The sequence below is a fragment of the Leucoraja erinacea genome, chromosome 23 (genome assembly GCF_028641065.1).
Source record: "Leucoraja erinacea ecotype New England chromosome 23, Leri_hhj_1, whole genome shotgun sequence".
Taxonomy (NCBI): domain Eukaryota; kingdom Metazoa; phylum Chordata; class Chondrichthyes; order Rajiformes; family Rajidae; genus Leucoraja; species Leucoraja erinaceus.
The window spans coordinates 35,412,503-35,556,681 of record NC_073399.1 but is presented as its reverse complement, the minus strand read 5'-3'; the positions used below and the strand labels follow the sequence as shown (position 1 = coordinate 35,556,681).

At 46.2% G+C, this 144,179-nt stretch overlaps 2 protein-coding genes across 2 annotated transcripts in view; both read right to left on the bottom strand.

Moving 5' to 3' along the window:
- Positions 1 to 28,204: 28,204 nt before the first annotated feature.
- On the bottom strand, positions 28,205 to 124,864 carry LOC129708487 ((E3-independent) E2 ubiquitin-conjugating enzyme UBE2O). The gene is made up of 17 exons (XM_055654311.1): positions 123,855 to 124,864; positions 110,412 to 110,474; positions 100,443 to 100,553; positions 99,536 to 99,633; positions 95,775 to 95,838; positions 92,510 to 92,653; positions 91,659 to 91,768; positions 83,270 to 83,420; positions 81,248 to 81,834; positions 57,965 to 58,119; positions 52,905 to 53,017; positions 45,375 to 45,506; positions 42,658 to 42,750; positions 35,093 to 35,759; positions 32,967 to 33,103; positions 32,181 to 32,238; positions 28,205 to 29,514 (listed from the first exon to the last, which is right to left on the bottom strand). The coding sequence occupies exons 1-17, from the start codon at positions 124,209 to 124,211 to the stop codon at positions 28,790 to 28,792; spliced, it is 3,765 nt and encodes a 1,254-aa protein (XP_055510286.1). The 5' UTR covers positions 124,212 to 124,864; the 3' UTR covers positions 28,205 to 28,789.
- A 7,772-nt stretch (positions 124,865 to 132,636) lies between these two features.
- Positions 132,637 to 144,179, bottom strand: part of LOC129708498 (inactive rhomboid protein 2-like) — a 28,278-nt gene continuing 16,735 nt past the window's right edge. The window contains exons 9-11 of the mRNA XM_055654323.1: positions 142,349 to 142,449; positions 137,523 to 137,676; positions 132,637 to 134,420 (exon numbers count right to left, since the gene is read on the bottom strand). Of these exons, the coding sequence (XP_055510298.1) occupies positions 134,001 to 134,420; positions 137,523 to 137,676; positions 142,349 to 142,449 (675 nt within the window). The 3' untranslated portion in view covers positions 132,637 to 134,000. The remainder of the gene's footprint in view (positions 134,421 to 137,522; positions 137,677 to 142,348; positions 142,450 to 144,179) is intronic.

The following is a 144,179-nucleotide window of genomic DNA, read 5'->3' as shown; positions in this document are numbered from 1 at the left end:
AGGAGAGAGATGGGTGGAAGGGATAGAGGGAATATGGAACTCCTGTTTGAAAGATGAGCATACAAGGACTAGTTAGTTATTACTTAGTTATTCCTATTTAGTGGTATTTAGTTATTATTTAGTTATTCCTATTTGGTGGTATTTAGTTATTCCTATTTGTTGGTATTTAGTTATGGTTATGTTAGTTAGTTATGGTTAGTTAGTTAGTTATGGTTAGTTAGTTAATGAGGGGAAGTATGCTCATCTCTCAAATCCTTGTCCATATTTCCCTTTTACCTTCCAACCCCACCTCACCCTAGTTTTACATTTTAGTTCTTGTCCTTATCCAACATGTTTGATCACTTTCACCTTCAGCCTTTGGCACTTACTCCATCCATTTGCCCATCACCCACTCACCTGTAATCCACCCATCACTTGTCAGGCAGTGCCCAACCCCCACCTCATTTCCAGCTCTCCCCCGTATTTCAGACTGAGAGCTCCTGACCCGATTAGTCATCTGTCCAATCCTTCAGGGGGTTGTCAAACCCACCAAGTTCCTCCAGCACTGTATATATACACTCACGATTCAAACATGGGGTGGCTCGTGTAAAAAAAGTATGTTTGCACACGAGGAATTTCATTTACCAGACACTCATACCAATAAAAAGCAACAGAACACAAAGTTCAAACTCTTCCCTTCTTTGGCCTCCTGCGGTCTGGGGCCTCGGGCCTTCCGTTGACGGGACGATCTTGACTCCTGTAGCAGGCGGTCGGGCCGTCCGTGTCGGGGGTCCTGCATCGGGGGGTTGAATCCCAGCTCACTCGGGGTCTAGTCGAACCTTTTGCGGTCTTTGGAGCTTCCCGACATCGGTCTCTACCAGAGACTGCGAGCTCCTCGATGTTGAAGAAACAAATTTGGAAAAGCCATCAATAATTGAACACATTTATCCCATTAAACTGAAGAGGGTTAGAAATACGTACCTTATCTCCGATGACATCCATAAAGACCAAATCCATGAAGACTTGATGCTGATAGATCAAATTAACATAACATTTTAATGTTTGAAATGTTCCAACGTCGTTTTCTACAATTAGACAAAGTGCTGGAGTAACTCAGTGGGTCGGACAGTCCCGGGTCAGAAGATTCTAATCCTGAACGTAAAAACACTTGGACATGTCGACAATGCCTGGAGATGCATCTCCAACCAGAACCATTGTGTCTCTGCAGTCAGGACTCCTGCAGGTTGGACCAATATTAAGGTAGTCCAATATATTTAGACTACTTTAAGAGTTTAAGGTCTGAAGAGTCCCAACCCAGAATTACCAATCCATGTTCTCCAGCGATGTTGCTGCACCCATTGAGTTACTCCAGCACTGACACAATCTACAAGCACAGCAACACCCCAGTTACATCAAATACCCATTATATTTCACAAGAGTTCTCCCAACCTTGTTGCCCGATGCCTCACTCTCCACGTGGACATTTAAACATTAGATATAAACAAACATTCAGTGGTGTCCAGACGGTTTAAAAAATACCTGGAATAACCCAACCCCCCAGAGCTTCAGTCAAAAATATTAAACTCTACTTTCCCTGTAACAGGAGCCAACTACAACCGGGGAACATGGCTCTGTTCAAAGACAAAGTGCTGGAGGCATTCAGCAGTTCAGGTACAATCTGCCCGACTGCAAGTGGAATGGACAGATGACACCTCAGGTCAGCAACCTTCCTCAGACTGATGAAAGAGAGTGAAAAGAGGCAGAGGCACGCAGGACAAAGCAAGCAAGGAAATAGATGGTACATGTGAGGCGTGATGACCATATGGATGGAGTGAGTGCCAAAGGCTCAAGGTGAAAGGGACAAAATGCCAAATAAGGAGAGAACGGAAATATGAAACTAGGAGAGATGGGTGGAAGGGATAGAGGGAATATGGAACTCCTGTTTGAAAGATGAGCATACAAGGACTAGTTAGTTATTACTTAGTTAGTTATTCCTATTTGGTGGTATTTAGTTATGGTTAGTTAGTTATGGTCAGTTAGTTATGGTTAGTTAGTTAGTTATTATGGTTAGTTAGTTAATGAGGGGAAGTATGCTCATCTCTCAAATCCTTGTCCATATTTCCCTTTTACCTTCCAACCCCACCTCACCCTAGTTTTACATTTTAGTTCTTGTCCTTATCCAACATGTTTGATCACTTTCACCTTCAGCCTTTGGCACTTACTCCATCCATTTGCCCATCACCCACTCACCTGTAATCCACCCATCACTTGTCAGGCAGTGCCCAACCCCCACCTCATTTCCAGCTCTCCCCCGTATTTCAGACTGAGAGCTCCTGACCCGATTAGTCATCTGTCCAATCCTTCAGGGGTTGTCAAACCCACCAAGTTCCTCCAGCACTGTATATATACACTCACGATTCAAACATGGGGTGGCTCGTGTAAAAAAAGTATGTTTGCACACGAGGAATTTCATTTACCAGACACTCATACCAATAAAAAGCAACAGAACACAAAGTTCAAACTCTTCCCTTCTTTGGCCTCCTGCGGTCTGGGGCCTCGGGCCTTCCGTTGACGGCACGATCTTGACTCCCGTAGCCGGCGGTCGGGCCGTCCGTGTCGGGGGTCCTGCATCGGGGGGTTGAATCCCAGCTCACTCGGGGTCTAGTCGAACCTTTTGCGGTCTTTGGAGCTTCCCGACATCGGTCTCTACCAGAGACTGCGAGCTCCTCGATGTTGAAGAAACAAATTTGGAAAAGCCATCAATAATTGAACACATTTATCCCATTAAACTGAAGAGGGTTAGAAATACGTACCTTATCTCCGATGACATCCATAAAGACCAAATCCATGAAGACTTGATGCTGAAAAATCAAATTAACATAACATTTTAATGTTTGAAATGTTCCAACGTCCTTCTCTACAATTAGACAAAGTGCTGGAGTAACTCAGTGGGTCGGACAGTCCCGGGTGAGAAGATTCTAATCCTGAAGGTAAAAACACTTGGACATGTCGACAATGCCTGGAGATGTATCTCCAACCAGAACCATTGTGTCTCTGCAGTCAGGACTCCTGCAGGTTGGACCAATATTAAGGTAGTCCAATATATTTAGACTACTTTAAGAGTTTAAGGTCTGAAGAGTCCCAACCCAGAATTACCAATCCATGTTCTCCAGCGATGTTGCTGCACCCATTGAGTTACTCCAGCACTGACACAATCTACAAGCACAGCAACACCCCAGTTACATCAAATACCCATTATATTTCACAAGAGTTCTCCCAACCTTGTTGCCCGATGCCTCACTCTCCACGTGGACATTTAAACGTTAGATATAAACAAACATTCAGTGGTGTCCAGATGGTTAAAAAATACCTGGAATAACCCAACCCCCCAGAACTTCAGTCAACAATATTAAACTCTACTTTCCCTGTAACAGGAGCCAACTACAACCGGGGAACATGGCTCTGTTCAAAGACAAAGTGCTGGAGGCATTCAGCAGTTCAGGTACAATCTGCCTGACTGCAAGTGGAATGGACAGATGACACCTCAGGTCAGCAACCTTCCTCAGACTGATGAAAGAGAGTGAAAAGAGGCAGAGGCATGCAGGACAAAGCAAGCAAGGAAATAGGTGGTACATGTGAGGCGTGATGACCATATGGATGGAGTGAGTGCCAAAGGCTCAAGGTGAAAGGGACAAAATGCCAAATAAGGAGAGAACGGAAATATGAAACTAGGAGAGAGATGGGTGGAAGGGATAGAGGGAATATGGAACTCCTGTTTGAAAGATGAGCATACAAGGACTAGTTAGTTATTCCTATTTAGTGGTATTTAGTTATTATTTAGTTATTCCTATTTGGTGGTATTTAGTTATTCCTATTTGGTGGTATTTAGTTATGGTTATTTAGTTATGGTTAGTTAGTTAGTTAGTTATGGTTAGTTAGTAATGGTTATTTAGTTAATGAGGGGAAGTATGCTCATCTCTCAAATCCTTGTCCATATTTCCCTTTTACCTTCCAACCCCACCTCACCCTAGTTTTACATTTTAGTTCTTGTCCTTATCCAACATGTTTGATCACTTTCACCTTCAGCCTTTGGCACTTACTCCATCCATTTGCCCATCACCCACTCACCTGTAATCCACCCATCACTTGTCAGGCAGTGCCCAACCCCCACCTCATTTCCAGCTCTCCCCCGTATTTCAGACTGAGAGCTCCTGACCCGATTAGTCATCTGTCCAATCCTTCAGGGGTTGTCAAACCCACCAAGTTCCTCCAGCACTGTATATATACACTCACGATTCAAACATGGGGTGGCTCGTGTAAAAAAAGTATGTTTGCACACGAGGAATTTCATTTACCAGACACTCATACCAATAAAAAGCAACAGAACACAAAGTTCAAACTCTTCCCTTCTTTGGCCTCCTGCGGTCTGGGGCCTCGGGCCTTCCGTTGACGGGACGATCTTGACTCCCGTAGCCGGCGGTCGGGCCGTCCGTGTCGGGGGTCCTGCATCGGGGGGTTGAATCCCAGCTCACTCGGGGTCTAGTCGAACCTTTTGCGGTCTTTGGAGCTTCCCGACATCGGTCTCTACCAGAGACTGCGAGCTCCTCGATGTTGAAGAAACAAATTTGGAAAAGCCATCAATAATTGAACACATTTATCCCATTAAACTGAAGAGGGTTAGAAATACGTACCTTATCTCCGATGACATCCATAAAGACCAAATCCATGAAGACTTGATGCTGAAAAATCAAATTAACATAACATTTTAATGTTTGAAATGTTCCAACGTCCTTCTCTACAATTAGACAAAGTGCTGGAGTAACTCAGTGGGTCGGACAGTCCCGGGTGAGAAGATTCTAATCCTGAAGGTAAAAACACTTGGACATGTCGACAATGCCTGGAGATGTATCTCCAACCAGAACCATTGTGTCTCTGCAGTCAGGACTCCTGCAGGTTGGACCAATATTAAGGTAGTCCAATATATTTAGACTACTTTAAGAGTTTAAGGTCTGAAGAGTCCCAACCCAGAATTACCAATCCATGTTCTCCAGCGATGTTGCTGCACCCATTGAGTTACTCCAGCACTGACACAATCTACAAGCACAGCAACACCCCAGTTACATCAAATACCCATTATATTTCACAAGAGTTCTCCCAACCTTGTTGCCCGATGCCTCACTCTCCACGTGGACATTTAAACATTAGATATAAACAAACATTCAGTGGTGTCCAGATGGTTTAAAAAATACCTGGAATAACCCAACCCCCCAGAGCTTCAGTCAAAAATATTAAACTCTACTTTCCCTGTAACAGGAGCCAACTACAACCGGGGAACATGGCTCTGTTCAAAGACAAAGTGCTGGAGGCATTCAGCAGTTCAGGTACAATCTGCCTGACTGCAAGTGGAATGGACAGATGACACCTCAGGTCAGCAACCTTCCTCAGACTGATGAAAGAGAGTGAAAAGAGGCAGAGGCATGCAGGACAAAGCAAGCAAGGAAATAGGTGGTACATGTGAGGCGTGATGACCATATGGATGGAGTGAGTGCCAAAGGCTCAAGGTGAAAGGGACAAAATGCCAAATAAGGAGAGAACGGAAATATGAAACTAGGAGAGAGATGGGTGGAAGGGATAGAGGGAATATGGAACTCCTGTTTGAAAGATGAGCATACAAGGACTAGTTAGTTATTACTTAGTTATTCCTATTTAGTGGTTATTCCTATTTAGTGGTATTTAGTTATGGTTATTTAGTTATGGTTAGTTAGTTAGTTATGGTTGGTATTTAGTTATGGTTAGTTAGTTAGTTATGGTTAGTTAGTTAGTTATGGTTAGTTATGGTTAGTTATGGTTAGTTAGTTAGTTATGGTTAGTTAGTTAATGAGGGGAAGTATGCTCATCTCTCAAATCCTTGTCCATATTTCCCTTTTACCTTCCAACCCCACCTCACCCTAGTTTTACATTTTAGTTCTTGTCCTTATCCAACATGTTTGATCACTTTCACCTTCAGCCTTTGGCACTTACTCCATCCATTTGCCCATCACCCACTCACCTGTAATCCACCCATCACTTGTCAGGCAGTGCCCAACCCCCACCTCATTTCCAGCTCTCCCCCGTATTTCAGACTGAGAGCTCCTGACCCGATTAGTCATCTGTCCAATCCTTCAGGGGGTTGTCAAACCCACCAAGTTCCTCCAGCACTGTGTATTTACTCACGATTCAAACATGGGGTGGCTCGTGTAAAAAATGTATGTTTGCAACACGAGGAATTTCATTTACCAGACACTCATACCAATAAAAAGCAACAGAACACAAAGTTCAAACTCTTCCCTTCTTTGGCCTCCTGCGGTCTGGGGCCTCGGGCCTTCCGTTGATGGGATGATCTTGACTCCTGTAGCCGGCGGTCGGGCCGTCCGTGTCGGGGGTCCTCCATCGGGGGGTTGAATCCCAGCTCACTCGGGGTCTAGTCGAACCTTTTGCGTTTTTTGGAGCTTCCCAACATCGGTCTCTACCAGAGACTGCGAGCTCCTCGATGTTGAAGAAACAAATTTGGAAAAGCCATCAATAATTGAACACATTTATCCCATTCAACTGAAGAGGGTTAGAAATACGTACCTTATCTCCTGTGACATCCATAAAGACCAAATCCAGGAAGACTTGATGCTGAAAAATCAAATTAACATTTTAATGTTTGAAATGTTCCAACGTCCTTCTCTACAATTAGACAAAGTGCAGGAGTAACTCAGTGGGTCGGACAGTCCCGGGTGAGAAGATTCTAGTCCTCAAGGTAAAAACACTTGGACATGTGGACAATGCCTGGATAAATATGAAACTAGGAGAGATGGGTGGAAGGCATAGAAGGGAATATGGAACTGTTTGAGAAATGAGCGTACAAGAAAGGACTAGTTAGATGTTATTACTATTTGGTTGTTATTACTTAATTATTAATATTTAATTCTGTGAAGCGTCACCTGTGAAACGTCACCTATCCATGTTCTCCACAGATGCTGCCTGACCCGCTGAGTTACTCCAGCACTCTGTGAAACGTCACCTATCCATGTTCTCCACAGGTGCTGCCTGACCCGCTGAGTTACTCCAGCACTCTGTGAAACGTCACCTATCCATATTCTCCACAGATGCTGCCTGACCTGCTGAGTTACTCCAGCACTCTGTCTTTTTTTTTTGAACCAGCAGTTCCTTGATTTTCATCCCAAATCTTTCCTGGTTTCAGGGCTTTTACCAAGTTAGGCATCTGAACAATGGGTGCATTACAGAGAAAGGAAAAAAGTCAGAGCAACAAAGAACCATTTTCAGTAAAGAGCACAATATCTAATTTGTAGACAGCAACGTTTCAGGTCAAGACCCTTCTTCAGGCTGATGTTGGGATCAGGATCAAGAAAGGAAGAGGCAGAGACAGGCTGGGAAAGAGGGAGAAACCACTGAAATTGGAGAATGGGAAGAGGAGGCCAGTGATGGGATCCCGTTGGAGGTGGCAAAAATGTCAGAGGATTATCTGTTGTATGTGACGGCTGGTAAGGTGGAACGCAAGGACATGGGGACTCAGTCCTTGTTACGAGTAGAGGGATGGGGAATAAGAGCAGAGCTGTGGGAGATAGAGACCATGATAAGAGCCTCGTCTATAGTAGAAGGGAATCTGTACCTGCAATGGGGGACATGCAGCGTAATTCAATTGTGATAAGGTTAGGGTATCATCACTTTAGTAAAGTTACATCCTTTTATTCTGACACTGTGCCCTCTGGTGCGAGACTCTCCCACTAGTAGAAACATCCGTTTAGTTCGGAGATACAGCACAGAAACAACACAAATCCAGTTACAGCAGAAAAAAATAATCATTAAAACCCCTGGACACCTCAAATATCAACAATGAAAAGGAAAACTCAGCAGAATTAATCAAAGAAGCAAACACAATTCAGTAGAAAGCTGTAGTGTTCTCACCTACCTCATGCCATGGAGATGTAGATCCACAACAGACACAAGGGGAGACTGCATGTCTCTGCCCAGGACCACTGCTCCCATCCACAGCCCAGGACCACTGCTCCCATCCACAGCCCAGGACCACTGCTCCCATCCACAGCCCAGGACCACTGCTCCCATCCCACAGCCCAGGACCACTGCTCCCATCCACAGCCCAGGACCACTGCTCCCATCCACAGCCCAGGACCACTGCTCCCATCCACAGCCCAGGACAACTGCACTCAGACACTCCCACAACTCTCCCCTTTTATACAACTACCAATTTTCTAAACAGCTTCAACAAGCCAATAATCACATCCACCAGTGGCCAATCAATGTTTGTTGCACACATCATGATATCCACCTGGGGCCGATCAATGTTTGTTGCACACATCATGATATCCACCTGGGGCAGTAGTTGTCTGTGGGACAATAATTGCCCAAAGTGGCTGCTTGCATTTCCTTAAGTCAGAGACGACAATAGTACACAGAATCAGAATTATGCCATTCGGCCCATCGAGCCAACTCTACCATTCAATCACATCTGATCTATCTCTCCCTCCCAACCCCATTCTCCTGCCCATAACCCCTGACACCCGCACTAATCAAGAACCTCTCTATCTCTGCCTTAAATATATCCACTGACCTGTGGCCTCCACCGCCGTCTGTGGCAACGAGTCCCACAGATTCACCACCCTCTGGCGAAATACATTCCTCCTCAACTCCTTCCTAAAGGAATGCCCTTTAATTCTGAGGCTGTGCCCTCTGGTCCTAGACTCTCCCACTAGTGGAAATATCTTTTTAGTTTAGTTTAGAGATACAGCACAGAAACAGGCCCTTTGGCCAGAGTCCGTACAGACCAACAATCGCCCCGTACACTAGGGACAGTTTTACAATTACCGAATTACCAAAAGCAATTAACCTACAAACCTGCACGTCTTTGGAGTGTGGGATGAAACCGGAGCACCCGGAGAAAACCCACGCAGGTCATAGAGAGAACATGCAAACTCTGTACAGACAGCACCCGTAGTCAGGATGGAACCCGGGTCTCTGGCGCTGTGAGGCAGCAACTCTACCGCTGCACCACTGTGCCAACCCATTTTTTGTTATTTTTTATCCATGATTCCATTTTTTATTCCACACCAGCTCGCTGATTCACAAATTGTTCACATTGAGAATGTTAACCTAAGGGGAAACATTTCCACACAGAGGGTGGTGGGTGTATAGAACGAGCTGCCAGAAGAGGTAGTTGAGGCTGGGACTATCACAACACTTGGACAGATACATGGATAGGACAGGTTTGGAGCGATATGGGCCAAACACGGGCAGGTGCGACTTCTGTAAATGGGACATGTTGGCCGGTGTGGGCAAGTTGGGCTGAAGGGCCTGTTTCCGTGACTCTGTGACTGGTGTAGATGGGACATGTTGGTGGGCATGGGGCAAGTTGGGCTGAAGGGCCTGTTTCTGTGACTCAGTGACTGGTGTAGATGGGACATGTTGGTGGGCATGGGGCAAGTTGGGCTGAAGGGCCTGTTTCCGTGCTGGGTGACTCTGTGACTAGTGTAGATGGGACATGTTGGTGGGCATGGGGTAAGGGGCTGAAGGGCCTGTTTCTGTGCTGGGTGACTGTGACTAGTGTAGATGGGACATGTTGGTGGGCATGGGGCAAGTTGGGCTGAAGGGCCTGTTTCTGTGCTGACTCTGTGACTAGTGTAGATGGGACATGTTGGTGGGCATGGGGCAAGTTGGGCTGAAGGGCCTGTTTCCGTGACTCTGTGACTAGTGTAGATGGGACATGTTGGTGGGCATGGGGCAAGTTGGGCTGAAGGGCCTGTTTCCGTGACTCTGTGACAACCATTCTGAACTTCCAAGAGTAACATTCCCCTTTCTCTGCACCACATTGTTAATAAAGAAAGTTTACATTTGTTGTTTAGAAACATAGAAGAATAAAGGTGCAGGAGTAGGCCAATTATTCACACACCATTCAGCATGTACTTGCTTTGGATTGGCTCTATAAACTTTAACAATGCCTTTAGAGTCGTTCAATAAAGAGACACAAAAGTGTATTTGTTCATTAAAACATCTGCTAGCAGCATGAGACTCTAACCATGCTTAAAGCTTCTAATATATATATAAATATAATATCATTGGCTATGTTTAAGAGGGAGTTAGATGTAGCCCTTGTGGCTAAAGAGATCAGGGGGTATGGAGAGAAGGCAGGTACAGGATACTGAGTTGGATGATCAGCCATGATCATATTGAATGGTGGTGCAGGCTCGAAGGGCCGAATGGCCTCTACTCCTGCACCTATTGTCTATGTTTCTATGTTTCTATAAAACACCAGTCAGCCTACCAAAGCTCCAACAAAAACATCCTCTCCATTCTATGGCCGTCTAAATCCTCGAAAGATGAAGCAACAAAATGTGGACTCTTATACATCGGCGAGACCAAACGTAGACTGGCCGATCGTTTCACGGAACACCTTCACTCAGCCCATCTGCACCTGCCTGATCAAGTCAAGTCATCAAGTCAAGTCAAGTTTATTTGTCACATACACATACGAGATGTGCAGTGAAATGAAAGTGGCAATGCTCGCGGAACAACAAAACAACCAAACAAATTATAAACACAATCACAACACACATATTATTTTACATAATAATCTCACAGTTGCTGAACACTTTCATTCTCCTTCCCATTCCCACACTGACCATTCTGTCCTCTGTCTCCTCCACCGTCAGAGTGAGGTCCAGCACAAACTGGAGGGACAGCATCTCGTATTTCGCTTGGATATGAATCTTGATTTCACTAACATCAGGTAACCCCGGCATTCCCTCTCTCATCATCTCTCCCTCACCCGTCACACCCAACAAACAGCTAACAATGGCCTGTTTCCTTAATCTTCATTTGTTCTTTATCTCTCTACATCCATTGTCTACATCTCTCTTTTCCCTTTCCCCTGACATCAGTCTGAAGGGTCTCGACCCGAAACGTCGCCATTCCTTCTCTCCACAGATGCTGCCTGACCCGCTGAGTTACTCCAGCGCTCTGTGAAACGTCACCTATCCATGTTCTCCACAGATGCTGCCTGACCCGCTGAGTTACTCCAGCACTCTGTGAAACGTCACCTATCCATGTTCTCCACAGATGCTGCCTGACCTGCTGAGTTACTCCAGCACTCTGTGAAACGTCACCTATCCATGTTCTCCACAGATGCTGCCTGACCCACTGAGTCTCTGTGTTTGTATTTTGTGAAAACATTATGATCTGTTGCTCTGTAAATGCACCTTAACCCCCCTCCTGTTTAAATTGACGAGTTCTCCAAATCCACCCTTTCCAGGCCTTTTATTATTCTGTAGGTTTCAGTGAGATCCACCCTAATCTTTCTAAACTCCATGAGTACAGGCCCAGAGCCTTCGAATGCTCCTCATATATTAACCCAATCACCCAGTGAATCACTCGTGAACCTCTACTGGACCCTGCACTAGTCAGAGTGATACAGAGCGGAAACAGGCCCTTCCTTCAGCCCAACTTGCCCACACCGCCCAACATGCCCCATCTACACTAGTCCCACCTGCCTGCGTTTGGTCCATATTCCTCCAAACCTGTCCTATCCATGTACCTGTCTAACTGTTAAACGTTGGGATAGTCCCAGCCTCAACTACCTCCTCCGGCAGCTCATTCCGTACATCCACCACCCTCTGTGTGAAAAAGTTACCCCTCAAGTTCCTATTAAATCTGTTCCCCTTCACCTTGAATGAATGAAACTTTAAATCTACCCCCCCCCCTCACCCCCCCCCTGCCTGATGGCTGATCTATCTCTCCCTCCTAACCCCATTCTCCTGCCTTCTCCCCATAACCCCTGACACCCGCACTAATCAACAGTCTATCTATCTCTGCCTTAAAAATATCCGCTGACTTGTGGCCTCCACCGCCGTCTGTGGCAAAGAATCCCACAGATTCACCACCCTCTGGCTAAAGAAATTCCTCCTCATCTCCTTCCTAAAGGAAGTCCTTTAATTCTGAGGCTGTGCCCTCTGGTCCTAGACTCTCCCACTAGTGGAAACATCCTCTCCACATCCACTCTATCCAGGCCTTTCACTATTCTGTACATTTCAGTAAGGTACCCCCTCATCCTTCTAAACTCCAACGAGTACAGGCCCAGTGCCGTCAAACACTCATCATGTTAACCCACTGATTCCTGGGATCATTCTCGTAAATCTCCTTGGATCCTGTTTGTATTCTAGCTCCTCTCTACTTCCCCACAATGTCCTCGGATATATCCGATCCGGCTCGAGATGGTTCTACCTTCACACACGATAGTACCTACAGTACCTCTTTGACTGTAACACTGTCAGCTCTCAAGACACTTCCATTGACTGCCCCAAGTTCCTCCGTCTATGGTAAAATCTTGTCCATCTCCTGTGGCTCCACAGAGGTGACCGCTTTGATCCCTGAGAGGTCCCACTCTCGAGGGGATCTATCTATCGCAGGCGCTGCCTCAAAAAGGCTGCCAGCACCATCAAGGACCCACACCATCCTGGTCACACACTCATCTCTCCGCTGCCTTCAGGTAGAAGGTACAGGAGCCTGAAATCTGCAATGACAGGTTCAGGAATATCTACTTCCCCACAGCTATCAGGCTATTAAACTCAACCTCAAACAAACTCTGAACTATAACAGCCTATTGCACTTTATCTGTGTAGTTATATGTGTATATATATATTGTATGGTATATGGTCAACTGATCTGATCTGTATTTATGCCTAAAATACTCTGTTGTGCTGCAGCAAGCAAGAATTTCATTGTCCCATCTGTGACACATGACAATAAACTCCCTTGACTTGACTCTCTCTGGCTAACCTTTATACAATCTCTTGAGATTGTCCTTTGTACATCTGCCAAAGCTATAGAGCTATATGCGATCTCCTTATTTCTTGTTTTAGCTGGCACCTTAGTTCCCAAAACTCCTCCAGGGATGCACCTGATCCCAGCTGTCCCAACTCTTACTCTTGGCCAAAGCCTCAATTTCCCTCGTCAGCCCAGCTTGCTTTACCCCTCACTCTAACAAGGACATGTATGTCCTGAACTCTTGTCAGCACTTTTAAAAACATCCCACTTCCCTGATATTCCTTTTCCTTCCAACAACCTGCTCCGGTCAACGAGTAAGTTCCTGTCTCATCCCCTCAAAGTTGGCCCTGGGGGTGGGAGGTTGAAACCTTCACGTGGTCCGCCCTGTTTCAACGAATGCAATCAACCTGGCGTGCACAATCGAATAGAACAAGTTGTCCTACAACTTTAGGCTGTGCACGCCATACACAAGAAAGTTGGCCTTGCCCCAATTTAGAATTTGAACACATGGGCCTTGTCCAGAACTATCTTAAACCTAATCAAACAGTGGTTATTGCTCCATAAACACTTCATCCACTTGCCCTTCCCAATGTCCCTAGACTACATCAAGTTTTAGAGTTTTAGTTTAGAGATACAGTGGGGAAACAGGCCCTTTGGCCCATTGAGTCCGTGCCGACCAGCGATCCCCATACATTAACACCATCTCACATCCACAAGGACAAGTTATACATTTACACCAAACCAATTAACCTGTACGTCTTTGGAGTGTGGGAGGAAACCGAAGATCTCACGCAGGTCACGGGAGAACGTGCAAACTCCACCGTACAGACAGCATGGTCCCGTAGTCAGGATCGAGGCAGCAACTCTACCGCTGTGCCACCGTGACCAGCCTCTCACATGTGAGGCTCTGACTGCTGGAGAAAACTCTCATGAACACATTCGACAATTTTCACCCCATCTACAACATTCACACTGTGACATTCCCAGTCAACATTGGGATCCCCATCTATAACATTCACACTGTGACATTCCAACATTGGGATCCCCATCTACAACATTCACACGATGACATTCCCAGTCAATATTGGGATCCCCATCTACAACATTCACACTGTGACATTCCCAGTCAATATTGGGATCCCCATCTACAACCATTCACACGGTGACATTCTCAGTCAATATTGGGATCCCCATCTATAACCATTCACACGATGACATTCCCAGTCAATATTGGGATCCCCATCTACAACAACCATTCACCTGCAATCTCCCGGCATATCTGCTCTAATTCCCGTTGACTATACGGGGGTCTGTATTGCACCCCCAACAAGGTGATCATCCCTTTCTTGTTCCTCAGCTCCACACATAGAGCCTCTCTAGACAAACCGTCTGTAATGTTACCTCTGAACAAAGCCGTGACATCCTCCTTAACCAACAATGTAACCCCCACCCCCCCCCCTCCACTCCTTTTCCCTCACCCCGTCTCTCCTGAAGCTGCTGTATCCCAGAACATTGAGCTGCCAGTGTCCACTCACTGAACCAGGTACAATGTACCTATCCATGCCCCAATGCCCCAAGCTGCCAGTCTCCACTCACTGAACCAGGTACAATGTACCTATCCAGGCCCCAATGCTGCCAGACCCACTGAGTTACTCCATATTTTTGTGTCTGTCTCCGGTTTAAGCAGCACCTGCAGTTCTGCCTTCCTCGCTACCTATTCTGTCCCCGATACTTCCCCTCATCACCCTCCATTCTTGAGTGTCACAGCACCGTCTCATTCCCTACCTCGAGGAACCACCTTCTCTCTTGCTGGGCATCCACGTGACGACCTCTCTCTACGTCCTGTCCAAGAGAGTCGGTCTCTAGGATGGTCCTGAGGTCAACCAGCTGCTGCTCGTTCCCTAACGTGGGCTTTAAGGAGCTGCACCTGGACACACGGGTGCGGTGGTCATCAGGTACCTGTAGTTCTGCCCCCCCACTACCCCACCCCCCCCCCCCCCCTCCCTCCCCCCCCCCCCCCTCACCCACTGCCACTCCCCACCTCCCTCTCCCCCCCACACAGACCTGTGGTGGGGCCCACACACAACACAGAACATCAACACCAGGCTCGAGTTTGTTTAATAATTTATTAAAAACTAATAATTTATTAAAAGGAGGATAGGGAGAGAGGAGAGAGGAGGGAGTGGAGAGAGGAGGGGAAGGGAGGAGAAGGTCACCAAGGCCATTCCTCAGTCTCCGTCGTTTCCCTGCTGTCCCGCGGGTCACGGGGACTTTCTCCCTCCTCCGATTGGTCCGAGTTCTTGTCCTCCAGGTACTGGTAACCTTTGACCTTGTGTCAGGGATCATAGGTCAATCCTTGTAAACCTCCTCTGGACCCTCTGGCCGGCACATCCTCCCTCAGATACAATATTCCAGATGTTGCCTGACCAGCGCCTTATAGAGTGACCATTACACCCACTGTAGTGACCATTACACCCCACACTGTAGTGACCATTACACCCACTGTAGTGACCATTACACCCCACACTGTAGTGACCATTACACCCACACTGTAGTGACCATTACACCCCACACTGTAGTGACCGTTACACCCACTGTAGTGACCATTACACCACACACTAGTGACCAATACACCCACTGTAGTGACCATTACACCCCCCACTGTAGTGACCATTACACCCCACTGTAGTGACCATTACACCCCACACTGTAGTGACCATTACACCCACTGTAGTGACCATTACACCCCACACTGTAGTGACCATTACACCCCACACTGTAGTGACCATTACACCCCACACTGTAGTGACCATTACACCCCCACTGTAGTGACCATTACACCCACTGTAGTGACCATTACACCCACTGTAGTGACCATTACACTCCTACTATAATGACCACGACTCCCACTGTAATGACCATTACTCCCATTGTAATGACTACTCCACCTACTGTAGTGATCATTCCATCCCACACTGTAGTGACCATTACACCCCCACTGTAGTGACCATTACACCCACTGTAGTGCCCACTACTCCCCGCACTGTAGTGACTATTACCCCCACTGTAGTGACCATTACACCCACTATAGTGGCCACTACACCCCCACTGTAGTGACCATTACACCCCCCACTGTAGTGACCATTACCCCCACTGTAGTGACCATTACACCCACTGTTGTGACCAATACACCCCCTGTAGTGACCATTACACCCCACCCTATAGTGACCATTACACCCCCACTGTAGTGACCATTACACCCACTGTAGTGACCATTACACCCACTGTAGTGACCATTACACCCCACACTGTAGTGACCATTACACCCCACACTGTAGTGACCGTTACACCCACTGTAGTGACCATTACACCCCACACTGTAGTGACCATTACACCCCACACTGTAGTGACCATTACACCCCACTGTAGTGACCATTACACCCACACTGTAGTGACCATTACACCCACACTGTAGTGACCATTACACCCACACTGTAGTGACCATTACACCCACACTATAGTGACCATTACATCCCACACTGTAGTGACCATTACATCCCACACTATAGTGACCATTACACCCACTGTAGTGACCATTACCCCCCACACTGTAGTGACCATTACATCCCACACTATAGTGACCATTACATCCCACACTATAGTGACCATTACACCCCACACTGTAGTGACCATTACATCCCACACTGTAGTGACCATTACACCCACACTATAGTGACCATTACATCCCACACTGTAGTGACCATTACACCCACACTATAGTGACCATTACACCCCCCACTGTAGTGACCATTACACCTACTGTAGTGACCATTACACCCCACACTGTAGTGACCATTACACCCACCCTGTAGTGACCATTACACCCACACTATAGCGACCATTCCACCCCACTGTAGTGACCATCACACCCACACTATAGTGACCATTACATCCCCCACTGTAGTGACCATTACATCCCACACTGTAGTGACCATTACATCCCACACTGTAGAGGTTCACGTGGGGGAGGGGAGCAGGGGGACGTGTGGGGGCAGCGGGTGGAGGGGGGTCTCTGGACGTGTCCATGAGGCTGTGACTGGAACATCGATCAGATGGACAAGACTGGACAGACCTTCATCTCACTGTCTTACTGCAAAGAAATCTGGCCCTTTGGCCACTGCGGCCACACACTGGTCACTGTGGTCACTGATCTCTGGATCCAGGCAGTTTCTGCAGAGGCGAGGGTTTGAATCCCACCACTGCCCAGTGTGTGTGGGTCAGCCACACCACTGGTCACTGCAGAGACTCAGCCTGGATCCAGTGGCCAGTGTGTGGGTGCAGTGGCCAGTGTGTGGGTGCAGTGACCAGTGTGTGGCCGCAGTGACCAGTGTGTGGGTGCAGTGGCCACAGTGGCCAGAGAGGTGTGACTGACCCACACACACAAGGCCGTTGGTCAGGTGGGATTCAAAGCCTGGATCCAGTGGGTCAGTGTGAGTGACCAGACAGAGACTGACCCCCCTGTGTGGCCGCGGTGTGGACGGATCATCGCTGTCAGCAGGTTGATCATTGACCGTCTGGGAGAGAGGATTAAACTGCAGGAGAACGAGGGCAGAGACCAGACGAGCAGCCATGGAGTGTCCAGCTTGTCTGATTCTTCTCTTCCTCATCCCCATGTCCTGCACCCGGTCCACAAGCCGTACGTATACCCCCTGCCCCCCGCTTTTACCCCCCCCTCACCCCCCCCGCTCTCCTCCCCTCCCCCCCCCCCCCTCCCCCCCCCCCCCACTCCCCCCACTCCCCTCCACCCCTCCCCCCGCTCTCTCCCCTCCCCCCCCCTCTCCCCCCCTCTCCCCCCCCCTCTCCTCCCCTCCCCCCTCTCCCCCCCTCCCCTCCCCTCCCCCCCTCTCTCCCCCCCGCTTTTACCCCCCCTCACCCCCCCCCGCTCTCTCCCCTCCCCCCCCCTCTCCCCTCCCCCCCCTCCCCCCCCCGCACCCCCCTCTCTCTCCCCCCCCCCCCTCTCTCCCCCCTTCTCCCCCTCCCTCCCCCTACACCCCCCCTCACCCCCCCCCCCCCCCCCCCCCCTCTCCCCCCCCCCCCCCCCCCCCCCCCCCCCCCCCCCCCCCCCCGCTCCCCCCCCCCTCCCCCCCCCCCCTCCCCCCCCCTCCCCCCCACCCCCTCCCCCCCCCCCCCTCTCTCCCCCCCCCCCCCCGCCCCCCGCGCCCCCCAACCCCCCCCCCCCCCCCCCCCCCCCCCCCCCCCCCCCCCCCCCCCCCCCCCCCCCCCCCCCCCCCCCCCCCCCACAACCCCCTCCCCCCCCCACCCCCTCCCTCCCTATCCCCCCCCCGCCCCCCCCCCCCCCCCCCCCCTCCTCCCCACCCACCTCCTCCCCCCCCCCACCCCCCCACCCCCCCCTTCCCCCTCCACCCCCCCCTGACTCCCCCCCCCCCTCCTCACCCCCCCCCCCCCCCCCCGACTGGCCCATGGGCCTTCAACCTTCCACGTGGGACCTTATCAATACCGGCTCCAAAGTCCGTGTGGAATCTTCTAATCAATAGTTTAAAGTTGAGACAGAATCTCCCGGCAGCTGCTGATGGATGGAAACCGCTGGCAGTCCCAGCCTGACCTTGATATTCCCCTCCACTCTCACACCCTGTGATTCACATCCAATCCCCACTCACCTCCCTCACGGCCCAATAACCTGCATCGAGTGTGTCCGGGGCCTCCTCCATTGTCAGGGTGAGTGGGTGAGTGAGTGAGTGAGTGAGTGAGTGAGTGAGTGGGTGAGTGAGTGAGTGAGTGAGTGGGTGAGTGGGTGAGTGAGTGGAGTGAGTGAGTGAGGGTGAGTGAGTGAGTGAGTGAGTGAGTGAGTGACCTATCCACGTTCTCCAGAGATGCTGGCTCGCTAGAATTTAGAACATTGAGGGGGATCTTATAGAAACTTACAAAATTCTTAAGGGGTTGGACAGGCTAGATGCAGGAAGATTGTTCCCGATGTTGGGGAAATCCAGAACAAGGGGTCACAGTTTAAGGATAAGGGGGAAATCTTTTAGGACCGAGATGAGAAAAACATTTTTCACACACAGAGTGGTGAATCTGTGGAATTCTCTGCCACAGAAGGTAGTTGAGGTCACAGTTCATTGGCTATATTTAAGAGGGAGTTAGATGTGGCCCTTGTGGCTAAAGGGATCAGGTGGTATGGAGAGAAGACAGGTACAGGATACTGAGTTGGATGATCAGCCATGATCATATTAAATGGCGGTGCAGGCTCGAAGGGCCGAATGGCCTACTCCTGCACCTATTTTCTATATTTCTATGACCTGGTGAGTTACTCCAGCACTTTATACTTGGCCACGTTCTCCAGAGATGCTGCCTGACCCGCTGAGTTCAGCAGCGGGCGCAGCGCGAACTTTTCCCGATTATTGGTCCGTGGACTATTCAGTCTGATGCCGTGGTCTGCAGAGCTTCTAGCCATGGCTACAGCGTCCGGAACCTGGGACCCCTCGCCGGGGATCTCCAGATGAGAATAGCTCCGACCGCCGGCCTGTGGCCTACGTTCTCCTGAAGCCGCGGTCTCCGGTAGGGAAGCAGCGATTCGGGACTTACCTTCCAGACGAGAGGACCTGTACATCTGGCCGCCCACAGCGGCGACTGTGGAGGTTTGTGGCCCCAACCTGAGAACAATGAATGAAGACTGACTGTACTTTGTGCCTTTCACCACAGTGAAGGGATATTTGTGTTAAATATTTATTGTGTATTGTGTGTACCGCTGCTGGCAGATTCATTTCACTGCACTTTATTGTGTATGTGGAACGCAGCGGCCACCAGGTGGCAGTGGTGCTCGACGATGTGGGGGGCGACTCGCTGGTGGAGGCCACCCGCCATAGCAGGCGGTCAGCAGTCGCTCTGTGGACCAGACCAGTGGAGCGAGGCTGAGCCAAACCAGACTATGATGGAGAAGGTGAGGACAGACTCTACGATGGCCGTGTAGAATTGGACCATCATTTCCTGTGGCAGATTGTGTTTCCTGAGCTGCTGCAGGAAGTACATCCTCAGTTGTGCCTTTTTGACTGTGGATGCGGGATCCCTTGAGTGAGACTTCTTTTCGTATGAAATAGTCCACGCCCTTCCCCGCCAGGTTGCTGTGACAAGACTCCAAATGGATCTTCAATTTGCTGGGCTTCATGCTCTTGTGGCTTAAAACCTTGGCACAGAAAACACATTGCGGCTTCAACACGGATTGTTGAACAATGCTTATGAAACAGAACTTGAGAAATGCTTCATTATACGTGTGCATCTTGGAAGACATGGTTCACAACTCACACAGTTTGTGTGTGTATACGCTGGGCCTCAGAGCAATTTTATCGGTGGCTACAAAGTTTATTTCGGGCCCCCTTCCCTTCTCCATTAGTCATCTGTAGAAATCCACTCCGGTTTTATGCCATGAGCTGTAAGGCAAAAAGGGGTATGGAAGATGAGAGAGGGGTGGAATGGAGCACCCTGTTGATTTTCTGCATTTAAGGCCTTATGCTCCAATACTCCATGATACATATCAATAAATATAAATAATATAAAAGGATCAGAAAGAAGAAAGCACATTTGTTTTAGACATGTTTGTTTATGCTACAATACAGATGAGGAGAAAGAATTCACATTGAAACAACCTTTTATATTTCAATGCAGATCAGATCATCAGAAGACATCATTATTAGTAGAAAGTAAAAGAAGGTAGATAGGTTTAGTATTTACTTTAAATAAAGAGCATTACTGGCATTTTTTGTGAAAATTTTCAAATCGCAGCATGAAAATGTATTGTTCTAGCATTGTTTGATTCAATACTTAGCCAAATCCACAAGATGTTCCTGAGACATTGTAGATCTTAAATAATTCTTAATCAGCTTTGAGTTTGCTAAATGCTCTGCGTCTACACACACCCACCAACACCCTGCGTCTACACACACCAACTGTGTGTGTTGTGAACCATGTCTTCCAAGAAGCGCATGTATAGCGACCTCTCTGCAGAAGCTCCTGTGGCTGGAATTGTTAATAGTATTCTTAAGCTAACACAAACATTTGGAAACAGGTCACCAAGTATGTACTCTGTTAACAAGTTCAACATATCTAATGGTTATAATTGTGCATTTACAAAATTCACCCTCCCACTAACACACTCAGACACACGCTCACTCACATACACCCACCCAACACCCAGACACCATCACACACACTCACTCACACATACACACACACACACACCCACTCACTCACCCCCTCGCACACCCACTCCCGCCCCGCCTGCCCCAGACCTCCCACTCCCGTCCGCCCACATCCACCGACACACCCACCCGCCCACACCCACAGCCACCCCACCCACGCCCACCGACACCCACCCCTGCCCCCACACCCACCCGCCCGCCCACACACCCACCCACCGACACCCACCCGCCCACACCCACACCCACCCCCCCCCACACCCACCCGCCCACACCCACCCGCACCACACCCACCCGCCCCACACACCGACACCCACCCACCCACCGACACCCACACACCCACCCACCCGCCCACCGACACCCACCCGCCCACACCCCCACCCGCCCCCACACCCACCCACCGACACCCACCCACACCCACCCACCGACACCCACACCCACACCACCGACACCCACCCACACCCACACCACACCACCGACACCCACCCACACCCACACCCACCCACCGACCCACCACCCACCCCACCAAACCCACACCCACCCCACCCACACCCACCCGCCCGCCCCACACCCACCGCCCACACCCCCAACCCACCCACCCACCCCCACCCACCCACACCACCCACACCCACACCCACCCACACGCACACACCCACACCACACCCACCCACCCACCCACCGCCCACACCACCCCACCCCACCACCCACCCCACACCCACACACCCCCCACACCCACCCACACCACCACACACCCACCCACCCACACCACACCCACCCACCCACCCACACACACCACCGACACCACCCCCACCGACACCCACCCCCCCCACCCACACACCCACACCCACCCACACACCACACACCCACCCACCCACCCGCCCCCACACCCACCCGCCCCACACCCACCCACCCACACCCACCCACACCACCACACACATCCACACACACACACACACCTCACCCACACCCCCCCACACACCCCACCACCCCCCCACACCACCCCCCCCCCACCCCCACACCCACCCACCACCCGCCCACACCCACACACCACACCCACCCCCCACCCACCCACCCGCCCACACCCGCCCCCACACCCACACCCACACCACACCCACACACCCACCCACCCCCCCCACACCCACCACACCCCCCACCCACCCCACCCACCCACACCACCCACCCACCCACACCCACCCACCCACCCACCACGCACCCACACCCCACACCCCACACCCCCCCACACCCACCCACCCACACCCACCCACACCACCCACCCGCCCACACCCACCCACCCACACCCACACCCCCCCACACCCACCCACCCACCCCCACACCCACCACCCCCGCCCACACCCACCCACCACACACCCACCCGCCCACATCCACCACCCCACCCACACCCACCCACCCCCCCACACCCACCCACCCACACCCACCACACCCACACCCACCCGCCCACCCGCCCCACACCCACCCCGCCCATACCACACACACCACACATACCATCCACCCACACACCACACACCCACCCCACACCCCACCACACCCACCCCCACCCACATCCACCCCCCACACACCCACATCCACCCACCCCCACCCACATCCACACCCACCCACCACCCACACCACCCACCCACCCACACCCCACCCACCCCCACCCACCCCACCCACCCACCCACCCCCCCCCACCCCCACCCACACCCACCCACACACACACACACCCACCACACACACACCCACACCCACCCACCCACACCCACCCACACACACCCACCCACCCACACACACCCACCCACCCCCACCCGCCCCCACCCGCCCACCCACCCACACCCACCCCACCCACCACCCACACCCCCCACATCCACCCGCCACACCCCACCCGCCCACACCCACCCCCACCCACCCACATCCACCCACACCCACCCGCCACCACACCCACCCACCCACACCCACCCCCACACACCCACCGACCACACCACCCACCCACCCCCACCCCCACCCACACCCACCCCCCACACACCCACCCACCACCACACACCCACCCACACCCACCCACCCCACACCCACACACACCCACACACCCAACCACCCACACACCCACCCCACCACCCACCCACCCACACCCACCCCCTCCCACCCACCACCCACCCACCCGCCCCACCCACCCACCCCACACACACCCGCCCACACCCACCCACACACCCACCACCCACCCACATGCCCACCCCACACACACACACCCACCCACACCCACCCACACCCACCCACACACACCCCACCCACCCCCACCACACACACACCCACCCGCCCACCCCACCCACACCCACCCGCCCACCCGCCCACATGTAACTCGGAAAATGGACAAGGGAGAGCCAGTGGATGTAGTGTACCTGGACTTCCCACATAAGAGATTAGTGGGCAAATTTAGGCCACATGGTATTGGGGGTAGAGTGCTGACATAGAGAAGTGATTGGCAGACAGGAAACAAAGAGTAGGGATTAACGGGTCAATTTCAGAATGGCAGGCAGTGACTAGTGGGGTATCGCAAGTTTCAGTGCTGGGACCGCAGCTATTTACAATATACATCAATGATTTGGATGAAGGGATTCAAAGTAACATTAGCAAATTTGCAGATGACACAAAGCTGGGTGGCAGTGTGAACTGTGAGGAGGATGCTATGAGAATGCAGGGTGACTTGGACAGGTTGGGGGAGTGGGCAGATGCATGGCAGATGATGTTTAATGCGGATAAATGTGAGGTTATCCACTTTGGTAGCAAATTCTGTTAATTATCTTTTTTAATGTTTTTTTTAAATGGCTGTGTTTGAGTTGATGTTTGTATTAAATTTGCACTTTGTAATTCAATTGATCACACTGTTCACAACCCGGTATTTGGTAAAATAATAGCAATATGAAAGCGAAGATGCGAGAGCTGAAACAGAAGCCGGTTACGGAAATGGGGCCGGAGGTTACCCATGAATCCGCCCATGACCCATGACCCTACTACGTCTTTTTCGTCGAATGGGCTATCTTGCTCGCTATAGGATCTTTGCTGTGGATACAGGCCCTTCGACCCAACTTGCCCACACCAGCCAACATGTCTCAGTTACATTAGTCACACCTGCCTGCGTTTGGTCCATATCCCTCCAAACCAGTCCTATCGATGTACATGTCTGTTTAAACGTTGGGATAGTTCCCAGCCTCAACTACCTCCTCCGGCAGCTTGTTCCATACATCCACCACCCTTTGTGTGAAAAAGTTATTCCTCAGATTACTATTAAATCTTTTCCCCTTCGCCTTAAACCTATGTCCTCGATTCACCTACTCTGGGTAAGAGACTGTGCATCTACCCAATCTATTCCTCCCATGATTTTATACACTTTGATAAAATCATCCCTTATTCTCCTGTGCTCCAGGGAATAGTCCCAGCCTACTCAACCTCTCCTTACAGCTTATACCCACCTAGTCCTGGCAACATCCTCGTAAATACGATACGATATAGCTTTATTTATCCCAGGAGATAAATCTTCTCTGTACCCTTTCCAGCTTGACATCTTTCCTATATTATGGTGCCAAGAACTGAACACAATACTCTAAATGTGGTCTCACCAATGTCTTATACAACTGCAACGTGACCTCCCAACTTCTATACTCAATACTCTGGCTGATGAAGGCCAATGTACCAAAAGCCTTTTTAAACCACATTATCTACTTGCGACTCAACCTTCAAGGAACCATGCACCTGTACTCCTAGATTCTCTGCTCTACAACTCTCCAGAGCCCTACCAATCCTGCCCTTGTAAGACTTTCCAAAATGCAACACCTCACATTTCTCTGTATTAAATTCCATCAACCATTCCTCAGCCCACCTGGCCATTCGATCAAGATCCTGCTGCAATTTTTCACAAGCATCTTCACTATCTGCAAAACAACCCACTTTTGTATCATCAGCAAACTTGCTAATCTTGCCCTGTATGTTCTCATCCAAATAATTGATGTAGATGACAAACTGTAACAGTCCCAGTACCGAACCCTGAGGCACACTAGTAGAAACATAGAAACATAGAAATTAGGTGCAGGAGTAGGCCATTCGGCCCTTCGAGCCTGCACCGCCATTCAATATGATCATGGCTGATCATCCAACTCAGTATCCCGTACCTGCCTTCTCTCCATACCCCCTGATCCCCTTAGCCACAAGGGCCACCAGTCTGAGAAGCATCAATTGCCAGTTGCCACACTAAAGGATGTGGTGGTTGTGGAGGGCTGATAAGACAGTATACATGCTACCATGCAAACAAACACAAGGACACATTTATGCCATACTGTTCCCTGTTAGTCAACCAATTTTCTATACATGCCGCAAAATGCTGGAGTAACTCAGGCGGCATGTCTGGAGAAAAGGAATGGGTGATGTTTCGGGTCAAGACCCTTCTTCCATACCAGCAGGTCAGTCAGTAACGCTGCAAAACGGATCGGTGGCATTTTAGGTTGGGACTCTTCTTCAGACTGCGATGATGGGGGGGGGGGGGGGGGGGATTAGAAGAGAGAAGGAACAGGACACAGCATGGCAGGTAATAGGTGAACACAAACACAGGACATGGGGAGGGGGGAAATAAGGATTGAAGTGTTGCAAATTGTGAAGCTAGATGTTAGGAAAGGGGGGGGGGGGGGGGAGAAATAGGTTCGAGTCGGGGTGGGGCATGGGGGCATGGGGGGGTTAGAGGTTACCCATGGAGCATTAATATTCGTACATTGGGTTGTAAACTGACCAAGCAGAATGAGGTTTCTATGTTTGCCACAAGATATTATGGGCCAAAGGGCCTGTTCCCTTGCTGCTGTGGTCTATGAAACCCCGTTAACATGCAGCACAAAATTCAAGGAAGACAGCACCAGAGATCAAGATGGATCCCAGATGCTGGAGCTGCCAAGGAATAGGATTTACAATCACTTAGGGAGGTAGGGAATGATTATGGTTTATGCTGGGGAAATCTTGTACAAATCTTGATCAAGTTAGTTTTGAGGTTTTACGAAAATTGATGGACAGTCTGGTAGATGTGGGGTACATGAACTTTGGTAAAGCTTTAGACTTTAATTTGAAACTTCATTGATGTCTGATATGAATATTCATCTAATTTAGTGTTAGCAAATGACCAAAGGAGAAAAACACATCATTTACTTCTCTACTTTTTCCAGAGTCCATTCTCTCTGTGACCCATGGTTCACTCGTCCTTCCTCCTCCCCACACACTTTCCCATGCATCTGCAGAAGCAACAAGAGTTGTCCCTACCCCCACCTTCACCTCCATCCAGGGACCCAACAGACCTTCCAGATGAGACAGAGGTTTACACACCTCCTCCAACCTCGTCTATGCATTTGGTGGCTTCCTCCACATTGGCAAAAACAAGCAAACACTAGGCAAATGTTTTGGGTAGCTGACAGCCCAGTGGCATAACATTGAATTCTCCAATTTCAGATAAACCCCTCATTATCCACCAAGTTTCTCCTACCCCTCTCCAAGCACAACTCTCAACCAGTCCTTTCCCTTCCTCTACCCAATCACCCATAATTTTCTATTGTGCTCCCCAATTTCCTTCCCCTTACCCCACTGTCCCCTGCCACCCAGCATCCCTCCCTCTGGTTCTACATTTCACTCACCACCTCCCTCAGATTCCTGCATCTGCACCCTTTTTGTTGCAGGTAGACACAAAGTGCTGGAGTAACAATGGGACAGGCAGCATCTCTGGAGGGAAGGAATAGGTAACGTTTCATGTCAGGACCAGAGTGCAAACTGCCTTCAATACATTCGCAATAAAGTTGCAGCAATTGGTTAATCACTCCAAGCCTATCACATGAGAACAGGCAAATGCCGTGAGTAATTACTCAGGGTAGGCAGGCAATCGGCTTTCAAAAAATCTGAAATCGCGCATGCGCAGATTGTTCTCCTCTCTGTTAGCAGTCAGTCGACTTTTATAAAGTCTTCAAAAGCTCTTAATAAAGAACTGTATTTCCTGTCAATGAAGACGCACCCCCATTTTGAGTTGCTAAATTTTGAAAGAAGGCTGGTGGGACATAGAATTTCTCACGCTCAAAAATAAAATAAAAAGAGTAACAATTCAATTTGCCCAAGGCTTCCAAATCTCCTTCATTCTGAATTACTGAATGGGTGGGGGGGGGCGGGTAGACGGTGACGACAGATGGGGAAAACGGGAGCACACCGGGATGTTGAATCAGTTGTGAGCTTAAGAGCAATTGAGGGACCAATTGAGGTCACTCGCACTGACACATGGAGTAAGCTCCACCGCCTGCTGTCCTGTTATCCATCGCCCGCTGACCTGCTCTTGAGCTGGTTGCTGGCATGATCCCCGACCCTCTCCTTCTCAACGCTCCTGCCCTCCTGCAACCTTACCCCTGGCCAGACTCCCCACACGCTGTGAAAGGAACTCTTTTCCACCCCCCTCCCCCCCCACCGGCACTGTCCTTTTACAGTTGCTGCCCAACAGCTGCTAGCAATGAGGGATAGACTTGGCTATCCAAGACGCATGTAAACTTTTGTGCCTTATTTTTGGGTTAAACAAAATAGCGTTTTCATTGCCGGGAAATGCGGTATTGAAAAACATATAGCTCAAAGAAATCTACTTACCACATTATTTGTACACAAACTTCATTCTTCTTTGTTTCTCAAGATACTCTTAAGATAATGACAATCCATGTTTGAAAAACCCGCCAAAAAACTTATGCTGCGCAATACGCAATCCATGGTCCAAAGGCGGAATCTCAGCTGCCTTCAGCTCCCCTTATCGTGAAGCCTTGAAGCAGCATCAACGGCACATGAGCTGCATACACTTTCACGTATTACATGTACTGCGCATGAAAGGCAACAAAAATTATGGCTACCTAAGAGATCGATCTCTTAGATAGGCACAATTCTCCCGTGCCTTTACTATTTATATTTAATAATTATCATTTTATAATTCTAGTCGGGGTAGGCAGTGTCTGCATGAGAATGCACATTCATTCAGTTGTGTAGTCATATGAACAAAAATGACATTCATGTCTCACCTGCAGAGAATATTTACCACTCCAAATAATAATTATATGCAACAAAGCACACTTTTAATTCAACTTCTAACTGCAACTCAACCATTGCAGATTTTCAACCCAAAAGGAGACAGGAAGGACTAGTCAATTGTCAAGTTGCTTGTCTAAATGTTGCATCATGCAAGTGATTTCTTTATTCATCACGTTACGCCAATGTTGCAACAATCGGTACAGTGAGAAAATAAATGTGGAAACCCATATTCGGTGACATCTTAAGGCCAATTTAATTGTAAAGTCTTATTTTACACTAGTGTAAGGCAACCAAAAATAAATTTTTAAAAATAAAGCACGCACTCTCACAATTTCTACATAAATAGGAAGCAATCAAGCATTCTGAACTTAATACAAGTCCACATGTGTAGACATTTACATCTGGATTAAATACTGTATACATCAAGCTATAAACTCCACTTTAATGTTATTGGGAGAAACATTTATCAGTTTTTTACATCTTATGGTCTCTTTGTGCAGCCATTTTGCAGCAGGGATGCAATTTACCAAGTGTATCATGCATTAAAATGCTCAGGCTCGCTCGGGCTTTGCTCCCTGAAGTAACGCACATTCATTCTACTCCACTCCAGATACAAAATGCGAGCAGCCTTGATTTGCTCACTATCCTTTTGCTTTTATTACACAATTATCAAAAGTCTAGAAAAGTTTGTAAACCTGTGGTGTAGATGCTCATCTTTCTTCTCTCCTCTCTGGAATTCCAGATTGTATTAAGGTTACCTTGTATCGCTGTAGGCAGCCACAGATGCTTTTCACAAACCCTTTGGAGAGGGGAAACAGAGGGAAACCTATGTCAGGGTAACCTCGCTTCTCAGGGAGAAAGCTACGATAACTCTTTCGCCGCCTTTTTGGCTTGACAATAGCTTGGGACGAAGCCTTCTGTTCTGGTGTTAGGGAAGTCTCAGCTGTAGCCTGCAATTGATCAGTAGAATCCATCTCCAGACATACACTCTCCTCTGAATCAGCTTCTGCCAACAACCTCTGCTCTACACCACTAACATGAACTTGAGAATTCTCCATATTGGGCTCCTTGATGACCTGAACAGATTCTGTAAGCATCTGTGAAGCAGCAGATGGAGAGAGATCCCCCACATCGGATGGGCAGCTATGAACAGACACATCTTCAGCACTAACTTCACTGCTTCTTTGGATCATTTCATTGATTTCCAACCAAGATTCCATTCTGTTCAAAAGACGCCAGCCATTGGTATAAAAATGCTCTTTTGTTTCCTGTTCAAATATTTCGACAGGTTTCTGAATGAGCTGCGTCATAGATTGCACCAGTTTTATCAGAGCCATCTCGTTGTAACAGCGACTATTTTCATAGCCCTCTTGAAGGCCACGATCACTGTCAAAGCCAGCCTCGTTGTAGTATGGTTCATTCACCAGGATCAGTCCTGCAAATCAGAAAATCAATCATTGATCAAGTTGTAATGGAAATACTTGCAATATAGTTATATACTTCACAAGATGACGCTGGATTAAGGACACCAATAATACCTTTCACAAGTATTTAACAGAACTGAAGAATTCCGGTTGACTTCTGTTGGACCAACCTCACCTGCAGAAACATGCAGCTTTCACTTTCGTTTTTAATTTGCTCACCACAATTCTGTTCTAAACAATATTTGATGCCTCCCTGAAATGTTGCACAACTACGATGGCAACTACTAAAGCTGGGAACATCTTCCTTATCAGATTCTACCATCTGCACCTTTGTCATCTTCCTCTAGCCTTGGTTCCTGGTTGCTAAACACTAATTCCCCTTCCCGCACAGACCTTGCTGTCCTAGGTCTCCTCCATTGTCAGAATGAGGCTAAATGTAAATTGGAGGAACAGCATCTCATATTTCGCTTGGGCAGCTTACAGCCCAGTGGTGTATCGATTTCTTTAACTTCAGGTAGCCCCAGCATTTCCTCCCTGTCTATCCCTCTCCCACACAAGTCGCACCAGCTTCTCGTTTTCACTGAACAAACAGCTAACAGTGGCCTGTTTCCTTTATCATCGTTACTTTTTTGCATTTCTATCATTCATTGTTCTTTATCTCTTTATCAAGTTCAAGTTCACATCTGTTGTCACATGCACCAATTGGTACAATAAAATCTGAGTTACCATACAGCTAAACGAATAAAAGAACATGATAGAGTTTATCATCAACATCCACCACAGCGGAATCAATATTTCTCACTGTGATGGAAGACAACAGAGTTCAGTCATCTTCCTCTTTGTTCACCCATGGTCGGGACCTTTGAACCCTCCGCAGTCGCCGTTACGGACGGCCCGATGTACTGGCCCTCTCGCCGAGATGATCGAAACTCCGACATCGGAATACACTCTGCGGCTTGGAATTTCTGAATCGGCCGCTTATTACCAGAGACCGCGGCTTCCGAAGTCCACAGGCCGAGCTGGACGGAGCTCCAACACCAGCGATCCTCGGCAAAAGATCCCAGGCCTCCACGATGTTATAGTCAGTGTCACGCTCGCGGCTTGAAGCTCCGCAAACCACAGCACCACGGTGTTAAAGTCAGCAGGCCCAAAACTCCAGAGCTCCAACACTGGCGATCCCCAACAAGGGATTGTCCCGCTCCGCGATGGTAATTCATCACTGCGCCCATTGCTGAACCACTGGGCCGGCTCCGGTAGGAAAGGCCCCGCCAATCCAGTTGGTAGGCCGCGGGGGGGGGGAGCGGTGATGCGACACTGAGAAGACACATCTCCATCCACGTAAGTGACTGAAAAACTGTTTCCCCCTATTTCCCCCCACCACATAAGACATACTAAGGAACATTGAAACATACATTTAGACACAGTAAAAATAACATAAAGGGTGAAAGGACTATGAGCTGCTGGCGAGGCAGCCACTGCGGTGTCACCACCCAATGGACTATATTGTCTATATCTCTCGTTTCCCTTATCCCTAACCAGTCTGAAGAAGGGTCTCGACCTGAAACGTCACACATTCCTTCTCTCCAGAGATGCTGCCTGTCGCGCTGAGTTACTCTAGCTTTGTGTCTACCTTTGGTTACCATCACCACCCATCTCACTCTCCCACCAAAATCATGCAAAAATCAATCCCTCCTCACCAAAATCTATCCATCACCTGCCAGTTCCTGCCCTGCCCATTTCCCTCATCTCTCTGCCAGCAACCTCCAGTCTACTCCATCATTTGTGGAGTCTTGAGCCCAAAAAACTTCTGTCCTTTTCCCCACTCAGGCTGCCTGGACCAATGAGTTGTCCAGCAGATTGTTTTTACTAAAGATTGCAGTGTCTGAATCAACAGGGATAGGATTGAGGGGAATGCAAGGGGCAACCTTTTCTTTTTACACAGGGTAGTGACTATGTTGAAAGAAGTGCTGGAAGACGTCATTGATGTAGACAATAACATTTAACCGGCGTGTGGAGATCTATAAGGATAGCGGAAGTTTAGTGGGATAGTTTTGAGTTTTGTAATGAAGTTGGGGGTCATGTTGCAGTTATCTACATCTAGAATATTGTGTTCACCAAATTGTGTTCACTATATTTTGGGCACCAAATTATAGGAAAGATGTCAAGCTGGAATGGGTGCAGAAAAGATTTACTCAAGGGCCTGAGCTATAGGGAGAGGTTGAGCAGGCTAGGACTCTATTCCTTGGAGTGCAGAAGGATGCGAGGCGATCTTAGAGGTGCACAAAATCATGAGGAATAGATCAGGTAAACAGAGTCTCTTGCCCAGAATAGGGGAATCAAGAACCAGAGGACATAGGTTTAAGGTGAGGGAGGATAGATTTAATGGGAATCCGAGCAGTAACTTTTAATTGCACAAAGAGTGGTGGGTGTATGGGACAAGTTGCCAAGGGAGATAGTTGAAGCAGGTACTATGGGAAAGTTTAAGAAACATTTAGGCAGGTATAGAGAAATATGGGCCAAATGCAGACAGGACCAATGTAGGTGGGGCATCTTGGTGGGTGTGAGCAAGTTGGGCCGAAGGGCCCGTTTTCATGATGTCTCCAACCATGACCTCAGAACCTGCTGCATTCATACAAGTAAAACCACATAGAATCAGCAAATCTTTCTCAGCACTAACCTTGAATCGATATGAGCACCTGGAGAAGGCTGGATTTAGTTGTCCACCTCTCTGTTCCCTGAATCAAAATGAAAGAATTAAATGGTGGGAGAGAACCCACTAAAAGTGATTCCTCAATAAAATAGCAAGTTGAAACAAATCCATGTATACACATCAAGATCAACAGGGAAACAGCATTAGGTCTAAGGACAAAGGTTTTCCGTTTGCACTATTTCTGCCAATCGTGATTAATCAACTAAATCACACCCAATGCAGTGGGCAAATAATGGCTCAATTCTACGGGCTGCGTACCTTGCCAATCCACGTGCCCAGGAGACTCACACAGACTTTGCCATTATCGTACAAGTTGGGGTTGAGGCGTCCACTGCACTGAGAAATATAGCGGAAAAGCGGAGGAACCGCAGGATAAACATTGGGAAGCTGGATATCAAAGAGAAACAGCCCATCATCGTATGGAGTCCTTGTTGGGCCTTTGATCAGAGCCGAGAACAGATCCTATGGAAAGAAAAGTGAAAGATAGACAACATGCTGGAGTAACTTGGTGGGTCAGGCAGCTACGCTGACATCTACTGGACAAAGAGGCGACTCGCTATTGAATGTGTGGGGGAAGACTGAATAAGTGGCACTACCTCCACCTCATTCCCACAATGCTAATTGGCTTATCATTCTATCATTTACAGCAATCGGAAACTGAAACAAATAGCAAATGAAATCTATCGTTGACAGTATTGTCATTGTAAATTTATAAAAAATAATGACACTATTTAGCAGGTTGGTTCAACTTGCCATTCTGTCCTCAAATGTTTTGACCATAATGCCATCAGGAAGTGCAGTCGCAAGCAATGCCATCTCTTTTCTCACAGTGCTGAAGAACCTCTTTGAATCTGCTGGCTGGAATTCCATTTTTTTGAATGCATGGCTCTCTAAGTGAACAAAGAAATTGTTTACACATTTTATTAATGCCAAACGCTTATGATTTTAAAAAAAGCATCAACATACTACTTTCTACATGAAATAATACTTCCTGACAAACCTTAAACCTGGCTTTAAATTTTAATTGCACACCCGACCGTACAAGGTTTATACTATCAGAATACTGAACATCAGAATAAGATCAGCAGTCTATACTCTAAGCTCATTAATAACAAACCAATTAATGTCATTTAACTGTTCCTAGTTTAATCCTTCAAGTTTGAGTGACATTAACATGAAAATAGTCAATAGTCAATGAACACTACTCCTTCCAAACAGAGAACCAGTGTTAAAAAGGATACAATGGACAATTCGGTCCTTTGAGCCAGCACCGCCATTCAATGTGATCATGGTTGATCATCAATGCTCAGTACCCCGTTCCTGCCTTCTCCCCATATCCCCTATTTTTAAGAGCCCTATCTAGCTGTCTCTTGAAAGTATCCATAGAACCGGCCTCCACGCAGAGAATTCCTCAGACTCACAACACTGTGTGAAAAAAGTTTCCTCATCTCCATTCTAAATGACTTACCCCTTATTCTTAAACTGTGGCCCCTGGTTCTGGACTCCCCCAACATCGGGAACATGTTTCCTGCCTCTAACATGTCCAAACCCTTAATAATCATATGTCTCAATAAGATTCCCTCTCATCCTTCTAAATTCCAGAGTATACAAGCACAGCCGCTCCATTCTCTCAGCTTATGACAGTCCCGCCATCCCGGGAATTAACCTTGTGAACCCACGCTGCACTCCCTCAATAGCAAGAATGTCCGTCCTCAAATTTGGAGTCCAAAACTGCACACAATACTCCAGGTGTAGTCTCACTAGGGCCTTGTACAACTGCAGAAGGCCCTCTTTGCTCCTATACTCAACTCCTCTTGTTATGAGTTTCGCTTTCTTCACTGCCTGCTGTACCTGCATGCTTACTTTCAGTAACTGATGAACAAGGACCCCCAGATCCCATTGCACTCCCCCTTTTCCCAACTTAACACCATTTAGATAATAATCTGCCTTCCTGTTTTTGCTACCAAAGTGGTAACCTCACATTTATCCACATTAAACTGCATCTGCCCACTCACTCAACCTGTCCAAGTCACCCTGCATTCTCATAGCATCCTCCTCATAGTTCACACTGCCACCCAGCTTTGTGTCATCTGCAAATTTGCTAATGTTATTTGCAATCTCTTCATCTAAATCATTAATATATATTTATTAATGATCCAACTTTGTATTCCTGTGTAAAGAAAAGGCAGTTCACAGCAAAGGACTACCGTGAGGTCTAGTTCTTAAAACAACAGCACTCTTCAATGGAGCATTTGGAATATTATGTGCAGTTGCTCTGTCACAGGGATGTGGAGGCTTTAGATGTTAAATTACCGTCTGAATTAAAAGGTATTAGGTACAAGGAGGAGTTGGACAAATTTGGACTGTTTTCTGTGGAGCATCAGAAGTTGAGGAAAATCTGATAAAGTTGATAAAATCATGACACATATAGATATGTTACACAGTCAAAACCTTTTTTCTCAGGATGGAAATGTCATACACTAAAGGGCATAGCTTTAAAGTGAGAGGTAGAAAGTTTAAGGGAGATGTGGGGGCAAGTTTTAATTACCAAGTGGTAGGTATCTGAAACTTGCTGCCAGGGAAGGCGATGGAATCAGATGTGATAGTGGCATTTAAGCTTTTAGATAGGCATGTGAATACGCAAGGAATGGATCACGTGCAGAAAGATGACATAAGTTTACTTTGATATCTCGTTTGGCACATGGTGGGCTGTAGGGCTTGTTTTAGTGCCTTACTTTTCTACATTCTATATGCTCTAATGGAGCTACAATTACTGGTCTAGCTGCCTTCACCCAACACTGTCAAAGCACACCATTTCAACTTCCACAGATTGTCAGACAGATTTATTTGGAGTAAGGCAAAGGTTCTGCAATTCTTACCTGGTACTGATTCAAGTACAGAGAAGACTTCACCCTTTGCGCTGGTGAATGTAACTCCAGGCTTGCTGCTCTGCTGACAAAGCACAGGTGTATCACTGGACCACTCAGACTTAACGGGGACTTGCACATCTACCTTTTCTTCCTTGCTCTCAGTTTCCACAACAGCTTCCATCTTCTCTTCCTCCACTATGGCTACATTGTCCAGCGTCTTCTGAAGAGTTTCTTGCAACTTCTTGATATCATCTCGAAACTTCTTCTCCTTAGTTTGTTTTTCTGGTTCCATTGTTGGGGAGGTGGCAGAGCCAGTCAATAATTGCTCTACTGTCATATTCTTTAAGCTTTCCAAAATTTTGATGGCTTCCTTTATCTCATGAAAGCCTTTGGGAGAACCATCCTTTGTAATTTTATCCAAATTTGAACTACTTGCAACTGCACCAGCTCCCTGCACTTGGTCCATCTCGCTCTTGCTTTCGTCCAATTGTGCTGCCACCTCTATTCCAACTTCAAGTGCCTCACTGCCTTTTGTATTCTCATCCTCAGTCATCCCATCGTCTGTTTCCCAGCTGTCACTCTCATCTTCCCACTCATCCGATGTTTCCCCAGTGGAGGTGCCATCCAGAGAGTCCAAGTCCGATTCTTCAATGTCAGACTCGACATTATACAAATGCTGGCCAAAAAAAGCAAATTGTTACTAAAATGCAACGATTAATTATAAAATTAAACATTACATAATAAATTATAATAAACATTACATAATTTAGGTTAGAATAAGTTGCAAACTGCAATAGAAACAATTTCGCAACAAGCCTAGTCTTTCTGTAATCCACCCACACACCCTCACCCCCCAACCTGCCAAAAGTTGTATGTGGATGCAGATGGTATTGGATGAGGTGACATTAAAGAATATTGACTTGGAGGTCAGTGTAGTGGATAGCAAAGTTGTCTAAGGTTATGGTAGAATGTAGATAGCTGATGGAATTTAATCTGAACAAATAAAGATGAGTCATTGTGAAGTCAGTAAGACATATACACCAAATGGCAGCATGCTAAAGAATGTTTGTTGAAGAGGCATCACGGGATTCAGTTTACTAAAAGTGGCAACATAGGTAGGGCACTGTATCTTCCCCTTTGTATAGTTCAAACTCTAGTACAATAGAGCAGGCTATTTCTGAGCAATTTGGATAGCATGCAAAGCTTTTTACTGTACCTCCCTATAAATGGCAATAATAAACCTAGACCTAAGGTACCCAATAGTAATAGGGGACTCTATAGTTGTGGGGGCAGATAGGCGATTCTGTGGATGCAATCAGGAGACCCGGATGGTAGTTTGCCTCCCTGGTGCCAGGGTCTGGGATGTGTCTGAATGTGTCCAAGAAATCCTGAAATGGGAGGGAGAGGAGCCTGAGGTTGTGGTACATATAGGTACCAATGACATAGGTAGAAAAAGAGAAGAGGTCCTGAAAGGAAAATTTAGGGAGTTAGGAGGAGAGTTAAGGAGAAGGACCAAAAAAGTAACAATCTCAGGATTACTGCCTGTGCCACACAATAGTGAGAGTGGAGGATAAATGCGTGGTTTAACGACTGGTGCAGAGGGCAGAGATTCAAATTTCTGGATCATTGGGACCTCTTTAGGGGAAGGTGGGACCTGTACAAAAAGGACTGGTTGCACTTGAACCCGAGGGGGATCAATATCCTGGCGGGGAGATTTGCAAAGGCTACTGGGGAGACTTTAAACTAGAACGGCTGGGGGGAGGGACTCAAATAGAGAAAGCTAGTAGTCAGTGTGTGAGGCAGGGGGCAGAGAAGGGAAGCACTCAGACCCAACATGTAGGGGAGAAAGAAGAAAAAGATAATAAACAGAGAATAAGAGGTGGTGGGTTTCTTAAATGTGTATATTTTAATGCTAGGAGCATTGTAAGAAAGGTGGATGAGTTTAGAGCCTGGATTGACACCTGGAAGTATGATGTTGTGGCGATTAGTGAAACATGGTTGCAGGAGGGCTGTGATTGGAAACTAAATATTCCAGGACTTTGTTGCTTCAGGTGTGATAGAATTGGAGGGGCAAGAGGTGGAGGTGTTGCATTGCTTGTCAGGGAAGATATTACAGCAGTGCTTTGGCAGGATAGATTAGAGGGCTCGTCTAGCGAGGCTAATGGGGTGGAACTAAGAAATGGGAAAGGTGTAGCAACACTTATAGGGGTGTATTATAGGCCGCCAAATGGGGAGCGAGAATTGGAAGAGCAAATATGTAAGGAGATAGCAGATATTAGTAGTAAGCACAAGGTAGTGATTGTGGAACATTTCAATTTTCCACACATAGACTGGGAAACACATTCTGTAAAAGGGCTGGATGGGTTGGAGTTTGTAAAATGTGTGCAGGATAGTTTTTTGCAGCAATACATAGAGGTACCTACCACCGGGCAGTGCTGGACGTCCTGTTAGGAAATGAGACAGGTCAGGTGGCGGAGGTATATGTTGGGGAGCACTTCGGGTCCAGTGATCACAATACCATTAGTTTCAATATAATTATGGAGAAGGTCAGAACTGGACCAAGGGTTGAGATTTTTGATTGGAGAAAGGCTAACTTTGAGTAGGTGCGAATGGATTTAAAAGGAGTGAATTGGGACATCTTGTTTTATGGGAAGGATGTAGTAGAGAAATGGAGAACATTTAAAGGTGACATTTTAAGTACAGAATCTTTATGTCCTTGTTCGGTTGAAAGGAAATAGTAATAATTGGAAAGAGCCATGGTTTTCAAGGGAAATTGGACACTTGGTTCGGAAAAAGAAAGAGATCTACAATAATTATAGGCAGCATGGAGTAAATGAGGTGCTTGAGTATAAAGAATGTAAAAAGAATCTTAAGAAAGAAATTAGAAAAGCTAAAAGAAGATATGAGGTTGCTTTGGCAAGTAAGGTGAAAGTAAATCCAAAGGGTTTCTACAGCTGTACAGAGGAGATTTACTAGAATGTTGCCTGGGTTTCAACAACTAAGTTACAGAGATAGGTTGAATAAGTTAGGTCTTTATTCTCTGGAGCGCAGAAGGTTAAGGGGGGACCTGATAGAGGTCTTTAAAATGATGAGAGGGATAGACAGAGTTGATGTGGACAAGCTTTTCCCTTTGAGAATAGGGAAGATTCAAACAAGAGGACATGACTTCAGAATTAAGGGACAGAAGTTTAGGGGTAATATGAGGGGGAACTTCTTTACGCAGAGAGTGGTGGCGGTGTGGAATGAGCTCCCAGTGGAAGTGGTAGAGGCAGGTTCATTGGTATCATTTAAAAATAAATTGGATAGGCATATGGATGAGAAGGGAATGGAGGGTTATGGTATGAGTGCAGGCAGGTGGGACTAAGGGGAATAAAAATTTGTTCGGCATGGACTTGTAGGGCCAAGATGGCCTGTTTCCGTGCTGTAATTGTTATATGGTTATATGGTTACAGCTATATTAATAGCAAAAGGACAACGAGGGAGAAAATTGGTCCATTAGAGAGTCAGAGTGGACAGCTATCTTCAGAGTCAAAAGAAATGGGGGAGATATTGAACAATTTATTTTCTTCGTTATTCAACAAGGAGTATATTGAATTATGTGAGGTAAGGGAAACAAGAAGAGTAGCTATGGAAACTATGAGATTCATGAAGAGGAAGTACTGACACTTTTGAAACATATAAAACTGGATAAGTCTCCAGGTCCTGACAGGATATTCCCGAGGACATTGAGGGAAGTTAGTGTAGAAATAGCAGGGGCTATGACAGAAATATTTCAAATGTCATTAGAAATGGGAATGGTGCTGGAGGATTGGCGTACTGCGCATGTTGTTCCATTGTTTAAAAAGGGTTCTAAGAATAAACCTGGCAATTATAGACCTGTTAGTTTGACGTCAGTGGTGGGCAAATTAATGGAAAGGATACTTAGAGATAATATATATAAGCATCTGGATAAACAGGGTCTGATTAGGAACAGTCAACATGGATTTGTGCCTGGAAGGTCATGTTTGACTAATCTTCTTGAATTTTTTGAAGAGGTTACTAGGGAAATTGATGAGGGTAAAGCAGTGGATGTTGTCTATATGGACTTCAGTATAAGGCCTTTGACAAGGTTCCTCATGGAAGGTTGGTTAAGAAGGTTCAATTGTTGGGTATTAATGGTGGAGTAGCAAGATGGATTCAACAGTGGCTGAATGGGAGACGCCAGAGAGTAATGGTGGATGGCTGTTTGTCAGGTTGGAGGCCGGTGACTAGTGGGGTGCCACAGGGATCTGTGTTGGGTCCACTGTCGTTTGTCATGTACATCAATGATCTGGATGATGGTGTGGTAAATTGGATTAGTAAGTATGCAGATGATACTGAGATAGGTGGTGTTGTGGATAATGAAGTAGATTTTCAAAGTCTACAGAGAGATTTAGGCCATTTGGAAGAGTGGGCTGAAAGATGGCAGATGGAGTTTAATGCTGATAAGTGTGAGGTGCTACATCTTTGCAGAACAAATCAAAATAGGACGTACATGGTAAATGGTAGCGAAATGAGAAATGCAGTTGAACAGAGGGATCTAGGAATAACTGTGCATAGTTCCCTGAAGGTGGAATCTCATGTAGATAGGGTGGTAAATAAAGCTTTTGGTATGCTAGCCTTTATAAATCAGAGCATTGATTATAGAAGTTGGGATGTAATGTTAAAATTGTACAAGGCATTGGTGAGGCCAATTCTGGAGTATGGTGTACAATTTTGGTTGCCAAATTATAGGAAAGATGTCAACAAAATAGAGAGAATACAGAGGAGATTTACTAGAATGTTGCCTGGGCGTCAGCAACTAAGTTACAGAGAAAGGTTGAACAAGTTAGGTCTTTATTCTTTGGAGCGCAGAAGGTTAAGGGGGGACTTGATGGAGGTCTTTAAAATGATGAGAGGGATAGACAAAGTTGACGTGGATAAGCTTTTTCCTTGAGAGTAGGGACGATTCAAACAAGAGGACATGATTTGAGAATTAAGGGACAGAAGTTTAGGGGTAACATGAGGGGGAACTTCTTTACTCAGAGAGTGGTAGCTGTGTGGAATGAGCTTCCAGTGGAAGTGGTGGAGGCAGGTTCGTTTTTATAATTTAAAAATAAATTGGATAGTTATATGGATGGGAAAGAAATGGAGGGTTATGGTCTGAGTGCAGGTATATGGGACTAAGGGAGAATAAGTGTTCGGCACGGACTAGAAGGGCCGAGATGGCCTGTTTCCGTGCTGTAATTGTTATATGGTTATAAAGGAGGAAGATACCATGTGTGTCTTCATTGGTCAGGGCATAGAATACAAAACTTGGCGTGTTATTTGCAAGTTTACAAGACACTAGTTAGAACTGACTTGGAGTGTTGTGTGCAGTTCTGGTTACCACACCACTGGAATTATGTAGTCCTATTCCAGAATTCAGAGGAGATTTACCAGGCTCTGAAAGTTCCAGACCCAAAATATCATGGTGGCGCTGCGGTAGAGTTGCTGCCTTACAGCGAATGCAGTGCCGGACACCCGGGTTCGATACTGACTATGGGTGCTGTCTGTACGGAGTTTGTACGTTCTCCCCATGATCTGCGTGGGTTTTCTCAGAGATCTTCAGTTTCTTCCCAGATGCCAAAGGCGAACAGGTTTGTAGGTTAATTGGCTTGGTAAATGTAAAAATTGTCCCTAATGGATGGAGGATAGTGTTAATGTGCAGTGATCGCTGGTCGGCGTGGACCTGGTGGGCCGAAGGGCCTGTTTCCGCGCTGTATCTCTAAACTAAACTAAATCACCTGTGTCCTCCAGATATGCTGCCTGACCTGCTGAGCTACTGTTCTATGCAAGATGCAACGTCACCCGGTCAAGTGTGGATTGGTTTTAGTTATGGGAAGAGATTGGATTGGGTGGGCTTTCCATAGCTAGGAGGCAATCTGATTAAAAATTTGAGGCAGAGGGCAGATAGAATCTTTTCCCCATGGAATGAACAGAGGGATCTGGGTATAACCGTGCATAGTTCCTTGAAGGTGGAATCTCATATAGATAGGGTGGTAAAGAAAGCTTTTGGTATGCTAGCCTTTATAAATCAGAGCATTGAGTATAGAAGCTGGGATGTAATGTTAAAATTGTACAAGGCATTGGTGAGACCAAATCTGAAGTATGGGGTACAATTTTGGTCGCCAAATTATAGGAAGGATGTCAACAAAATAGAGAGAGTACAGAGGAGATTTACTAGAATGTTGCCTGGGTTTCAACAACTAAGTTACAGAGATAGGTTGAATAAGTTAGGTCTTTATTCTCTGGAGCGCAGAAGGTTAAGGGGGGACCTGATAGAGGTCTTTAAAATGATGAGAGGGATAGACAGAGTTGATGTGGACAAGCTTTTCCCTTTGAGAATAGGGAAGATTCAAACAAGAGGACATGACTTCAGAATTAAGGGACAGAAGTTTAGGGGTAATATGAGGGGGAACTTCTTTACGCAGAGAGTGGTGGCGGTGTGGAATGAGCTCCCAGTGGAAGTGGTGGAGGCAGGTTCATTGGTATCATTTAAAAATAAATTGGATAGGCATATGGATGGGAAGGGAATGGAGGGTTATGGTACGAGTGCAGGCAGGTGGGACTAAGGGGAAACAAATTTGTTCGGCATGGACTTGTAGGGCCGAGATGGCCTGTTTCCGTGCTGTAATTGTTATATGGTTATATGGTTATATGGAATGGGAAACAAAAATAGGTTTATGGCAAGATAGAGCTTAAGGGGATTTAAGGAGAAAGTACTTTCACTACACACACTAGTTGACATATGGAATGCATTGCGGCAGGAGGTAGTTGAATCAGCTACAAGCACTACATTTGAGATATTTACATAGGCAACCCACGGAAGAATATGGACTAATGCAAGCAAATGGAATTAGTGTAGATGATCAACAAAATCAACATGGATGTGGTGTGCCACTGGGACTGTTTCTGTGCTGTACAACTGTGGCTCATGGTGCGGAAGGTTCTAGTTACTTGGTACACATTTGGGTCTGCAGTCACCTATAGGCCTAATCAAGTTCAGCAGATTCACCAATTTGCAGTAAATCAGCAAACCAGCTGGGTTCTGAATGTGGTCGTTTTCTTGATCACCATTTCCGACACCGGTTTTTCATTCCAGACTTATTTAATTAACAATTTAATCAAATTGTTCTGTAGTTATGCCTATAGATTTTGACTCCTCTCTATACTATCAAACTGCATCTAATTTAATTAGGCCAATTATTTCTGCAAATATCAGTGACTAGATTCAATCAAAATACAATCTAATAAAATTTGGACTTCAAAGGAGATGGACGCAAAATAATTTGTGATTACCCGAGGATCTCTTCCCAGTTCAGAGTACAGAGAAAAAAGCAATTCCTTTTGGGGAGAACTCAGATTTAGGAAAATCTAAGAGACAAAAAGCTTTGAACCCGTCAATTGTTGTATACACACTTCTGTTTAATTCTTATTAAATAACTTCAACTGGCAGCAGGATGCCTCCGTTTAACTTCATCGTTGGAGGTAACACTATTTGGTTTTGGCAATATTTTGACCGTTGGGCTTCTTACCTGAGGTAGTATACTAGATTTGGAGTTATCTGCCCAGACTACTTCAACCTTCCCACTGACATCAACTCGAGATACTTGACCAACAGATGGTTCCTGAAAGGAAGAGAATTGCTCACTCAAAGTATACAGGTCCTCCTATTTAAATTAATAATACAATTTCCAAAAAAGCAAAAGATATTAGTCGAATGCAGAAGCATTTCTTAAAACCAGAATTCTGAATTGGCCAATTATCTTGTTTCTTTTCTAAAGCAACATTAGGAAAATGGACCATGAATTTCATTAACAATCAGGAAGACCATTTTGGGAGTGCTGAGCTTGAGACTGAAGTGTAAGGTTTGGGCTTGAGGCAGAAGACAAAGGTAAGATAAGGCAAGGTCTTGTTAAACTTTCCTCTGGTTTGAGCTCACTCAGAATGGCAGTTTGGGTGAGGTATGCTCCTACTACAAGAGGTGACTACACTTGAGAAATGCCCAGCTGCAGCTCTTGACTGAATGCATGAAGGAACTGGATGCAATCACCAGGAGGCTGAGAGCATCATTTAGCTTATAGTGAGATGGTCACACCCAAGGTGCAGGCAGAATGTAGATGGATGACCATACAGAGTACAGAATGCAGGAATTGTGGCCATTCCCTTCAAAACACACAAGGCATTTGGATATTGAGTGGAGGGTGACTGTTCAGGGAGGATCAATAGCAGTAAACAGATGGAAGGCGCAAGAACTGGTTGACGCACAATGGGAAAGGTTGAAGCCAGACAGTGATAGATCTTAATACTCTGGTCACAAATAGGACCCCAGGATGTCTTGGATAGGAAAGAAGAAGGGTCTCGACCCAAAAAACACCACCCATTCCTTCTCTCCAGAGAAGCTGCCTGGCCCGCTGAGTTACCCCAGCGCTTTGTGTCTACCCCAGGATTTCTTGTTGCCTCCCCGGGGTGAAGAATTCACTGAACAGCTGCAGAAAATTACCAAGGGGGAGGGTGAACAGACAGAAGTTGGTGTGTACATTAGCGCAAATGAAGTATGTATAAAAAGGGATGCGGTCCTGTAGAGTGAATATAGGAAGTTAGGGAAAAGGTTAAGACCTCGAGTAGTAATCTCTGGTTTATTCCAAGAGCCATGTGCTTGTGACAGTAGGAACAAGGTCAGACAGGTGAATGCATGGCATAAGACCTGGTGCAGGTTTCTGGACAAAGGTGATCTGTAGAGGGGCAGGTTGCAATGGATCTCCAGGGACCCCATATGCTGGGCAGGTTTGAGAGTACTGCTAAAGAGTGTCTATATGAGAAATCAATGACAGCAACAAGACAGTCTGGACTATGTCATGGAGCAGGGAAAGAGGTGACAGACTTGTGAAGGAAACCCCATGTATGGGCACAACTCTATATTGATTCATTTAACAATTCACTCCATTGGGCATTTCGTTGCCTTCTTCAGTAATTCTAGATTTTCTCTTGGTCAGGATATAAACACAACAAGTGCAGGTACACTAGGTGAGTGCAGGTACACTAGGTGAGTGAGTGCAGGTACACTAGGTGAGCACAGGTACACTAGGTGAGCACAGGTACACTAGGTGAGTGCAGGTACACTAGGTGAGTGCAGGTACACTAGGTGAGCGCAGGTACACTAGGTGAGCGCAGGTACACTAGGTGAGTGCAGGTACACTAGGTGAGTGCAGGTACACTAGGTGAGTGCAGGTACACTAGGTGAGCGCAGGTACACTAGGTGAGTGCAGGTACACTAGGTGAGTGCAGGTACACTAGGTGAGTGCAGGTACACTAGGTGAGTGCAGGTACACTAGGTGAGTGCAGGTACACTAGGTGAGTGCAGGTACACTAGGTGAGTGATCTGTGTTTTAATGGGATGGCAGCAATGCGACCATAAAGGTTACATTCAATCTGAATCACCACAGCAGTATGACACTGCCAGTACTTCCACTTTCCTACTCCAGCTCCTTGTCATTCTCTGCATGGCTGCAACCTTGCAGCCCGTGAATCGACTGGCCGTTAAAATCCTTCTGAATTTCAGAAAGTTCTCGACCTGAAACATCACTTATCTGCGTTCTCCAGAGATATTGCTTGATATGTTGAGTTACTCCAGCACCGTCTCCTTTTATACATTCATCTATTTAAAAACTGGGGTCATCCGCTTAAGACAGATGGCACAAGGATTATTTCTCTGAATGTGTTATAAGGAGTGTCTTTAGAACTCACTTCCTCAAAAGGAGTAGAAGCAAAGTTGTGAAATATTTAAGGCAGAGATTGATGGATGCTTTGGCTAAGAAATTAATGGTTTCTGCAAGTAGATATGAATGCAGAGTCAAAGTCAATATCAGATCAGTCATGGTCATTCTTTGGCGGGAAGTCTCATGGGCTGAGTGGACCACTCCACTTCAAATTTGTAGGTGTTCAGGAAATTGAAGAACATGACACTGGAACAAAAGCTGGGATGGCCTGATGGATATTTTCAAATAGGGCAGTCACCAGCTCAGGTGATTTGCTCATCCAAATTTCAACATGGAGCTTCTAAAATGTGAAATGCCAATGAAATACAATTCTCTCAATACTGACATGCGGCAAGTAGACAAGGCCCAGGTGTTAAAGTTACCTTCAGCACCCAAACTACAATACAAACAGAACAGGCTCAACTTATAAACATAAACCACTACTGAACACATCAAATTTCTATTATGTACAAAGGAAGAAGCTTCAGCATTACCTCATCAACCTTCAGAGCAGCTCGGCCTTCTTCAACATTTCCAATACGGATCACAATGTCAGTAATGCGGAAGTGGAAATCTGGATGGTCAGCAATGTCATAAACACTAATATCTTCCTCCTGGCCCAGCTCCTAGAATTATAAAGTAGCTTTATTTGAATGACCCATCTGAAACGAGTTGCCAGCAAACCAACAAAATACACCACGGAACACTCAATCAGGAGATCTGGGGTAGTGAGAAGCCAGGAAACCCTTCAGCAGATCAAGGCAATTCCAGTGGCAGCAAGGGAAATTTGATTCTAGTTCCTGGTATTATCTTCATTTCTATTGCTGTTTGCTGTCCAAATGAATTCTGCCAAGAATTAATATATGATCAACTTAGAGCACAATTATGTATTTCATGCTAAAACAGTTTACAAAATAAACAGAGAAAAACTCAACATTTCAGAGTATTCATTGTGCAGTGTAAAGATCATTGTACATATTTGTCCACGAATATATTGATATTTTATCACCTTGGTTCCCATCATAAATCAAACAACTTAGGCTAGGTTTGTATGTCACGTGTACTGAGGAACAAACAAAAGCTTTTGTTGCGTGATATCCAAAGACTAAGCATGATTACAATCAAGCCGTCTTCAGTGTACAGATAAAGGATAAACAGTTCAACATTTAGTGCAAGATAAAGTCCGATTAAAGATGATTCAAAGATCTCCAATGAGGTAGATAGGAGGTGAGAACCACACTAGCTGGGGAGAGGATGGTTCAGTTGCCTGACAGCACCTGGAAGAAACTCTCCCCAAAACTGTGAGTATGATGGAAGAGGGGAGAAGGGGGAGTGATCTGTGCGAAACTGGTCTTTATATTGGTGGGCTTTGCAAGACAGTGTAGATGGAGTCGATGGAAGGGAGTTGGTTGGCATAATGGTCTGGCCTACGTCCACAACGCTCTACAATTTCTTGCAGTCTTGGATGGAGCCATTCCCAAACCACACTGATGCGTCCCAATAAAATGCTCTCTACAGCACATCTGTAGAAGTCGAGAAAGGTTGTTGGGGACATGCTGAATTTCCTGTTTTCTTAGGAAGTAGAGGCGTTAGTGTACTTTCTTGGCTATTACTTCGATGTGGCTGATCACGGTGCTGGTGATATTTATTGCTATGAACTTGAAGCTTTCAACCATCCCTAAATGTATGCCAGGGTGTGTGCAGTGCTTTGCTTTTTAAATAAGCGAGTTCGGTATTCCAACTGCGCATGCCCAGGTCATAGGTCACAAGCGAAAAACAGTCTTGGCAACAGTGGTGCTGCATTTTGTGCGGGCTTGCATTTCGTCTACGGCCGTGGTCAAGCCCGGCTCTCCGTCGCTGTGGGTGCTGTTGAGTTGATGCTGGGCCGTCCCCATCCCCTCCCCGGTGTCCTGTCCCTGTGCGGGGTGGCCCTGAGCTGGCGGGGAGGCCCCGGACTTGCAGCCGGCTCTGCATCCGCTGGCCCCAGCTCGGCTCTGCCTAACCCGCCAGGTTGGCCGGCAGCCCTCCACCTCCACCCCCCTCCCCTCGGTTCAACACTGAGAACCTGCTGAAGATGGGCAGCCACCGTCCCTGCTCGAAGGGAGGGGGAGTTGAAGTGAAGACTAAGCGGAGGTTGGGCGATCGCTTCGCAGAACACCTCCGCTCGGTCCGCAAGAACCTACCTGACCTCCCGGTGGGTCAGTACTTCAACTGCCCCTCCCATTCCCAGTCCAACCTCTCTGTCCTGGGTCTCCTCCATTGCCAGAGTGAGCAACACCGGAAATTGGAGGAACAGCACCTCATATTTCGCTTGGGGAGTCTGCATCCTGTGGGCATGAACATCGAATTCTCCCAATTTTGTTAGCCCTTGCTGTCTCCTCCCATCCCCCAGCCCTCGGGCTCCTCCTCCTCCTTTTTCCTTCTTTCTCCCCGCCACCCCCTATCAGTCCGAAGAAGGGTGTCAGCCCGAAGCGTTACCTATTTCCTTCACTCCATAGATGCTGCTGCACCCGCTGAGTTTCTCCAGCATTTTTGTATACTGTCCATGAATAGGAGTCTGATGTAGGTGCCCTCATCCAAGTGTTCCAGGGATGAGTGTAAGGCCAAGGAGGTGGCATCAGCCTTGGACATGTGGCAGTAGGTGAACAGCAGTGGATCAAGGTTGCTTGGTGGGATGGATTTAATGCGTGCCCTAACAAGTCTCTTGAAGCACTTCACAATGGTGGATGTCAAGGTCACTGGACGGTAGCCATTAAGGAATCTTTGGCACCGTGATGATAGCGGTCTTCTTGAATCAGGTGGGTACCTCAGAACAGAGTAGGGGGAGACTAATGATGTTCGTGAACACTCCCGCTAGTTGGTCCACGTTGTTCTCAAGGATGAAGACATAGGAGATAGTGATCCACTTCAGGAAGTGAAGCGATACACATTCCCCAGTTTAAAACGGTGCCGAAGAAGAGATTCCTTGGAGTCAATATCACCTACAACTTCTCCTGGACCACCCATATTGAAGCAATGACCAAGAAAACACGCCAAAGCTTCTACTTCCTTAGAAGGCTTATGAAGTTTGGCATGTCCCCAACAACTCTCACCAACTTCTACAGATGCATCACAGAAAGCATTATCAGAATGCATCACAGCTTGGTTTGGGAACGGCTCCATCCAAGACCGCAAGATATTAGAGCGAATTGTGGGCGCAGCCCAGATAATTACACAAACCAACCTCCCTTGACTGTGTGGCCAGGTTCAGCTCCAACTCCATCATCAAGTTTGCTGATGACACTGTGGTGGTGGGCCTGATCTCTGATAACGGCGAAAAAGGAGGTGGCTGATCTGGTACTCTGGTGTCAGGACAACAGCCTCCTCTTGAATGTCACAAATGATAATGGACTTTAGATGGGCTCAACAACCGAGGACGTACACGCCACTGGAGATAAATGAGACTCCTGTGGATAGGGTGAGCAGCTTTGAATACCTGGGAGTCCACATCACAGAGGATCTGACATGGACAACACACACTGCTGCACTGGTGAATAAGGCAAGGCAGCGCCTTTACCACCTCAGGCAGCTGAGGAAATTCAGAGTCTCTCTGAGGATCCTTTAGTGCTTCTACTCTGGGCCTGTGGAAAGCATCTTGTCCAGCAACATCACAATCTGGTTTGGGAACAACTCTGCCCAGGACAGGAAGGCTCTGCAGAGAGTAGTGCGTTCGGCCGAACACACTATGGGAACTACACTCACCCCCCCCCCCTGCAGGACCTATACAACAGGAGGTGCAGATCCAGAGCCAGCAACATAATGAGGGACCCCTACCACCCCAGCAATGGACTGTTCCAGCTGCTATGGTCAGGCAAGCGCCTCCGCTGTCACGCTGTGAAAACAGAGAGGATGAGACGGAGTTTCTTCCCACAGGCCAATAGGAATGTCAACTCCTATCTCACCAGGGACTAATTTACTGTTGTGTTGTGTCTTTATTTATTTATTTTTTCTAAAATGTAAATACTGGTTCTGTTCTATTCTGTTCTGTTGTGTTGTTTTGCACAATCCACAGGCATTGTCACTTTCATTTCACTGCACATCTTGTATGTGTATGTGACAAATAAAGTTAACTTGACTTCTATTGACTCCATTTATACATCACGCTGCCTCGGCAAGGCCAGCAGGATAATCAAGAATGAGTCGCACCCTGGAAAATCCCCTCCTCCCCCCTCTCCCATCAGGCAAAAGGTATAGAAGTGTGAAAACGCACATCTCCAAATTCAGGGACACAGTTTCGTCCCAGCTGTTATCTGGCAACGGAATCAGCCTACCACAACCAGAGAGCAGTGCTGAACTACTATCTACCTCTTTGGTGACCCTCGGACTATCATTGATCAGACTTTGCTGGCTTTACCTAGCCCTAAACGTTATTATCTTATCATGTTTCTATGCACTGTAAATGGTTCAATTGTAATCATGTATTGTCATTCTGCTGACTGGATAGCACGCAACAAAAGTTTTTCACTGTGCACGTGACAATAAACTAAACTGAAACTGACATGGCTTTGTAGCTAGTTATAATATACAGGCCTTGCCACAATTGACGGATGTCTGAGTGATTATACTGGGACTAAACTTTGTCCCAGTATTCTCTTGGCATTCCTGATAAAGAAACAGATCTGATCAGCAACAAAGTCTGGACCCTATCAGCCTGAAACAAAATAACTCAACTGAAAATACTTTTTGTTGTCAATTTTCTTCGTTTTACTTCCGCCAAGATCTATATCATAACCCACCGACTCCCACAACTATCTCGACTACACTTCTTCCCACCCTGCTTCCTGCAAAGACTCTATCCCCTACTCCCAATTCCTCAGTCTACGCTGTATCTGTGTCCAGGATGAGGTGTTCCATGCTAGAATATCCGAGATGTACTCGTTCTTTAGGGAATGGGGGTTCCCCTCTCCCATCATAGAGGAGGCCCTCACTCGTGTCTACTCGGTACCCCGCAGCTCTGCCCTTACTCCCCCCTCCCCCTCGTCGCAACTGAGACAGTCGCCCCAGTCCCTACCTTCCACCCCATTAGCCATCGCATATAACACATAATCCTCCAAAATTTCCGCCACCTCCAACAGGATCCCACCACTAGCCACATTTTCCCATCTCCACCCCTTAAATAATTTGAGTATAGGAGCAGGGAGGTTCTACTGCAGTTGTACAGGGTCTTGGTGAGACCACACCTGGAGTATTGCGTACAGTTTTGGTCTTCGAAACTGAGGAAAGACATTCTTGCCATAGAGGGAGTACAGCGAAGGTTCACCAGACTGATTCCTGGGATGGCAGGACTTTAATATGAAGAAAGACTGGATAGACTCGGCTTGGGGTTGGACAGGCTAGATGCAGGAAGATTGTTCCCGATGTTGGGGAAGTCCAGAACAAGGGGTCACAGTTTAAGGATAAGGTGGAAATCTTTTAGGACCGAGATGAGAAAACAGAGAGTGGTGAATCTCTGGAATTATGTGCCACAGAAGGTAGGTGAGGCCAGTTCATTGGCTATATTTAAGAGGGAATTAGATGTGGCCCGTGGCTAAATGGATCAGGAGGTATGGAGAGAAGGCAGGTACAGGATACTGAGTTGGATGATCAGCCATGATCATATTGAATGGCAGTGCAGGCCCGAAGGGCCGAATGGCCTACTCCTGCACCTATTTTCTATGTTTCTATGTTAACTCACCTCTTCCCACCTAAACCACCCCCTCCCCAGGTACCTTCCCCTGCAACCACAGAAAATGCAACACCTGTCGCTATACCTCCTCCCTCGACTCTGTCCAGGGACCCCGACAGTCCTTTCAGGTTGGGCAGAGGTTCACTTGCACCTCCTCCAACATCTACTGTATCCATTGCTCAAGATGTGGATTCTTATACATGGGCGAGACCCAACGCAGACTGGGCGATCGTTTCGCGGATCACCTTCGCTCAGCCCATGTAAACCAACTTGATCTCCCGGTTGCTGGACACAGTAATTCTCCTTCCCATTCCAACACAAACCTTTCTGTCCTAGGTCTCCTCCATTGTCAGAGTGAGGCTAAACGCTAATTGGAGGAACAGCATCTCATATTTTGCTTGGGCAGCTTACAGCCCAGTGGTATGAATATTGATTTCTCTCACTTCAGGTAGCCCCGGCATTCCCTCTCTCTCTATACGTCCCCCACCCAAGTCGCACCAACTTCTCATTTTCATCCTACAAACAACTAACAATGGCCTGTTTCCTTTATCATTGTTACTTTTTTGCATTTATTTCATTCATTGTCCTTTATCTCTACATCAAGTTCACATTTATTGTCACATGCACCAATTGGTCCACAGGGCATCAGCAGCCCAGGCGAAGCTCAACCAAGTACTGTCCCACCAACGGACACGAGTCCAGAGCCCAACCAGCCACAGTCAGCAGTAGAGAGATAGATGGAAGGGAAAAAAGCAGAATGGAGCAGTCACTGGCTGTGGCTGAAGAGAAAAGATGCTGTCTGGGCTGCCACGTGACCATCTAGAGGCTAACCATAAGACACACACCCAGGTCTGATCACCCTGCGGTGGGGGCCTGCCTCGACTGAGGGCGTCTTGTGATAAAAGGCTGAAACACCCAGTGATGTTGAGGTACACAACTGAAGATGTGTCTGATTGGTAGTAAAATCACCTAGTGGTCACCCTCAAGAATACCGGGTGTCAGTTGTGGTGAAGAACCTTAGTGATTGTAACATCCAGTCCTACTAATCAATATAAACATCTGGATCAAACCAGTGACCGCTGCGAAATGGCAGCTGACAACCAGGGAAAGACCTAGTGACGGCCTGGAGAGACTGCTGACCGGAGGGAATAGACCCAATCGGGGCTGGCATGGGCTAGCTCCTCATACCAGCAGGATCCATCGCTAATCAGCGTTTTGGATCCACCCTTATTGCAACGGTAGGAATCGACTATGAATGACAACTAGCACAGCAATTGACAGAGCAGCAGCCCCGGCAGGACATAAGCTACGAAGCTGCATCTGTGGCTGGGAAAATATAACATCAGAGAAGGGTCTCAAGATCCACCAGGGCAGGGAAAAGTGCCTGGGAGAGCTTGGTGTGGGGCCTCGCATTGACCATGACCTTCTAAGAGGAAGGCCAAATCAGTCGAGTGAAGCCCAGTGGCAGGTTAACTACCACAGTCCACAGGGTATCAGCACCCCAGGCCAAGCTCAACCAAGTACTGTCCCACCAACAGACACGAGTCCAGAGCCCAACCGGCCACAGTCAGCGGTAGACAGGAAGATGGAAGGGAAAAAAGAGAATGGAGCAGTGACTGGCTGTGGCTGAAGAGAAAAGATGCTGTCTGGGCTGCCACGTGTGACCATCTAGAGGCTAACCATAAGACACACACCCGGGGCTGATCACACTGCGGTGGGCCTGCCTCGACTGAGGGCGTCTTGTGATAAAAGGGCGAAACACCCAGTGACGTTGAGGTACACAACTGAAGATGTCAAGTCAAGTCAAGTCAAGTCAAGTTTATTTGTCACATACACATACGAGATGTGCAGTGAAATGAAAGTGGCAATGAAAGTGGCAATGATGTGTCTGATTGGTAGCAAAATCACCTAGTGGTCATCCCCAAGAATACCGGGTGTCAGCTGTGGTGAAGAACCTTAGGGATTGTAACATCCAGTCCTACTAATCAATATTTATCTCTCCACATCACCGTCTATATCTCTCGTTTCCCTTATCCCTAACCAGTCTGAAGAAGGGTCTCGACCCACAACGTCACCCATTCCTTCTCTCCAGAGATGATGCCTGTCCCGCTGAGTTACTCCAGCTTTTTGTGTCTATCTTCGGTTTAAAACAGAATCTGCAGTTCCTTCTTACACATCTTCACTATTGGTTTAGTTACAGTTTCAGAATTTAGCCAGAATTCAAACTGCAACATTAAGACCTTTAACAACCAATCATTATCCAAAACACTATGTGCAAAAAGTGTACAGTTTCAATCCAATTGTTTTGGGAATGACTCACCTCAATCTCACTACCATTTGCCTTTGGTCTGAACCATTTTACGGAGCACGTCCGGCCAATGTGATCAACAGATTGGACAACACCATACACACCAACTTCCTGGGAATCTTGAGCTTATGGGAAATAATCAGTTATTGTAAAACAAACACACAAGGCAGTAAAGAGCTAATTTTACTTCATGTTACTGATTGTATTCCTCCTTGTCACCTTCCCCTGCATCTGCTTTGATCTCCCATTTTCACACCTTACCTTTTTCTTGATTATGTTGATTTTCGTGTATCTCCCATTCATTTCAAGTACTGTTCATAACTCTCATTCCACCGTTCTCCTGACTACGTCTGAAGGGCCTCGACCCAAAACGTCACCCATTCCTTCTCTCCAGAGATGCTGCTTATCTTGCTGAGTTACTCTAACATTTTTTTAATTTTTGGCTGAATTTTGAATACTCCACTGACAAATGACTAAACCTTGGTCGGGGGCACAGGAGACAAATTTTATCATCTTTCCATTAATGTAATAGTTTGACATGCTGCATCTATAGAGCCTCATGTCATGAAGCACAAACTGGTTCCTTGGCAGAGAGCAGAGATGTACAAGGGGTCACGAGGGTTGATTGTTGCTAGATTAACAACTAATCTAATTTCTTCACAAGCTTCTTTTGGGGCAAGCTCTTTACAAAAGTAACACAGCTGCAAGAACAATTGTTTATCCTTGCTAATTGCTTTCCCACTTATCTTTGTTTGCAAATTTGGCTACCATAAATACTTTCTCATCCTGCATTCGTCATTGCCGAACAGTTGCTGCTACAGCAATGATTAAACCTGCAGTAAATGTGTGCAAGATAGTTTTTTGCAGCAATACATAGAGGTACCTACCAGAGAAGGGGCAGTGCTGGACCTCCTGTTAGGAAATGAGACAGGTCAGGCGGAGGTATGTGTTGGGGAGCATTTCGGGTCCAGTGATCACAATGCCATTAGTTTCAATATAATTATGGAGAGGGTCAGAACTGGACCAAGGGTTAAGATTTTTGATTGGAGAAAGGCTAACTTTGAGGAGATGCAAAAGGATTTAAAAGGAGTGAATTGGGACATTTTGTTTTATGGGAAGGATGTAGAAGAGAAATGGAGGACATTTAAAGATGAAATTTTAAGAGTGCAGAATCTTTATGTCCCTGTTCGGTTGAAAGGAAATAGTAATAATTAGAGAGAGCCATGGTTTTCAAGGGAAATTGGACACTTGGTTCGGAAAAAGAGAGAGATCTACAATAATTATAGGCAGCATGGAGTTGCTTTGGCAAGTAAGGTGAAAGTAAATCCAAAGGGTTTCTACAGCTATATTAATAGCAAAAGGATAATGATGGATAAAATTGGTCCATTAGAGAGTCAGAGTGGACAGCTATCTGCAGAGCCAAAAGAGATGGGGGAGATATTGAACAATTTATTTTATTCGGTATTCACCAAGGAGAAGGATATTGAATTATGTGAGGTAAGGGAAACAAGTAGAGTAGCTATGGAAACTATGAGATTCAAAGAAGAGGAAGTACGGACACTTTTGAAAAATATAAAAGTGGATAAGTCTCTAGGTCCTGACAGGATATTCCCGAGGACATTGAGGGAAGTTGGTGTAGAAATAACAGGGGCTATGACAGAAATATTTCAAATGTCATTAGAAACGGGAATGGTGCTGGAGGATTGGTGTACTGCGCATGTTGTTCCATTGTTTAAAAAGGGTTCTAAGAATAAACCTGGCAATTATAGACCTGTTAGTTTGACGTCAGTGGTGGGCAAATTAATGAAAAGGATACTTAGGAATATATATAAGCATCTAGATAAACAGGGTCTAATTAGGAACAGTCAACATGGATTTGTGCCTGGAAGGTCATGTTTGACTAATCTTCTTGAATTTTTTGAAGAGGTTACTAGGGAAATTGATGAGGGATGATGTCTATATGGACTTCAGTAAGGCCTTTGACAAGGTTCCACATAGAAGGTTGGTTAAGAAGGTTCAATTGTTGGGTATTAATGGTGGAGTAGCAAGATGGATTCAACAGTGGCTGAATGGGAGATGCCAGAGAGTAATGGTGGATGGCTGTTTGTCAGGTTGGAGGCCGGTGACTAGTGTGGTGCCACAGGGATCTGTGTTGGGTCCACTGTTGTTTGTCATGTACATCAATGATCTGGATGAAGGGGTGGTAAATTGGATTAGTAAGTATGCAGATGATACTAAGAAAGGTGGTGTTGTGGATAATGAAGTAGGATTTTCAAATTCTAGAGAGATTTAGGCCATTTGGAAGAGTGGGCTGAAAGATGGCAGATGGAGTTTAATGCTGATAAGTGTGAGGTGCTACATCTTGGCAGGACAAATCAAAATAGGACGTACATGGTAAATGGTTGCGAATTGAGGAATGCAGTTGAACAGAGGGATCTAGAAATAACTGCATAGTTCCCTGAAGGTGGAATCTCATGTAGATAGGGTGGTAAAGAAAGTTTTGTTGTGCTGGCCTTTATAAATCAGAGCGTTGAGTATAGAAGTTGGGATGTAATGTTAAAATTGCTCAAGGCATTGGTGAGGCCAATTCTGGAGTATGGTGTACAATTCTGGTCACCCAATTATAGGAAAGATGTCAACAAAATAGAGAGAGTACAGAGGAGATTTACTAGAATGTTGCCTGGGCGTCAGCAACTAAGTTACAGAGAAAGGTTGAATAAGTTAGGTCTTTATTCTTTGGAGCGCAGAAGGTTAAGGGGGAACTTGATAGAGGTCTTTAAAATGATGAGAGGGATAGACAGAGTTGACGTGGATCAGCTTTGTCCATTGAGAGGAGGGAAGATTCAAACAAGAGGACATGATTTGAGAATTAAGGGACTGAAGTTTAGGGGTATCATGAGGGGGAACTTCTTTACTCAGAGAGTGGTAGCTGTGTGGAATGAGCTTCCAGTGGAAGTGGTGGAGGCAGGTTTGATTTTATCATTTAAAGATAAATTGGATAGGTATATGGACGGGAAAGGAATTGAGGGGTATGGTCTGAGTGCAGGTAGATGGGGCTAGGGGAGAATAAGTGTTCGGCACAGACTAGAAGGGCCGAGATGGCCTGTTTTCGTGCTGTAATTGTTATATGGTTATAAACCAGTGGTTACAGGTTGCCAACAGGAAATGAGCCCTGATCCGGAATCACTGCCTCCTGCCCATTATCAGATCCTCAGACAATAACTGAGTTCGGTATTCAGAAAAACGCAAGGAATCATTGGAATTGTCAAAGGTCACTCAAGATAAACATTCTCGGCAGCTGTGCTGCTGCATGTATACAGACCTGCGTGTGATCCAAAGTCAGGATCGAACCCATGTCGTTGGCTCGGCAAGCACTGTTGAATTGCTACTGGACCATCCCCATCCTCTCCCGAATGCCCCATCCCTGTCCAGGGGCAGCTGGAGATGTCCGAGTTGACCCTGGACTGACGGGACACCAGCCCGGAGCAGTGGCGGCCCCAGGCTTACAGCCAGTGCTGATAAGAAGCGCTAACTCCAGCTCAACTCTGCCTGTCCTGCCGGTTAACCGACGTCCCCGGACTGATAGGACACCGGCCCGGATCAGTGTAGTTAGCGCGTCTTCTCCGCGCTGGCTGTATGCCTGGAGCCGCCACTGCTCCGGGCCGGTGTCCAGTCAGTCCAGGGTCACCCCGGACATCTCCTGCCGCCCCCGGACAGGGATGGGACACTCGGGAGGGGACAGGGACGGTCCAGTAGCTATTCAACAGTGCCGGAGACCCAGGTTCGATCCTGACTACGGATGAAACGCAGGTCTGTATACATGCAGCATCACAGCTGTCGAGACCTATGGCATTCGCAGTCGGAATACCAAATTCACTTACTAGGTCAAGGCCATGAGCTCATCCTGCAACTACGTGAAATGCCATCTGAACGTTCAAATTAACCAGTTGGTTCCCTGCTTTTAATGTGCTTAAGATTTCCTCAATAAAACCAAAATACTTGTTGCACATTATCTCTCCTTCATGAATCCACGCTGACCGGTGATTTCCCAAATGTTACAATATTGCTTGTGATGCTAACAATTGTCCTGCAATGGTTGTTAGGCTAAGCAGCCTATGGTTTCTCATTTTAGTCATCTTCCATAATTTGAAAGCCCCATTGATTTGTCCAATACTTTGTTGGCTATTGCATACTTGCTTCCCACATTATCCTTTTTAATGGATTATTTATAGTATCTTTAGTAATCATAAAGATACAAAATTCCTTTGCCTTTTTTGTTCTGCAAAGTATTTTCCCAGCTTCATTCCCATCGCTCATATTCCTTTGGCACCTTCCTTTACAAATAAAGGTGCCCCACACCTTACTACAAACTAACAAACCAACCCATCTACATCCAAGTCACTTATCGTCCATCCACCATAACTATCTTCTACCCGTCAGCCATATGACCACGTCACTGTTAATCCCATGCATCTTAATCCTTTGATCAGCCTACCGATCTACAAATGTTGCTCCAAGCACATTGAACACACTTGGCTCACATCACCGTCCAGAACTGAAGCGGCTCTCATTTGGATGCACATGTACTGGCAAATTAAATTCCCCTGATCACCAAGAAATGTTCCTGTCTTTTATATTATAACCATCCTAGTCTACATAAGAATATTTCACATTTCCACCATATCACTATTTTTTGCAAGTCAAATTTTTCCTCATCTGCCACCCAAAACCCCCCACCCGCCCGAGCCCAAACCCCACCCATTACCCAAAACCCCCACCCCACCGAGCCCAAAACCCCCCCTCTGCCCACCCACAACCCCCACCCACAACCCACACCCTGCCCAGTTTTGTCCACCCCATTGCATCACTGCAGAACAATATGAGTCCTAAATTTTGTCAGTTAATTTCTGATGTCATCTATTCTTGATGAACTGCAGTGCAAATCTGCTTTGGTCTCTACTCTGTTGTGCTCTACAAACAACCAACGATGTCTTCAACCAAATTGCTTGTTCTTTGACGTTCATGGCATTTTCTGGCCTGTTGCTACTGCTCGAACAACACCAAATACTCACCACGCTTATCCAACACAAAATCTCCAGGACAGAACTCATTGTTATCCACGTGATGGACTGGCAGCAAGTCATTGGATCGAAGGCTTTTCTCCACAGTTCCATCTTGCCACATCACATCCACACTAGTGCTGGTTTTTAGAATCTCAACAGCAATTCTAGGGAAGAAATTAAAATTAGAATTCAGGAAGGAATGAAAATTAGAAATAACATTCTCAAAGTTACAGAGAGTGGGCAGATGCAAGTTACAGAGCTCAGATGGGCAAACAATCATACAGGCACCACACAACAATCAAATCAAGGCACCACACAAAAGGACATGGCTACTCTGGCTCAGTCCACAACCGCAAGGCTAATTCATGGCTCAGCTGCCGTGATAATTGCCACAGGTGTCGGGAATGTAAAAACTCCAAGCCCAGAGGCTCTACCATGCCACCATTCTGATATACAGTTGAAGGTAGACACAAAATGCTCGGGTAACTCAGCGGGACAAGCAGCATCTCTGGAGAGAAGGAATGGGTGACGTTTCGGGTCGAGACCCTTCTTCAGACTGATGCTGCTCGTTCCGCTGAGTTACTCCAGCATTATGTCAACCTTCGATTTAAACCAGCATCTGCCGTTCTTTCCATCACATTTTGGATGCTCCAGAAAAATCTGGAACTATGGACCACTAATATCTGTGGTAGATAGGTTACTGGAGAGGATTGAGGGAATCATGTGTACCTTCAGCTTCTGACTGACCACATGGGGGAACTAGAGCAGCATTTGGGCAACTCAGGATTACCCAGGAGACACATCTAAGGTGCAGGTAGAGAGTAGATGAGTGGCCACCAGGAAGGAGAAAGGGAGCAGAAAGTGCAGGAATTACCTGCAGCCATTCCCCTGTAAAAGAAGTTTATCAGTTAGAAAACATCTGAGTGCAGGATGTGGTGAAGTAGAAAGCAACAGCAGCCAGACCTGTGACAGGTTGGGCTCTAAGGCATTGCAGGAACAAGTGAAATCAGATAGGTTGCAGTGAAAGGGGACAGGCAGAGAGATTCTGTAGTCCCAAGTACCAGGATGTCTCAGCTCAGCTGCAGAACATTCTCATGGGAGCGTTTGCGCAACCAGAGGTTGTTGTGCACCTTGGTAGCAATGACAAATAGATCCTGTAGAGTAAACACATGAAGTTAGGAAAAATGTTAATAAGCAGAACCTCACTAGTAGTATCTCTGGGTTGCTTCAGGTACCACCTGCTAGCAAGGTCAGGAATAGACAGAAAGCCAGATAAAGACATGGATGGGAAGCTGCTGCAGGGGGTAAGGATTCAGGTTCTTGGATCATTGGGGCCGGGGCGACCCATACAAGAGAAACAGGGTGTACCTGCACCAATAAACTGGGAGTATAATTTGAGAGGTCTACAGAGAATGGTTTAACATTGGTTGGCAGGGGATAGGGCCTCAAAGCAGACAGGGTGCAGAGAAGAGGTTCAGACCAAATACTGTAGTCAAAGAGTAAAATTAGCAGTGATGGCAGACAAGCACGTGGCAGAGAGGATCGATCCACTGGTGGTTTAAACTGCATTTATTTCAATGGTATGGCAGACAATCTCAGCATGGATAGACGAGGGACTGGGATATTATAGTCATACCAGAGACGTGCCTGCAAGAAAGGCAGGGCCGGCAACTCATTGTCCAAGCGTATAGATGCAAGAGGTACAGGTAAGAGAGGGAGGTGTTGAGGAAGTATTATATAGTAGAACCGCTCGGATAGTGACTTTTATATAAGCTAGGTAATTTGCAAAAGAAAAGCTTAAGGTTTTCCTAACAAAATAAAGTACAATGAACCATACACACAGGGAAAGATGAATCAAGACATAGAAACGGTTAACCTAAACCTGCATAGCTTAGTTTATTGCTTTGGGGCAATTATAACACTGGAGGAAATTGTATTCGATATGATGAATGGATAGCTGAATAGGGGCCTCTTCTTAGGCCAGAGGTCACTGTTCTTTCTCTATGACACATTCTTAAGCTTTGAGGGTTATGCTGAGTTTGAGACAGAATTCAAGGCTGAGAGATAATAGATCCTGTAGTTAGCCTTGGCTGTGTTACATTATAATGAGGTTGTGATAAGGGATGGATGATTGGCGAGAAAGAGAATTAGATTGATGGATATGTTTATAGGAAGTCGAAGAAGCAGATGTAATTCTGATGTAATGGTTTGAGTTCTAAATCTCCCTTGTGTTCTGCCTTGTACATGAGATTGGAAATCCAGCGTCCAGATAGCAGGAAAAGGGCTACAAATTAGAATTGAGTTGTTTCCTGGCACCAAACACTTACTAATTAAGTTGACAGATTTACGACCCATGTATGCTTAGGTTGGGAGATTTATGCGTGTTTTGAACTTAGAAACTGTAATTCAGCAAACCTATATATTTAATGTTTTAAAGACATAGGTAATAGTATTTCAAACTGTAAAATTGTAGTGGAACTATTTATGAAATGTATTGTCTTAGTAGGAATGTAAACATTAGACCTTGTTTAGATTTATAGAAATATCTTTCTTCTTGGTAAGAGAAGTGTGTATGACTTGTGTGATCATTGTATTACATATGTATCTTATATTTTGAGGAGTAGTCTTTGATAATTGAGCCTACTGGGGTTTTGCTGTGTTGAAATAAAATAAGCAAAGATATACCACAGGCAAACGAAGGTTGTAAAGAGGCCAGGGAAGGGGGATCATGTGATTGATGTTGTAAATCACCAGAAGGGCTCAGATGATTGGTTACTAGCTTGTCATACCCTCTGTATCTGAAATGTCTAATACCTATATAAATGACATGAGTTCTATCAAAGTTACTCCTCTCTGGACCCGCCCCAGAGCATCAGCTCTGTGTTGGAAGGTTCAGAGACTAGTCTCAGCTTTTCGGAGCTCCCGCAACGCAACATCTCCAGCCCGTGTTGCGGGGTTGGAACGATCCAGGGAGGGGCCGTACATCGCCCAGCGCGGCTTTAATTGCCGCGGGACACTCCTACGCCCGCCGGGGGCTCCAACTTTGTGACATTTAGACCTGGAGCGGGGCCATACATCGCCCAGCGCATCCTTAAATGGTCGTGGGACTTACCATCACCCGCGTGGGGCTTCAACATCGGGAGAAAAATGGTGCGGGGAGAGAAAAGACTTTGCCTTCCATCACAGTGAGGAGGAGATTCACTGTAATGGATGTTTGTGTGAATTGAATTGTTTGTGTGTCTTGTAGGAATTGTTTTGTTTGTATGGCTGTAGAAACTGAGTTTTGTTTGAGCCTCACTGAGGTTCAAATGACATAGAATAAATATTGATTGATTGATTGATTGATATTGATTGATTAGTGAGAGATTTGAAATTCCACAATATTGACTGGACTCCCATAGGGTTTTGTCAGGATGAAATTTGTTAAGTGTCCCAGAAAGTTTCCTTGATCAAAAGATAGAGGGTCTGACAGGAGGGGCACCACATTGGTCCTCCTTGGAGAGAATGAGGTGGGGCAAATGACCGAAGCATCAATGGACGCAGCACATTGGGACATTGACCATCATTCTATTTGTTTCAAGGCAGTTATGGAGCATGATAAGACTGGTCCACAAGTTAAGATCCTAAATTGGGACAAAGCTGATTTGAGACATTAAGCAGAAACATGCTGTGATTAATTAGGACAATCTGTTTACAGGTAAGGTGATATGTGCAAGTAGGAACCTTTCAAAAGAAAGATAGCAAGACTACAGAGCATGTTCCTGTTAGCGTGAACAGCAAAACTGGTAGATTACAGGGCCATGAAAGGGACGAGATGTTGAGGCTCTGGTGCGGAAAAACGGAGAGAATGTTGGGATGAAGCAAATCCCTCTGCGTAGGAATAAGGCAATCAGTGCAGGAAAGGAGGGCATGGCAGGCAAAATAAACAAAAAGAGGGGTAGTAGGGGAAAAAAGTCTCCTTAAAGATCCACATAACCATTTTTAATGTAGAGCCACAAGAGATAGGGTACTGACTATTCACCTCTACCCCATTGCAGACATTGGGCTTTGTCTCTGGGACTGAAGCACTGCAATTAGGTACGTTACAAAACTTACCTTCTGCGGCGCGGCAGTTCTGCCGCTGCCCCTGTGGCGCGACTCTGGCGCCTTTGGGAGGGGGGCGGGTTTAAAATGCGATTTTTCTGCAGCCTATTCAAATCTATCTCTGTTAGGATGTTTAGTTGCTAAAGAAAAATCGCTTTGACTGCCGTTTTATTAAGTTTATTAAAATTGGCGCTGGATAATTTAATTGTTAGAGTAAATTAAAAATCATCTTCTAAAGCCGTGAACGCCGACAACGGGACGGATCTCACGTAGGGGACAAGGCAAGGTAGGCTGTTTATTTTTACATTAAAAAGTACTTCTTAAGATGCCTTTAATCAAAATTTTAATTTGCCTGAAGGTGACTTAGAGCCCATCCGAACCGGCAGTATTTTTCATGCCGACATGGGCTTCAAATTCACTGCAACCGCAACGTTCCAAACCAGCGCGTTCCACAAAATCCCACTCACAAGATGATTTAAATGGCCATTAATTTACAGCAATTAAACTTTAAATGCCTTCCATTTGGCCTATAAATTTATGACAATGAGATTTTAAAATCATGTTATATTGTGAATTCTTGTGCGAATGTTATTTGGAGATTTAGGCTATTTAAAAATGTAAATCTTTTCTTAAGAAATGGATAGATGTTTAGATCTAGTAATTGAATGTTGGAAATAGCTACAATTGGGTAACTAACTAATTATATGCTTTAATTTCAGGTCACCCAAGTAAGGTTGTTTAATATTTGTTTCAGAATGCTTCAATCTATAATAACTGAACATTTCTTTCAGTTCTCTTAATTTTTAATAATTTGACTGTCCTTGATCACAGCTTTCGTGTTAAGTCAATGGAAAAGCAATAGGGAACAAGATGCTAATTTCCGAGTATGAAAATGGCCATAACTTTTTTAATACTGAAGATATGAAAGTGAATTTAATACTGAAGATATAATAGTGGTCAGTGGGGGCGCTGCAAGCCGGCACCCTGTCAGCAGCGTGTCCGTTTTTTTCCAACTTTTTTTGTTTTTTTGGTTTGTTTTAAAGTATGTTTTTTGTGTTTCTTTGTGTATCTTGCATGGGGGGTGGTGTGGGGGAGTGAGGGGGAAACCGTTTTGGTTGCCTCCTCCATGGAGAGGCAACTTTTTCCAGGTCGCCTCCCCCGCTGGGGCTCGCCAGAGGGGAGCGCTCCGTTTCCGTGGCCCGTGGCAGCCTGAAGCCGCGTTTCAGAGTTTCAGCTGGCGCGGCGTCCGCAGCCCGGGATCCCTCGTGGGGGACCCGGGAGAAGAAGGAGCTTCAACCGCCGGCCTGCGGCCAACTTCTAACACGGACCCGGCGTGGACTTACCATCACCCCTAGAGGGGAGCTTCGACCGCCGGCCCTGCACTCTGCGGTGCTTCTGGCTGCGGCGGGGACTTTAAATCTTCGACCGCCAGCCTACACCAACCTAAAGCCGCGGCCTCCGGTGGGGAAGAGCCGATCCTGGACTGACTCTGGACTCTGGTCCCAACCACGGGAGGGAAATGGAGGAGGACTGGCCAAATTTTGGGCCTTCCACCACAGTGATGAATGCTGTGGTGGGTGTTTGTGTTAAATTTTTATTGTGTATTGTGTGTTCTTTATCATTGTACCGCTGCTGACAAATTTCATTTCACTTGCACTTTATGTTCGATGTGACGAATAAAACTTCTTTTTATGCTTTATCTGATGGGATAAATTGCAGACTTGATTTTTAAAATCTCAAAATTTTGTAACATTGCTACTGCAATGCTAACTATATAGGGCTCGAAATTAACGATTGCCCGGGTGCCAATGGCGACATAAAGTCTCGCCAGGCAACCTAAAAGCCGTGCCATTTTTCCAAGCTTGTATTTTGTATGTTCAAAGTTAAGGGAAATTAGGCAGGAATATCAAAAATGATCACTTGCAGCTGAGAAACAAAAAGATGATTTGTGTATGAAGACACCATGACAAAAGCAAAGATACTGGAGCTGAGGCGGAAGCCGGTTACTGAAATGATACTAAAGATTATCCATGACTCTACAACAGCTTTTTCGTTAAGTGGACTATCTCGCTCCGCTATAGGATCTTTGCCGGGCACTTTCTCCCTTCCTTTGCATTCTGGGAGATCTGGCCGCCATTGTTGTCCGGTCACTGCCTCGCCGCGACCACTAAAAACCAACGCAGAATCACTCCCTGGAGCTGGAGTAACTCTTGCTTCTTGGTCTCCTGGTCCTCCAAAAATATTCCAAATGGAATTTAAGCTGGAGCGGACCCTCCACCATCAAATTGCAAACTCTGAAAAATAACAGCCTATTGCACTTTATCTGTTTATTTAATATATATATATATAGTATATATTCGGTTGTTTGCAGCAAGCAAGAATTTCATTGTCCAATCTGGGACATGACAATAAAACTCTTGACTGGGACTTAAGCAAAAAGGGAAAAAAGAGCTACCTTAAATTTAGTTGCGTCTGGTTGGGTAACTATGATAGGGTGAAGATTATTCCATGCTTTAATTGTGCGGGGGAACTTCATGGAGCAGCCATTATCTCTGGATATAAGAAATTGGGTGACATTTCGGGTAGAGACCCTTCTTTAGATTTTCTCTGGTTTTAGTGTTTTTAGTTTAATTTAAAGATACAGCGTGGAAACAGGTCCTTCGGCCCACGGAGTCCACGCCGGCCACCGATCACCCATACACTAGTTTGATACCACACATTAGCGACGTAAGCCAACAGTCAAGAGTGTTTTATTCTCTCACGTCCCAGCTAGAACAATGAAATCCTTATTTGCAGCAGCACAACTGAATATGTAAACATAGTACTCTGAAAACAATGTTATATACAAGAAAACAACAGTTTATATTTATATACGACCCTCTCTGTCTGTGTCTGTCTCTGTGTTAGGTGTTATCTATATCTAGATCTGCTCCTTTTCCCTTTGATCGCAGACGATACTATACGATAGAACTTTATTAATCCCAGGGGGTATATATATATATCTATATCTAATCTATATATACCCTGGGATTAATAAAGTTCTATTGTATAGTAGTATAGTATCATCTGCGATCAAAGGGAAAAGGAGCAAACTCCATACAGACAGCACCCATATTCAGGATCAATTCCGGGTCTCTGGCACTTTTCGCCAGCAACTTTATGGCTAATGTACTGCCCCATAACCTTGAACTGAATTAAAACATACAGTAACTGTAAAGGGGGACATAGAGTCACTTAGAGATTTAAGGCTGAAAATGGATAGTTTCTTTTTTTTAAGTACCCAAAGTTATCAACGTATAACTTTGTGCGTTGGAAAATAAAATATAGTGGCACAGCTGGTAGACTTGCTGCCTCACACGCCTGAGATCTGTGTTTGGTCCTGTCCTCGGGCACTGGCTGTGTTGAATTTGCACGTTCTCCCTGCAAGCGTGTGGGTTTCCTTCCACAAACCAAAGACACATTGGTTTTGTAGGTTAACTTGTCTCTGTAAAATTGCCCCTAATGTGCAGGGAGTGGGTGAGGAAAGTGAGATAACTGAACTTGTGTAAATGGGTAGACCAAAATGCTGGAGAAACTCAGCGGGCGAGACAGCATCTATGGAGCGAAGGAAATAGGCGACGTTTCGGGTCGAGACCCTTCTACAGACTGTGAAAGAGTTAGTTATTAATTGATTGTTGTCATTCCTGTTGTAAAAAGCTTTCCTGTGGTAAAATGCCAATTGTAATGCATGATGGGATTTGAAAAAAATCATGACAAGGTTTTTTTCTTACGCAAGTTGAATAGTTCACAGGTCTCTTAAAAGTTTTTTTTATGTAAGTTGAAGAGGTTAATCAGATAAGAAGAGGCCAGAGGATGCCATGGGGATGACTGGCTTTTGTCAACTCCATATTTAGAGGTGGCTGAACGTATATTAACCCGGTTTTCTGGTGCATCTTTGTGTGTGCTGCTGGAGATTCAGACGTAAAACTGTTGCCTCTGGGTCTCTAGGTCCACACGTATCAGACGGTAAATTAAAGCTTTGTATGGTCTTAAGGATTTGTACTTTTGTCTATCTTTTTAAGTGAACTTTTACATTGTCGTAGTCGCGCAGGTCCTCACTGGGACCAACACCGGATGACTGAGCAGAGGTTACCAGGACTGGAAACGGAGAAATATGAGCTCTATCGGTCCATTGTAACCGACTCCTAGACACTCTTGGAAACACCCGTTTCTTTGTCAGAAGTTGGTCTGTTCCCAGCTGAGGTTCTTAGAGAGACAAAGGTGTAAATGTGTGATCAAACACACTTGTACTTTACACTAGTCTTTAATGAGAACACAGGGTTAAACACACATCAGCAGTCACTGTCTCCAGTCTGCTACTGTACTGCGCAGAAGGAGAAGGCGTTATTATAATTGGTAATTAAGGCGTGGTTAGTGGTATTGAGGTAGTTATATTATTGGTTGCATGCATAAACCATCTACATCCTTCCCCTTAGAAAACCAAGCATGGCACAGAACCATGGCAACAGAGTTAAACAAAATTAAACAAAATCGCCGTAACGAACAGGCGGCTTAACAACCCGACCGCAGGGGAGACCGAGAACGGTAGGGGGGACCGACATGCAGGAGGGGATGAAACTATGAGGGCGACCCACGCGGAGGAGATCGCAGCACGTGAGGAGCATGCAGGGGTCAGCAACCGGGACGGTTGTCGGTGGCTGGAATAGCAGCGGTGGAGCGTATGGACCCTCGGGCGGCGGCCTCACAGTCAACCAGGTAGGAGCGGGGAGACTCAGCCACGCCAACCACTGTTGCGAGACAGGAATAGCCACTGGCAGTCTGCAGCCGAACGACCTGTCCTGGCAGCAAAGGCTTAAGAGGTTTGCATGACCTGTCATGGGATCGCCGTTGGGCGTCATGTCTTTCCTGTATGTGCCTCTGGCCGCAGGCAGGCTCCAACACAGGAGGCAGGAGCTTGTGTTGAGCAATCGGGATCGGTGGCCTGGTTGTCCTGGACATCAGGCGCTGGGCAGGTGAACCCATGGTCGGGTCCCTGGAGATATTTCTGAGTTTCAGGACGTCTAGGTAAAAATCGGAGTTTGTCAGGCGCGATTGCTCCATTAAAAGTTTTGCACTTCAGACCGCCCGCTCCGCAAGACCGTTGCTCTGTGGGTACTCTGGGCTACTGGTGAAATGGTGGAAGTTCCATTTGCTGGCGAATGCCTTGAACTCGTTGCTTGTGAACTGCCTGCCGTTGTCGGTCTGCAAACGGACCGGGGAGCCTAAAGTGGAGAAATGTCTCCGCAGCTTGCGGGTAACCATCTCGGACGTGAGGGAAGAAGGTCCACCTCGAACCAGTTCGAGTATGAGTCGGCCAGGACGAGATAATGCTTGCCACACCATTCGAAGATGTCAGCAGTCAGCGAAGTCCAGGCCATGGCAGGCGCCGGTTGCTGTAAATGTGGCTGACGTTGCTGATGCGGTCTCGGATGTACTTGGCCATGCCAGCCCAGTAGAATTGGCACTGACCGTGGGCAATCGTCGCATCAGCCCCAGGGTGCCCGCTGTGGGCCACGTTGAAGTACTGGTCGTACAGGGAGGAAGGGACCACGACCTTGTGGCCCTTAACTATGATGCCGTCCTGGATCATCAGCTCGTCGCGGACCAGGAAGAAGGGTTGAGTCTCAGCCGGTGCACTTGCGTGCTTGCTTGGCCAGCCACGTTTGATCACGGAAGAAAGTTGCTGCAGAGCAGGATCAGCAGCGGTGTGCTCGGCCAGGCACTGGAGCTGATTAGTGGGGACAAAGTTAACGGCGAGCACAAGTAGATCCTCTTGTTCGTAGGGGTTGCGGTCGCAGGAAGCCCATGGGGCGCGAGAGAGAGTGTCGGCAACGTGCATCTCTGTGCCCTTCTTGTACACCAGTTTAAAGTCAAAGCACTGTAGTTGCAACATCATCCACTGCAGCCAGGCAGGAGCGACATGGATTGGCTTGTTTAAAATGGTCACCAGCAGCTGGTGGTCAGTCTCGACCGTAAAACGGCTGCCAAAAAGGAAGACCTTGAATTTAGAGCAGGCGAACACAACCGCGAGCAGCTCTTTCTCGATCTGAGCATACCGTTGTTTGGTGTCGGTCATGGTGCGGGAGGCGTACGAGACAGGATACAGCGATCCATCATCAGAGGACTGTAGGCAGGCCGCACCGAGCCCGAACCTGGAGGTGTCGCAGGTGACGGTGATCGGGCGCCGTAGGTCGAAAGACCTTAGTGTCGGGGTGCTGATCAACTTGGGCATCAGACAGTCGAACGCCTGCTGGTGTTGCGGGAACTAGGACCAAGCGGTGTCCTTTCTGGTCAGTTGCCACAGGGACGAGCTCAGCTCGCTGAGATTGGGTATAAACTTCCCTAGGTAGTTCACCATACCCTGGAACCGTTGCAGACCGAACACATCGGTGGGGGCCGGCATCTCGGTGATTGCGGCAGCCTTCAATGGGTCGGGCTTTAGTCCTTCCGAAGTGAAGACATTCCCGACGTACGTGACTTCCGAGACCCGGAACCTGCACTTTTTAAGAGTTCAGCTTCAGGTTGATTTGCCGAGCCCGATCCAGGACACGGCGGAGGTTCATGTCATGCTCAGCAACATCCTTTCCATAAACCAGGATGTCATCCACGATGATGGCGCACGGCAGGCCGGAGAACAACTTTCCATCGCCCTCTGGAACACCTCGCTTGCAGAATTGATGCCGAATGGCATCCGCAGAAACTTAAATCTGCCAAACGGTGTGGAGAACGTCGTCAAGGCGGAGGAGCCCTTGTCCAGAGGTATTTGCCAAAAGGAACTGTTCACGTCGAGGACTGAGAAGACAGTGGCCTGTCCGACTTGGGCTGCAACGTCCTCCACGGTCCTCATGGGGTAGTGGGGGCGCCTGATTGCGAGGTTTAAATCCTTCGGGTTGATGTACACCCGTATTTCGTTTCTGTCCTTTTTCAGGGTGGCAACCATGGTGGAGACCCACTCGGTGGGCTCGCTGACCGCCTCCAGCACTCCCATGGCGACCATGTACAGGGGGGGGGGGGGGGGGGGTAGGGATGGATGGAAGGGAGGAGGGGGTCTCCCTGTCGGTCTGCCCCTGGGCCTGGCCAAGATGGCCATTCGCGGGTCCAGGCAGCGGGCAGTCGATGGCCGCACAGCGGTCACCTGCCTGCCCCTTTTCCGGGGTTACGTCCGAGCTCGCGTGTCCCTAGAAAAGGAACATGCGGTGTCCATGGAGACTGTGGAGGCCTTCTGTGAATGCTGGTCACCACAGGAGGTTGAATATATTATAGATAAAAATGTTAATATTTTAATTTGATAATTTTATCTAAATTGCTTGAGCTTTTTCCGGGTCTACGTCCGTGCCCGCCTGTCCCTGGAGAGGGAACACGCAGTGTCCGTGGGGACTTTGGAGGCCTCCGTGAATGCTGGTCGCCGTTGGAGGTCGAGTGTTTTGTTGATAAAGTTGACGTTATATTAATTTGATGATCGTTTGTTTGTAAACTGTCAACATAGGCAGTCTTTGATTGTGTTAATACTCTGTTTATTTTTATTTTTTGAATAAAAGTAGTTTCATAATAAAAAAATGGCGACCATGTCGTTCAACATCGACTCAACTTTGTCTTTCATGGCGTGGGACACTATGCGGTGCGCGGACCACGGCCGCCACCTTCGGGTCAATGGCAATTCTGTAGGTGATGGGCAGCTTGCCCAGCTCATCGTTAAACAGGTCAGGGTATTCCGATATCGGATCCAGCGAAATCAGCACTTTGTGGACCGTTCGGTCGAACGACACCAGTCTCGGGTCCTGGCATGCCTGATTGCCCAACAGAGTCACACAGTCAGAGTTCAAGACATAAAACGAAAACTATGTTTTCTTCAGCACGCAATTGAAGGTGGCCTTTCCCATCGGTCTCAGCACCTCGCCCCCGTAAGCATGCAGAGTGGACCAGTTAGGAGCTCACTGTTTCTAATCTTCTTGAACAGGCTTGTTGACATTACGTTGACCTTGGCACCCGTGTCGAGCTTAGCATGGAACCTGCAATTGTTGACAGTAACCAGGACAGTCGGATCGGGGAGTCGGCCAGGTGCGTGGAGGAGTGAGAACACACTTGCCTCCCCTTGAGAATTAATTGGATCAGAATCGTGGGCCGTGTCTAGCGAGGACTGGGAACCATACTGGTTATCAATTTGCTTCAGCATGTTTAAGTTAGGTCTAGAAGCCTGTGGAACTTTCCCACGGGAGCGGCAAGCTGCAGACAATGATTTAACTTCTTACAGAAGATGCAGGATTTGCCGTAAGCTGGGCACGTCGACTGCTTTTGATGCATGTAGTTGCAATTGGGGCACTTACTGGGGGGCACCCCGCCGGGACTGTAGCTGGCCCGGGGCACAAATTTTGTGTTATCCATCCGAGGACGCGGTCTGTTAAACCCGGTCAGATTGATCGATTTCGTGTCCGACCCTCGCTGACCGACCTGCGGGTCAACGACCTCAGCCATTCTGCAGGCATGCATGGCTTCGCTCAGAGTCAGATCTGGTTTCCTGAGGAGCTCCGATATTAACCTCTGATCGAGCATCCCCGTAACTAAAATGTCCCTGGTAAGCTGGTCTGTCATTGCACCGAAACAGCACCTTTCGGCTAGGTATCGCAGGTCAGCAGTGAAACATTCAACAGGTTCCTCCGGCAGCTGCTTTCTGGTGAAAAAACGCGCCCACTCTAAAATACGGTTCGAGGGCAGGTCGCAAATCTCCCTGAACTTGCGCAGCAGGCATACCGGGTCGTCAGCAGTCTCTAGAGGTATCTGTACCTGATCATTGGGACCCAAGACTGGCGGGTCGTAGGTGAAGGTTCTTGCTCTCCTCATGTCATCGGGGCCAGCAAGGTTGAGAAGTAGAGAGGCTTTGACCGCATCGGGCTCGTTCCGATGTGCGATGTTGATGTAGTGGCTGAAGTCCAACTCCAAGGTAGCCCAGCGCTCTGCGTTGTCAGAATCGAAGATGAGGGGCGCGGGCTTTCGGCACGAGGATGCCATGGTCAGTGAAAGCAAAACTCAGAGGAACAAATAAAACTCAGAAAAAGAAATAAAACCCGGGAAACAGGAGACGCGAGTCTTTTCCGACTGACACCATGTAAATGCATGATCAAACACACTTGTACTTTACACTAGTCTTTAATGAGAACACAGGGTTAAACACACATCAGCAGTCACCGTCTCCAGTCTGCTACTGTACTGCTCAGAAGGAGATGGCGTTATTATAATTGGTAACTAAGGCGTGGTTAGTGGTATTAAGGTAGCTATATTATTGGTTGCATGCATAAACCATCTACAAAAGGTAAGAGCAATTGTGAATTGTGTATGTATTTTTACATATGTATTTTGTGTATGTATTTTTAAGAAGGAATTGTGCTTTCTCTCTCTATCTCTCTCTCTCCCTCTACAAAGGGCTCGTCGGCCTTGTTGAGACACCCGTGGTTTGTCGGGTTGAGAAACAGGGGCGGTATTGCTTGGTTGAGACACTCGGGGATCTGTCGGGTTGAGATATCAAGGTCTCTTTCTCTCTCTCTCAATGATTAAGACGTCTGCAAAGTTGAGAAACTGGGGTCTCAAGTCTGCCTGGCTGAGACACTTGGGGCGGTGTTTTTTTTAAAAAGAATTGAGAAATCTGCGCTCTCTCTCTCTCTCGCTCTCTATCTATCGGGAATACTCTGGATAATGGTGAAGGAGGAACCCCTGTCCAACATGCGTGTTATTTGAATTCCAAGTACAATAAGAAATTTAGAATATTAAGTTCCGAGGTGATCAAACGGTTAAGAAATGAGAAAAGGTGGAGGGATCCCTTTTCCTGACAAAGCAAAATAGGGAAATTGGCGGGAAATTGGGACAGAATTAAGCATTTCCTGACTAAAGGCAGATGAAGAAGAGGAAGGGAGCAAGGACTGAAGCAAAAGAAGAGAAGCAGTATTAAATTCAATATTGAGAGCTAAAACAAACCTTTTGGCACAGCAGCAGAACGGCAGGCAACCTTGCTTTGCTGAGAAGACCCAGAATAAGAATGTGGGTCTTTGTCTGTGGAATTTGAAGATCTTAGTGGGTGTAGCCAGACTTTGAAAAAGGGTAGTCTGATTGGTCGCCACCTCAGTGGGTGTGGCCAGACTGAGTGATGGAAAATCTGACCAATCACGATCTTGGTCATGTCCAATCACAGCGTCCAGGATTCTGACTGACAGGGAATTGGACCATCCCACCCTGCTGCCTATCATTGTGAAGATTTATGGTAGCAGAAAAAAATGCTGTAATGAGTTTTATTTCCAACTTAATTTTCTTGTTTCAACAAGAAGGCTTTCACAATTTAAAGACTTTATAACTACAATTGAGATCTCAGTCCACCCAGAGCAATGCCTGAGCTAATAAAACACACTGGCTTGTAAAATCTTTTTTGTACATTATTTTTGTAACCACGATTCTGGTGAGCAAAAAAGGTTTTGTCAGAAATAGGGAAAGTAGATTACAGAGACGTCTTTGAAGTAAAAAAAAATAGTATGAACTGCTTTTGTAAATTGCTTTTGTACATTATTTTGTGTATGTGTATGTGTCCCTTTAAGAAACTGAAATGCATGTGGTCCCTTGCTGCAAATAGACTTTTTTCTAAATTCTTGTTGCTACGATAAAAACGAATCAGGTTTGAAGTCTGATACCTGTGTTAAGTTACACTTTGAAGTTATGTCGAATGTGTGTTTTTGTATCGTGACTTAAGAGAAAAATGTGCAAATGTGTTATTTGTTATAAATGGTTAAGGAGCTTTGTGTTTGAAACAATAGTTGTGTATGTCCTTTTAAGAAATGGCAATTGTTTGGGGTTTAACATCGATCACCTCGAAGCAGCAGTTTGACTGTTTTTACAGTATGTTTTCACTGATAAGGATTCCACTGAGGATTCCGAGGGGCACACTCAGATTCTTCAGATTGGAGTATTGAAGTCAAATACTTTTCTTGCATTGATAACTTTTGTGGTTCTAAATACTGAGTTATGTGCAGGTTTATTGTGGAATTTATTTTGATGTGCAAATTTTGTGTTGTGAGAATGTAATTGTTTTGTGACATTTTTGGCCAAAATGAATCACAAGGCATGAAAGAGCTTACAGACACGAATGCTGCACTTACATCCCTGATGAATATTCTAACATTACAGATTTAGCAGCACATATTACTGCAGAAATAAAGAAGATTACAGAGGTAGGGGAGTAAATGCATAACTTTAATAAAGGTGGAGAATGGTGGTCATTTATCATTTTGGAAAAATATGGGGAATGATAATACATTATGGATCTATTGTACTGCTGATCATCATATTGATCTATGTACTGAAATGTCTGAAGCCTATGTTTAGTAGTATATAATTGGACTATACAAGGACTATAATTGTTATCAGAGTCTGATTAAAAATAAAGGAATGAAAGAGTTAGTTATTAATTGCTTGTTATCATATTTAAGCTTTCCCGTTGTAAAAAGCCAATTGTAATGGGGTGGGGTACCGCAAGGCTCAGTAGGGCACCGCAAGGCTCAGTGCTGGGACCCCAGCTATTTACAATATATATTAATGATCTGGATGAGGGAATTGAAGGCAATATCTCCAAGTTTGCGGATGACACTAAGCTGGGGGGCAGTGTTAGCTGTGAGGAGGATGCTAGGAGACTGCAAGGTGACTTGGATAGGCTGGGTGAGTGGGCAAATGTTTGGCAGATGCAGTATAATGTGGATAAATGTGAGGTTATCCATTTTGGTGGCAAAACGGGAAAGTAGACTATTATCTAAATGGTGGCCGATTGGGAAAGGGGGAGATGCAGCGAGACCTGGGTGTCATGGTACACCAGTCATTGAAGGTAGGCATGCAGGTGCAGCAGGCAGTAAAGAAAGCGAATGGTATGTTAGCTTTCATTGCAAAAGGATTTGAGTATAGGAGCAGGGAGGTTCTACTGCAGTTGTACAGGGTCTTGGTGAGACCACACCTGGAGTATTGCGTACAGTTTTGATCTCCAAATCTGAGGAAGGACATTATTGCCATAGAGGGAGTGCAGAGACGGTTCACCAGACTGATTCCTGGGATGTCAGGACTGTCTTATGAAGAAAGACTGGATAGACTTGGTTTATACTCTCTAGAATTTAGGAGATTGAGAGGGGATCTTATAGAAACTTAATAATTCTTAAGGGGTTGCACAGGCTAGATGCAGGAAGATTGTTCCCGATGTTAGGGAAGTCCAGGACAAGGGGTCACAGCTTAAGGATAAGGGGGAAATCCTTTAAAACCGAGATGAGAAGAACTTTTTTCACAGAGAGTGGTGAATCTCTGGAACTCTCTGCCACAGAGGGTAGTTGAGGCCAGTTCATTGGCTATATTTAAGAGGGAGTTAGATGTGGCCCTTGTGGCTAAGGGGATCAGGGGGTATGGAGAGAAGGCAGGTACGGGATACTGAGTTGGATGATCAGCCATGATCATATTGAATGGCGAATGGTGCAGGCTGGAAGTATGTATGCATACTACGAGCCTGCACCGTAAGGTGTAGTTTCTACATTACTTACATTACTTTCTATGTAATGCATGATGGGATTTGAAAAAAAATCATACGGTTTTGTTTCTTACGCAAGTTGAATAGTTCACAGCTCTCTTACAAGTTTTTTTAATGTAAGTTGAAGAGGTTAATCGGATAAGAAGGGGCCAGATGCCATTGGGATGACTGGCCTTTGGCAAAGAGTGAAAAACAACTCCATATTTGGAGATGGCTGAACGAATATTAACCCCAGTTTTCTGGTATTTCTTTGTGTGTGCTGCTGGAGATACAGACGTAAAACTGTTGCCTCTGGGTCCCTAGGTCCACACCCGTCAGACGGTAAATTGAAGCTTTGTATGGTCTTTAGAATTTGTACTTTATCTTTTTAAGTGAACTTTTACAACTGATGTGAGGGTGGGGTGGGGCGGGAAGAAGAAAGGAAGAGGCGGAGACAGTGGGCTGAGGAAGAGCTGGGAAGGGGAGGAGAAAGCAAGAACTAACTGAAATTGGACGTCAATGTTCATACCGCTGGGGTGTAAACTGCCCAAGCGAAATATGAGGTGCTGTTCCTCCAATTTGCGGTGGGTCTCACTCTGGCCATGGAGGAGGCCCAGGACAGAAAAGTCAGATTCGGAATGGGAGGGGGAGTTGAAGTGCTGAGCCACCGGGAGATCAGGTTGGTCATTGCGAACTGAGTGGAGGTGCTGTGCAAAGCGATCGCCAAGCCTGCACTTGGTTTCACCGAGGTTGATCATTACGCTGAATAATCCGACCACATTTTTGTTTGGAAGTGGAAAGAAATAATAGAAATTGCATTCATTGCAATGTGTAAAAAGATTTGAGATACTGTATTATAATTTTGCTGCATGTCATTGTGGTATATATCATGGCTTGATTGGTGAATGTTTAATTTGTAACTTTCGAGCAGAAATATGTGAATGTCTATTGAGGATAATTCCGACTGGTAACTACGCACTTCGTCCAAGCACATTATCACACACGTCATGCAAGCCGTCTTAAATGACCACCTAAACTGTCATTTGGCAACCCAAAAAGTTGCCTAGGTTGCCCAGCTGGAAACAGAGAAAAAAAGTTAAGTGAGAGCCATGCTACATTGTAGACTCTATCTTCCCCTCTTCTCTGCCTATTGTATTTAAGTCTAGTTTTATGACACTTGTGTATAGAATTTGATTAGATAACATGCATAAACACCTCTCTCTCTCTCTCTCTCTCTCTCTCCCCACGGCAACTGGTCAGCGTCGGCCACTTTCTCCCTCCCTTTGCTTTGTGGGAGTTCTGGCCGCCATTGTTGTCTGGTCACTGCCTCACTGCGACCGCTGAAAAACAACGCAGAATCACTCCCTGGAGCTGGAGTAACTCCCTGGAGCAACTCTTGCTTCTTGGTTTCCTGGTCCTCCAAAACTATTCAAAATGGAATTTAAACTGGTGGACCCACCACCACCAAACTCCAAACTCAGAAAAATAACAGCCTATTCCATTTTATCTGTTTATTTATTGAGTATATCAGGGCTCTCGCTTAACTTTTTTTCCCTGTTGCCAGCCAGGTAACCTAGGCAGCTTTATAAGTTGTCAAATGACAGTTTAGGTGGTCATTTAAGACGGCTTGTATGACACGTGCGATAATGTGCTTGGACGAAGTTCGTAGTTACCAGTCAGAATTATGGTCAATGAAGCACTCACGTATTATTTACATAACATAGAAACATAGAAATTAGGTGCAGGAGTAGGCCATTCAGCCCTTCGAGCCTGCACCGCAATTCAATATGATCATGGCTGATCATCCAACTCAGTATCCCGTACCTGCCTTCTCTCCATACCCCCTGATCCCCTTAGCCACAAGGGCCACATCTAACTCCCTCTTAAATATAGCCAATGAACTGGCCTCAACTACCCTCTGTGGCAGAGAGTTCCAGAGATTCACCACTCTCTGCGTGAAAAAAGTTCTTCTCATCTCGGTTTTAAAGGATTTCCCCTTTATCCTTAAGCTGTGACCCCTTGTCCTGGACTTCCCCAACATCGGGAACAATCTTCCTGCATCTAGCCTGTCCAACCCCTTAAGAATTTTGTAAGTTTCTATAAGATCCCCTCTCAATCTTCTAAATTCTAGAGAGTATAAACCAAGTCTATCCAGTCTTTCTTCATAAGACAGTCCTGACATCCCAGGAATCAGTCTGGTGAACCGTCTCTGCACTCCCTCTATGGCAATAATGTCCTTCCTCAGATTTGGAGACCAAAACTGTACGCAATACTCCAGGTGTGGTCTCACCAAGACCCTGTACAACTGCAGTAGAACCTCTCTGCTCCTATACTCAAATCCTTTTGCAATGAAAGCTAACATACCATTCGCTTTCTTTACTGCCTGCTGCACCTGCATGCCTACCTTCAATGACTGGTGTACCATGACACCCAGGTCTCGCTGCATCTCCCCCTTTCCCAATCGGCCACCATTTAGATATTCCTGCTTCAAATAAAGTCACAAACTAAACATATTCACCAATCAAGACATGATATATACCACAATGACATGCAGCAAAATTACAATACAGTATCTCATCTCCTTTTACACATTGCAATTAATGCAATTTCTATTATTTCTTTCCACATCCAAACAAAATTCTGGTTGGATTATTCAGAGTATGATCAACTTCAGTGAGACCAAGTGCAGGCTTGGCAATCGCTTCACACAACACCTACACTCAGTTCGCAATAACCAACCTGATCTCCTGTGGCTCAGCACCTCAACTCCCCCTCCCATTCCGACCTTTCTGTCCTGGGCCTCCTCCATGACCAGAGTGAGGCCCACCACAAATTGGAGGAACAGCACCTCATATTTTGCTTGGTAGTATACACCCCAGCAGTATGAACATTGGCTTCTCCAATTTCAGGTAGTCCTTGCTTTCTCCCTCCTTCCCCTCCCATTCCCAGCTCCCCCACTGTCTCCGCCTCTTCCTTTCTTCCCCCCCCCCCCCCCCCCCCCCCCCCCCCCAACATCAGTCTGAAGAAGGGTCTCGACCCGAAACGTCGCCTATTCCTTCGCTCCAGAGATGCTGCCTCACCCACTGATTTTCTCCAGCTTTGTCTACCAACAGGATCCCACCACTGGCCACATCTTCCCATTCCTCCCCTGTTGGCTTTCCGCAGAGACCGTTCCTTCCGTAACTCCCTGGTCATTTTGACCCTTCCCACGCAAACCACCCCCTCTCCTGGCACTTTCCCTTGCAACCACAGGAAATGCTACACTTGTCGCTTTACCTCCCCCCTTGACTCCATTCAAGGACCCTAGCCGTTTTTCCAAGTGCGGCAGAGGTTCACCTGCACGTCCTCCAACCTCATCTATTGCATCCGCTGCTCCTGGTGTCGGCTGCTCTACATCGATGAGACCAGGCATATGCCTGGCGATCACTTCGCCCAATACCTCAGCTCGGTTCGCAATAACCAACCTGATCTCCCGGTGGCTCAGCACTTCAACTCCTCCTCCCATTCCGAATCAGACTTTTCTGTCCTGGGCCTCCTTCATGGCCAGAGTGAGGCCCACCGTAAATTGGAGGAGCAGCACCTCATATTTTGCTTGGGCAGTTTACACCCCAGCGGTATGAAAATTGACCTCCAATTTCAGTTAGTCCCTGCTTTCTGCTCCGCTTCCCAGCTCTCCCTCAGCCCAGTCTCCGGCTCTTCCTTTCTTCTTCTCACCCCCTGCACCCTCACATCAGTTTGAAGGGTCTCGACCCAAAACGTCGCCTATTTCCTTCGCTCCATAGATGCTGCCTCACCCGCTGAGTTTCTCCAGCATTTTTGTCTCCCCATTCACACAAGTTCAGTTATCCCACTTTCCTCACCCACTCCCTTCACATTAGGGGCAATTTTACAGAAACAAGTTAAGCTAGAGCCAATGCATCTTTGGGATGCGTGAGGAAACCTACATGCTTGCAGGGAGAATGTGCAAATTCAACACAGACAGTGCCCGAGGACAGGATCGAACACAGATCCCTGGCGTGTGAGGCAGCAAGTCCATCAGCTGTGCCACTATATTTTATTTTCCAACACACAAAAAATAATACGTTGATAACTTTGGTTTCTAAAACAAAGAAACTATCCATTTTCAGTCTTAAATCTCTAAGTGATGCTATGTCCCCCATATTTGTGCGATAGAACTAGTGTACGGGTGATCGGTGTGGACTCTGTGGGCCGAAGGGCCTGTTTCCATGCTGTATCTTTAAATTAAACTAAAACACTAAAACCAGAGGCAATCTAAAGAAGGGTCTCTACCCGAAACATCACCCAATTTCTTCCATCCAGAGATGCTGGCTGCTCCATGGAGTTCCGCCACACAATTAAAGCATGGAATAGTCTTCACCCTACTATAGATACCAAACCAGAAGCAATTAAATTTAAGGTAGCTCTTTTTTTCCCCCCCAAGAACCCTTTTTTGTTTAAGTCCAAGACAAGAGTCAAGAGAGTTTTATTGTCATGTGTCCCAGATAATTCTGTTTAAATTCCATTTCGAATATTTTTGGAGGACCAGGTAACCAAGAAGCAAGAGTTACTCCAGGCAGTTACTCCAGTTCGAGCGAGTGATTCTGCGTGGGCTTTCAGCGGTCCCGGCGAGTGAATAGTAATGGCAGCCAGATCTCCCACTATGCAAAGGGAGGGAGAAAGCGAATGACGCCGACCAGTTGCAGTGCGCATGTGTAGGTCGACACATGTGTACAACCCCGGCCAATATGAAGATTCCAAGCAAAATATGAGGTGCTGTTCCTCCAATTTGCGGTGGGCCCCACTCTGGCCATGGAGGAGGCCCAGGACAGAAAGGTCGGATTCGGAATGGGAGGGCGAGTTGAAGTGCTGAGCCACCGGGAGATCAGGTTGGTTATTGCAAACTGAGTGGAGGTGTTGTGCGGAGCAATCGTCAAGCCTGCGCTTGGTCTCACCGAGGTTGATCATACGCTGAATAACCATATTTTTGTTTGGAAGTGGAAAGAGATAATAGAAATTGCATTCATTGCAACGTGTAAAAAGAGATGAGATAATGTATGTAATTTTGCTGCATGTCGTTGTGGTATATATCATGTTGTGGAGCGTAGGTCCCGAAATGAAAGCGAGGAGCCAGGAATTTCGGGAGGTACCGTTTAATATGTCCTTTCAGGTAGCAGGGAAGTCCACGAGAGAAAGATGGCACCCAAACTTTAATCCCTCTGGTTAAGGGCCGCCTCTGGACTGAACCATTCCCATGCCGAGGGGTTTGCTAATTGGGTTGGCCCGATCCATGGGAGCCGCCACAATGTCTTGATTGATGAATATGTTTAGTTTGCGACTTTATTTGAAGCAGAAATAATATGTGAATGCTTCATTGACCATAATTCCGACTGGTAACTACGCACTTCATCCGAGCACATTATCGTACACGTCATGCAAGCCGTCTTAAATGACCACCTAAACTGTCATTTGGCAACCTTCAAAGCTGCCGAGGTTGCCCGGCTGGCAACAGGGAAAAAAGTTAAGCAAGAGCCCTGACAAGTGATAATAAACCTAAACCTAAAGAACTCAAATGAATATTTAATTGTGGCATAAGAATTGTGATATGTATTAAATAATATACAAATTATCAAAGAGACGGTATTTGCAGTTTTAGGGGTGGATACATCGCCAGGGCCGGACCAAGTGCATCCTCACACAGGGAAGCTTGGGAGGAAATTGCATACGTCCCTGCAGAAATATTTGCATTATCTTTAACTAACTTACTAATCATGTCTTGTACATTTGCAACCACATAATTGATATAGTTGACACATAGTGCCATCGCCAATCCCCGTGGCACACCACTCATCACAAGCCTCCAATCTCAAAGAAAAAATATTCTACCACCACCTTTTTCTTCCAACCATTAAGCCAATGCTGTACCCTGTTAAGGTCCTAAATTAGCATATGGCTTTCGGCAGAAACTCCCTAGATCCCATATAATTTGACCTTCCAAGTTTGTCTTTCAAAACCTTAAGGACCTCATTAAAGTCTATAAAGACCAAGTTTGTGGCCCTGCTCTCCACCCCTTCGTTACTTACTCGAAAAAATAATCACATTTTTGAAACACAATCTCCCACGCACAAAACCATGCTGACTATCCCAATCAATCCATGTTCCCAATGAATGTATAACTTGGGTTCGTAGGTTGGAGTTATACAGCACAGAATCAGGTGGTCAGATTCAGCACAGCCAAGTTGGCCAGAGGCCAGTTTACATATAGTACATTTCTACAATTCTATGAATATACCTCCAGTCTTACAGCTCTCACCAGACCCTCATAACTGTGTAAAAATATATTTTCTATTGCTTTCTTTGCCAATCACGTCTCCTGGTTCTTCAGCATTCCCCAGCTCTTCAACTGTTTATATCTTTGATTTAAAATACTTTTATCATAGCCACCTCTGGACTGAGGAATACAAAGCAACTTTTCTAGTACGTCCACAACAGTCCCTCATGCAGAGGCATTTTGGTAAATCCCTTCTGCATTCCTTTCTAAAGGTAACAGCACAATCAAGAGAAATATTATGTATTCCTATAAAATCAAACAAGGTGGCTTTCCATCATGCAAACATCAGTATTTGATTGCAATACATTCAGGGTCAATATCTTACCTGTCACCTGGTTTGAACTCTCTAGAAGGTTTGTTTTTTTTCTTCTTGTGCTTCTTTTTCAGGTTTTTTATAGAAAGTGGGATACTTTTTTTGCGACCTTGTCCACCACTTTGCGATGATGCAGTTGAACTTGCAGAAGAAGAAATGGAGCTGGTTTCATCAGTGTCATCAGCACCTTCGTCATCTGCATCCTGTTCTGTAAACTGCAGCTTTGTAGCCTGATTCCATCCCAATGAATCATCTTCCACAATCACTGCCGGCTGCCCAATATCTTTCCAGTTCCCACTTCTCATTCTTTCTTCCAACTGGTTTTGCAAGTTACCATTAGTGGGGACAGGACCATTGCTTAGAAGTGATTCCTTCTGTACAACCCCATTAAATGACTGTGATTTCACTCCAATGGCTATCTGGGTGGGTCCCTCCCAACCCAATCTTGGTTTGGAACCACTGAGTCCCGAAATAGATGAGGTAACCATGACGGAGCCGTCTCCCAAAGCAACGGTGAACTTGTCTACACGATCCACTTCCTGGAAGTCCACATTATTCAGAACTTTCTTCACCATCTCTTTGTCAAAGAGCCTTTTAACCTAAAAGATACAAGAGTATGCTGAAGCAGGTTCATTATTACAGCTGCAATGTAAAAACAGAGCAGTGTCAGGTATTCCTAAAATACTTCCTGATATTCCCTCATCACTAATACAAATTAAGTTTCCTTTCTCAGACCACTTGCGTATTAAGGAAGATTTCTACAAAATGCTAGGTTTCAGTTTCATGAACTATGATATCTAAAAATTAAAGTGAGATTTCAGGACAGAATAATGAACTAGTCTTATGGTAATTATGTTCTACATGAACCTCTCCCCTTTTCATTCTACACAATCAAAACCTTTGATTACTTTCTCACCCTAAACAAATCACTGCAATTAACCTCCCTGAAATAATCAACCACATTCTCAGAAGTTTCTTTAAAATTCTACACTGGATTCATATGTTAGTGGACATAATTCAAATTTCACATGCAAGTGGACATATCGTCTGTATATCTACTCTATGACTTTCATAAATTGGAAGTCTTCCAATTCCTTAAACTTCCTTCTAAAGAAAGGACCAAAACAGAAATCGTCCCTTCTCCAATATTTCTCCACTCATTTTAACATGTAGGCACAGACAGCTTTATTCTCGCTGTGATCTAAAATGTGAATACAAGTTTAGAACTTAGAATACAGCATAGGAACAGGCTCTTAAGCCCACAATAACCATGCCAACTCTGATGCCAATTTAAACTTATCTCATCTCACCCCTACACATTCACTTGCCATTCTAAGTGGTCCAAATGCTACTATTGTCACCTTACCAAGCAGCATGATCCAGCCAACCACCATTTTGTACAAAAAAACAATTTGCCTTGCAAGTCCCAAATTTGCCCTTCTCACCTTGAACATATGCCTTCTACTATTTGATATTTCCACCTTGGGAAAAACACTGACCATCTACCCTGTTTATGCCCCTTAGATTTTTATTCATTTTTCTCGCGTTTCCCCTCCAACTGCATGGAAAACTCAAAATATGGTCTAAGCAAAGCTTTATACAGCCTTGAGGCAAATCGTGACTCAATGATACGACTGATTAAGCTAAGCATGCCCTATCGTTTCTTTACCATCCTATCCACTAGTGTTGCCCCTTTCAAGGTGCTATGGACTTTCACCTCGGTACATTGGTGCTCCAAAGAGTCCTGCTTCCCTTTTACGTTTGACTTTCTAATGTGCATAACCTCCGATTAAAATAGCCACATCATTACTTTTGGTGATTTGTGCATCTGAACCCTTGGATCCTCTTCTGTGCCATTTAGAAATTTATATTGTAGAACTGAGCAGCATTCTTACCCTTCCCATCAAAATGTACTACCGGTACTTCAGACTTAACCATGAAGTCCATTTGCCAAAGGTTACCATGCCCTCCTTAGAAGGAGCCATGCTTAATTAGTTACCTGCCTTAGGAACAGTATCGCCATACTGAAGTTACCTTTCTGACAACAGAATTCACAGCAATGATGGAATTTCCTTCTGGACCTTCTGAAGAGATAGTAGTACATTCAGGATCTCCTGGGAGCACATACACTGCCCGTTCTGCTAGGACCATGCGAGCATGGTCATAACAGTTCAAGCGTTTCACCCTAGAGAAAGAAAAGGTATCAATGGGTCCATTTGCTTAGAAATTGTAAAATTTGTAGATGTAAAGAAATGGTAGGACAGTCAGTGCATTCAGAATATCCATAGGATCAGTGACAATATCAAATGGAAACACTCGTCACACTGAAAACAAAATACATATATAATGAATCACTGCTACTTAAGACATGACCGCACGAGCCAAACTACACAACACATTCTGATGCTCAGGTCACATAGGCTTCAGCAGTTGATCAGCACTGCCCTCTGGTGGCACTGCTTATGTTTCCAATTAGTCCAATTATACATAAATATTTATAGAAACATAGAAAATAGATGCAGGAGTAGGCCATTCGGCCCTTCGAGCCTGCACCGCCATTCAATATGATTATGGCTGATCATCCAACTCGGTATCCTGCACCTGCCTTCTCTCCATACCCCCTGATCTCTTTACCACATCTAACTCCCTCTTAAATATAGCCAATGAACTGGCCTTAACTACCTTCTGTGGCAGAGAATTCCACAGATTTGCCACTCTCCATGTGAAAAATGTTTTTCTCATCTCGGCCCTAAAAGACTTCCCCCTTATCCTTAAACTGTGACCCCTTGTTCTGTGCTTCCCCAACATTGGGAACAATCTTCCTGCATCTAGCCTGTCCAACCCCTTAAGAATTTTGTAAGTTTCTATAAGATCCCCCCTCAATGTTCTAAATTCTAGCGAGTACAAGCCAAGTCTATCCAGTCTTTCTTTATATGAAAGTCCTGCCATCCCAGGAATCAGTCTGGTGAACCTTCTCTGTACTCCCTCTATGGCAATAATGTCTTTCCTCAGATTAGGAGACCAAAACTGTACGCTATACTCCAGGTGTGGTCTCACCAAGGCCCTGTACAACTGCAGTAGAACCTCCCTGCTCCTATACTCAAATCCTTTTGCTATGAATGCTAACATACCATTCGCTTTCTTCACTGCCTGCTGCACCTGCATGCCTACTTTCAATGATTGGTGTACCATGACACCCAGGTCTCGCTGCATCTCCCCTTTTCCTAATTGGCCACCATTCAGATAATAGCCTACTTTCCTGTTCTTGCCATCAAAGTGGATAACCTCACATTTATCCACATTATAGTGCATCTGCCATGCATTTGCCCCACTCACCCAACCTATCCAAGTCACCTTGCAGCCTCCTAGCATCCTCCTAACAGCTAACACTGCCCCCCAGCTTCGTGTCATCCGCAAACTTGGAGATGTTGCATTCAATTCCTTCATCCAAATCATTAATATATATTGTAAATAGCTGGGATCCCAGCACTGAGCCTTGCGGTACCCCACTAGTCACTGCCTGCCATTGTGAAAAGGACCCGTTTACTCCTACTCTTTGCTTCCTGTCTGCCAGCCAGTTCTCTATCCACATCAATACTGAACCCCCAATACCGTGTGCTTTAAGTTTGCAGACTAATCTCTTATGTGGGACCTTGTTGAAAGCTTTCTGAAAGTCCAGATATAACACATCCACTGGTTCTCCCTTATCCACTACTAGTTACATCCTCGAGAAATTCTATAAGATTCGTCAGACATGATTTACCTTTCATAAATTCATGCTGCCTTTGCCCTATGATTTCACCACTTTCCAAATGTGCTGCTATCCCATCTTTAATAACTGACTCTAGCATTTTCCCCACTACCGATAGAGACGGGGGTGCGGGAGGGATGGGGAGACGGGGGGAGGGGGAATGCCTGGGCTACCTGAAGTGAGAGAAATCAATATTCATACTTCTCTCCAGAGATGCTGCCTGTCCCGCTGAGTTACTCCAGCTTTGTGTCTATCTTCAGTTTAAACCAGTGTCTGCAGTTCCTTCTTACACATTCCTCCTATTATCTATCAGCATAGTCCTGTCCCTCTTTCAGCTTTCTTCAGAAGCATCCTAATCCGAAACGTCACTTATCCATGTTCTCCAGAGATGCTGCCTGACTCACTGAGTTACTCCAGCACTCTGAAACGTCACCTATCCATGTTCTCCAGAAATGCTGCCTGACCCACTGAGTCACTCCAACACTTTTTTTGTAAACCAACATTTGCAGTTTCTTGTTTCTATTATTCAGCCCTCTGCTGTGCCTTGCCCAATATTGCCAAACATCCCAGTTAATGATTCTACCGATAATTCAGGAATTAATTAAGAGCAATATCTTTATATTTGCAGTCATCCAAATACCACCAGCCGTGAACAAATTTGCAATCGAAGCTGACCGGCCTACAGAGCATTCACACCTTCACCAATGACCGGCCTACAGAGCATTCACACCTTCACCAATCGAAGCTCACCAGCCTACAGTGCATTCACACCTTCACCAATCGAAGCTCACCAGCCTACAGTGCATTCACACCTTCACCAATCGAAGCTCACCGGCCTACAGTGCATTCACACCTTCACCAATCGAAGCTCACCAGCCTACAGTGCATTCACACCTTCACCAATCGAAGCTCACCAGCCTACAGTGCATTCACACCTTCACCAATCGAAGCTCACCAGCCTAGTGCATTCACACCTTCACCAATCGAAGCTCACCGGCCTACAGAGCATTCACACCTTCACCAATCGAAGCTCACCGGCCTACAGAGCATTCACACCTTCACCAATCGAAGCTCACCGGCCTACAGTGCATTTACACCTTCACCAATCGAAGCTCACCGGCCTACAGAGCATTCACACCTTCACCAATCGAAGCTCACCGGCCTACAGTGCATTTACACCTTCACCAATCGAAGCTCACCGGCCTACAGTGCATTCACACCTTCACCAATCGAAGCTCACCAGCCTAGTGCATTCACACCTTCACCAATCGAAGCTCACCAGCCTAGTGCATTCACACCTTCACCAATCGAAGCTCACCAGCCTAGTGCATTCACACCTTCACCAATCGAAGCTCACCAGCCTACAGTGCATTCACACCTTCACCAATCGAAGCTCACCGGCCTACAGTGCATTCACACCTTCACCAATCGAAGCTCACCAGCCTACAGTGCATTCACACCTTCACCAATCGAAGCTCACCGGCCTACAGTGCATTCACACCTTCACCATCGAATCAAGCCTACAGTGCACACACCTACGAAGCTCACCGGCCTAGTGCATTCACACCTTCACCAATCGAAGCTCACCAGCCTACAGTGCATTCACACCTTCACCAATCGAAGCTCACCGGCCTACAGTGCATTCACACCTCACCAAGTGAAGCTCACCGGCCTACAGTGCATTCACACCTTCACCAATCGAAGCGCCTACAGTGCATTCACACCTTCACAATCGAAGCTCACCGGCCTAGTGCATTCACACCTTCACCAATCGAAGCTCACCAGCCTACAGTGCATTCACACCTTCACCAATCGAAGCTCACCAGCCTACAGTGCATTCACACCTGCACCAATCGAAGCTCACCAGCCTACAGTGCATTCACACCTTCACCAATCGAAGCTCACCGGCCTACAGTGCATTCACACCTTCACCAATCGAAGCTCACCAGCCTACAGTGCATTCACACCTTCACCAATCGAAGCTCACCAGCCTACAGTGCATTCACACCTTCACCAATCGAAGCTCACCAGCCTACAGTGCATTCACACCTTCACCAATCGAAGTGCATTCACACCTTCACCAATCGAAGCTCACCAGCCTACAGTGCATTCACACCTTCACCAATCGAAGCTCACCAGCCTACAGTGCATTCACACCTTCACCAATCGAAGCTCACCAGCCTACAGTGCATTCACACCTTCACTTTTTCTACATTTTGTTACCACACAGCCTTATTTTAAAATAGTCTCAATTCATTTTTTTTAAATCATCAATCTACACACAATACCCCAGAATGAAGAAGCAAAAACAGGTTTATAAATTTTTGCAAAGTAATTAAAAATAAATAACTGAAATATCACATGTACATAAGTATTCAGACCCTTTGCTATGACACTCAAAATTGATCATCCGTTTCCATTGATTATCCTTGAGATGTTTCTACAACTTGATTGGAGTCTACCAGTGGTAAATTAAATTGATTGGACATGATTTGGAAAGGCACACACCTGTCTATATAAGGTCCCACAGTTGACAGTGCATGTCAGAGCAAAAACCAAGCCATGAAGACGAAGGAATTGTCCGTAGAACTCCAACACAGGATTGAGTCGAGTCACATATCTGGGGAAGGGTATAAAACAATTTCTGCAGCATTGCAGGTCCCGAAGAGCACAGAGGCCTCCGTCATTCTTAAATGGAAGAACTTTGGAACCACCAGGACTCTTCATAGAGCTGGCCGCCAGGCCAAACTGAGCAATCGGGGGAGAAGGGCCTTGGTCAGGGAGGTGACCAAGAACCCGATGGTCACTCTGACAGAGCTCCAGAGTTCCTCTGTGGAGATGGGAGATCCTTCCAGAAGGACAACTATATCTGCAGCATTCCACCAATCAGGCCTTTATGATAGAACATAGAAACATAGAAAATATGTGCAGGAGTAGGCCATTCGGCCCTTCGAGCCTGCACCGCCATTCAATATGATCATGGCTGATCATCCAACTCGGTATCCTGTACCTGCCTTCTCTCCATACCCCCTGATCACTTTAGCCACATGGGCCACATCTAACCACCTCTTAAATATAGCCAATGAACTGGCCTCAACTACCTTCTGTGGCAGAGAATTCCAGAGATACACCACTCTGTGTGAAAAATGTTTTTCTCATCTCAGACCTAAAAGATTTCCCCCTTATCCTTAAACTGTAACCCCTTGTTCTGGACTTCCCCAACATCGGGAAGAATCTGTCAGGTGAACAATCTCTGTACTCCCTCTAGGGCAAGAATGTCCTTCCAAAACTGAACACAATACTCCAGGTGTGGTCTCACCAAGACGCTGTACAACTGCAGTAGAACCTCCCTGCTCCTACACGCAAATCCGTTTGCTATGAATGCTAGCATACCATTCGCTTTCTTCACTGCCTGCTGCACCAGCATGCCTACTTTCAATGACTGGTGTACCATGACACCCAGGTCTCGTTGCATCTCCCCTTTTCCTAATCGACCACCATTCAAATAATAGTCTACTTTCCTGTTTTTTTTGCCACCAAAGTGGATAACCTCACATTTATCCACATTATACTGCAGTCTGAATGCTTTGTAAATGTGATATTTCAGCTATTTCTTTTTAATTACTTTGCAAAAATTTCTAAACACATGGCTTTGCATTTTTATTATGGTGTGTAGATTGACGATTAAAAAAAAATGATTTTAATCCCTTAGAATAAGGCTGTAACGTAACGAAATGTAGAAACAGTGAAGGGGTCTGAATACTTTCTGAATGCACTGAACATTGGCCCATCTTTAAATATCTGCTTGGCATTACAATTTAAATCTGGGTTTCAAAGCGTATATCACCTCTCTACCATTAGGTTACTGAACCTTAAACCCTTTGTGTGAATATCTTAATTATCCCCAAACCCAAGTTATACCTTTAGCTATTAATAGCTTCCTTTAAGATACCTTGCAAATCTATGTCTGACCGAGTAGGACCACCCTGTAACAAATAACGACACAACCAGCCTCTCCCTGCAGTCATGTTTTGGTTATTAAAAGTACTTGGGCTCCAAAGTGGACAATGTTAACGTTGAAAGGCTGGCATTAACTCAGAGCAACTAGGTATTTACAGAAAACATCCACATGGTGTGGAGGTCACCATCTGCCCCAACATACCTGGAGGTACTGTCCACAGGAAATAGTTCACCAAAATGACCAATGTTCAAGGAATGGTCATGCAAAATACATTAACCTCTCTCCAAAAGCAATGGTCACAATAAAAATACAAGGGAAAGTATGCTTAGGTCTGGAAGAGTTAAAAGCTTTTCCTAATTGGCACCTTTTTTCATATTAAAAAAAACATTTTGGGGGCAAAATGTCTCTTGCAAACGTCTGTGTATTAATTTACTCCCTGCACGCATTGAGTTCAAGAGTTGGCTCATAATGTTACAGCCATACAAGATGGCGAGACGGCAACAGGAAAATTGCGGCAAGTTCTGTTTGCTGCACTACTAGTAGGATGTGGTTAAGCTAAAGATGTTGCAGAAAAGATTCACAAGGATGTTGGCACAAATAGAAAATTTGAACTTTGGGAGGCTGGATAGGCTACAACTGTTTTCCCTGACACCAAGGAAGCCAAGGGATGATCTATGAAAGGGGGCATAGTTATTGTCTTTTTCCATAGGGTACAGGAGTCTAAAATTAGAGGGCTTAAGGTGAGGGGAAAGATTTAAAATGGGGATCTGAGCAGCAAGCTTTTCCCGAGGGTGGTAGCAGAGGGAACAATTACATCTTTTAATAGACATTTCAACATATTAATTGGTAGGAACGGTTTGGAGGCAAATGGACACAGGTAAACCAGATTATCTCAAGAAAGCACCTTGGTTGGCAAGGTGGCAATTAAGCTGGAAAGAGCACAGAAACGATTTACAAGGATGTCGCCAGAACCCAATGGCCTGAGCTATCAGAAGATGTTGGACAGTCTAGGACTTAAAATACCTAAATATTCAATGGGAAAGTTTAAACAAGGTTGTAAATTACAGAATTTCTTCCATTTTCCTTAATATCTTATTGTGCAGTTAAATTGACAATATAGTGATGAGATGACATTACCTTCAAAGCATCTGGTTCAACAAGTGTTAAAATGATCAGGCACGTTCAGGTAGATAGCTTTTTGATGCAGGCAGAAAGCAAAGTTATTCATTTATTGATCAGGTTTTCATTTCAGTTAGTGTGGGCATGTCTTGCACCTCTGCATCTTGCTATATTGTTTCTTTGGTCTGACTAATTAAAGTCATGTTATAGCTTTAGTTCAATGTCTCAGGGTTGTTTTGCAGTCAAGGACAAGTACTAAGAGCCATAAATGAAGGGTTGAATGGGTTAGAAGTGAAGCAAATGGCAGGTATGGAGAACTGAAAAGGGGGATCCTGACAGGAGTGCAGAAAGTGAGATGGATGATAAATGAAAACTTCTTTGTACTTGCTATGGGTTGTGATTATGGTAATGATTGAAGCTCAGGAATCATATACAAGACTTCTATGTCAGCGTATGATATCAAACTGGGGAGCCTAGACACCCCAAACTGGGGAGCCTAGACACCCCAAACTGGGGAGCCTAGACACCCCAAACTGGGGAGCCTAGACACCCCAAACTGGGGAGCCTAGACACCCCAAACTGGGGAGCCGAGACACCCCGAACTGGGGAGCCTAGACACCCCAAACTGGGGAGCCTAGACACCCCAAACTGGGGAGCCTAGACACCCCAAACTGGGGAGCCTAGACACCCCAAACTGGGGAGCCTAGACACCCCAAACTGGGGAGCCTAGACACCCCAAACTGGGGAGCCTAGACACCCCAAACTGGGGAGCCTAGACACCCCAAACTGGGGAGCCTAGACACCCCAAACTGGGGAGCCTAGACACCCCAAACTGGGGAGCCTAGACACCCCAAACTGGGGAGCCTAGACACCCCAAACTGGGGAGCCTAGACACCCCAAACTGGGGAGCCTAGACACCCCAAACTGGGGAGCCTAGACACCCCAAACTGGGGAGCCTAGACACCCCAAACTGGGGAGCATAGACACCCCAAACTGGGGAGCCTGGATGGTGAGTGTTGGACACAAATGAACATATAACATAGTAGAAAAGGTACCACAAATTTACAGGCAGTATAAAGAGGTCACATTACTTGGAAAGTGCAACTCCATATGGGTTGAAGGTAACAAGGTGGTCTTGGAGAATACATTGATCATGGAGAAATCAGTATAGTTAGCAACAACATTGAAAGCTCTAGGGAAATTAGGTGGTTATGCTAAAGTATAAAAGCTTTGTTAGACCACACCAAAATACAGTTTTGGCAACCATAAATGATATTTCTGCATTGGAGCAGAGACAGAGAAGATTTACAAGGATGATACCACAAATATGAGGATGTTTCAGGAAAGAACAAGACTGGGTCACTTATCTTCAGGAAGAAAGCCGAGGGTGACTAAACATGGGGATTTTATGGTATTAAGGTTTTCAGAGTATATACAAGAAAATGTTCCTGCATGCGAGTTTTCTCGGATCATATTTTGCTCGTGGGTTTGCTTTGTCTGGCTGAATCATGGTACAGTAACAAAAATAATTCCTACACACCTCTCATGCACGTTAGATTGAAAAGATGTAAAGAATTAAATGATCACACTACCTGGGCAAATTATCCTGTGTAATAACTGGAGATGGTGGATAAACACTTTCACTCCCCCCAAGACAAAAGCTCTTTGTGATCCAAGAAACTCGAAGTTCCACCACCTGTACCTGCAACAGATATAATACTTCAAGTCACGGTGCCATCTCTGGTCACTTTGAACTGCTTTAAAAATCAAATCAAGCGCTGATAGCTAATCTTAGAGAATTATTTTACCCAGAAAGTCATTAGAATATGCAGCTCACTAGCAAATGTATAATTAAGAGAAGACTAAAACACATGTTGCTGTTTACCTGCAGCGAGCGATCCTCTCCTAAACTTCCCTGCACATGTAGTTTCACCTGGTCTAAAATATTCCGCTTCTTGTTCGTGCAATTAATTTCAGCTACTCTGCCCATAATAGTTTGCCAGATTCAACACTGCCCCAACATCAGCTCCATCTCATAGATGCAAAGCACGTGTGTTTGGGGGCAAGCCATTTACATGATTCCTTGTCAGCAGGAGAAATGTTTAATTCTTGCTTTGATGCAGAATGGGATAAACATTACAATTTGAATCTTTCCCTGAAGTAGTCAATGTAAAGCTCATGTCTATGCTACTCAGGATCACAGAGATTAACTCTTAAAATACCAGCATGTCACGGATAAACCGATTACTGTTCTAACAGTTTGTGTTATTTTACATGACCATTTGAGAAATTGCTCCCCTGGCCTGGAATCTTAAAGTTGGGCACAACTGGCCCACAGGCAAAAACACACTGTATTCCCAACATTACCCGATACATAAGAGAAAATAAACAGCTGTGGTCCTCCGCTGAAACCCACCCTCTGTATCTCCAACAGAAAACTTACCTCTTCAACAACTGCTTTAAACTTGCTCTTTTTGCTCAGTACTGGTCGGACACCAGACAACCATTGCACATTGGAGAAAACTTTAGCTGCTCCAAACAACATCTGTCCTGGATAAAACCCATAGGATTCATCAAAGAACTGGCCCTACAAACAAAGATATGGATGGCTATAATTTAGATTGGTCCCTTTGGTCGAAATTGTTAGCATTACTAGGCCAAACCACTATAGAAGGAAAAAGCAAATGGGAGCCTGTTCAATGCAGATTGTGAGGAGCAAATGAACAAAAATGCCTTCAAGAATAAGACTCAAATTGCAAGTAGGTTTTCAGAACTTTTCTAATCCAGAAAAGGTATATTTAAGTTGGCAGTCAAAACTATAAGATTGCGCACACTCGGATGTAAGTGGTATACTTGATAGGATGATTGGATGTGGTACAGGTGCACAACCTTTTATCCGAAAGCCTTGGGACCAGACACTTTTCGTAATTCGGATTTTTCGGCTTTCGGATTTTTCGGCGTAGATTTTAACGGCTGGCTCAGGGGTAGAGTGCTCGGCTCATATCCACAAGGTCGCGAATTTGCGCCTCGATCCCGGCAGTTACTCGATCGCGAGTTTAAGTCTTCAATGTAGTTTTTTCTTGCAGAATAGGAGAGAATAGGGAGGGTTAGGCTGGGATCATTCTCTGCGAGATAATCTTAGTGCGGGAGACAAGTGAAGGAGAGGTGTACTGACTGTGTGGGCAGAACTTTGGAAGTGATTGCCCACCATTCTCAAAAGCCGCTGTCTCCCTGTCCCTCCAACTCCAGACGAATCCGCTCCCCGATGGGCCGCTACGGCGACAAGTGGCAGTTCGCCCACAGCCCGAGCTGCGCCACCCCAAGAACAAGACGTACCTTGCACACCATCAGCTTCTGCCCCTACGGGGAGCGTGTTCCTCTGGAGTTGGAGCGGGGCTGGGCTGGAGTTGCTGATCTGGGATCTCCGTGCTTGCAGTGGGCCTGGGGGTCGGTGTCCCGATGAGGGGGCGCAGCTCGGACTGTGGGTGAACTGCCACTTGTCGCCGTAGTGGCCCATCGGGGAGCGGCTTCTGGTGGTCCTGACGTCTTCGGCCACCCCCCTGTACAGGAGCTGAGACTGGGAACTGTACCGCCCTTGCAGGTGAGCAGGAGAGTGGGGTTGTTTGCAGTTGCAGAGGGAGGGGGCAAGGGCGGTACACGTCTTCAAGGACCTTTCTTCAAGGACTGAAAAAATGTCAGCTATTCGGAGCTTTTTGTTATTTGGATCTTCGGATAAAAGGTTGTGCACCTGTATCTCTGTTTAAGCACCATTGATGCAGACTAGGGTGTGTACTCCATCACACTTCCTGAAGTTGGCCAGCTCCTCATTTTGCTGGTATTGAGGGAGAGGTTGTCATGACACCATGTTACCAAATCAATCTCCTTTCCAAATTATATCTCAGTTACTTGAAGTCCAGTCCATTACTGTGCAAATTTGTAAATAGTTAGAGCAGAATTTGGCCACACAAATGAGAAAGCAAAGGGAGTAAGTTGTTGTGAAGACAGCCTTGTGAGGCACCACTGTGGACAATTATCTTCTTCTACCTACCCATCCTGATTGCAGAGTGTGGATCAGGAAGTCAAGGATCCAGCTTTTTGCGTGTGTGGTGGCAGGGGCATTAAAAGTTGCTGCTGTCCTACACTCAGGAGTTTGGCGGGAATTATGGTGTTGATGGCAGAGCTCTAGTTAATAAATCGCAGATAAGAGACTGCAGATGCTGGAAACTTGAACAAACTCTTGTTCACCATTTTCATTCCCCTTCCTATAACCACCTGTCTAGTGTGTGGCTACTAGACTGCAAACTGGAACAACAGCACCTCATTATGCTTGGGTAGTGTACGACCCAACAACATGAACATTGAATTCCCCAGCCACCCGCCCTTCCGTCTACACTTCTGCTGCTCGGCAAGGCTAGCAGCATAATCAAGGATCTGTCTCACCCCAGTCACTCCCCCTTTTCCCCTCTCCCTTCAGGCAAGTAGTACAGAAGTTTCAAAAATAATTCCTCCAGATTCAGTTCTCCCCAGCTGCAACCAGACAATTAAAATGTCCTCTCACCAGCTCGAGTGTGGTCCTGACCTCCCTTGAGAACTTTGAACTGACTTAATCTTGCACTAAAACGAGACGTATCCCAGCAAGCCGTGTCCAGTTCCACAGGCCAGCACGGAAGGCCCAGCCCGCCCGCCGCAGACCAGACGCATGCCGCGGACCGGAGACGCACACACGCCACGGACCGGAGACGCACACACGCCACGGACCAGAGACGCATGCCGCGGACCCGAGACGCACACACGCCGCGGACCGGAGACGCACACACGCCGCGGACCGGAGGCGCAGGGACCGGAGACCTGCCCAGAAGGCCCAGTTCACCTGCCCAGAGTGGAAGGAGTCAGATTGCGAGCCAGTAAGCAGACTGGAGGCAGTAGGAGTGGGCCACTGGAGGCCCTGCAACAGCCTGGCACTCAGCTAGACCAGCCAGGGCTCCAAGAGGCCAAGCTCATGGACCAGACACGTCTGCAGCAGTGGAGCAGCAGCAGGGAACACCACAGCTACACTTGGCCAGGCTGACCACACAACACCACCAAAACAACAGGCCTACATGGTCACGTCAAGTACCCTGCACTTACAAACTGGGACATGAAAATGGAGTGAAAACTGGCAACTATAGTGTACTACAGTATCGAGGATGCTTATCCAAGTGCTTATACATGGTGATACTTGAACTGAACTGTATACAAAAATGAATTTTATTGTACCTGGGTACATGGGACAAAGAAAATACCATTGAACCAATGTTTACCCTTCATTTTCCACCACTCCTTTTTCTAGGTACTCTGCTTTTTCCCCCACTGCTCCGTTCTATCCAACATCCCTATCCCTGCTATTACACTCCAATGCTTTATCAGAAATTACCATTGTACCCTGTTGACTTTTCCCATCTCTGACCTTGGTAACAATTCCACCCATCTCTCCTCCACCTGACTCTTTGCCAATGATCGACTCCTTGCCTGGATCCACTTATTACATGCCAGCGATTCCTCCACCCCTTCTCATCTTTTTCTACCCTTGACTGGGTAGGGTTTCTCACTACTTTAACATAAGCACATGGTCAATATTCACTTGCTGCAGGACCAAATTGACTATTGGTTGATAAGAAATGCAATGATATTACTTTCACTGTTCATTTCAGCAGTATCCACAAACTTACCGAGTCACTGACATGGGGACAAAGATCAACCAACTTACTGCCATCACTCGTAGTCATTGAGCACCTGCAGGAGGAACACACCATCATTTATTCAGCGCAATAGATTGGTATATAGGATATAAAAACAAATCCATGTACATTTTAATTCCATATCATTTCCAAATGTCATGGGCAGGGGGCACCAAAACTATGGGTAAAAGGAGCAAATAAAAAAGATGTAAAATATATGGGCCAATGGACAAACCTCTTGCCCAAGTTAAATGTCACGGATTCAAGGTCCACTTCAGAAAGAAGCATACAGATTTGGCATTTGTCCATGCATTTTAATGAAAGACTTTGTCTACCTTTTCAAGTGCATGCAAAGATCTCAACAGTATCAGAATAGGGTGATATATCCAGTACCCACATCAATATTCATTTCTCTCAACCTTAACAATTGACCTGGTTTCTTGTTCTAATTGCACTTTCTGGGATGCAGTCCAGCAGAACTTACAGATTTAATAGATGACGTGTACTTTGATATCATAGTGGTAGCTTAGAAACAGATAGATGTAGACCAGTTGACCCATTGCACCACATACAATTCAGTGAGATGCAACCCATCGTTTTACATTTTCCATAATCCAGGGACACAAGCAACCACTTCCAGCTGAATGCAGTTATACATAGTGTATATGCTGGAACGGAGGAATACTTCAGATAAATGAGCCCAGTTGCCTGTACCCAAAACCTTTTGTCCAAGTCCCATTCTAACTCTTGTTTTTGAGCTTAATTCACACTACCAAAGAAACATAGAAAATAGGTGCAGGCCCTTCGAGCCTGCACCACCATTCGATATGATCATGGCTGATCATCCAACTCAGTATCCCGTACCTGCCTTCTCTCCATAACCCCTGATCCCTTTAGCCACAAGTGCCACATCCAACTCCCTCTTAAGTATAGCCAATGAACTGGCCTCAACTACCTTCTGTGGCAGAGAATTCCAGAGATTCGCCACTCTGTGTGAAAAATGTTTTCCTCATATCGGTCCTAAAAGATTTCCCCCTTATCCTTAAACTGTGACCCCTTGTTCTGGTCTTCCCCAACATCGGGAACAATCTTCCTGCATCTAGCCTGTCCAACCCCTTAAGAATTTTGTAAGTTTCTATAAGATCTCCCCTCAATCTTCTAAATTCTAGCGAATACAAACCGAGTCTATCCAGTCTTTCTATAACTGCAGTAGAACCTCCCGGCTCCTATACTCAAATCCTTTTGCTATGAATGCTAACATACCATTCGCCTTCTTCACTGCCTGCTGCACCTGCATGCCTATTTTTAATGACTGGTGTACCATGACACCCAGGTCTCGTTGCATCTCCCCCTTTCCTAATCGGCCACCATTCAGATAATAGTCTACTTCCCTGTTTTTGCCACCAAAGTGGATAACCTCACATTTATCCACATTATACTGCATCTGCCATGCATTTGCCCACTCACCCAGCCTATCCAAGTCACTTTGCAGCCTCCTAGCATCCTCCACACAGCTAACACTGCCCCCCAGCTTCGTGTCATCCGCAAACTTGGAGATGTTGCATTCAATTCCCTCGTCCAAATCATTAATATATATCGTAAATAGCTGGGGTCCCAGCACTGAGCCTTGCGGTACCCCACTAGTCACTGCCTGCCATTGTGAAAAGGACCCTTTTACTCCTACTCTTTGCTTCCTGTCTTGCAGCCAAATACAAGCTTGTGAAAGCCAAGCCTTGAAACCACGAATGCCATAGCCTTCAAACAAACATTGCATTTAATCATTCCAGATAACCAATCTATCCAATTTGCTTTCCAGTCTAAACTAAACAGCATCAAGGTGAAAAGTAATAAAAGCTAACCATTCTTTTCTCCAGATGCTTTCTAACCTGCTGAGTTTTAACAACATGTTTTAATATGCTGGCCTTCAGTGATTATGTATCAGCACACAGATCCTTAAAACACCAGCTTCCAATCTCCACCATTGGAGAAAAAACAACTTTCCAATTTCGCCGCCAACAGTTGATGAGCTTACATTATTCTCAGACTATATCCCATCGGCCAGGCCCTTTTATGTTACATATTCCACTTGAAGGCACTACATCATCAACCCACTATGTTTAGATTCAACTTCATTACATTTATTTTCCCTCAAGCATACAAACAGCTAAAGCAACACACTGATCTGACCAAGATCTGTTTATCCCTTCTGCTTTCAGACCATTAATCAATCCTCAAATTATGCTTGTAGACCACTCGATATTACGACCAACATTTTGTTTTATAATCACACTTGGCACCTTAAAATCAAATGCGTAGAACTGGTTCCCTCGCACCTAATCTGCTCAATATATCCTCAAAATAAAGATGTGTAAAAAATGATTTCCCTGTCGTAAATCCACGTTGACCCTGCCTGGTCTTATTTTCTTCATATATTCCAGCATCTTCCACATCAGGTTATGTGACCTACAGTTCCCCTATTCTCTAACTTGCAAAACAGTGATTGCATTTACTGTGTAGGAAGGAACTGCAGATGCTGGTTAAGACACACAATGCTGGAGTAACTCAGCGGGACAGGAAGCATCTCTGGATAGAAGGATTGTGTGATGTTTCGGGTCAAGACTCTTCTCCAGTATCAGAGTCAGGGGAGAGGGAAACAAGAAATATGGAAGGGCAAGGTGTGATAAACGAGAGATCAAAGAGGACAAAATTCAAGGGAAATGTAGAATAGATCATTGTTAGTTAGGGGAAGGTGACGATGAGGCACACAGCGTAGTTTAAACAGGAGGACAGTCTGGCGGGTTGGAGATCTAGGATGGGAACGGGATGGAGAGGGAGAGCAAGGGTTACTTGAAGTTAGAAACGTCACTATTCATACCATATAACCATATAACAATTACAGCACAGAAACAGGCCATCTCGGCCCTTCTAGTCCGTGCCGAACACTTACTCTCACCTAGTCCCATCTACCTGCACTCAGACCGCTGGGTTGTAAGCTGCCCAAGCAAAATACGAGATCCTGTTTCTCCAATTTGCATTGGACCTCACTCTAACAGTGGTGGCAGCACAGGACAGAAAGGTCAGTATGGGAATGGGAGTTAAAGTGTTTAGTAACTGAGAGATCATGTAGGTCTAGGTGCACTGAGCAGAGGTGTTCAGCAACCACCTAACCCTAATGTGGAAATAGTTCTAGAATTACTGCAATTTTGGAAGATGACAAGAGTCCATCTCTATATCTAGGCAAGGAGTAAATGCCAGCTGTGTCACTGGTGACACAGCTTTCATTTCACTGCACATCTCGTATGTGTATGTGACAAATAAACTTGACTTGACTTGACTTGGTGTTTATAATCTGAGAATTCATCTTTAAAAACTGGCTCAAGATTAAAACAAATGTGAAATTGAAATCCGTCAGAGCAGTGACTATACAAGTATATTACTATTGAACGTTCTTGAATACAGATTAGTAGCATGAACCACATCAGGCTTTGTGCTTACCAAAGGGATAGGGCCAATTGCAATATTTGCTGACCAAGGAATAGGGCCAATTGCTATACTTCTACTCCTGTCTCGTGTGGAGCTGCAAATTCAAAGACCCAAGATTGAATCGGATGTTGTTTGCACATAAAAGCACAACTGACCACAACTGTTATGGCCATCATAAAATCTAATCCAGGGCAAGCCATCCTATGCATAGTTCAATTTAACACACCCAGACAAACCTTACATTTCAAACAAATGCTGTAGATTAATACCTGGCTCCATTTGATAGTTTTAGGATCAACTGGGCAACGATGTTGTCAACCTTCCCAAGCCAGCAATCAAAGGCTATATAGTCGCCATAGACAAATGGCTAGAAAAGAACATTTGATATGAATTTGTTATTTTTGAATGAGTAATCTGCTTTGACATGAAAACCCACATTAAGTACAAATAAATGCAACAGCTAAACATCAGAGTACAAAAAATATTTGCTGACAACTTTATACAAAAGTGCCTGCCTCCAGCTGGTTGTAACCTCCAATGGTCCACCTAAACCAGTTCTGAAGCCAGAAACTGCCAGATTCCAGAGAAAAGTGACATTTACCTTAATTTGGAAATAGACTACAAAGAGTTAAGCAATTTTAATCAAATAAAAACATTTCAAAAAAGTGACCGATACTTCAATCAAGTTATTTAGAAACAAAATTCCATTAACAAATCTATATTAACCATCCCCAATTAATCTACGCTTTTTCAATGAAAATACATATCATCTCTCAGAATTGATTCCAATAATCTGCCCAAGAGGCCAGCTTTTGCATATATAAACTCTAATTGCCCGTAAAACAGCAATGGACCAATTTAACATTCCGCCTCACAAGGACTTCTCAGATATAATGAAAGGCTGTTATGACACATCAGAAACATCAATAATCCAAGAAAGCTTCAAAAGCACATGGGAGGAAATGATTAAGAAAGAACTGCAGATGACGTTTTGGGTCGAGACCCTTATTCGACCTGAAACTTCACCAATTCCTTCGCTCCATAGATGCTGCCTCACCCGCTGAGTTTCTCCAGCATTTTTGTCTACCATGGGAGGAAATAACTTCATTTCTAAAAATATAATAAATAGGTTAGTATTATTGTGGCAAGAGTAATTTTATAGCTTCACAAACATACCCAAATATGCTGCAAATCTCTGCTGTTGACAGGGTGGAGAATGTAATTTGTTCCCAGAATCTTCAATGTGCATTCCATATTCACATCAATCACTGTTCCACACTGATTATCCTACAATAAAGCACGAATGAAATCATAAAAAATCATATTTGCTCGAAGAATAAGTAGACAGATTTAGCTCAATGGTGAAGCACCTTCCAGGAACAAACAAACAAGGACAAGATTAATGGTCATTTGACTGTTATAGATGAATAAACACTGTACAGATTTGTTAAAGGCAAATTGCACTTACCTAATCAGAATACTTTAAACAAATTATCCAAGGCTCTTTTAGGATCATGTAACTGGTGATACTTCCGAAAATCCAAGAGGTTTGTTAAAACGCCCCTAAATAAGCTATTACAAAAACTAAAGCTCATCAAATGAAAGGGCCATAAAAAGCTGGTTCAGGTTTAGGAATTATTCATGGGAAACAGCCTGTCAGGGCCAACCTATCCAATCTGACCCTGTACATAAAGTACTTCAATAGGGGCAGCATTTTGCCAAATCTTCTCTGCTGTCCCCAGCACAATCACAACCACCCTGAATTGCACGCAAGTGTTCTGTAAACTTGGAATATAACATCCCAAATTTTCTATTTAGAGCACTGGCTTATAAAGACAAGCATACTGTATGTTTTCTTCACCTTATCTATCCCTGTTGCTACTTTCATAGAACTATGCACATGTATTCCTAGGTCAACATTTTTTATCAACCTACCATTTACTGTAGGAAAGAACTGCAGATGCTGCCTGACTCGCTGAGTTACTCCAGCATTTTGTGTCTACCATTTACTGTACATGTCCTTAGAGTTCATTATAAAGGATGAGGTTACGGAGTACTTAGAAGTTCAAGATAAAATAGGCTGAAGTCAGCATAGCTTTGGGAAGGGAGGTCTTGCATGACAAATTTGCTGGAATTCGTTGAAGTAAATAACAGGACAAAGGAGAGTCAGATTCAGATTCAGATTCAATTTTAATTGTCATTGTCAGTGTACAGTACAGAGACAACGAAATGCATTGATTGCAACAGCAGATGTTGTTTACTTAAATTTTCAGAAACCCTTGGATAAGGTGCCACACGTTAGGCTGCTTAAGAAGATGAGAGCCCACGGTATCGAAGGGCAGATACTAGTGTAGATAGCTGGTTGGCAGGACAGAGTGGCAATAATGGGGGCTTTTTCTGGTTGGCTGCCAGACTAGCGGAGTTCCGCAAGGGTCGGTGCTGGAGCCGCTAATCATCACGTTGTATTTTAATGATTTGGATGAGGGGATTGAAGGCTTTGTGGCAAAGTTTGCAGATTATATGAAAATAGGTGGAATGGCAGGTAGTGTAAAGAAAGCAGGGACTATGAAGAAGGACTTGGACGGGTTGGGAGAATAGGCAGAGAAGTGGCAGATGGAATATAATGTAGCAAAGTGTTGAGTCATGCATTTTGGTAGTAGGAATAAAGGCATAGACTATTTTCTAAATGGGGTGAGAATTCAGAAATTGGAGGTGCAAAGAGACTTGGGAGTGCTGGTGCAGAATTCCCAAAAAGTTAATCTGTAAAAGCCCTGTCTCACGGTGCGAGCTGACCCACAAGGTACCCCCTGTGAAAGACTCGTGGTTGTGTACGAGATCCCAAGTGTATGATCAAGAGTTTAACCGAGTTCCCACGGGTATGACAAGTTTGCCGTTTACTTGTCATTTCTGCGATATTCCAAGTTCGTCTCACGAGTTACTCTTGAGCCAATCCTGAATGAAGGTCTGTTTTAATAAGCAAGAGTGTTATGTTTTAATAAGCAACAGTGTTAAGAAGACATCACCATCCTGCGGCTTTGATTTAAAGATAGAATTCAGCGCGGCCGCATCTATTGATGTGACCTACAAAGGGAAAAAGCACACCGTCCAGTGCCAGAGCAGTTATACTTAAGATTTGTTTGAAACAAACAGGTTTGATATATTTTAATTGTATTTACTGCCATGTCTACACACTGCGGGGAGACAGGAGATGAAATCTTTGAATATGGACGGATGTGCACATCAGATTGTTGCAGGAACTGCTTTGGTGCCCAGGTGCGAGTTGAGGTGGAGAGAGGTGGGGGGGGGGGGGATGCGCGGGCGTAATTAATCTGTCTGGGGTGACATGGCTCTTGGGCTAGGCTGGGATCATTCTCTGTGGGATGATCTTAGTGCGGGAGACAAGTGTAGGAGAGGTGTACTGACTGTGTGGGCAGACATTTTGGTAGTGATTGCCCACCAGCCTCAAAAGCCGCTGTGTCTCCCTGTCCCTGGGATAGCAGGGGGCGATCAAACAGCACAATACCCCCCTCCCGGCTCTGGCACACCATCAGCCGCCGCCAACCAAGACACCCGTCCACGTCCAACCCCCCACCTTTCCCTCCCAACTCCAGTCCCGTCCCGAACCCCTGGGAAACTGAAGGGAGCGACAATCAACTGGGGGGGGGGGTTCAGGATTAACAGCTGTGCATGGACCCCGCCACCGGAGTAGTGTATGACTGCCTGGGCAGCCCGGGGGTGGCAGATGCACCCTGCCTGTGGAGTGGCCGCAGAGAGACTGCAAGGGGAGTACCTCACTGACTGACAGGGAAAGACAGAGGCACAAACACACACACAGTGTGGAGTTCCCCTGTCTGTGTGTGTGTGTGAGACACACGCGCACGCAGCGTGGAGTACCTTTAACTGTGTGTGGGAGAGAGAGAGACAGAGGCAGACACACACACACACATTCGGGGTGACTGGGGGAAGAGAAAGAGCGCACAGGACCTCGGTCTAACCGTGTGTGTGGGGGGGAAGAGAGACTAAGCATTATACATCGGACTTATTGTGTGTGGGCGGAGAAAGAGAGAGGTGGGGGAGAAAGAGAGAAATGGGTGGAGAAAGAGAGAAATGGGGGGAGATGTGTATATACACACACAAAGCAGAGTTTTACTGTGTATGTGGGAGACACAGATGGACTGAGCACAGTACCTCGGTCTTACTGTGTGGGAGAGGGGGAGAAAGAGACGTACACTCACAGAGGCAGAGTCTCTCAGCATGTGAGAGGGAGGGAGGGAGAGGGAGAGAGAGACACACACACACACAAGGTGGATGTGAAATCTCACCTGCCTGTTTCAGTGACAGGCACCCGCCGCAAGTGAATGAAGACACCCCCATCTGTCTCCCCAAGAGTTGACAAGTTTCACGAGTACCTGCCATTAGCGCCACGAGTCTCTAAGTTGCGTCCACGAGTTCCGACATTACAGCTGCGTTAAGCGTACGTTATTGCCACGAGTTTTAACTCTGGGTACCTTGTGTGTCAACTCGCACCGTGAGACAGGGGTTTTAGTCGAATCAGTAGTAAAGAAAGCAAACTCAATGCTAGCATTTATTTCAAGGGTTGTATGCAAACTTATGGATGTAATGTTGAGGCTCTATAAGGCGCTGGTCAGGCCGCATTTGGAATATTGTGAGCAATTCTGGGTACCTTATCCGAGGAAGGATGTGCTGGCTCTGGAGAGGGTCCAGAGGAGGTTTACAAGAATGATCCCAGGAATGAGTGGGTTAACCTATGATGATCATTTGTTAGCACTGGGGCCTGTACTCACTGGAGATTAGTAGAATGAGAGGGGACCTCATTAAAACATACAGAATAGTGAAAGGTTTGGAAGGAATGGATATGGAGAGGATGATTCCACTAGTGGGAGAGTCTAGGACTAGAGGTCAGCCTCATAATTAAACAACATTCTTTTAGGAAGGAGATAAGAAGAAATGTCTTTAGTCAGAGGGTGGTGAATCTGTGGAATTCTTTGCCATAGAAGGCTATGGAGGCCAAATCAGTGGATATTTTTAAGGCAGAGATAGATTTGTGATTAGTACAGGTGTCAGAGGTCGTCCAAAGAAGGATCTCGACCTGTACAATCACCCATTCCTTCTCTCCAGAGATGCTGCCTGTCCCACTGAGTTACTCCAGCTTCGAGTCCATCAGGTGTCAGAGATTATGGGAAGAAGGCAGGAGAATGGGGTTAGAGGGGAGATAGATCAGCTATGATTGAATGGCGGCATAGACTTGATGGGCCGAATGGCCTATTCCTTATGACCTCATGGAATATGTTGGCCCTAAACTTGTTTTTTTTTTAATATAAAAGATTCCCACTTGAATGTAGGTTTACGCACAAGTAGAGAAACAAGTCTGAAGGATCCTGACCCAAAACATTGCCTACCCATGTTCTCCAGAAATACTGCCTGACCTGCTGAATTACTCCAGCAATATGCTCTTTTTAGAGAAACAGGAATTGCAGATGCAGTTTACAAAAATAGACAAAATGCTGGAGTAAATCAAGTCAGACAGCATCGCTGGAGACCGTGGATTGGTGCAGACCAGAAAGGCCACCTGCCCACTGAGTTACTCTAGCACTAAGCTTTTAACTCACAGGTAACTGCCCCAGTCTACTTTTGCCAAATCCTGCCATATATCACTATCAGTTTCCCAATTTGTCACTTCAATGGCTGGATCACTCAAATCCATTTCCATTTCAAGGGTAGAGTTGTGGTCATTATACCCCAATGCTCAGCCACAGACATCAACTGCTTGTCCAGGATCATTCCCCACAATTAGGTCCAGTACTGCATTTTGTAAAAGCTGTCCTGGATGTACTATAAAATACCTTTAAATTAAACAAATTCCACTGAGCCTTTCACACTAGGGGCTAAAGAATGATTCTGACCTGAAACACCTATCCATGTTCTCCAGAGGTGTTCCATGACCCACTAAGTTACTCCAGCACTGTTTTTTTTGTAAACCAGCATTTGCAGTTCCTTGTTTCTACTCCAAGACAATCCTAAGTAAGGAAGTAAGTTTATTGGCCAAGTATTCACATACAAGGAATTTGCCTTGGTGCTCCGCCCACATGTAAAACCATGACATACAGTGACAGTTACGAATGACTCAGAAAACACTAAACATTAATAATAATAAAACATTAATGATAAAATTGATCAAGTATGTGAACCAACAAAATACCAAATACCAAAGGGAGGTTAGATTTTTGGCTGTTGAGTAGAGCAACTACTCGTGGATAAAAACTGTTTTTATATCTGGCTGTGGTAGCTTTGACAGTCCGGAGTCGCCTTCCAGAGGGAAGCGATTCAAAGAGTTTGTGGTCAGGGCGAGTCAGAGATGATCTTTACGCGCTTACAATCACGGCGACTCAGATGGTAAGTCCTTCGTTTACTCGCTTATCTACCAATACCTTGATACCCAGTGGGTCAGGGGTTCAATTGGCCGCCACTTAGGGCAGGATGCTAACCTCCTTTCCCTCCTCGCGCTGAATGGTCCCTTGGCACTCCTTTGTTCTAGTGTTGAGCGATCGTTTGTCATTTCAGTGGATATCTTCCTAGGCAGCTCCCTTAACGTTTGGTATATGACGATTCTGTTTTGTGTTTTGTTTGACCTATTGTGCTGGAATAGCGCGCGGCCCCGTAACATCGGGCTGCTTCAACGCTCGGCTCTGTATCTGTTGACTATACCATCAAATACTACACAGATTTTGTCATTTCACAACGCTGTTCACCTTACCCATCCTATCGCGTGCTTCGGGATCCCCAGAGAAGTAAGACTGATATTGTAGGACCCTAAACACCCCCGGAACATTCTTGCCGTTCCCACCTGTCGGCGCCAGACTCCTGCTTACCAGCTGTCACAACTTGCTGTCGGAACTTGGTATGACTCCGATCTTTCTTCTACCCTCCAATACTTTCGTCCTAAAACCGCTGTTCTGGTTGTAAACTCTTCCAGGTTCATTCTGTATCCCTGCTTTAGGTCAACACATCTTTCACGTTGTCTTCCTTCCTATTTATTTTTCTTATGTTTGTTTTACGGTTTAATCCATTTTGCTACTCAAAGCTGTAATTCGACGTAATTTCTCAGATGTACGTCACGCTGTCTGACTTGCACTCGTGGCTCAGTTCATCGCTATGTCTTCACTCTGCACATGTTCAGAGACATTTGATTTGGTACATGGTTACAGGAGAGATTTCAAAGTGCTATTCAGACGTGGTTGTTCGATGGATGGATGTTGGGGGTTGAAAGGGCCTGTTTTTTGCAGTATCCAGTCTATATATTTCTCTCTTCACAGGTGATCCTTCAGGGGTTTCGAGCACCCTTTTCCCCTTCCTTTCGTTCTCCTTTTTCTTTTTTTCGTCAGCTTTCCTCCTCTTTCCCCTTCCCCCCTTTCCCCTTTTCAGGGGCTATCTTCTTTTTTTCAGCGCCAGTTGTTCTTTTCTTTTTCTCTTCGGTTCCTCTCCTGGCCTCCCCTCCCTCTTCTCTGGTGATCCTCTCCCTTTCTTTTTCTCTCCTTTCCCCTCTTTCCTGCGTTCTCCCCTTCTTCCTCTTTCCTTCAGTTTTCCGCTTCTTCTCTCTCTCTGTCTTCTCCCTCTTTCCTCCTTCTTCTCCCCCTCCCCCTCATCCTAATCTCCCTCTTTCTTTATCCTCCCTTGTTTCTTCTCCCTTGCTCACTCTTTTTTCCTACTTGTTTCTTCTTTTCTTTCTCTTTTTCTTGTATCTCCTTTCCCCTTTTATTTCCCCCCATCCCTTCTTTCCTTCCTGTCCCTCCTCTTTTTTTCTACTTCATTTTTATTTCACTTCCTCTTTTTTCTTACTTTTATCATTCACTTTATTTCTTTTTTCTTTTTTTCTTTCATTTGCCTATTTAACTTCATCTTTTTCCCTCTATTTTTCTATCTCTCCCACTCTGAACCCTACTTGCTATACATATTACACGTTCTTCACCAAATGAAAACATCCACCATATCTTGAACATTGTTTAGGCCTACAACCACCAACATTCCCTTCCTTCCTTTATACACATTTCCGCTACAAACACGAAGAATTTGGTTTCCACAGTCCTGCTTTTGTTGTCCACAGCCCTTTCTTTCATTCCCCGTTTTGAGTTCGCATTCCGGTACCTTGTTTTTATTATACTTTTTTTTTCGGCTGTTTTTTTTGATTTTTTTATTACTTATACAGCAGACTATGTCTCTTACCACTAAAACTCCCCCCACTATTACATAAAGACTTTACTTTCTATAGCTTACCACAAAAAACCAAACACAAATTCAAACACCGCAAACATTTAAATCTTAAAACAGTCCTAAAATCATTCTTTATGTTTCAATACTCCTCCCTTTATACCCTCCTCTTTTACACATCCCCTACCTTGCTCACTCTCCTATTAGTCCCGACAACCCCCAAAACATTATCAAATATCCAACAAAACAATACACTAAACCCTAGCTAAAAACACTACATATCATTCGCTATCCGCACAAATACCAAACTCAACCCACCACAAACCACTTCACTCTACACAAATAAATAATGAACCGTCACAAATTCACCCGTGAGTACATTTACAACCCACCTCACAACATGGTATTCATTCAAAACCGACTCCTCTAACCGTCATGTTTGAATTCATGTTATGGTTTCATTTCCTAGTATATTATTAGCAAGCTTAACTGAAACTCACCGTTTAAGCACCCCAATTTCGTATCACAAATCTCGTCAATACAAATCCCATTCCATATAAGCCAATCACGATAAAATAAAAAAAACGATCAAAAACAAATAAACACACCAACTAAACACCAAAAAAACACTCATAACTTTCAATAGTTCATGATTTAATCACGTTTCCGATTTAACACCATCGTACTGATTGGTTCTCTTCGGTCCAATTAAACACTATCGTAGTAGGCTCCAGTCCACAAACAAAACAAAGAACCTTTGACCAAATAATTTAACACAACATTTTGAAAATGCCCTTGCCACCCAATCTCAACAAACCGCACACCAAAAACCCTCCGTGCCAAAATGCCGTTGAACCACGAAAAAGATCAACTTCATCACTCAGAACGCCACGTTCCAATCCACACAGGTACGCACAGTTGAAGTACACGCAATTCACCGCCTTCCTCACTTGGCGTACCCTACCCCCAAAAGAAAAAACAGATCGTCAGCTACCCGCACCAAAACATTACTCATACAAACCGCCGTCAACAGATCCTAAAAAAAAACAACCAACACAACGCCGTCACCACAGTTCCCCCCAAAGAACACCTTAACACTATGTATACCAAAGGCATCTTGCTACCCGGCACCGACCCCATTTCCCGCTCCGCTTCGGCCACCCGCGCATGTCATTGCCCCCCCCACCATATCCTACCTGCATAAAGCGCTATCCGGACCCACGTCCCCCCTCCAACCCCTTCTGAGCTCCTCACTATGACTTGCGGGACCCACAACGCTTACCGGCTGTTCCAACCTCTTCCGATCCCCACCCTTAGAGATGACCAGTGCCTTTTTGCGACAAAGCCTCGTATGTGACGCCCCCATTTCTTTTCCCCTGTATAGGCTACCGCAGTCCCCCACCTGCCTTTCCTTGACCCTCCCCCCTGCCCACTGCGTTACAACTTCCCCGCACTCCATTCGCCCACCCCCGGCTTGGTCCCTTCCCCGCCGTGCCTCAGTTGTTGATCCTGTTACCTCCTCCTGCAACTGGTTCCACCGACACAACTCACCATTTTATGCCGCAGCCCAATGATACACGCAAACCGCAGCCAGAGCAAAAGCGGGAAAAACCGTAACTGTCATGGCAAGGTAGACATAGGCGTACAGGAAGAGGTGACCGGAAGAAATAGAAAAACAAAGAGCCTCCCGCTGAAACCAAGAGACACATGTACCTTTCCTTGGCAGCTCTGATTCCTCTTCTCAGCTTGTACTTGGCCTGCCTGTAGAGGTCTGCATCCCTGCTCCTGTAGGCCTCCTCTTTAGACCGTCGGAGCTGTCTGAGTTCTGCAGTGAACAAGGGCTTGTTGTTGTTGAACGATGTCCGAAACGCAACTGTCCTCGCAAAAGCTGACATATGATGATACAGTGTCCGTATATTCATTGAGGCTTGTGGTTGCTTACTTGAACACATTCCAATCCGTGCAGTCAAAGCAGGATTGTAGGTTCTCAATGCTCGCTTGTCCACCTTTTCGTTGTTCTGACCACAGGCTTAGCAGCTTTTAGTTTCTGCCTGTAGGTCGGAATAAGGTGAACTAGACAATGATCAGAGAGACCCAGACCCGCCTGGGGAATAGAGCGATATGCGTTCTTGATTGCCGTATAACAGTGATCGAGTGTTCTCTCCCCTGTGGTGGGGCAGGTAACATGAAGTCTGTATTTTGGACGGTCACGGCTGAGGTTAGCTTTGTTAAAGTCCCACAAAACAATGATCATGGAGTCCGGGAAGTCACTCTCTACCTTCCTGGTTTTCCTAGTACTACAACTATCCCACTGATTTGTGCACTTTGTTTTATTACTACATGCTGGTGACTTTCCTTCTGCCAATTACCAGAATTCTCCCTCAATTGGCCAAATATACAATTACTATTCACAGATCATGGCAAATTCAAGTTATTTTGGATTTCCAATTGAACAATTTGCGACTGCAGTATATGAAAATATGGTTTGCTAGCTGACTACAGATATTATATCTGCTATACATTCAAAAGCAGAAAACCAATCTTAATATAGAAATATAGAAAAATAAGTACATGGGGTAGGCCATTCAGGCCTTCGAACCAGCACTGCCATTCAATAGGATCATGGCTGATCATCTAAAATCAGTACCCTATTCCTGCTTTTTCCCTATATCCCTTGATTCCTTTAGCCCCAAGAATTAAATCTAACTCTCCCTTGAAATACAGATGCAAAGAACTGCATATTTTGCAGTAACTAACCAAAATCCCCATCTATTTGCATAAATTCTTGATGACCAGAGAAGGGAAGAATGATTGGGGAAACCGAATGATCCAAACATGAAAAATACATGGGAGGCGGAAGTGATTAGTAAAATTGTGCCCCACCGGAATTAACAAAGACGCATGCATGAAAAAACTTACAGTATTTGGGCCCATACGACGCACCAAGTCACGAGGCATTAGTGAGCGGTCTTCTAGTTTCAGCTGGAAAGAAAAGTTATAAATTACTTGCTGCACTAAACCAGTAAAGATCAATCCATACGGCATTGCAGGAATCAGAGACCAAAAATATTTAAACTTGCCAAAACTATGGAGCATCTATGAAATACAACAACAACAGTAATCAATATTGCAGCAATGCAGTAAAATAAAGCATTTGGATAAAGTGACTACAGGTACTGCAAATGTAACAAAATACATTATGCATACCTTAATGTAATATTCCTAATGTTTTAAAAGGTCTCCAGCATTCTAGGAATAAGAGGGTAAACAGGGTGCTACAGAGTTGCGTGTCTAACATTGTTATTAGGGAATATAATAAAAAAGGAATTGCAGGTGTTAGCTTATACCAAAGATAGATGCAAAATGCAAAATGCAAGTAAGTGTTCGGCATGGACTAGAAGGGCCAAGATCGCCTGTTTCCGTGCTGTAATTGTTATATGGTTAAGTTAGGCAGTATCTCTGGAGAAAATGGATAGGTGACCTTTGGATCAAGGCTTCCCAGGGATTTTATTGAAGTGTTAACAAAACATTCAATCAAAAATTAGTCAGAGCCAAGAGAGTTTATTGAAAAGAAACAAGCAGACAGATCTAGGAATGCAGTTTCCTGAAAGTGGTGTCACAAGCAAAGAGTGGTAAAGGTGGCTTTTGGTACATTGGCCATCAGAGTATTGAGTACAGAAGATGGAACTGTGTTCAGTTTTGATCATCCTTTGACAAGGATGTCACTCAGCTAGAAAGACTACAGAGAACATTCAGCCAGAACCATTTCCCTCCCAGGGTGGAAATGTCAAAGACTGGAGAGTCTAGAGGGTACAACTTTAAGGTCAGGGGAAACGTTAGGCGGAAATATGCATGGAAAGTTTGTTTTTGCTTGGAACGTGCTACCCAGGGGTGGTGCAAGCAGATACAACTGTGGCGTTTAAGAGGTATTTAGTCGAGCACATGGATATGATGTTTTCGTGTTCGTTTTCTAGGTCTGCACAAAAACTTGAGTGTCTTCAAGGTACAACAGAAGTATTTATTACATTACTCTTTACTGGTAGCGAGATAACTCAAAATGACAACTCAAAACGCAGAATCTGTCTGCACGCACAGACTGTCTACAGACGGGATAAACTATATACACGTCCCCCTTTGTCCTGTGCTGCAACACCTGCTGCACGGGAAGAGCAATGGTTCCTCCCACCCCATACAGTCCACCAAACATCACAGAAGTGAGTGGAGGAATATAGATCAGCAGCAGGCAAATGCTACTTGGCATCAAGTTCACACACGTTGTGGGCCAAAGGGGCCATTCATGTGCTGAACTGTCCCATTTCCATTCCATGCTCCTTCCCAAGAGGTTTTCAAATGTCATCATTGTACCTGCCTCTACCTCCTCTGACAGCTTGTTCCATATACCAGTCACTCTCTCTGTAGGTAAAGTTACGCTGCGGTCTCTTTCCCCGAGGGGCTCTAGTTTTGAATTCTCCTTCCTGGGGAAAAGACTAGCCTCCTCATCATTTGATAAGCCTCTAAGATCACCCCTCAGCCTCTTGCATTCCATGGAAAACAATCCTCGCCTGCAACTCAAATCCTCTAGACCCAATAACATCCTTGTAAATCCTTTTAAGGGCATCCTTTCTACAGCACAGCGACCAGAACTGTATAGTACTCCAAATGTGGCTTTACCAACACCTTGTGCATTACATCCCAAACCCCATACTTAATACTCTGACTAATAAAGGCAAATGTGGTAAACATCATCTTCACCACCCTGTCAACCCGTGTGGCTACCTCCATGAAATATATACCCACACCCCTCGGTCTCTATTCTATAGCACTCCCCAGGGCCCTACCATTTACTCTGCATGTCCAGTCCTGAGGCAAATTACAAAGTGCTTGAGGAACTTGGCACATCAGGCAGCGTCTGTGGAAAGAAATGGACAGTCGATGTTTCATGTCAAGACCCTTCCTCAATCAAGACTTATGGGGAAGTAGTTAAAATGGTAAAACATACCTCAGTTAGAGGACTGCATTAGGGTCACCACACAATAGGAAAGATGTGATAGTGCTGAAGGTGATGTGGAGGAGACTCAGAATGTTGCTTGGGATAGTGTGTTTCAGTCAAGAGAAACTGTTGGTGCTGGATCTGTTTTCACTGGGGCATTAGGGTTAGAGTTAGGTGATTGGGATGTGTTATTATGAAGGATATATTTAGGGTAGACTGCAGAGAGCCTTTCCTCATATCATAGCTAGATAAAATTTAGAGGTAATCGATTTAAGCTTTGGGGGGGGGGGGGGGGGGGGGGGGGGGGGGGGGGTGGGGGCGGGGAGTGATTTAGAGGGGATCCAAGGGGAATCTTTTTCCCCGGTTTTAGTGTCTAGATAAGCATTTGAATCCCTGAAGCACAGGCTATGGACCAAGTATATGGCAATGGGCTTAATGCAGGTGGGTGCACATTGGCCGGCCTGGACATTGGTTGATTGGATTGTTTCTATGAGCCTTCGATTCTAATGTACGGAGCCTCTAAACTGAATCAACCACAACCTTACAGCTGGTAATGCCCAACCTTCTGGCTTTGCAGCTGAAATAGGCATTTGGGTCTCCACACTGTGCTGCCAGATATTGCTAAACTGCAGAGTGTAGAAGGTCAGAGAGCAGATCTTGTGCACACAGACACGGTCATAAGGGATAGGAAATTCTTCTCAGTCATATAATCAAGATATGCAAGAACATGCAGGAAAATGCAGGCCAGCATTTTACTACATATGGAACTGAGGAACACTGGTAGAAATTAAATAAACTGAATCCGAATTTCCCACAAAGTCCCACCTAGCAAGAAGAAAGTTACAATAGTTGGACTCAATTATTTCAGGCCCAAGACATGAGTGCAGAAACTTCTCAGCAGTGTTCTAGGCCCATTCCTATTCAACTGCTACATAAATGGCACCTCCACCATCATATTGTAAGCAAATTGTTAATTGATGATTGGGCAATGGTTATCATCATTTAGGTGTGAAGGATCAGATCCTTCACTCTTCTCCATTCAAACAGTATCCTGGTCCAGCAAGTTCGGCTCTCTAAAGGGGCTGTCCCACTGCGGTGACCGAGTTTAAAAAAGTGTCATGTTGAAGACCTCCTTCGACTATTTTGAAGACTAGCTTCGACTACCCTCGATTACCTACGAATAACATGCCGACCTACTTCGACTAAACCTACGAGTGAAAACCTATGAGTTTTGCATGGCGACCTTTTTTTAACTCGCGGGCTTTTTTCAGCATGTTGAAAAATACGCCGCAATCTAGTTAAGGCCCCGATTACGCAGGGACTACTCTCAAGCACGAAGGAGAGTTACAAAGACCTCCTAGGACCTCGTGTCGACCATGCTGCGAGTATGATCTGAATGATGGCCGATTAGGAAAAGGGAAGATGCAACGAGACCTGGGTGTCATGGTACACCAGTCATTGAAAGTAGGAATGCAGGTGCAGCAGGCAGTGAAGAAAGCAAATGGTATGTTAGCATTCATAGTAAAAGGATTTGAGTACAAGAGCAGGGAGGTTCTACTGCAGTTGTACAGGGTCTTGGTCTCCTAATCCGAGGAGACATTCTTGCCATAGAGGGAGTACAGAGGTTCACCAGACTGATTCCTGGGATAGCAGGACTTTCATATGAAGAAAGACTGGATAGACTCAGCTTGTACACGCTAGAATTCAGAAGATTGAGGAGGGATCTTATAGAAACTTACAAAATTCTTAAGGGGTTGGACAGGCTAGATGCAGGAAGATTATTCCCGATGTTGGGGAAATCCAGAACTAGGGGGTCACAGTTTAAGGATAAGAGGGAAGTCTTTTAGGACCGAGATGAGAAAATCATTTTTTACACTGAGTGGTGAATCTGTGGAATTCTCTGCCACAGAAGGTAGTTGAGGCCAGTTCATTGGCTATATTTAAGAGAGAGTTGGATGTGGCCCTTATGGCTAAAGGGATCAGGGGGTATGGAGAGAAGGCAGGGATGGGATACCGAGTTGGATGATCATATCGAATGGCAGTGCAGACTCGAAGGGCCGAATGGCCTCTACACCTGCACCTATTTTCTATGTTTCTACGAGTCGAGGGCAAACTCTTCTAAACTCGTCAATTAGATTGCCGCAGTGGGACAGCCCCTTAACACCTAGAGTTCTCAGTAGATAAGGAAGAGGAGAAAGAGCAACAGAGAGGAACAGTGCAGCCAGTTCTCATATGCAAACAGCTACCAAGCATATCCAATACATTTCAGGGAAGAAATTTGATCTTCGTTGCTTGTACTAAACAAATGGTCAGATACCCTGGTCCTATTTTAAAGATCATTTACACAAGTTTAATGAAGTCACCCCCTGGAAGTAAACAATGGTGTTTCTACTCAGATATTTTAATGGGCAGCACGGTGCCTCAGCGTCGGGGACCCAGTTGCGATCCTGACCTCGGGTGCTGTCTGTGTGGAGCTTGCACGTTCTGCTTGTGTCCACGCGTTACCTCCAGGTGCTTCGGCTTCTGCCCACACCCCAAAGACTTACGAGTTAATTACCCCTTGTATATACCTCTGAATAAGGGTCTCAACCCGAAACATCACCTTTTCCTTTTCTCCAGAGATGCTGTCTGACCTGCTGAATTACTCCAGCATTTTGTGCCCATCTTTGGTTTAAACCAGCATCTGCAGTTCCTTCCTACACACCTAGTATAAGGTAGACACAATATGCTGGGAGTGCATAAGTCCGTGGGACAACATCGAACAAATGTGTACGGTTGATCGGTTGACAGCATGGGCGCTGTAGGCCAAAGGACTTGTTTTCATCCTCTATCTTTAAACTAAGTCTCATGGCAGTAATGGTGACAGCTCATTTAAACCTTATTGGCGCCAAATTGTGTCACCTGGATTACCTCCTAGGTTCTGGTCTGCAAACGAGATGGCTTATCAAAACACACTTCCAGCTGTAGTTCAATCCTTCTACCTGTTATTTTGAAATTGAACTTGAGTTACAGACAACTCTAACAAGTGAAATGGAGCAGGATTTATTTATCCTACCTGCACTTTCTCCCATTAATCTTCAATCCACAGAAGAAACACCCAACCAATTAACTAACCATAATTTAGCTCAGGAAATCTGTAAAATCACTAAATACTTCAGTCTACACAACACTATGTTCAGCCATATGTTCTAATCTGCTGAGGGGTATATTCCCCATGTATTGAAATGGCCGTTATATAGAAAAATTCTAGATTTTACTGTTCTACAGAGAAGCACTTTTTGACCATAATCAGTTAACCAAACATTTGTCAACATTGCATTTTTATTGTACATTCAACATTTCGTCCAGTTTCCCCATATCTCATCATTATTTATTCACACCAACCATTACATTACACTCTTTGAATCTCATCCTACCCAGAGTAGCCAAATCTCTTCAACATTAATGGGATGCAACATATCAGTCAAGGCCAGCATGACCCAGATGCCTGTTGTTCACTGTGAAGGATCTCCCGTGGTTTGACATCAAGATGCAACACCTCCCAAATTAAACTCCATTAGTCATTCTTTATTCAACTTGCTCAGCTGATCAAGATCCCATTGTACCACCTATTGTATTATCTGCAGACTTACTAATCATGCCTTGTACATTCTAGTTCAAATTGTTGGGAGATGAAAAATGGCAATGGACCCAGCACCAATCGGCAAGACACCTTTGGTGCCATGGCAATTCACGTACTTATCTAAAGCTTCAATGTGACAAGTACCAAATTCCAACACCTCCAGACACCACATTCCAGATTCCTTCACAATGTTAAAAATTACCCTTCAGAACATTTCTAAATGTTCTATCTTTCGCATTAGACCGTTGCCACCTTATTTTATTGGGGGACTGGTCCCAAGGATTAAAGCCATGGGATAGCAGGTGGATTAGCACACCAAATCCACAACTGGCTTGAGAGAAGGTGCCAGTGTGCCAGGAGTTGTTTGTGGTTGGAAACTTGTCAATGAACATCTAGGTCAGAGTAGATACCTTTATATTTATTATATACAAATGATCTGGATATGTAGATTAGATTCATTGGCAAGGGGGGTCTTTGATAGGCAGATTGTTGGACAAATGCCAGAGATGGAGACAGATGCGAGCCTGAAACTCAATGCTTAATTCACAACTATTTTGTCAGACACAAACCCATCTCCACCTCAGCCATTTGTCTAACTATCTGCATACAAAATAACCAAGAACAAAGAAAAAAAGGCAACTAACAGACAAACATTGGCCTGGGAACTACAGACCAATGACCTTAACATCTGCGAGAAGCTAGTTACTAGAGGGGATTGAGGATACAGAATTGGCTTCATGAAAGGAAGTAGAGGGTGTGGGCGGAAGATTGCTTTTTCAGACTGGAGGCCTGTGACTAGTGGTATGCCTCATGGATGTGGCGGGCCATTGGCATTTGTAGTTTATATCGAGATTTAGACGAGAATGGACAAGGCGTGATTAGCAAGTTCGCAGATAATACTAAAGTAGGTTGTATCATAGACTCAAGATGGTAATCAAAAATTACAGCAGGATCTTGATCAGCTGTATAAGAAGGGGGCATTATGTTAGTTAGTGGGAGAGTATAGAAAATATTTGAGAGCATGCACCAGAACTGGAAGGCCTGAGCTACAGGCAGAGATTGGGATAGCTAAAACTTTATTCCTTTGAGTGCAGGGGATTAAGGGGTGATCTTAATGAGGTGTATGAAATAATGATGGGAATAGCTAGAGCAAATGCCGTTGTTTACCCAGGATAGGGCAATCAAGTATCAAAGGATATAGGTTTGAGGTGAGAAGGGAAAGATTTAATAGTTACTCAAGCAGCAACTTTTTCGCTCAGCAGGTGTTGATTTTGATTTGATTCCATTTTATTGTCATTGTCTTCAAGTAAGCGACAACGAAATGCTATTTCCCCCATACAGTCATACGAATAAAAAAAACAAAAACACTGAACACAATAGTCCACAACACAAACATCCCCATAGTGGCACCAAAGTTCTCCACTGTGAGGGAAGGAACCAAAGTCCAATCAACCTCCTCGCTGATGTTCCCCGATGTTCACCCGTGGTCATGGTCTCCCGAGCCCCCGCAGTCGCCGCTACAGGCAGCCCAATATTCAGGTCCTCTCGTCGGGAACGATGGAGCCCCGACGTCGGGCGGAAGAACATCCTCAGTGGTCTGGACCTCTGAATCGGCCACCTCCCACCGGAGTCTGCGGCTCCCGAAGTCCACGGGCCGAGCTGGGCGGAGATTCAACACTATACATGGAATGAATTGCCAGAGCAGGTAGGGTGCAATAATATTTAAAACACTTGGATCAGTACTAGTAAAGGTTTAGAGGGAAATGAGCCAAATCTGACTAGTTTACATTGTTCAGCATGGATGTTGTGCTGAAGGGCCTGCTTGTGTTATTTGACTGACGAAAAAGCTGTACTTCCTTATTCTCCTCCCTTAATGCAAACCCTACAACCCAGTTATCCCAATACATAGTCTTCCCTTTCACTGAAACACTAAGATCACACAGGAGACATGGGAACACGTTTCGGTATTTAATATTCGTCATTTGCACTACACCTAGTCATCTAGTAATGGAGAGTCACATTCCATCAATGGTCTTATTACACAATCCATCAGAATGCTTGTATGTAGCATTGCTGCAGCAGAAGACCAGGAATAATTGGCAATTCAATGTTCAAATGATTTGTCAAAATGTCACAAAGGTCAGAGCCCTTTGCTTGTGCTAGCTGTAAGCGCAGCATCTAGACAGCTGGCGTGAGCTCGGCTCCTCCCCTGCCCTGCATTGCACAATAGCAGCACATCTGCTTAGCAGCACTTCACAATGCAGCAGGGCTGGGTCACCGGCGCAGGGCAAAATACAGCATGCATGCACTATACCCACCCACAAAACTATTTCACTGAAAGGTTTTGCATTTAGGAACTAGGACGTAAAAATAGAATGTGAAGTTAGCAAACAAGAAAATGCAGAGATAATTCAATGGGGAGGGGTAACCAAGACGTTTTCCCCTCGTAGTTCCTATTCTCTGGAATGAAGATAGAATCTAAAGAGATTGCATCAACATTAAGCATCCATGGTTCATGCTCACAACATTAAAACATACTCCAACACAATATCCGGCATTAGAAGAAACACCAGCACACTGCCGATTCCCCTCATTTTATATGTTATATCTATTATTAAAAATGCCATTAAGAATTTCTTATTCATAACATTGAGAATAAGTGTTTAATGTGTTTACCAAACAATTGTGAAAGATATTATTTTTAAAAGCATTTTTATTGGCAAATGTTTGGAAAGGCAAATGTTTGATAGACTGGGGGTCTTCAAGTACTCATTGTGAAAGGGTCGTACACATTCTTCAAACCAGTCAGTAATTCAGCAGAATGTCATTCACAATGTCAATACACTGACAAGGTTATTTCATGGCCAAATAATTGAAAGAGCAAATAGTGGAATTTTTAAAAAATATGTTGTTGGTCACATTTAAAGGCAATAGTTCTTTCAGAGATTAATGCAACAAGCATTAGTTTATTGACATTTCCCCATACAATATTTGCAATTCTACTCAACTTCAGCTGTTATTTTTTCATTTGGAACCTTAACAGGTGCAAAGACAATCACTTCTATCAATCGAAGGCTTCCAATGAGATTAGCATTGTAATTAAAATGTTAACATCGTACCATCATCAGGGTGAAGTTTCATCTATTGCCCGAACTATTGGTTGAACTGAAAAACTTTATGAACTTCAATATTTTCCAAAATGGTGTATGGCTGATCAAATTTGGCCCTCCAAAATATTCCAAATGGAATTTAAACTGGAGGTGGTGAAGGGAGGGCTTAAGCCTGAAAGTGTTATTGGGAAGAAAAAGCTACTTTAAATTTAGTTGCATCTGGTTGGGTAACTATAGTTGGGTGGAGATTATTCCATGCTTTAATTGTGCGGGGGAAGAACGAATTGCTGTATACATCTGTCTTTTCAAATGGCATTGAACAGAGAATGTAAATCACAACATTTTGTTTGCACATTTGCAGTTTCGGCAGATTAGCATCACTTAGTGCCTTTCAAATAGCAGAATGACCAAGGTGTTTCAGAGTGTAATTAAACCGCAATCAGGACCAGGTTAAACAAGAACTAGCAAAAACAGAGGTCAATTTCACAATCTTTAGATAAGGCTGTCAACATTACAATAAAAAAATTACATTACTCAAGAAACTATAATCTGAGGGGGGGGGGGTAAACACCACGTCACATACACACTGTCATGGCATCAACTTTATCCAAGTTTTAATTTGGAATGCTGCAATGCAGACTTAAGATAAAGGGGCAGCAAAACAAAGAATAATGTTATTGCTCGGTCCCTTGTCAAATTTAAATAATTTACAACACTAGAGTATTAACCCCTGCTACTGTATTCCACACCAAGCACCAGCACAACTAAAGCACTGGGTACAGGCAAGTAGCAAGTCAAAATTATAAAATTAATAAACACAAATTTAAACTAGAACTGATACAACACCTGGCATTGAAAATGAACTAAATACATTTTATAAACGGGTCCTTTTCAGAATGGCAGGCAGTGACTAGTGGGGTACCACAAGGCTCAATGCTGGGACCCCAGCTATTTACAATATATATTAATGATTTGGACGAGGGAATTGAATGCAACATCTCCAAGTTTGCGAATGACATGAAGCTGGGGGGCAGTGTTAGCTGTGAGGAGGATGCGAGGGGTCTGCAAGTTGACTTGGATAGGTTGGGTGAGTGGGCAAATGCATGGCAGATGCAGTGTAATGTGGATAAATATGAGGTTATCCACTTTGATGGCAAGAACAGGAAAGTAGACTATTATCTGAATGGTGGCGTTTAGGAAAAGGGAAGATGCAACGAGACCTGGGTGTCATGGTACACCAGTCATTGAAAGAAGGCATGCAGGTGCAGCAGGCAGTGAAGAAAGCGAATGGTATGTTAGCATTCATAGCAAAAGGATTTGAGTATAGGAGCAGGGAGGTTCTTCTGCAGTTGTACAGGGCCTTGGTGAAACCACACCTGGAGTATTGTGTACAGTTTTGAGGAAATCCGAGGAAAGACATTCTTGCCATAGAGGGAGTACAGAGAAGGTTCACCAGACTGATTCCTGGGATGTCAGGACTTTCATATGAAGAAAGACTGGATAGACTCGGCTTGTACTCGCTAGAATTTAGAAGATTGAGGGGGGATCTTATAGAAACTTACAGATTTATTAAGGGGTTGGCCAGGCTAGATGCAGGAAGATTGTTCCCGGTGTTGGGGAAGTCCAGAACAAGGGGGTCACAGTTTAAGGATAAGAGAGAAGTCTTTTAAGACCAAGATGAGAAAAACATTTCTCACACAGAGTGGTGAATCTCTGGAATTCTCTGCCACAGAAGGTAGTTGAGGCCAGTTCATTGGCTATATTTAAGATGGAGTTAGATGTGGCCCTTGTGGCTAAATGGATCAGGGGGTATGGAGAGAAGGCAGGTACAGGATACCGAGTTGGATGATCAGCCATGATCATACTGAATGGCAGTGCAGGCTCGAAGGGCCGAATGGCCTACTCCTGCACCTATTTTCTATGTTTCTATAAATATCTGAGCAAAAATATGTACTATAATGATTGTGCATTTGAGAGACACTTGGCATTAGAGGAAGATAATGCTTTGTATGCTTCCATGTTTAAGTAGAAAGGCTCCGAATCAGATATGAGAAATTTGCTAAACGAATATAACAGAAAACCATATGAACAGCAAAAAAATCGCTATATTTTGAGCTATTCCAAGATATTCCAAGGGAGGCATGAGAAAGACCAGCTGAATGCAAGATGGCAAAACACACTGGACATGTAATTGGCTTGAGATGACATGTTCCAAGAAAAGTGGAGGTTGTGGGTTTCAGAGGCACTTTCCAAAATGACAGTTAAATGCAAGTGCTCACTATAACAATAAGCAATGCTAATACAAGAGTGACAATGATGCAGGAATCAGAACCATGGTTTCAGCATGGAGTGTCTATTCGGCCTAGACCTCAAACTGATTCTATACAAAACCAAACTATTCATCGAGCCTCAGGCCAAAAACCTGCAAACAGTCCTCGAGACTTAGCTTGCACAATTCTGAACCAAATTGAATTGCCTCCCTACTACATGACAAATATATTCCCAACTTTGAGAAAAAATATCCTCAATTTTCTTATTTTGTGAATCATTCATTTTACCACCTAGTTTTTAAATTCATCCATCAATAGCAGTTTATATCTACTCTGTATGCTTCCTCATTTTAAATACTTTTGCAGATAGTTTCTCAGCCTCGTCAGCTTCACCAGTCTATGCGCTATCCAAGTTCATCACCCCCCAAACCATTTCACCAAACCTCATCTGCATCTTCGTCCTAGCCGTTACACCTTTCCTAAATTTGGAACATTACATGTTACTCGTGTGGAACAGAGTGCTGGTGTAACTCAGTGGGTCAGGCAACATCTTTGGAGGACCTGAAGTTGCTCCAGCAATTTGTGACCAGGGATGCTGCCCAACCCAGAGTTATTCCAGCACTGTGTTCTAAACAAGATTCCAGCATCTGCAGTTCCTTGTATCTGCATGTTACTCACATTTTCATTGATCTAGTGGCTTAATGTTTTACCGTGATGCTCTCTCCTTTCATTATCTGCCTCCAATTATGTAGCCGAGGATCTTACACGCTTGGTTTAACTACTTTCCCAATCTGCTCCAGCAATTTTAAATGAACTATCAAATATATATTCTCTTATACCTCATATTCTCCAAATTTTGTTCATGGAGTTAATGACATTAATCAGAATTGCCATGATAATTGAAATCGTATTAATCATAATATTTTGATTAATGTCATACCTCCAAAAATGGAATCCCTGATATTTTTGTCCAAAGCATTTATACACCAAAATATTTTGCTGATGTCAAATTAGGAGCAGAGAAAATGCACAAATACCAGAAAGATCAGCTATTGTTACATCCAAACAGCTGGCATTGCAGTTTAATTCAGTGAAAGGTGCAATACTATTTGTAAAAATTAAACAAAAGTAACAATCTAATCAGCAATATACAAGCCTAGAGGCAAATAGACAGGTCATGGACTAAATCTCAGCAGGATGAGCACTCAGGGTTTCAAGGTCAGTTTATTGTCACATGTACCAGTTAAGGTACAGTGAAATGTGTGTTACAAATGAGAATTGGGAAGTTTTTGTTTCGAAATCTGACAATGAACTGGAATCAATAAAACAGCATTGCCTCCCAGTGGTCACAAAAACCCAACGGTTCGTCTAATGTCCAGAAGGGAGCGTATGCCGAGACTTGTCAATGGAAAAATAACATGGAGAACAAGGATGAGCTAAATGGACTTGCTTGGTCATGTAATTTCTTGTTCTTAAATAATCAAATTATTACAAAACTAAAAAGTTAGCCAGGTACGTTATTAATGCCTACACAGAAATGAGGCTGCCAGTGTCAGCGAAGTGTTTGATGCAAATTAATGATTAGCATTCCATTCCATTCACCTCCATGTAAATGAGGGTCAAAGATGCCATTCGTACAGCACCAAATGTTGATGGCCAGTGGCAACAACCTTAATGCCAGTAAACAGTTTGTTTGTCATAAGGGTATACTGCAACCTCTACCACAGCCAAACCCCACTGCAGCGCAGTTGTCAAAGGTAACCCTACCTTTTTGTACCAACACTACAGTGTATCAGCACACATGACAAGATGACACCATCCCAAAGACACCACCCCAAAGCCTTCAGAAATATAAAGATTTAGCAAAATAAATGGGCCAATGTAGATTCTAGTATGTAAAGATATCCTTTTCATGACGTACCCAATAATCAAACAATTAAACAAGTAAGATGGGGACTTTCGCTGTCAATACCAGCATTTGTTTGCCCCCCATGGTGCTTCTCAAGGCACCGCGCCTGTAACACAGCTCCCTTGATCAGCACCCGACCCTTTCAAGGCATAAGACGTCGAGGTATCTGTCACCCATATTCAGCAACGTTGTTCCCACTCGGTTCACATCGCAGACGTCTGTCGTGGCGCAAACTCCCCGCTGCATTAACTGGACGAGCTAATCGGCCTGCTTCAGAACAGTGTTAGATGACGACGGCTCGCTGCGGGGACAGGTGTCCGCACCTCAGCCTCTGCATCAACACGTCCCGGGCTGGGCCGCCGCAAAGCCCAGGCCCGACCGGGCCCCACCTGCGACCGCTCCCCCGGCCATCCCGCGCCGAGGCCACCTCACCCCGGGCCTACCTGCCCGCGACCACGCACCTTCAATTCCTTCACGTCCTGCTTGCCGCCCTCCGGGTACCACTGCACCCGCACGTAGCCCTTCTTGAGAGGCCGCTCACGGCCGCCTCCCTCCTCGTCCGTGTCCGAGCTCTCGCCGCTGCTCACCTCGCCATGAATCAGGCCCACGATGCCGTGCCGCAGAGCCCCCTTGTAGGTGCCCGACACCAGGTCATCCACAAACAGGAGGCGCTGGCTGCCCAGGGCCGGGGACTGCGCGGGGGACGCGGCCGATGATGGTGGCACCGGGGCCTCTGGGGGAGCGGGAGCGTCCGGGAGAGAGGGCGCTGTGGACGGGCCCAGGGAAGCGAGAGCGCCCTGCTTTGCGTCCACCTCCATCACTGCCGGGGCCAGGGGAGAAGGTGCCGGGGCTAGGGGAGAAGGGGCCGGTGGCGGGCCCAGGTGAGCGGGAGGCAGAGCGGAGGCCGGTGTCGGTGCCGGGCCCAGGGGTGCGGGTGCGGAGGCCAGTGCCGGTGTCGGTGTCGGTGCCGGTGTCGGTGCCGGGCCCAGGTGAGCGGGTGCGGAGGCCAGTGCCAGTGCCGGTGCCGGGCCCAGGGGTGCGGGTGCGGAGGCCGGAGCCGGTGCCGGGCCCGGGGTGCGGGTGCCAGTGCCGGTGGCGGGCCCAGGTGAGCGGGAGGCAGAGCGGAGGCCGGTGTCGGTGCCGGGCCCAGGTGAGCGGGAGGCAGAGCGGAGGCCGGTGCCGGTGTCGGTGGCGGTGCCGGTGCCGGGCCCAGGTGAGCGGGAGGCAGAGCGGAGGCCGGTGTCGGTGCCGGGCCCAGGTGAGCGGGAGGCAGAGCGGAGGCCGGTGTCGGTGTCGGTGCCGGTGTCGGTGCCGGGCCCAGGTGAGCGGGAGGCAGAGCGGAGACCGGTGCTGGTGCCGGGCCCAGGTGAGCGGGAGGCAGAGCGGAGGCCGGTGTCGGTGCCGGTGTCGGGCCCAGGTGAGCGGGAGCACCCGGCTCTGTGTCCGCCTCCATCGCCGCGGCGCCGATCACTGAGCTACGCTCTTACGTAGACGTATAGTGACGTCATGCGGCGTCACTGTTGACCAATCACTGTCCTTCACAACCGGTCACGTTACTGCCGAGGGGACGTCATGGCTGACGTTTCGTCGTCATTGCTGACGTGGTGACGTCATGTTTGAGAGCTCGGCCTGATTATAGGCCCGCCCCCGGCCGCGGTCGCGCGTGCGCGCTTCACACCAAGAAACCTCCCTGTCCCTCCCTGCAGGTGGACACACAGTGCCGGAGTAACACACACACACACACACACACACACACAATGCCACACACACACACACAGTGCCGGAGTAACACACACACTCACACAATGCCGGAGTAACACACACACACACACACACACACACACAGTGCCGGAGTAACACACACACACACACACAGTGCCGGAGTACACACACACACACAGTGCCGGAGTAAACACACACACACACAGTGCCGGAGTAACACACACACACACAATGCCGGACAGTAACACACACACACAGTAACACACGAGAGTAACACACACACACACACACACACACAGTGCCGGAGTAACACACACACACACACACACATGCCGGAGTAACACACATAGACGGAGTAACACACACACACGGAGTAACACACACACACAGTGCCGGAGTAACACACACACACACACACACACCCTACAGACAGGTAACACACACACACACACACAATGCCGGAGTAACACACACACACACACACACACAGTGCCGGAGTAACACACACACACACACACACACAGTGCCGGAGTAACACACACACTCACACATGCCGGAGTAACACACACACACACACACACACACACATAGAGTGCCGGAGTAACACACACACACACAGTGCCGGAGTAAACACAACACACAGTGCCGGAGCACACACAGTGCCGGGAGTAACACACACACACACAGTGCCGGAGTAAAACACACACACACAGTGCCGGACACACACACACACACAGTGCCCGAGTCACACACACACACCGTGCCCGAGTCACACACACACACCTTGCCGGAGTAACACACACAGTGCCGGAGTAACACACACACACACAGTGCCGGAGTAACACACACACACAGTGCCACACACACACACACACACACACACACACACACAGTGCCGGAGTAACACACACATAGAGTGCTGGAGTACACACACACACACACAGTGCCGGAGTAACACACACACACAGTGCCGGAGTAACACACACACACACAGTGCCGGAGTAACACACACACACACACTGTGCCGGAGTAAACACACACACACACACACACACACACACACACACACATACACACACACACACACACACACACACACACACACACACACACACACACACACACACACACACACACACACACACACACACTGTGCCGGAGTACACACACACACACACAGTGCCGAGTAACACACACACACAGTGCCGGAGTAACACACACACACTGTCCCGGAGTAACACACACACACACTGTGCCGGAGTAACACACACACACACACACACAGTGCCGGAGTAACACACACACACAGTGCCGGAGTAACACACACACACACACACAGTGCCGGAGTAAAACACACACACACTGTGCCGGAGTAACACACACACACACACACACACACAGTGCCGGAGTAACACACACTGTGCCGGAGTAACACACACACACACACAGTGCCGGAGTAACACACACACACTGTGCCGGAGTAACACACACACACAGTGCCGGAGTAACACACACACACACACACACAGTGCCAGAGTAACACACACACACTGTGCCTCAGTGACTCACACACACACAGTGCCAGAGTAACACACACACACACACTGTGCCGGAGTAACTCACACCCACTGTGTCGGAGTAACTCACACACACAATGCCGGAGTAACTCACACACACTGTGCCGGAGTAACACACACACACTGTGCCGGAGTAACTCACACCCACTGTGCCGGAGTAACTCACACACACAGTGCCGGAGTAACACACACACACTGTGCCGGAGTAACACACACACACACACACACAGTGCCGGAGTAACACACACACACACTGTGCCGGAGTAACTCACATACACACACAGTGCCGGAGTAACTCACACACACAGTGCCGGAGTAACTCACACACACAGTGCCGGAGTAACTCACACACACTGTGCCGGAGTAACTCACACACACTGTGACGAACACACACACACACTGACAGACTAACTCACACACACACTGACTAAGAAACACACACACACTGTGCCGGAGTAACACACACACACATTGCCGGAGTAACACACACAGTGCCGGAGTAACACACACACACACACACACACACACACACACACACACACACACAGTGCCGGACTAACACACACACAGTGCCGGAGTAACACACACACACTGTGCCGGAGTAACACACACATACAGTGCCAGAGTAACACACACACACACACACACACACACACACACACACACACACACACACACACACACACACTCACACACACAGTGCCGGAGTAACACACACACACACACTGTGCTGGAGAAACACACACACAGAGTGCCAGAGTAACACACACACAGTGCTGGAGTAACACACACACACAGTGCCGGAGTAACACACACACACAGTGCCGGAGTAACACACACACATGCAGTGCCAGAGTAACTCACACACACAGTGCCGGAGTAATACACACACACAGTGCCGGAGTAACACACACACACACACACAGTGCCGGAGTAACACACACACACAGTGCCGGAGTAACACACACACACATTGCCCGAGTAACACACACAGTGCCGGAGTAACACACACACGCACACACAGTGCCTGAGTAACACACACACACAGTGCCAGATTAACTCACACACACAGTGCCGGAGTAACTCACACAGTGCCGGAGTAGCACACACACACAGTGCTGGAGTAACTCATACACACAGTGCCAGAGAAACACATACACACACACACAGTGCCGGAGTAACTCACACAGTGCCGGAGTAACTAACACACTGCCGGAGTGACGCACACACACAGTGCCGGAGAGTAACTCACACACATAGTGCCGGAGTAACAGACACACACTGTGCCGGAGTAACACACACATACTTTGCTGGAGTAACACACACACACAGTGACGGAGTAACACACACATACAGTGCCGGAGTAACTCACACACACAGTGCGGAGTAACACACACACACAATGCCGGAGTAACACACACACACAGTGCCGGAGTAACACACACACACAGTGCCGGAGTAACACACACACACAGTGCCGGAGTAACACACACACACTTTGCCGGAGTAACACACACAGTGCCGGAGTAACACACACACACATGAACTGGCCTCAACTACCTTATGTAGCAGAGAGCTCCACAGATTCACTACTCTCTGTGTGAAAAATGTTTTTCTCATCTCGGTCCTAAAATATTTCCCCCCTATCCTTAAGCTGTGACCCCTTGTCCTGGACTTCCCCAACATCGGGAACAATCTTCCTGCATCTAGCCTGTCCAATCCCTTAAGAATTTTGTAAGTTTCTATAAGATCCCCCCTCAATCTCCTAAATTCTAGCGAGTACAAGCCAAGTCTATCCAGTCTTTCTTCATGAAAATCCTGACATCCCAGGAGTCAGTCTGGTGAACCTTCTCTGCACTCCCTCTATGGCAATAATGTCCTTCCTCAGATTTGGAGACCAAAATTGTACGCAATACTCCAGGTGTGGTCTCACCAAGACCCCGTACAACTGCAGTAGAACCTCCCTGCTCCTATACTCAAATCCTTTTGCTATGAATGCTAACATACCATTCACTTTCTTCACTGCCTGCTGCACCTGCAGGCCTACTTTCCATGACTGGTGTACCATGACACCCAGGTCTCGTTGCATCTCCCCTTTTCCTAATCGGCCATCATTCAGATAATAGTCTACTTTCCTGTTTTTGCCACCAAAGTGGATAAACTCACATTTATCCACATTATACTGCATCTGCCATGCATTTGCCCACTCACCCAGCCTATCCAAGTCACCTTGCAGCCTCCTAGCTTCCTCCTCAGAGCTAACACTGCCCCCCAGCTTTGTGTCAACCGCAAACTTGGAGATGTTGCATTCAATTCCCTCATCCAAATCATTAATATGGTAAATAGCTGGGGTCCCAGCACTGAGCCTTGCGGTACCCCACTAGTCACTGCCTGCCATTCTGAAAAGGACCCGTTTACTCCTACTCTTTGCTTCCTGTTTGCCAGCCAGTTCTCTATCCACATCAATGCTGAATCCCCAATACCGTGTGCTTTAAGTTTGTATACTAATCTCTTATGTGGGACCTTGTCGAAAGCCTTCTGAAAGTCCAGATATAACACATCCACTGGTTCTCCAATTTCCGGTGTTGCTCGCTCTGGCCATGGAGGAGACCCAGGACAGAGAGGTCGGTTGGGGAATGGGAGGGGAAGTTGAAGGGCTGAGCCACCGGGAGGTCAGGTTGGTTATTGCGGACCGAGCGGAGTTGTTCGGCGAAACGATCGCCCAACCTCCGCTTAGTCACCCCGATGTAGATCAGCTGACATCTAGAGCAGCGGATGCAGTAGATGAGGTTGGAGGATATGCAAGTGAACCTCTGTCGCACCTGGAAAGACTGCTTGGGTCCTTGAATGGAGTCGAGGGGGGAAGTAAAGGTTCAAGTGTTGCATCTCTTGTGGTTGCAACGGAAAGTGCCCGGGGAGGAGGTGTTACGGGAGGGAAAGGAAGAATTGACTAGGGAGATACGGAGAGAGCGGTCTTTGCGGAAGGCAGACATGGGGGGAGATGGGAAGATGTGGCTAGTGGTGGGGTCACGTTGGAGGTGGCGAAACTGACGGAGGATTATTTGTTGTGTGTGACGGCTGGTGGGGTGAAAGGTGAGGACTAGGGGGACTCTGCCCTTGTTGCGAGTGGGGGGATGAGGAGAGAGAGCAGTGTTGCGGGGTATGGAAGAGAACCTCGTGCGTGCCTCATCTATGGGGGAGGAGGGGGAACCCCGTTCCCTGAAGAATGAGGACATTTCAGATGCCCTGGTGTGGAACGCCTCATCCTGGGAGCAGATGCGGCGTAGAAGGAGGAATTGGGAGTTGGGGATGGAGTCCTTACAGGAAGCAGGGTGGGAAGAAGTGTCGTCCAGATAGCCATAGGAGTCAGTGGGTTTATAGTGGATGTCGGTCAGAAGTCTATCACCTGCGATGGAGATAGTGAGGTCAAGGAATGGTAGGGACATGGCTCCAGGGTGACCAAGGCTGGGAGCTGAACATCCAGGGATATTCAATATTCAGGAAGGATAGACAGAAAAGGAAAGGAGGTGGGGTAGCGTTGCTGGTTAGAGAGGAGATTAACGCAATGGAAAGGAAGGACATTAGCTTGGAGGATGTGGAATCGATATGGGTAGAGCTGCGAAACACTAAGGGGCAGAAAACGCTAGTGGGTGTTGTGTACAGGCCACCTAACAGTAGTAGTGGAGTTGGGGATGGCATCAAATAGGAAATTAGAAATGCGTGCAACAAAGGTAAAACAGTTATAATGGGTGACTTCAATCTACATATAGATTGGGTGAATCAAATTGGCAGGGGTGCTGAGGAAGAGGATTTCTTGGAATGTATGCGGGATAGTTATCTAAATCAACATGTAGAGGAACCAACGAGAGCGCAGGCTATTCTAGACTGGGTATTGAGTAATGAGGAAGGGTTAGTTAGCAGTCTTGGTGTGCGTGGCCCCTTGGGCAAGAGTGACCATAATATGGTTGAGTTCTTCATTAGGATGGAGAGTGACATTGTTAATTCAGAAACAAGGGTTCTGAACTTAAAGAAAGGTAACTTTGACGGTATGAGACGTGAATTGGCCAAGATAGACTGGCAATTGATTCTTAAAGGGTTGACGGTGGATAGGCATTGGAAGGCATTTAAAGACTGCATGGATGAACTACAACAATTGTTTATCCCAGTTTGGCAAAAGAATAAATCAGGGAAGGAAATGCATCCATGGATAACAAGGGAAATCAGGGATAGTATCAAAACAAAAGATGAAGCGTACAAATTAGTCAGAAAAAGCAGCCTACCAGAGGACTGGGAGAAATTCAGTCCAGCAGAGGAGGACAAAGGGCTTAATTAGGAAAGGGAAAATAGATTATTAAAGGAAAATGGCAGGGAACATAAAAACTGACCGCAAATGTTTTTATAGATATGTGAAGAGAAAGAGATTAGTTAAAACAAATATAGGTCCCTTGCAGTCAGAAACAGGTGAATAACTACTTTGGTTCCGTCTTCACTGAGGAAGACATAAATAATCTGCCGGAAATAGCAGGGGACCGGGGGTCAAATGAGATGGAGGAACTGAGTGAAATCCAGGTTAGCCGGGAAGTGGTGTTAGGTAAATTGAATCGATTAAAGGCCGATAAATCCCCAGGGCCAGATAGGCTGCATCCCAGAGTACTTAAGGAAGTAACCCCAGAAATAGTGGATGCATTAGTGATAATTTTTCATAACCCTTTAGATTCTGGAGTAGTTCCTGAGGATTGGTGGGTAGCTAATGTAACCCCACTTTTTAAAAAGGGAGGGAGAAAGAAAACGGGGAATTACAGACCAGTTAGTCTAACATCGGTAGTGGGGAAACTGCTAGTTATTAAAGATGGGATAGCAGCACATTTGGAAAGTGGTGAAATCATTGGACAAAGTCAGCATGGATTTATGAAAGGTAAATCATGTCTGACGAATCTTATAGAATTTCTCGAGGATGTAACTAGTAGAGTGGATAAGGGAGAACCAGTGTATCTGGACTTTCAGAAGGCTTTCGGCAAGGTCCCACATAAGAGATTAGTATACAAACCTAAAGCACACGTTATTGGGGGTTCAGTATTGATGTGGATAGAGAACTGGCTGGCAAACAGGAAGCAAAGAGTAGGAGTAAACGGGTCCTTTTCAGAATGGCAGGCAGTGACTAGTGGGGTACCGCAAGGCTCAGTTCTGAGACCCCAGCTATTCACAATATATATTAATGATTTGGATGAGAGAATTGAATGCAACATCTCCAAGTTTGCGGATGGCACGAAGCTGGGGGGCAGTGTTTGCTGTGAGGAGGATGCTAGGAGGCTGCAAAGTGACTTGGATAGGCTGGGTGAGTGGGCAAATGCATGGCAGATGCAGTATAATGTGGATAAATGTGAAGTTATCCACTTTGGTGGCAAAAACAGGAAAGTAGACTATTATCTGAATGGTGGCCGATTAGGAAAAGGGGAGATGCAACGAGACCTGGGTGTTATGGTACACCAGTCATTGAAAGTAGGCATGCAGGTGCAGCAGACAGTGAAGAAAGCAAATGGTATGTTAGCATTCATAGCAAAAGGATTTGAGTATAGGAGCACGGATTTTCTACTGCAGTTGTACAGGGTCTTGGTGAGACCACACCTGGAGTATTGCGTACAGTTTTGGTCTCCTAATCATGGCATCACTTATATTCCATATATTTGATATATTTAGATCAATAAAACAAACACAAACACAAGCAAAGCCCTGCATTTAAAAGCATTTTCTTTTTATATATTGTGATGAATAAAACAAACGCAAACAGTACATTGCATTTAAAATTAAACCCTATTGGGAGGATGTAAAATAGGATGATGTCATTGCTTTGGTGGTCATTGTGACATCTGCAGAGCCGTAGCTTGACTTCGATTGTCGTAGATTTGTCGTAGATGTGTCGTAGATGTGTCGGAGGAGGACGTCCTTAAGTCACCACTATTAGGTCGCTGGTTGTCAGGAGCTTGCCGTAGCGTGACTTCGACTAGGTCATAGGTTGTCGTAGCTTGTCTTAGACATAGTCATAAAAACATAGAAACATAGAAAATAGGTGCAGGAGGAGGCCATTCGGCCCTTTGAGCCAGCACCGCCATTCATTGTGATCATGACTGATCGTCCCCAATCAATAACCCGTGCCTGCCTTCTCCCCATATCCCTCGACTCCACTAGCCCGTAGAGCTCTATCTAACTCTCTCTTAAATCCATCCAGTGACTTGACCTCCACTGCCCTCTGTGGCAGAGAATTCCACAAAGTCATAGGATGGGGTACAGTCGCCGGTTTTTCAGCGATCTGACAAGAATATAACAGTCGCCGGCAGTTGTCTAAGTGGGACAGGCCCATGACAGACCAGTCTTGACCACACGGTGTCGCTAGTGATCTCAGGTTTGGCCTGGTGGCTCGGTGCTCTTTATAGTCAGGCATGTAAATACCCACATAAACACATTTATATATTGCCCCTCCTCCCAACACACACATGCACTACAGTGCAAAACATGTCCAAACACATGTGTACCCACAGTGTTCTTCAGGGCAAGCCTGTACTAGCCCGTACTAGCTAGCTTCCTCTGCACACATTCATATGTCACCCCTAAATCCCAGTCCATTCTTTGAATTCTCATTCAATCCAACTCCAACCACCCTCTAGTTAGCTCAATACACACATTCTTGCTCTGAAGGCCATCTCGTGACTGCTCAGTGTGCAATCCCCATGCTGAACCTTCTCCCATCCTCACTCAGCGGATGTGCTCTGTCCCACTTACCTCCACCCCATTGAGGGTCAATGGAACTGACCATTGCGCTCCAATGCTGAGAACTATATTCTGCACCCTGTATCTTCTCCATTGCTCCATCTATTGTATTTGAGTTTGACGATTGTATCTATGGCTGATGTATCTGATTATATTCGGATAGCATCCACAACAATGCTTGAAACTGTCACAGTAATAAACGTCAACCTGTAATATGAGTCTATCTGAAGCGTGAATATGCAGATGAGGCAGGGGTCTTCCCCAGCGAGCATCTCCTGCAGTGGGAACACCGGTTCCTTGTAAAATTACTTTCATTTCTTTCCCCAGTTTTCTAAGGGTGAATGAGTGCAAAAAGTTGTATGGATCTTCTGTGAACATTGGCTGGATCTCGGTGGAGCTGCAGAGTGGAACCATATTCACATGCATTCAGCAGGTACAACTATGCTGCGTTTGTGCTGGCCAGTGGCCAGTTTGGCACCAAGTTCCAGGGTTGATCTGCTGAATAATTCTGGCTCATGGTCTCCAGGCAACAGCAGTCCTAACTCAGTGCACAACTTGATCCAGCTCATACCCCTCACAAAACGTGCTGGTGAATGGGATACAGGTGAGATATTCACACCAATGGCAGTTAATGGGATAGTTATAAAACCAGATGACTAGAGATGCAGAGAGGCCAGTGAACACCAGGAGGGAGACAATGATTAATAGTCGTTTCCTGTATTTGTCACCCTGGCCAAAGGTAATGTATGGTAGGAAGGCAAATGAGAGCAGAAAACCACTGAGGAATCCAAACATATGAGCAATGTTGTCAATCCAAGGCAACAGGCCAACTGCGAAGAGAACCAGAAGGAGACTGAGCAGCTTCATCAACGCTTTCCATGGTTTCTCCAGAATCGGCCAACTCTGAAGCAATTCTACAAAGAGACAGGCCAACACACCAAACTGGGAGCCAGCAGGTCCAGCCTAATATTGAGGAGAGAGGATAGACCATGTTAGTGCCTCCTGCATCTTGACCTAAAGGAACTTGCATGGATAGAAGAATGGCTGTAGCAGAAGGGGTCTTTAATGTTTGGCTGTCAGTGGCTAGTGGCGTTCAGCAGGGGACTTTTCACATTATATGTTCATGATCTGGATGAGAGAATTGATGACTTTGTGGCCAAGTGTGAAGATAGGTGGAGAACAGGTAGCGCTGAAGAAACAAGGAAGCTGCAGAAGGACTTGGATGTTGGGAGAGTGGGAAAAGAAGTGACAAGTGGTATACAGCATAGCAGAGTCTATGGTCAAGCACTTTGGTAGGAGGAATAAAGGCATAGACTACTTTCTAAATGGGGAGAGGATTCAGAAATCGGAACTTGGGAGTGCTGGTACAGGATTTCCAAAAGGTTAATTTGTAGGTTGAGTCCGCGGTAAGGAAGGCAAATGCAATACGGACATTAATTTCAAGAAGACTAGAATATAAAAGCCAGGATGTAATGCTGAGGCTTCATCAGGTATTTCTCTGGCTACATTTGCAATATTGTGAGCATTTTTGGGCTCCATGTCTGAAGAGTGTGTTGGCTTTGGAGAGGGTCCAGTAGAGGTTTTACGGGTATAATGATTGGGTTTGATGAGCATTTGACTGCTTTAGGCCTGTACTTGTTTAGAAGGATGAGGCGATATTTCATTGAAACCGACCAGATAATGACAGGCCAGGATAGGATGGATGTGGAAAGGATTTTTCCATTAATGGAAGTCTAGAACCAGAAGCAAGGCCTCAGTATAAAAGCACACACCATTAAAATGGAGATGAGGAGGAATTTAACTTGCCAGTGGGTGGTGACTCTGTGGAATTCGCAAACTCTGTGGAACTCCACAAACGACCGTGGATACTGACATTGGGTATTGTTAAGGCGGAGATTGATAGGTTCTTGATTAGGTAGGACATTAAAACTTACAGGAAGAAAGCAGTAGGATGATGTTGAGAGAGAACAAAAGATCAGCCATGATTGAGTGGAGCTGATCGATGGGCTGAATGGCCTAATTCTGCTCTTATGTCTTCTGGTCATTGCTGGGCTCATACTCACCACATCCGACAGCAAGAGTTTCTCCTGCATGGCCCTCAAACTCTGGAATTCCTCTGTCTCTCGGTTCTACAGAACCTACAGTTCCCAACATCACTTTGTGAAGTTTTGTTTCAAAAGTTCCTAAGATGTTTTACATGTTAATCCCCGGGATGGCGGGACTGTCATATGACAAAAGATTGGAAAGACTGGGCTTGTATTCATTGGAATTTAGAAGGATGAGAGGGGATCTTATAGAAACGTATAAAATTATAAAAGGACTGGACAAGCTAGATGCAGGAAAAATGTTCGCAATGTTGGGTGAGTCCAGAACCAGGGGCCACAGTCTAAATAAAGGGGAGGCCATTTAAAACTGAGATGAGAAAAAACTTTTTCACCAGAGAGTTGTGAATTTTGTGGAATTCCCTGCCACAGAGGGCAGTGTTGGGTCCACTGTTGTTTGTCATGTACATCAATGATCTGGATGATGGTGTGGTAAATTGGATTAGTAAGTATGCCGATGATGTTGTGGATATGTGGTGTTGTGGATAATGAAGTAGATTTCCAAAGTCTACAGAGAGATTTAGGCCATTTGGAAGAATGGGCTGAAAGATGGCAGATGGAGGTTAATGCTGATAAGTGTGAGGTGCTACATCTTGGCAGATCAAAATAGGATGTACATGGTAAATGGTAGTGAATTGAAGAATGCAGTTGAACAGAGGGATCTAGGAATAACTGTGCATAGTTCCCTGAAGGTGGAATCTCATGTAAATAGGGTGGTAAAGAATGCTTTTGGTGTGCTAGCCTTTATAAATCAGAGCATTGAGTATAGAAGTTGGGATGTAATGTTAAAATTGTACAAGGCATTGGTGAGACCAAATCTGGAGTATGGTGTACAATTTTGGTCGCCCATAATAGGAAGGATGTCAACAAAATAGAGAGAGTACAGAGGAGATTTACTAGAATGTTGCCTGGGTTTCAACAACTTAGTTACAGAAAAAGGTTGAATAAGCTAGGTCTTTATTCTTTGGAGCGCAGAAGGTTAAGGGGGGACTTGATAGAGGTCTTTAAAATGATGAGAGGGATAGACAGAGTTGACGTGGATAAGCTTTTCCCATTGAGAGTAGGGAAGATTCAATAGAGGACATGACTTGAGAATTAAGGGACAGAAGTTTAGGGGTAACATGAGGGGGAACTTCTTTACTCAGAGAGTGGTAGCTGTGTGGAATGAGCTTCCAGAGGAAGTGGTGGAGGCAGGTTCGATTTTATCATTTAAAAATAAATTGGATAGGTATATGGATGGGAAAGGAATGGAGGGTTATGGTCTGAGTGCAGGTAGATGGGGCTAGGGGAAAATAAATGTTCGGCACGGACTTGTAGGGCCGAGATGGCCTGTTTCCGTGCTGTAATTGTTATATGGTTATATGGAGGCCAAGTCACTGGATGGATTTAAGAGAGAGTTAGATAGAGCTCTAGTGGCTAGTGGAATCAAGGGATATGGGGAGAAGGAAGGCACAGGTTACTGATTGTGGATGATCAGCCATGATCACAATGAATGGCGGTGCTGGCTCGAAGGGCCGAATGGCCTCCTCCTGCACCTATTTTCTATGTAAAAAGAACGTCAGAATACAGTAAACATGAAGTGCTGGAGGAACTCAGTGGGTGCGGGAGAATCTGTGGACAGAATGGATAGGTGACGGCTCTTTAGAGTGATGCATCCCTAAAGAGTTGAATCTTTCTCTTTGTGTCATTCTTCACAGTGCATGCGTTTAGTCTAGACATTGTCCTGTTGGTAAAGCTGGTGTGGACACAGGGCGTCACCTTGCAGCTGGTTCCACACTCTGCTCACATTGTTCCCTCCTCCCTCTCTGCAACTCATACCCCTTCTCACACTCACTTTCTCCCTGCCCAGCCTCTCCAACAGCCTACCTCCACCTTCCTCCCTACCCACCCACACTCACCCCCCAACTATTTATTCTTTCATCCCCATCCCCCCTCCAACCAGAAGCCCCAACAACCCCCATACCTCTGCTCTGTACGGCAGGAAGATCGCACTGCCCAAGTTGCCAAGAATTCCACTCAGGAGGTAGATTATTGCAATGCGCAGCCAGCCAGCTAACATCTCCAGGTCCCGGAGAATGGTCACATGGAAAAGCACAGAGAGCAGACAATGGATAATCCTGCAGAGTAATGATAATGGTCGTCAGAGCGGGCCACACAGTGTGGACGCTTAAAATAATGAGAGAGCATGAGAGAGAGGGAGGGACTGCATGGAAAGGTGAGAGAATGAGAAGAGAAAATATATCCAACAGCAAAGTGAGAATGTGAGAGAAAGTAGCGAAGAAGAGTGAGTGGAGGGACTGCATGTGAAAGGTGAGAAAGTGCCTGAATGAGAATGAGAAAATGGGTGTGAAATCCTGAACAAGTGCCTGAAGAGGTGTGAGAGTGTGGGAGCTGAGTGTGAGAATGTGCCTGAGTGTGAGAAAGTGCCTGAGAGAACATCAGCGATGAGTGGGTGTGAGGTGTGTGAGTGGGTGTGAAGGTGCCTGAGTGTGAGTGGGTGTGAAAGCGCCTGAGTGTGAGTGGGTGTGAAAGTGCCTGAGTGTGAGTGTGAGTGTGTGTGAAGGTGCCTGAGTGTGAGTGGGTGTGAAAGTGCCTGAGTGTGAGTGGGTGTGAAAGTGCCTGAGTGTGAGTGGGTGTGAAAGTGCCTGAGTGTGAGTGGGTGTGAAAGTGCCTGAGTGTGAGTGTGAGTGGGAGTGCCTGAGTGTGAGTGGGTGTGAAGATGCCTGAGTGTGAGTGTGTGGTGTGAAAGTGCCTGAGTGTGAGTGGGTGTGAGTGGGTGTGTAGGTGTCTCTTGGGCACTGGGAAAACAAAGAATGATTGGAGTGGTAAGGTTTTTGATCATCTTCTCCTTGCACTGTCTACTGTACGTGTGTGGCTCAACTGTACTTGTGGATGTTATGGTTTGACTGGATAGCACGCAGTTTTTCACTGTATCTTGGTATATCTGACAATATTAAACCAATACCAATACAAAATTGCATTGTCTTCACTGGAGGCATTCAGACATGAACATGTCATAGAGAGATTTGGACCATGTGCAGGGAAATAGGATTAGTTTAGAGATACAGCGTAGAAACAGGACCTTTGGCCTACTGAGTGCACGCCACCATCGATCGCACATTCACACTAGTTCTATGTTATTCCATTGACTCATCCACCCCCACACATCAGGAGCAATGTTACTGAGGCCAAATAACCTACAACCTATTACTCTGCAAAATTAGTTTAATTATTGCGAGCCAAAGTAGCTGTTCCTGTGCTGTAATGTTCTGATAGAAGTATCGTAAATGATGGTTAGGTTATATCAGAATCTGTGTCCCAGAGTGAAAATGTTACAGATCAGAGGGTACATCCCTCCACCGGGTGGCGCCACCGCAGGGGTTATTTATAGTGTGTCTAAATGTATGTTTCAATGTTCCTTAGTATGTCTTATGTGGTTGGAAACAGGGGGAAATATGGGGAAATAGGGGGAAAATAGGGGGAAATAGGGGGGGAAAATAGGGGGGGGGGAAATAGGGGGAAACAGGGGAAATAGGGGGAAATAGGGGGGAAAGGGGGGGGGGGGGAATAGGGGGGAAATAGGGGGGAAATAGGGGGAAAATAGGGGGGAAATAGGGGGAAATAGGGGGAAATAGGGGGAAAAAATAGGGGGATAGGGGAAATAGGGGGAAATAGGGGAAAGGGGGGGGAAATAGGGGGAAATAGGGGAAATAGGGGGGGGGGGGAAAATGGGGGGGGAAATAGGGGGGAAACCAGGGGGAATAGGGGGGAAAAGAAAATAGGGGGAAATAGGGGGAAATAGGGGGGAAATAGGGGGAAACAGGGGGGAAACAGGGGGGGAAATAGGGGGGAAAAAACAAACGTGGGGGGAAATAGTTTTTCAGTCACACGTGGATGGAGATGTGTCGGGGGGGGGAAAGGGGGGGAGGGAGGGGAAACAGGGGGAAATCGGGGGGGGAAACCATCACCCCTCCCCCCCCCCCCCCCCCCCCCCCGCAGCCTACAAAAACTGGATTGGCGGGGCCTTTCCTACCGGAGCCGGCCCAGTGGTTCAGCAATGGGCGCAGTGATGAATTACCATCGCGGAGCGGGACAATCCCTTGTTGGGGATCGCCAGTGTTGGAGCTCTGGAGTTTTGGGCCTGCTGACTTTAACACCGTGGTGCTGTGGTTTGCGGAGCTTCAAGCCGCGAGCGTGACACTGACTATAACATCGTGGAGGCCTGGGATCTTTTGCCGAGGATCGCTGGTGTTGGAGCTCCGTCCAGCTCGGCCTGTGGACTTCGGAAGCCGCAGTCTCTGGTAATAAGCGGCCGATTCAGAAACTCCAAGCCGCAGAGTGTATTCCGATGTCGGAGTTTCGATCATCTCGGCGAGAGGGCCAGTACATCGGGCCGTCCGTAACGGCGACTGCGGAAGGTTCAAAGGCCCCGACCACGGGTGAACAAAGAGGAAGATGACTGAACTCTGTTGTCTTCCATCACAGTGAGAAATATTGATTCCGCTGTGGTGGATGTTGATGATAAACTCTATCATGTTCTTTTATTCGTTTAGCTGTATGGTAACTCAAATTTCATTGTACCAATTGGTGCATGTGACAACAGATGTGAACTTGAACTTGATGATGGCGCTGTAAACATGGCCTCTCTTGTGCACTGCCTCAGTCTAATCTACTCTTCATGCAGTCTTGGACTTAATTATGACTGCCTATGTATAGTAAGATTTTTACAACTGTAAGTAAATAAGGAATTTCACTGTACTTAGACATGTGACAATATGAACCATTCAACCATTGTTTAGCTTTAAGGTGAGAGGGAGAAGGTTTAAAAGAGATGTCCAGGGCAAGTCACGGTGATTATTGTATCCATGCCCCTCCTGATTCTATAATGTCTACACAGTCCAGTGAAAATAATTCCAGTCTGTGCAGGCTCTCCCATCCAGACAACAACCTTGTTCATTTTGTCTGCACCTTCTATAGCTGAATGACATTCTGTGTATAGTTAGGTGATGTACACACGATAATCTGTGTGTGATCTCAGCAACATGATGTCCAAACTCGTGTAATCAGTGCCATAGGTGTTGAGGACGAACATCATGAGATCCTCATCACCCTGACTACCTGTGGCACATTCCCAGCCAGCCATCTACCCGTTGATCATTCCGATATTCCAGGGCCGTCACTCACTGTGTTTAACTTCACAAATCACGGTTAAAATACCATCAGCTATAGTTTGCCCTCAGATTCAGATTCAATTTTAATTGTCATTGTCAGTGTACAGTACAGAGACAACGAAATGCATTGTACATTCAGGGACATGGTATCTTTCCCATATAATGTTGATCCTGCTGTAAACCTGGACTACATGCCAATCACCAACCCATAAACCTTCAATACCATGTCCCTGAATGTACAGGAGGAAAGCCTTTCGGCAGGCTGGCCTTCATCGGTCAGGGAATCGAGTAAAGAAGTTGGGATGTTATGTTGCAGTTGAACAAGACGTTGGGAGAGTCCCACTTGGAGTATTGTGTTCATTTTTGGTCACCCTGTTTGATGAAAAATGTTTTTAAGCAGTAAGGGTGCAAAGAAGTTTTATGAGGATGTTGCCAGGATTCCAAGGCCTGAGCTATAGGGAGAGGTTGGGCAGGTTAGATTCCTTGGAGCGCAGGAGGCTGAGCGGTGATCTTAAGATCATGAGAGAATAGCGCACATCCACACTCACAATGCCACACCCTTAGCCAACGCATGTACCCTGGAGCCCTGCACCCGTACCCACACCCACACCCCGCATCACGCTGCCCACACCCACACCCACACCCCGCATCACACTGCACACCCCGCATCACACACCCCGCATCACACATGCCCACACCACACACCCCGCATCACACATGCCCACACCACACACCCCGCATCACACTGCACACACCACACACCCCGCATCACACTGCCCACACCACACACACCCACCCCGCATCACACTGCCCACACCCCGCATCACACACCCCGCATCACACTGCCCACACACACACACCCCGCATCACACACCACACCCACACACCCCGCATCACACTGCCCACACCCCACACCACACACCCCACATCACACTGCCCACACCACACACACCCCGCATCACACTGCACACACCACACACACCCCGCATCACGCTGCCACACACCCACACACCCCGCATCACACTGCACACCACCACACACCCCCACACACCACACACACACACACACCACACCACACACCACACACCCCGCATCACGCTGCCCACACACACACCCCGCATCACACTGCACACACCACACACCCACACCCCGCATCACGCTGCCCACACACCACACACCCCACACACCCCGCATCACACTGCCCACACCCACCCCACACACCCCGCATCACACTGCCCACACCACACACCCCGCATCACACTGCACACACCCCCACACTGCCCACCACACCACACACACCCCGCATCACACTGCACACACCACACACCCCACATCACACTGCACACACACCACACACCCCGCATCACACACTGCCCACACACACACACCCCGCATCACACTGCACACACCACACACCCCGCATCACGCTGCATCACACTGCCCACACCACACACCCCGCATCACACACTGCCCACACCACGCACCACACACCCCGCATCACACTGCCCACACCACACACCCCGCATCACACCGCACACAACTTGATCCATATCTGCACATGTGTCCTGGCACCACATGACCGCTCCCTTGGCATTTATTCGCCCACTCAGTGCCTTACCCAGCATGAAGGAAAAGAGAGAGCCAAAGCCTGTAGATCTGATCTGGAACATCGGGGTTGTGGAATGGCAATAATCCACAGACATCATCCAGACAGTGAACCTGCGGCACACAGGGTCATGGGTCACACAGAGTCATCGGTCACAGGGTCATGGGTCACAGGGTCATGGGTCACACAGAGTCATCGGTCACACAGGGTCATGGGTCACACAGAGTCATCGGTCACACAGGATCATGGGTCACAGGGTCATGGGTCACAGGATCATCGGTCACGGGGTCATGGGTCACAGGGTCATGGGTCACACAGAGTCATCGGTCACACAGAGTCATCGGTCACAGGATCATGGGTCACACAGAGTCATCGGTCACAGGATCATGGGTCACAGGGTCATCGGTCACAGGGTCATCGGTCACAGGATCATGGGTCACAGAGTCATCGGTCACAGGATCATGGGTCACACAGAGTCATCGGTCACACAGGGTCATGGGTCACAGGGTCATGGGTTACAGGGTCATGGGTCACACAGAGTCATCGGTCACACAGGATCATGGGTCACAGGGTCATGGGTCACAGGGTCATCGGTCACAGGATCATGGGTCACAGGGTCATCGGTCACAGGGTCATCGGTCACAGGATCATGGGTCACAGGGTCATCAGTCACAGGGTCATCGGTCAGCAGTGGCTCACAAAACCAGCAATGTATCACCTCATTGATCTGGGCATCAGTGGCAGAATCAGCCTTTACTGGTCATCCCTAATTGCCCTTGAGATGGTGTGGGGGGGGTACTGCGGGGAGTGGCGAGTACTGCGGGGAGTGGCGAGTACTGCGGGGAGTGGTGAGTACTGCGGGGAGTGGTGAGTACTGCACGGAGTGGTGAGTACTGCACGGAGTGGTGAGTACTGCACGGAGTGGCGAGTACTGCACGGAGTGGTGAGTACTGCGGGGAGTGGCGAGTACTGCACGGAGTGGCGAGTACTGCAGGGAGTGGTGAGTACTGCACGGAGTGGTGAGTACTGCACGGAGTGGTGAGTACTGCACGGAGTGGTGAGTACTGCACGGAGTGGTGAGTACTGCACGGAGTGGTGAGTACTGCACGGAGTGGCGAGTACTGCACGGAGTGGTGAGTACTGCACGGAGTGGCGAGTACTGCAGGGAGTGGTGAGTACTGCACGGAGTGGCGAGTACTGCACGGAGTGGTGAGTACTGCTGCACGGAGTGGTGAGTACTGCACGGAGTGGCGAGTACTGCACGGAGTGGTGAGTACTGCACGGAGTGGTGAGTACTGCACGGAGTGGCGAGTACTGCAGGGAGTGGTGAGTACTGCACGATGTGGTGAGTACTGCACGGAGTGGTGAGTACTGCAGGGAGTGGGGAGTACTGCAGGGAGTGGCGAGTACTGCAGGGAGTGGCGAGTACTGCACGGAGTGGCGAGTACTGCACGGAGTGGCGAGTACTGCAGGGAGTGGTGAGTACTGGAGTGGTGAGTACTGCACGGAGTGGTGAGTACTGCAGGGAGTGGCGAGTACTGCAGGGAGTGGCGAGTACTGCACGGAGTGGCGAGTACTGCACGGAGTGGTGAGTACTGCACGGAGTGGTGAGTACTGCAGGGAGTGGTGAGTACTGCAGGGAGTGGTGAGTACTGCAGGGAGTGGCGAGTACTGCGGACGAGTACTGCACGGAGTGGCGAGTACTGCACGGAGTGGTGAGTACTGCGGGGAGTGGCGAGTACTGCACGGAGTGGTGAGTACTGCACGGAGTGGCGAGTACTGCAGGGAGTGGTGAGTACTGCGGGGAGTGGCGAGTACTGCACGGAGTGGTGAGTACTGCACG

Coding starts and splice junctions, on each gene's coding strand:
- LOC129708487 (XM_055654311.1), bottom strand. CDS start 124,211: ATGGAGGTGGACGCAAAGCAGGGCGCTCTCGCTTCCCTGGGCCCGTCC. Junction 99,634..100,442: donor GAGATTTGCAGCATATTTGG/GTATGTTTGTGA, acceptor GTTCTTTTCTAG/CCATTTGTCTATGGCGACTA. Junction 53,018..57,964: donor TTTTGTGTTGGATAAGCGTG/GTGAGTATTTGG, acceptor ATTTCCCATAAG/CTCAAGATTCCCAGGAAGTT.